At 39.5% G+C, this 121,896-nt stretch overlaps 1 long non-coding RNA gene across 2 annotated transcripts; it reads left to right on the forward strand.

Annotated features, from left to right (window-relative positions):
• Positions 1 to 61,277: 61,277 nt before the first annotated feature.
• Positions 61,278 to 121,618, forward strand: LOC127482887 (uncharacterized). 2 transcript variants are annotated; one of them, XR_011388082.1, is made up of 4 exons: positions 61,278 to 61,393; positions 98,508 to 99,711; positions 120,608 to 120,762; positions 121,385 to 121,618. It is a non-coding gene; the product is annotated as an uncharacterized lncRNA (long non-coding RNA). The 2 variants fall into 2 exon arrangements; XR_007908779.2 differs by lacking the exon at positions 61,278 to 61,393 and having other exon boundaries at positions 90,237 to 99,711.
• The last annotated feature ends 278 nt before the right edge of the window (positions 121,619 to 121,896 follow it).

The raw sequence follows: 121,896 nt of genomic DNA on the forward strand, positions 1-121,896 counted from the left end.
CCAGGACTAGAACCAGGAATTTTCTTTTAGCAGTTAATGGCTGCCTGAGGAAAAAATAAATGTGTTATGCCAAGCATTGGCCTTGGACTCAAGGAAACACATGTTCTCCCACTAACAGTGAGGACTGGCTAGGCTGCCTCATCTGTAGAACAAAAAGACACCAGACATAATGAAGACATGATGCTTTGCACTCTTTATAACCTTCTAATCATCACTGCCGTGCACCAAGTTCTTACCATGTGCTACATCCTTGACAGCTGTCACTTAAGTTACATTAGGAAGCCTCTATCATCTCAATAATTCAGTGAAATGGGAATTACCAGGGAGAAAACTAATACTCAAGAGCAGGTAAAACTTGATCAAGGTGATATTTTGGCTGGCTGGCAGGTCTGGGAGTCAAACCTGTGCTTGTTCCAATTTGCTGTCCTCCGGCTCCCTACATAGGATGCCTTTCCCAGAAAGAAGTCCACAATCCCACACTGCACAGGTCCCTGCCCTCCAGGAGACAACTCTCTTGGGGATGGAAATTTATCCACTCACCCATTCAGCTAATGTTTTTGCCTCCATTATTGGACACTACCTACTAATAACGTCCCTTTGATGAGTTTGATCCTGCAAGTGCCATGAGAGTCACTTTGACCACTGTCAGAGTCTAACATCATTACCCCTTGCATGGTGCTGAAGAGAGACAGTGGTTATTATAATTGAAATGGCTGTTGTTGGGCTAAGTAGGCAAGAGTCATGTCATAGGCCTGTCCCGCTTGACATAAGCCAAGCTCTGCAGATTTCTTTGCTTGTAGCTGTCCTAGAAAGTAAGAGGCAAATCGTGAACTGCACAGCGTTGTTTCAGGACCACAAGGGAAAGCAGCCAAGAGAACCATATGAGTAGGCTCAAACCCCTCACCTCTACCGAGCAAAGCATTCTCACATGTGCTACACAGTCCACGGATCTTCATGTCCTCATTCTGAGGCTACACTGCTCCAACCAGCACCCAGGTGTGGACCTTCAGAGAGGAACATTTCCCAGGGTTTTCGAGAAGTATCATTTCAGTGCATGTGGCTCCCATTTTACAGCCAGAATGGCCCAGCCAAGGGGAAAGACTGCATGATTTGAAACAAAGATACACAACTCTGACACTGCAACCAGGAGGCTTGCAAATCAGAGCGCAAGCGTGGAGAACGTGGGAGTGTGCCACAGGACCAGGGCTCCCAATGTATTTTCAGAACCACATTCTCATATATTCAGAAACATTAGGCTGACCAAAGTGAAATGGACTCATAGAAGAGTTTGGCAAAGTAGCAGGATATAAAATCAATGCACAAAAATCAACAGCCTTTGTATACACAGGCAATGCCACGGCTGAGAAAGAACTGCTAAGATCAATCCCATTCACAATAGCCACAAAAACAATCAAATACCTTGGAATAAACTTAACCAAGGACGTTAAAGATCTCTACAATGAGAATTACAAAATCTTAAAGAAAGAAATAGAAGAAGACACCAAAAAATGGAAAAATCTTCCATGCTCATGGATTGGAAGAATCAACATCATCAAAATGTCCATTCTCCCAAAAGTAATTTATAGATTCAATGCAATACCAATCAAGATACCAAAGACACCCTTCTCAGATCTAGAAAAAATGATGCTGAAATTCATATGGAGACACAGGAGACCTCGAATAGCTAAAGCAATTTTGTACAACAAAATATGATAACTATTAAGTACTTCTTTTTTAAGATGCATTTGAAAGGCAGAGTTACAGAGAGGCAGAGGCAGAGAGAGAGAGAGAGAGAGAGAGAGAGAGAGAGAGACAGAAGTCTTCCATCCACTGGTTTACTCCCCAAATGGCCACAATGACTGGAGCTGGGCCAATCTGAAGCCAGGAGCCAGAAGCCTTCTCCAGGTCTCCGATGCAGTTGCAGGGGCCCAAGGACTTGGGCCATCTTCCACGGTTTTCCCAGTCCACATTAGAGAGCTGGATCAGAAGTGGAGCAGCCTGGACTTGAACTGGCACCCATATGGGATGCCAGCAGGCAGCAGCTTTAGCTGCCACAATGCTGTCTCCCCTCCCCCATTTTTTGTCAATACAAGCCTACTAATGACAAGATTGAAAACCTTTGGGAGTAAAACATTTTGCTTACTTAGAATTCAAAGTAAGCCTTCTCTATTATTATAACAAAAAATGTAGCCAATGAGTGAATGATCTGTACAAAGCATCCTTAGGTTACAGAATAACAGACCTGGAGGGGACTTCATAGAGCAGCTTTGTCATCCCCTTTTTTACAGACCAAGAGAGTGACACCCGGACTCCATCTGAGTCTCCCGTGTAGATGGCAGGGACATGACCACTTAAGCATCACTATTCCCCAGGTGTGCACTGACAGGAAGTTCAAATCACAACCAGAGCAAGGACTCTAACCCCGTAATCTCCTATTTGGGCTGCAGGCATGGACCTCCCCAGAAGAGCCTTTTTTGAGAGACCATGTTCTGTTAATAAAACAGATGCAGTGGCTCCAAATGACTTTGCCCTCAGCAATGCCCATGGCATTGTTTCTCATTGTTGCTGTGGTGCTCTTGTTCATGCACAAAACTTCCACAATGCATGGTAAGCATCTTGATGAGAAAAGAAGTATTCATTTTCCTATCATCAGCATCTGGCACAGAAAAAAAGTTTAATAAATGTGTAATTTAGCGGTTGGTGTTGTAGTGCGGCGGGTTAAAGCACTGGCCTGAAGCACCAGCATCCCATATGGACGCTGGTTCTACTCCTGGCTGCTCCTCTTCCAATCCAGCTCTCTGATATGGCCTGGGAAAGCAGTAGAAGATGGCCCAAATGCTTGGGCCCCTGCACTGTGTGGGAGACCGGGAAGAAGCTCCTGGCTCCTGGCTTTGGATCAGCACAGCTCCGGCCGTTGCAGCCTTCTGGGGAGTGAACCAGCTGATGGAAGACCTTTCTCTGTCTCTACCTCTCTCTATAACTCTGTATTTCAAATAAATAAAATAAATCTTCAAAAATAACTAAATAAATGTGTAAGTTCAATAAATCAGAGAGTGGTTAATGATTCTTTCCTTGGAAAAATCTTTCCTACTTCTCTTTTTAAAAAAAAAAAAGATTTATTTTATTTTTTTAAAAAAGAGAGAGAGAGGTAGAGACAGAGAGAGAGGTCTTCCATTTCTTGGTTCACTCCCCAGATGGCTGCAAAGGCTGGAGCTGTGCTAACCCAAAGCCAGGAGCTTCTTCCAGGTCTCCCATGTGGATGCAGGGGCCCAAAGACTTGGGCCATCTTCTACTGCTATCCCAGGCCATAGCAGAGAGCTGGATCGGAAGAGGAGCAGCCAAGACTAGAAGCGGCACCCATATGGGATGCATGCACTTCAGGCCAGGGCTTTAACCTGCTGTGCCACAGTGCCGGCCCCCCTGCTTCTTCTTTTATTTATTTATTTATTTATTTATTTGGAGCACAAATGTAGAGTGCTTTGCTTGGATTTCTTTTTTAATTTTTTAAACTTTTATTTAGTAAATATAGATTTCCAAAGTACAGTTTATGGATTACAATGGCTCCCTCCCACCCATAACTTCCCTCCCACCCGCACCCCTCCCATCTCCCGCAGAGTGGACAGTGAGAGAGAGAGACAGAGAGAAAGGTCTTCCTTTACCGTTGGTTCACCTTCCAATGGCTGCCACGGCCGGCGCACCACGCTGATGCAAAGGCAGGAGCCAGGTGCTTATCCTGGTCTCCCATGGGGTGCAGGGCCCAAGCATTTGGACCATCCTCCACTGCACTCCCGGGCCACAGCAGAGGGCTGGCCTGGAAGAGGGGCAACCGGGACAGAATCCGGTGCCCCGACCTGGACTAGAACCCGGTGTGCCGGCGCCATAAGGTGGAGGATTAGCCTTGTGAGCCGCAGCGCCGGCAAGATTCATTTTCAATTATCTTTATATACAGAAGATCAATTCAGTATATATTAGGTAAAGATTTCATCAGTTTGCATCCACACAGAAACATAAAGTGTAAAATACTGTTTCAGTACTAGTTATAGCATTAATTCACATTGGACAACACATTAAGGACAGAGATCCTACACGAGGATCTCTGTTGTTGACTTAACAATTTGCCACTCTTGTTTATGGCGTCAGTAATCTCCCTAGGCTCTAGTCATGAGTTGCCAAGGCTATGGAGGCCTTTTGAGTTCACCGACTTTGATCTTATTTAAACAAGGTCATAGTCAAAGTGGAAGTTCTCTCCTTTCAGAGAAAGGTACCTCCTTCTTTGATGACCCCGTATTTTCCACTGGGATATCACTCGCAGAGATCTTTCATTTAGGATTTTGTTTTCCAGAGTGTCTTGTTTTCCATGCCTAAAATACTCTCATGGGCTTTTCAGCCGGATCCGCATGCCTTAAGGGCTGATTCTGAGGCCAGAGCGCTGTTTAGGACATCTGCATTTCTAGGAGTCTGCTGTGTGTCCTGCTTCCCATGTTGGATCACTCTCTCCCTTTTTTATCCTATCAGTTAGTATTAGCAGACACTAGTCTTGTTTGTGTGATCCCTTTGACTCTTAGACCTATCAGTATGATCAATTGTGAACTGAAACTGATCACTTTGACTAGTGAGATGGCATTGGTACATGCCACTTTGATGGGATTGTATTGGAATCCCCTGGCACATTTCAAATCCACCACTTGGGGCAAGTCCGATTGAGCATGTCCCAAATTGTGCATCTCCTCCCTCTCTTATTCCACTCTTATATTTAACAGGGATCACTTTTCAGTTAAATTTAAACACCTAAGAATAATTGTGTGTTAATTACAGAGTTCAACCAATAGTATTAACTAGAACAAAAAAAATACTAAAATGGATAAAGTATTAAATTGTACAACAGTCAGGACAAGGGCTGATCAAGTCACTGTTTCTCATAGTGTCCCTTTCACTTCAACAGGTTTCCTTTTCAGTGCTTGGTTAGTTGTCAGTGATCAGGGAGAACATATGATATTTGTCCCTTTGGGACTGGCTTAATTCACTCAGCATATTTTTTTAATTTTTATTAATATATAGAGAACAAGGTTCATGTGTTTCATATGTAGAATTCTAAGATAACCATACTTCCTTCCTTCTGCTTCCCCCTCGCTGAACCCGCTCCTTCCTTTTTAATTTTTTTAAAAATTTTTTTAAATTTTTTTTTAATTTTTTTAATTTTTGCAAAAACATAATTTCAATCCCCTCTGTAATCACAGGCTTAATGCACCTCTAACCATAATATTCAGCAGGTAAAAAGCAGAAAGACCTCAGTTCTACAGGAGTACAAACAAGGGCTAAAAACAATAATATAAGCACAGGATGTCTGTTTCATTCCCACACATCTTTTGTTTTACATTCAATTAGGAGTGAGTCAGACCATCACTCTCTTCTTAAAATGCACCAATGGCCCATGTTGTAATTGGAATAAAATCCACACTCATCCTGGCCCATAAGGTCCTCCTTGAAGCAACAGTGCCACTCTCTGTGATCTTGTCTGCTTCCACTCCTGTGCTAAGTTTACTCCTGTTCTAGGCTTACAATTTCATCTTCCTCTTCTTGTGACCATAACTACTTTTCCTGTCACTTCCTCAATCACTCTCATTTTTCTCTACCTGTATTTTCTCATTTATTTGTACATCTTCTCAGTTATACATAAGTGAGTTCCATAAGAGCAGAAACCTTTGGTATCTTGTTCACCCCCACCATTCCTAGTCCTTCGTCAATAACTGGTACATAGTAAGCACTCGATAAATGCTTGTTGAACAAATCAATGAATTCCTCCAGGTCTCTTCAGGCTTCTTTTGTCTATACGCATTGAATACAACAGATACTTGTTGGATAATCACCTTAAGACTGAATTCATCCTCCTTTTGACTTCAGGGTGGGATCTTGGCTTAGATGAATGTCATAACTAGTGTGAAACATGGGGGCAAAGACGTCATGATAAAATCAGAAAGAACTGAAGATAAAACTTACGGTGCATATTTAAAGTTGCCTAGCTCTCCAATTTGTTTTAATCTCAGTTTATGTTACTTTAAACCAGTATTCACCCAAATTACAGCCTCTGCCTGGCTGGCACATAAATTTCTGACTTTAAAACCACTTTATTTCAAACTTGATAAATAGCTTTTGTCACCAGGTAGAGTAATTAAGGGAGCAATGTTGGTCATCACCAGGCTAGGCTGACGTTACTTTCTTTTCAGTGTTTTGTTACTTGCCTGACAGATTTGGCAGAGCTCATAGAAAGGCTCAGGGCTGAGTTATGAACAGTCTCTCCTGGCAGGAGCTTTGTCAGGAAGAAATATCACATCCCTCGACCAAACAGCCTCTGTTTTCTAAGAGCCCCAAAAGCACGGTTGGCAGCAGCAACCTGGCCCATCTCTTTATCTATGGTGGCTGCTCTGTCCTGGTGGTTTGGCCACCAAGTGAAAGGATAGATATTCCCTATTTAAAACATTCATACTTTTTGACTCCCCCCATTTGATGTAGACTTATTCTCCACATATGGCATCTTATTAATAATTCAATTTAAATTTCAAAACAAATGCTTCAGAGCCCAGAACTGCCATCCTGTGGGAGCGGGAAAAGCAGCTCAGTGCACTTTGCAAAGCACAATCTCCACAGCACATCCCCAGAAACAGAGACCCACAGGCAATCGCAGGTTGGCTGCGCTAGACCTTAACCTAAACACTCAGCTGGAGTGTCACACATGTGGAGCTGAGTCACAGAGAGATGAAGGGATTTTTATGATCACACTCTTAACAAATGATCGTGTGACTACGTATGCACAGTCATATGCTGTTTAACATGGTGGTATGTTCTGAGAAATGGGTTGTTAGCCAACTCTTCATTGCATAAGCATCACGGAATGATGACAAACCTAGGTGATCTAGGTCAATCACTTGATGCAATCTGGAGATATGGTCAGCATGAGATGTATGAGGTGGCTGCAGGCATAGCATGGCACACTGCTTTAAGTGAACATTCTGTGTAAGTTAGAAGGAGTGTACTCCAAAATAATGATTAAAATTGTAGTATGGTAAATATAGAAGCCTGGGACACAGTTGTCCACTATAACAGTAAAGTATTATGTATGGAAGGTACATAACTGTACATGCTAGCATCACCACACTAGCATCACTACAAACATAACTAATGCATTGTGCTATGACATTATGTCAGCTACCATATCACTGAGGGTCGGGCATTGTTAAAGTCCAGTTATAATCTTATGGGATCACTGTTACACATGTGGTCCATCTTTTTCTGAAACACTGTTACACAGCACATGACCGTATTTCCTTGTTCATTTGAATGTGACGAAGATAAAGGTTTGGTAACTTACTTCCAGCCAAACAGAGGCAACTGACAGAGTTCCATCTATGATTGTTTATTTTTTAAAGATGTATTTATTTGAAAGGCAGTGTAAGAAAGGTGGAAGAAGGGGGAGGGAAGAAAAAGGAAGTGGGACAGAGAGCTCCTCCATTCACTGTTTTACTCCCCCAAATGTCTGCAACAGCTAGGCTGGGCCAGGCCAAAGCCAGGAGCCTGGAACTTCTTCTGGATTTCCCATATGGGAGGCATGAGCCCAAGTGCTTGAAACTTCACCTGCTGTCTCCCAGGCAGCACTAGCAGGAAGCATGGAGTCCCTGGGACTCAAACCTAGGCACTCCTGTATGGGACGTGGAAGTTCTGAGCAGCTGCTTAACCCACTCTCCCCAGTGCTCACCTCTAGGACAATTTCTACCACTCTGTTGAGTTCATAGATTCAAATTGCTTCTTAGGATTTACCAAATTACATCATTATTCAAGACAGGAAAGGCAGCTGTGGAATAAACTGCATCAACAATTATGTCCTGGATGGCAGATCTGTTTTTGCACAATTGAGCTATATGTCCAGCAGTTGTTTCAAGGACTTTTTGAAAGGATTCTGATCAAGGGGGATTTTGCCAGTCTGAGAGTTTTGCAGCAGAGAAGTTCTAGGAGAGAAATGCTGCCACCTGCATCAGGGTACTAAGCATCTCAGAGACTGCTGGCTGGGAGAAAGGATCACCAAAGAACCTGCTGAGATACAGATGAGCATTGGCCTCAGAAAGCCAATAGCCAGATTACAAGATCAACAGATGACAGACTCTCCCCTCTCCCATCCTTCACTGAACTCTGGGAATAGGGGAAGCAGAAGGAAGAGAAGACAGAGATGAAAAACAAACCCACCCCTTTCTATTGTGGGTCCTTGAGCTTGTGACCTTAGTAAGGGAGGGAAAAGAAAGCTGACCACTCATGAGACACTGAAGTTTGAGTTTCTGTTGGCCCGGATCTGTTCACACCTGAAAATGAAATTGTTCTAGTACTTAAAAGTGACTAGAAAGCAATGGGTGCTCCCTGAGATGTTACTGAGAAATGGGAAACAACAGGAATTCCTACTTCAGCTCGGGTGGAATCCAGTCACTGGGTGGATGGAGAAGCTATAAAGGTAGATGCTGGAAGGTGAAGGAGCTCATGAAGAATGGATTCCACTGGAGAAGAATTTGCAGCCTACCCTCCTGATAATTAAGAATCAAAACCACAATGAGGTTCCACCTCACCCCGGTTAGAATGGCTCACATTCAGAAATCTACCAACAACAGATGCTGGCGAGGATGTGGGGAAAAAGGGACACTAACCCACTGTTGGTGGGAATGCAAACTGGTCAAGCCACTATGGAAGTCAGTCTGGAGATTCCTCAGAAACCTGAAGATAACCCTACCGTTCGACCCAGCCATCCCACTCCTTGGAATTTACCCAAAGGAATTTAAATTGGCAAACAAAAAAGCGGTCTGCAGCCTAATGTTTATTGCAGCTCAATTCACAATAGCTAAGACCTGGAACCAACCTAAATGCCCATCAACGGTAGACTGGATAAAGAAATTATGGGATATGTACTCTTTAGAATACTATACCGCAGTAAGAAACAACGAAATCCAGCCATTTGCAACAAAATGGAGGAATCTGGAACACATCATGCTGAGTGAAATAAGCCAGTCCCAAAGGGACAAATACCATATGTTCTCCCTGATCGGTGACAACTGACTGAACACCAAAAAGGAAACCTGTTGAAGTGGAATGGACACTATGGGAAACGGTGACTTGATCAGCATAGCCCTGACTGTTAATGAACAACTTAATACATTATCCCTCTTAGTAGTTTTTTTGTCTGTTCTACTTAATATGACTGGTTTAATTCTGTAATTAATACACAGTTATTCTTAAGTGTTGAAATTTAACTGAAATGTGATCCCTGTTAAACATAAGAGTAGGAATAAGAGAGGGAAGAGATATATAATTTGGGACATGCTCAAGCTGACTTGCCCCAAATGGTAGAGTTAGAAACATACCAGGGGACTCCAATTTAATCCCATCAAGGTGGCATGTACCAATGCCATCTCACTAGTCCAAGTGATCAATTTCAGTTCGCAATTGATCATAATGAAAGGACTAAGAGTCAAAGGGAGCACATAAGCAAGTCTAGTACCTGCTAACACTAACCGATAGAATAAATAAAGGGGAGAGTGATCCAACATGGGAAGTGAGATACTCAGCAGACTCATAGAATGGCAGATGCCCTAAATAGCACTCTGGCCTCAGAATCAGCCCTAAAGGCATTCAGATCTGGCTGAAAAGCCCATGAGAGTATTTCAGGCATGGAAAGCCAAGACACTCTGGCAAAAGATCTCTGTGAGTGAGATCTCAGTGGAAAGAACAGGTCTTCAAAGAAGGAGGTACCTTTCTCTGAAGGGAGGAGAGAACCTCCACTTTGACTATGACCTTGTCTAAACAAGATAAGAGTCGGAGAACTCAAGGGGCTTCCATAGCCTTGGAAACTCATGACTGGAGCATAGGGAGATTACTGATGCCATAGACAGGAGTGTCAATTGGTAAAGTCAACAACAGGAGTCACTGTGCACTTACTCCTCATGTAGGATCTCTGTCCTTAATGTGCTGTGCATTGAGATTTAATGCTATAACGAGTACTCAAATAATATATTTCACTCTGTGTTTCTATGGGGGTGCAAACTGTTGAAATCTTTACTTAATGCATACTAAACTGATCCTCTGTAAAAAAAAAAAAAAAAAAAGAAAAGAAAAGAAAAGAAACTATCAACTCCCAACTTGACTCTCACTGGGATTAAACATGACAATAGGTCTGATCTGATTTCATCATCATTAAAAAAAATCATCTATTATTTTTCACTTTATGTTTCTGTGTGGGAGCAAACTGTTGAAATCCTTACTTAATGTATACTAAGCTGATCTTCTGTATATTAAGATAATCGAAAATGAATCTTGATGTGAATGGAAGGGGAGAGGGAGTGGGAAAGGGGAGGGTTGTGGGTGGGAGGGACGGTATGGGGGGGAAGCCATAGTAATCCATTATTCGTACTTTGGAAACGTATATTCATTAAATAAAAGTTAAAAAAAAAAAAAAAAAAAAAAGAAGCTCCAATGACCTTATTTAAAGGTATGGCACCCAATTTATACGCAGTATTTACTATGTGCCTAGTAGATTCCAAGTTCTTTTTTTTTAGTCTTCAAAGATGTATTAGTGGACAAAACAGACAGCAAGTCCTACCCTTGAGGAGCTTCCTTTTTAGTTGATGAGAGTGACAGAAAACTAACAATAAATTAGTGTTTAATATTTAGGATGTCAGAAGTTGATCAGTGATGTGGAAAACAGAGCACAGTAAGAGGTATTGGAAGTGCTGAATCACAGAAGATGATGGGATTATATTTCATCATTGAATTGAGGAGTCAGGGAGACAATATTGAGAAGGTGATAGTTCACCAATGACTTGAAGGAGGTAAGGAAATTAACTGTGAAGAAATCTAAAGGAAGAGTATTTAAGGTACAGAAAGAAATCATAGAGCATGACATGACGTGTAAATAATGGTGAAGCCTGTGCAACAATAGAATGAGAGAAGGCAAGTCGCAGGACCTAGGTCAAAAGGGGCCTTAGATGGGATCTCATGGGCCCTTGAGAGATCCTGACTTTTATTCTGAATGAGATGTGGAGATGCTGAAGTATTTACATGTGTTGGGAGATAGCTTGGTCTGAAACTATGTTATATAAGGATCACTTTGGTTGCCTGGTTGAGGATGGACTGTGACACTGGGAGAAGAGGACAAAGTAGAAGTAGAGAGAGAGAGGTGAGTTTATATCTTAAGATTCACTCTGGAGAGGAGAGAGACAGAGTGGGAGAGACTGAGGCTGATAAGATCGGGATTATTTAGGCGTCCACTGCAATAATTTACCTATGATATGATTTAGACCTTCAATAGTTCTGACTTGCATTTATGTCATTTATACTAAAATACAATCAATATTTGAGAAAGAATTAACAAATTGAGGTCTAAGAAGGAAACTAAAAGACAATCCATCGGAGGGTATGTCTCAAACTTTTCAACAATAATTATACATATATGTAATCCATGAATTTAACAGGCTCCTGTGTATAAAAATACCCAAAGTCTACTTTGGGTTCCAATGTCCTATAGTACCTTAGAGTAACTACAGTCTATGATAATTAATTATACATTTCAAAATAACTACAGAAGAGTTTGAAGGCTCTTAACATATAGAAATGATAACATATGAGGAGATAGAAATCATACTTACCATGATTTCATCAATACACATTGTATACATGTATCAAATTACAATACTGTATCCCATCCAAGTACTAACCAGGCCCGACCCTGCTTAGCTTCCAAGATCAGATGAAATCGGGCTTGTTCAGGGTGGTATGGCCATAGACATAATACTGTATCCTATAAGCAAATACAAATATTATATATCAATTAAAACATAATGTTAAGTCTACTTTTGGACTTGCACCTATGCATGAAGGATTAATTGCCATAAACATTGTCCTCACAAAAACAATTAGATCCTGGGAAATAGATATAAAATAATTTTTTATATTTTAGTCAACAGGCAACTCAGAAAAATAATCTATGAAAGGGAAATGATGAGATAAATTCTGTGATTTTCCAACCAAGATTACTGCCTGGAAACACTTTCTAGGCTACAACTCAGAAGATTGGAATTCAAACAACCCATCAGCCTCATTAAATTAAGAGGTAATGATCAGATTTTAAAACATCCAAGTGAATACAATTTGTAGGTCAGAATATTGTAGAGGAAGGAGCTAAGCAAAAAAGAGAGCTCTAGATATTTTTAAATATTTGCCACAAGTCTGAAGCTAAGTGGTAATTTGCATACACATGCCTGGAGTTGATTATTTTAAATGAAAACTGCATATAGATCAGCTACTTTTTATCATTCTAGACAATTACGACATCCTAAATCTGGACACTCCTAAATATTTGATTAAATGTAATTTTTTCTGGTAATTCTGTTGATTTGGGGTAAACCTAAAGCTAAAGGAAAGAGGCTAGGGAAAAACTACTAAAAAGCAATAGGCTGAAATTTCCCAGAAATCATGCAACAACTGGGATAATTTACATTTCTGTCACTCTGAGTGGAGAAACATTAAAATATACAAGACATTGAGTAGAATTTTTAAGAAAGTCATGCCTTACTACAGGGATAAATTAGCCCAAGAGTAAATGCTTATCTGGACCTACCACAAGAGAAGATCAAAGATTCATATACGTATGTATTTGACAATAATTATGCATATATGTAACCCATGAATACATAAACACAAGAACAAGGTCCAACACACTTTAAAGGAATACAACAGAACTCAGCACTAAGAAATGCAAAACCCAGTGCCCAACATTAATAAAAACAAATACCAGATATGCAGCAAAGAAGAAAAATATGATCCTGAAGTATCTATCTACCAACAACAAATGCTGGCAAGGATGTGGGGAAAAGGGACACTAACCCACTGCTAGTGGGAATGCAAACTGGTTAAGCCACTATGAAGTCAGTCTGGAAATTCCTCAGAAACCTGAATATAACACTACCATACAACCCAGCCATCCCATTCCTTGGAATTTACCCAAAGGAAATTAAACTGGCAAATCAAAGAGCTCTGCACCTCAATGTTTATTGCAACTCAATTCACAATAGCTAAGACCTGGAATCAATCTAAATGCCCATCAACAGAAGACTGGATAAACAGATTATGGGATATGTACTCTAAAATACTATACAGCAGTCAAAAACAATGAAATCCTGTCATTTACAACAAAATGGAGGAATCTGGAAAACATCATGCTGAGTGAAATAAGCCAGTCCCAAAAGGACAAATATCATATGTTCTCCCTGATCGGTGACAATGAACTGAGCACCTAAAAGGAAACCTGTTGAAGTGAAATGGACACTATGAGAAACGGTGACTTGATCGGCATAGCCCTGACTGTTCATTAACAACTTAGTACTTTATCCCTTTTAGTATTTTTTGTCCTACTTAATACTATTGGTTGAACTCTGTAATTAACACACAATTATTGCTAGGTGTTTAAATTTAACTGAAAAGTGATCCCTGTTAAATATAAGAGTGGGAATAAGAGAGGGAGGAGATGTACAATTTGGAACATGCTCAATTGGACTTCACCCATATGGTAGTTAGAAATGTGCCAGGGGATTCCAATACAATCCCATCAAAGTGGCATGTACCAATGCCATCTCACTAATCCAAGTGATCAATTTCAGTTCACAATTGATCACACTGATAGGTCTAAGACCTAAATTCTCCAATTAAAAGATAAAGATTGGCTGAATGGATTAAAAAAACAAAACCTTCGGGGCCATTGCTGTGGCAGTGGGTTAACGCCCTAGCCTGAAGCACTGGCATCCCATATGGGCGCAGGTTCAAGACTCTCTTCCGATCCAGCTCTCTGCTATGGCCTGGGAAAGCAGTGGAAGATGGCCTAAGTGCTTGGGCCCCTGCACCCATGTGGAGACCTGGAAGAAGCTCCTGGTTCCTGGCTTCGGACTGATGCAGTTCCTTCCGTTATGGTCACTAGGGAGTGAACCAGCGGATGGAAGACCTCTCTCTCTCTGCCTCTCCTCTCTCTGTGTAACAGTGACTTTCAAATAAATAAATAAATCTTTAAAAAAAAAATCTATTTGGTGCCTACAAAACACACACCTCATCAAAAAAGATACAGACTGAAAGAAGTGAAAAAATAGAAAAAGATTTCCATGCTATCTCCATATTATCTTTCATAATAGCTGTACTAGTTTACACTCCCACCAACAGTGGATTAGGGAAGCTTTTTCCCTATATCCTCATCAGCATTTGTTCGTTGATTTCTGTATCAGAACCATTATAACTGCGGTGAGGTGAAACATCATTGTGGTTTTGATTTGCATTTATCTGATGCAAGTGGACTTGAGCATTTTTTCCAAGTGTCTGTTGGCCATTTGAATTTCATCCTTGAAAAATGCCTGTTCAAGTCCCTTGCCCATTTTTTAACTTGCTAGTTTGTTTTGTTGTTGTTGAGTTTCTTGAGCTCTTAATAGAGCCTAGATATTAATCCTTGATCATTGCATAGTTTGAAAATATTTTCTCTCATTCTGTCAGCTGCCTCTTCACTTTGTTGAATGATTCCTTTGCAGTACAGAGCTTATTTTAATGCAATCCCATTTGTCTATTTTTGCTTTGATTGTTTGTGCTTCTGGAGTCTTTTCCAGAAGTTTTTGTCTATGCTCATGTCTTACAGTTTCTCCGATATTTTCCTCTAGTAATTTGATGGTATCAGGTTATAGATTTAGATCTTTCATCCATTTTGTGCTGATTTTTTTATAAGGTGTGAGGCAGGGGTCTTGCTTCATACTTCTGCACACATAGAACCAATTTTCCTAGCACCATTTGTTGAAGAGACTGCCCTTTTGAAAATGTAAATTATAACTACAATGAGACATTAATATAGCCAGATTAAAACAATACAATTATTGCATATTATTGTATAATTTTCTGGGCCACAAATTCAAGACATTCAAATAAGCAATTGTGCTCTATGCAAGATGACTAGATTTATGCAGTGGTATTTATCTGCCAAATGGGCTGTGGGCTGGTCTTGATGGGCCAAAATAATATTATGCACTACAAAGATTATTTCAGAGAACAGAGAGAGGATACAATTCAGCCTAATCTCTATATTAAAATATGACAAGAGGTGGACATTTGACTTACCAGTTAAGACCCTACTTGGAATTCTTGCATTCCATATCAAAGTACCCAGGTTTGAGTCCTAGTTCCACTCCCAATTTCCTGCTAATCCATGCTTTGGAAAACAGCAGGTTATGGTTAAGTGCTTACCATCTACGTTGGAGATCTGGATGGAGTTCTAGGCCTCTGGCTTTGGCCTGGCCCAGCCCCAACTGTCAGAATCATTTTGAGAGAGAACGAACAGATGGAAGGTCTCTATTTGTCTGTTTATGTCTCTCCCCCATTCTCTCTGCCTTTCAAACAAGTAAAAATAAATTAATTAAAAATTTTAAAAATAACACCCAAGGACATTTCAAAGAGTAGAAAACTATAGGTTAGTCTCTCTTGCGAAAATACACACAAGATAGCTATGATAGACAGATAGAGATATAGAGATACAAATAGAAATATTAAAGGAGAAATACAATTATCAAAGAGACTTCTAGAAATGCAAGGTTTAACCTATGAACATTATCATTTACTACAGTAACTAAAAGGGGAGAAAAATCTTATTCATGTTAGATGCAAAAAAAGCATTTGCTTGATTTAAATACAACTCTTAGCAAAACAGGGAAAAGATCAAAGAAACTTTTGTTTAATTTTGTAAAAGATCAAAAAATATACAAAAATCCTGTCTGATATAACATATTAAATGCTTTCTTGAGAGGACAAAGATGTTATAGTCATCATTTATATTCAACCCATACTAGAAGTTCTAGTTAGAACAGCAAGAGAATGAATCAATACTATACAATTTGGAAACCAAGGTAAAGGACTCTATAGTTATAACATGACATTACTTATATGTAAAAACCCAAAAAGGTACAGATAAACTAATACAATTAATAAAAAATAAGATCCCTGGACAGAAAGTAAACATGCAAAAATCAATTTTATGTCTATATACAAGCAAAAATTGAAAAATTAATTTTAAAATGCTACTCCACATAATAGTTTCAATCATCGAATATCTAACAGTAAATATAATGAAAGATCAAGACCTTACACAGAAAACCTAAAACACTGTTAAGACATACTAAAGAAAAACTAAATGAACACTTGTAGAGAATAGATTGGCATACTAAGCTTACAGACTGTTTTTGTACTGCCTATGAAGGGTTTTTACAGTCTTAAAGGGCAGTAAAACCAAAAAAGAAAATAGCAGTATATGATAAAGATTCTATCTGGTACTCAAATTCTGAAAATATTTACTTATAACTCTTTACAGAAAAAAAATTGACAATCTTGAAATAGAGGAATACATCATATTCAGATAAACTCATTGTTATAAAGATTATCTTCAAATTAATCTCCATGCTCAGTAACTCCAAATCAAATTCCTAATATATATTTTCTTTGGGAACTCACAAAATGATTCAAAAATTTTAACTAAAAATGTAAGAAGCCAACAATCACTAGATAATATTTTAAAAGGATTGCAAACTAAGAGCTCTGCACTACTAGATATCAAGACTAATTAGAAAGATTTAGTAATGAAAACAAAGTAGTGCTGATACAAATCAAACAAGCAGAACAAACTAAAAAAGTCAAAGAAGTGACCTACACATATACAATCATCTTACTTTCAATAAAAGTGGGAAAGCGTGATCTTTTCAATAAAGAGTCCTGGATCAATTAGACATGCATATGGAAAAAAACAACCTTGACTTCTATTTCACACAGGCAGACAAATCAATTCCAATATATTATAGGCCTAAATGTGAAAGGTAAAAATAAATCATGTGAAAGATAATGTATGGGACTATCTACATGACCTCAGAGAAAGAAAATATTCTTAAGCAAGATATAAAAAGATCTCACCATAAAGGTATATAAATTAATTTTATTAAAATTACAGACATATATACAAGGATACTTCTAAAAGTTCATGGAAGATGTGTATTACGAAAATACTGTACATGGATATCAAAGTATTTTTGCAACAAAAAAACATTACAAAAAATCAGCCAAACGAGAAGCTGGTTTTTTGAAAAAATAAACAAAATTGACACCCCATTGGCCCAACTAACTAAAAAAAGAAAAGACCCAAATCAATAAACTCAGAGATGAAAAAGGAAACGTAACAACAGACACCACAGAAATAAAAAGAATCATCAGAAATTACTACAAGGACTTGTATGCCAGCAAAGAGGGAAACCTATCAGAAATGGATAGATTCCTGGACACATGCAACCTACCTAAATTGAACCAGGAAGACATCGAAAACCTAAATAGACCCATAACTGAAACAGAAATTGAAACAGTAATAAAGGCCCTCCCAACAAAGAAATGCCCAGGACCAGATGGATTCACTGCTGAATTCTACCAGACATTTAAAGAAGAACTAATCCCATTTCTTCTCAAACTATTCAGAACAATCAAAGAAGAGGGAATCCTCCCAAATTCTTTCTATGAAGCCAGCATCACCTTAATTCCTAAGCCGGAAAAAGATGCAGCACTGAAAGAGAATTACAGACCAATATCCCTGATGAACATAGATGCAAAAATCCTCAATAAAATTCTCGCCAATAGAATGCAACAACACATCAGAAAGATGCACCCAGACCAAGTGGGATTTCTCCCTGGTATGCAGGGATGGTTTAATGTGCGCAAGACAAACAATGTGATACACCACATTAACAGACTGCAGAAGAAAAACCATATAATTATCTCAATAGATGCCGAGAAAGCATTTGATAAAATACAACACCCTTTCATGATGAAAACTCTAAGCAAATTGGGTATAGAAGGAACATTCCTCAATATAATCAAAGCAATCTATGAAAAACCCACAGCCAACATCCTATTGAATGGGGAAAAGTTGGAAGCATTTCCACTGAGATCTGGTACCAGACAGGGATGTCCACTCTCACCACTGCTATTCAATATAGTTCTGGAGGTTCTAGCCAGAGCTATTAGGCAAGAAAAAGAAATTAAAGGGATACAAATTGGGAAGGAAGAACTCAAACTATCCCTTTTTGCAGATGATATCATTCTTTATTTAGGGGACCCAAATAACTCTACTAAGAGACTATTGGAACTCATAGACGAGTTTGGCAAAGTAGCAGGATATAAAATCAATGCACAAAAATCAACAGCCTTTGTATACACAGACAATGCCATGGCTGAGGAAGAACTTCTAAGATCAATCCCATTCACAATAGCCACAAAAATAATCAAATACCTTGGAATAAACTTAACCAAGGACGTTAAAGATCTCTACGATGAAAATTACAAAACCTTAAAGAAAGAAATAGAAGAGGATACCAAGAAAGGGAAAAATCTTCCATGCTCATGGATTGGAAGAATCAATATCATCAAAATGTCCATTCTCCCAAAAGCAATTTATAGATTCAATGCAATACCAATCAAGATACCAAAGACCTTCTTCTCAGATCTGGAAAAAATGGTGCTGAAATTCATATGGAGGCACAGGAGACCTCGAATAGCTAAAGCAATCTTGTACAACAAAAACAAAGCTGGAGGCATCACAATACCAGATTTCAGGACATACTACAGGGCAGTTGTAATCAAAACAGCATGGTATTGGTACAGAAACAGATGGATAGACCAATGGAACAGAATTGAAACACCAGAAATCAACCCAAACATCTACAGCCAACTTATATTTGATCAAGGATCTAAAACCAATTCCTGGAGCAAGGACAGTCTATTCAATAAATGGTGCTGGGAAAACTGGATTTCCACGTGCAGAAGCATGAAGCAAGACCCCTACCTTACACCTTACACAAAAATCCACTCAACGTGGATTAAAGACCTAAATCTATGACCTGACACCATCAAGTTACTAGAGAACATTGGAGAAACCCTTCAAGATATTGGCACAGGCAAAGAATTTCTGGAAATGACCCGGGAGGCACAGGCAGTCAAAGCCAAAATCAACTATTGGGATTGTATCAAATTGAGAAGTTTCTGTACTGCAAAAGAAACAGTCAGGAGAGTGAAGAGACAACCAACAGAATGGGAAAAAATATTTGCAAACTATGCAACAGATAAAGGGTTAATAACCAGAATCTACAAAGACATCAAGAAATTCCACAAAAACAAAACCAACAACCCACTTAAGAGATGGGCCAAGGACCTCAATAGACATTTTTCAAAAGAGGAAATCCAAATGGCCAACAGGCACATGAAAAAATGTTCAAGGTCACTAGCAATCAGGGAAATGCAAATCAAAACCACAATGAGGTTTCACCTCACCCCGGTTAGAATGGTTCACATGCAGAAATCTACCAACAACAGATGCTGGCGAGGATGTGGGGAAAAAGGGACACTAACCCACTGTTGGTGGGAATGCAAACTGGTCAAGCCACTATGGAAGTCAGTCTGGAGATTCCTCAGAAACCTGAAGATAACCCTACCGTTCGACCCAGCCATCCCACTCCTTGGAATTTACCCAAAGGAATTTAAATTGGCAAACAAAAAAGCGGTCTGCACCCTAATGTTTATCGCAGCACAATTCACAATAGCCAAGACCTGGAACCAACCTAAATGCCCATCAATGGTAGACTGGATAAAGAAATTATGGGATATGTACTCTTTAGAATACTATACCGCAGTAAGAAAAAATGAAATCCAGCCATTTGCAACAAAATGGAGGAATCTGGAACACATCATGCTGAGTGAACTAAGCCAGTCCCAAAGGGACAAATACCATATGTTCGCCCTGATCGGTGACAACTGACTGAACACCCAAAAGGAAACCTGTTGAAGTGAAATGGACACTATGAGAAACGGTGACTTGATTAGCATAGCCCTGACTGTTAATGAACAACTTAATACATTATCCCTCTTAGTAGTTTTTTTGTCTGTTCTACTTAATATGACTGGTTTAATTCTGTAATTAATACACAGTTATTCTTAAGTGTTGAAATTTAACTGAAATGTGATCCCTGTTAAACATAAGAGTGGGAATAAGAGAGGGAAGAGATGTACAATTTGGGACATGCTCAAGTTAACTTGCCCCAAATGGTAGAGTTAGAAACATACCAGGGGACTCCAATTCAATCCCATCAAGGTGGCATGTACCAATGCCATCTCACTAGTCCAAGTGATCAATTTCAGTTCACAATTGATCATAATGAAAGGACTAAGAGTCAAAGGGAGCACATAAACAAGTCTAGTACCTGCTAATACTAACCGATGGAATAAATAAAGGGGAGAGTGATCCAACATGGGAAGCGAGATACTCAGCAGACTCATAGAATGGCGGATGTCCTAAACAGCACTCTGGCCTCAGAATCAGCCCTAAAGGCATTCCGATCTGGCTGAAAAGCCCATGAGACTATTTCAGGCATGGAAAGCCAAGACACTCTGGCAAAAAAAAAAAAAAAAAAAAAAAAAAAAAAAACCACCTAAATGAAAGATCTCTGTGAGTGAGATCCCAGTGGAAAGAACAGGTCTTCAAAGAAGGAGGTACCTTTCTCTAAAGGGAGGAGAGAACCTCCACTTTGACTATGACCTTGTCTAAACAAGATAAGTTGGAGAACTCAAGGGCTTCCATAGCCTTGGAAACTCATGACTGGATCATAGGGAGATTACTGATGCCATAAACAGGAGTGTCAATTTGTTAAGTCAACAACAGGAGTCACTGTGCACTTACTCCTCATGTAGGATCTCTGTCCTTAATGTGCTCTACATTGAGGCTTAATGCTATAACGAGTACTCAAACAGTATATTTCACTTTGTGTTTCTATGGGGGTGTAAACTGTTGAAATCTTTACTTAATGTATACTAAACTGATCTTCTGTTAAAAAAAAAGAAGAAGAAATTATCAATTCCCAACTTGACTCTCACTGGGATTAAACATGACAATAGGTCTGATCTGATTTCATCATCATTTAAAAAATCATCTATTAGTTTTCACTTTATGTTTCTGTGTGGGAGCAAACTGTTGAAATCTTTACTTAATGTATGCTAAACTGATTTTCTGTATATAAAGAGAATTGAAAATGAATCCTCATGTGAATGGAAGGGGAGAGGGAATGGGAAAGGGGAGGGTTGCGGGTGGGAGGGACGTTATGGGGGGGAAGGCATTGTAATCCATAAGCCGTACTTTGGAAATTTATATTCATTAAATAAAAGTTAAAAAAAATAATTTTTTCTTTTCCACTTTTCCACAAACTATTTGAATTCCCCTTATATATATAGCAAAAGACATCAATAAGAGAGAAAACACAAACCACAACCTGAGAAAAAGATTTCTGAACTATACATATCTGATAGGAATTCATATTCAGAATATGTAGAATACTGCTACGGTAATAAAATGATATATAAATCTTATAAAATTAAAGGTACAGCCTAAAAAGACATTATTCAAGAGATCATCTGAATGGCAAATTATCATAGTAAAAGGGATTCAATATCATTAGTCATGAGGTAAATGCAAATGAAAACTTCTATGTGATCTCATTACATATTCACCAAAAAGGCAAATTTTTTTTTTAAATTCCCAAGATTGGGAAAGATGTGGAACAATTGAAACCCATATACATGGCTGGTATGAGTATAAACTGGTATGACCACCTTGGAAGACAGAGTATCTGCCAGTACTAACTAAGCAGTCTCTTTGATGTAAAAATTCTATGCTTAAGCATGTCCCTAATATAAATATATATATATATATATATATATATATATATAGGTACATCCAAAGATATGTACAAAAATATTCACAAAATACTACTCACAACTGCAAAAAACTTGATTCAATTAAAATGTCCATCCACTAGTATATGGAAATATAGTTGCATCATATTCATAGGATGGAATACAAGGCAGCAAATCCAATCTATGTTGATAGAAATCAGTGTTGGAAATCCTAGGATAGAGATTACTAGGAAAATAATGGCAGGGAAGGTGGAGACTTCTGGGCTGCAGGTAATGTTCTATTTTTTTAAGACTTACTTATTTATTTGAAAGGCAGAGTGAAAGAGAGAGAGAGAGAGAGACAGCAATCTTCCAACCTCTGGTTCATTCCCTTGATGGCTGCAGCAGCCAGGGCTAGACCAGGAGTCCAGAGATTCTTCTAGGTCTCCCACGTGAGTGCAGGGGACCAAGCACTCGGGCCATCCTCTGTTGCTTTCCCAGGGTATTAGCAGAGAGCTGGATCAGAAGTGGAGCAGCTGAGACTCAAACTGCTGCCCATAGCGATTGCCAGCACCCCAGGCAGCAGCTTTACCTTCTATGCCACAATGCTGGCCTCACTGTTCTGTTTCTTGAGTAATGGCTACATAGCTATGCTCATTCTGTAAAACAAAAAAACTCACTTGTCATTTGTGGCCATATCTCTGTCTATGCTAAATTTCAATTAAAAGTTTTAAAGAAAGGAAAAATTATGCTATGTGTTTGAAACATTTCCCAAAACAAACATTTTAGAATAGATCCTGAGCCCATGTATAAGCTCTGGTAAGAATAGCTCTCGGCAGGTATACTGGGTTGAATAATGTTGCCAAAAAGGCATGTACACCTGGAACCTTAGAATCAGATGTTATTTAGAAAAGGGCCTTTGCAGATACAGTGAAACTAAGAAGAAATTGTGCTGGACTCAGGTGGGTCCTAATCCAATGCCATTGTCCTTATCAGGAGAGAGAAATTTGGACAGATACGAAGAAAAGAATCTACGTGAAAACTGAGACTTGGAGACAATGCCATGTGATGACAGAGGCAGACTAGAGTGAGGCATCATAAGCCAAGCAAGCCACGGATGGTTGCAGAATACTGGAAGCTAGAAAGACAGACTCTTCTGCAGAACTCGTCAAGAGAGAATGGCCCTTTACTTCTGATGTTTAGTCTCCAGAACTAATGAGATAACACATTTCAGCTGTTTTAAGCCACCCAGTTTGTGCTAAATTTTCACAGAAGCCCTAGGAACTAATACAGTAGATACAGAAGTCAGGAGAGCAAGAAGAAAATCCATTTTTTAAACAATCATTAAGAAGTTTAAAAAAAAAAAAAGAGGAAGGATGGATAGATGGCTGAAGACAGACAACAGGCAGAGAGTTTGTCTCAGACCAGTAGAAACTCTGACCTCTTGACTTCAACTCTTTGGGTTGTGTTTGGTGCTCTAAAGAGGACCCATTGATTTTATAAGTGTCAAGTTCAATTTCAAGACCCAGATACGAACTAATAGACTGTTTAAGGGACAACACATAGAGAAAATAGAAAACAGACTTCTTAGAAAAGAAAAAGAACCAAGTTTGGTCATTTTTAGGACAAAGTGCTCAGTAAGTATATCTGTAAATTACAGATGGAAGTGTTTTGCTTATAAAATATCATTCTGCCATAAAAGACAAATGTTCTTAGATATTAAAAGTAAAAGCTGTATTATTTAATTCACCCGAAAAAATATATGCAAAATCATCAATTCAGGTAACCCTAAAAAGATGGCTATAAACAGTGAGCAGGGGAAGGTAGATTATATAATAATTCAGGGTGGGGGAAGAAGGGAAGTGGCTCTGTCACACTAGCACTCACCCAGAAATGTGTACATCTGAAACTTGTCATAACACCAAAAAGATGGATCTGATTTGACCTCATCAGCGTCTGGCATTTACTATGCCTGCTGAAAGGGCCTGTGTGGAAGGGTACAGGGGGGTGAAAGAACGAGGAACCGAGGAACCATGTTTCTTCTGCTGATGGCTCACCTTTCACAGCAGTTAAGCTTTTCCACAAATCAGCAACAGCATGTTATTTTACAAGGCTGTAACATAACAATGGCAATCAAACATCATACTCCCTAAAGTTTAAACAGCAATCACCAGGTCATGCCATTCTTGTGGAGAAGTCAGACCTCCATGCATAAGGGCCATTTAAGACACGGGAATGACAAGTAGTGGTTGCTCACTGTTTTCTGTCAATGAGTTTTTTCCCAAAATAATTAGTGAATCTAGGAAGATGAACTTAAAGAACAGAACACAATTAAAGAAAAACAGAACACAAAATCTTGTAGATTTAAACATCCCTCACTTGGAAATTATGATAACCTGCCCACGACTTGAGTTATGTGTGCATTGGTTTTTGAAAAATGTGTGTTTCCAGCACATCCTCTGGGTAAATAAGAGTACAGGAGAATGCTAATCCAATGACAGGAGTCATTTTTAAGAGCTCTCTGACATTTTGAAAGCATTTATTTATGTGATTTGCATATGCTAACCATAAAGCATTCTGATGATTAATTCAAAGGGGTATTGTAAAGCCCACAAACTATTCAATATTGCTGATTTGACTATAATTATGCATAGTTTAAAGTAAAATTTAATAAAAAAATATCTAAGCGATATTAGGCTAAGGTAAATAGGCTTTTCACTAATTCAAAACTACATTTCTTGTTCATCATCTATCTATCAAACCTTACCCTAAACATGTCACGTGTTTAAAGTGAATTCAATATATGGAAATCTGTACTTTTTAGGCAGATTACTTTTAAGACATGACTGGTCATTTTACCAGTGAGCTCTTCATTTTGGAGCTAGATTTACTACCAAAAGTTTATAATAAACTTTCATGATATGACTAAAATAAAATTCAATTTACAAATAACTTGCCAAAACTTTATCCTAGTAAATTGTGACATAAATCCAACCCTGCCCCTCTCTTCCAGAAGATATTTACACCACCATCCACTCAATTCATTCAAGACTTTCAGATGCCCTCAATCAGTGAGAGGCACCCCAATCATCCTGGATAAAACAGTATCCCTACCCATAATGCCCCACCTCTCCTCCCTCTGCTTTGTCATTTTCAGGGTATTTGTCATCATCTGATTTATTACCCATTTTATGTTTTTGTTATTGGCAGTTATTTTCTGGCTTCCCTCATTAAAATGCAACTTCTTTAAAGACAATATTGGCTGAGTTCCAACACCAAGAATAGTCATTGGCAATCAATAAATATCTGTTAAATATATGAATAAATACCATGAAGTAATATGAGATAAAGTCTTACAAGCTTTAATGAAAAGAAGTTAAACATTTTCTTAGAGGTACTAAATTAGGAATAAATTATTCCATTTGAGGTATGAAAAACAGTAGCAATGTAGTCTCCAATAATCACTTTCCATTGAGTAAAAAGCTTCAGGGCAAATCTTTTATGAGATGGTCATCAACCTCCCTCATTTTTAGTCAATAGGGATAATTAACTTCATGCAGATTTTATAAAATAAAATTATTAAAGACTAAAGCTGCTAATGGTACTGAGTTAAGAATCCAAGAGTATGAAATAAATCTCTCCAAAGACAGAGCAGTTCTTTGACACAGGTGCAGCCATTCTAAGGATGTGATTTTGCAGTGTTTCCTTTTCTAAGAGTGCTGACCTCTAGCCGTCAAACAGGAGGTGATAAAGCGCTTGTCCTTATTATTATGCACTTTGTGTGGGTAATGGATGGCTTCTTTATTTTCCTGAAGGTAGTGCTTTGTTTATGAGTCACCTCTGAAATCTGTTTTCCTTCTTGGGTGGCCTTTCATTGTGCTCTATTGTGGTAACATCTATTCTTCATCCTTGTCATGCCTAGAGTAAGGGAGCATTTTAGAAATTGAATCTGTAGTGTACTTTGCACCACAAATGATATGAACCCTGTAATTCTTCAATTGTCTATACCCACTGTGTTCAGAGGTTTTAAGCTATGCTTCAAAGAGCTACTTCTGACCTCCGACACCTCCTCATATCAGTAATTCTTTCCTATACACACAGCTTCAGTGCTGAGGGAGGAAAGAGGTGTGGAGTAGCTTCCCTTTGCTGGAGAGCAATCTCAATCTGATGAAACAGGCTCTCTCTTAACAGGCAAATCCCACAGGACAAATCTCTTATTTCTGTCTCCATGGGAAACCCTGAAGGGCCACACAGAACCCACACAAAAAAAATGCATCATTTATAAATGGGCCAAACCACAGGAAGCTCATTACACTAGGATTCTCTGGTGGTGCCTTATTGGATTTGGGTTGTAATTCAGGCTGCTACCTATTGAATCAGTCAGGTCAAGCTGAGTTACACCGCCAGCAGCTAAAGAACCCCCAAATCTCAGCGACCTTACAATAATAAGTCTCACATGTCACTCATGTCACGTTCAAGGCAACTGGCATCTTCAATCCCAAGCACGACAGAAGGGGCAGCCACTGTACAAAATATGTCAAACTCATGTAAAAGAATAGCAGTAGAACCAGATATCAATTTTGAACCTTTTCTTCACAATGGATATGCAGCACTTCTACTCACATGTCATTGACCAAAGCAAGTCACGTGGTCCAGTCCAGAATCAGTGGGATGGGACTGTAGTCCTCCTGCAGGAAGGGGCCATTGGGGAGGCATGGTGAATAGTTTTGATCAATAATGCAATCTACCACCCCATGATCTAAAATTCTAAATGATTTAGGATGTGGTTGTTTGGAATGGGAGCATCACACACCCCTATGGGAACCTGATATAAATTACAGACCTTACCTGGGGAAAAGTGTACACATTTTGTACAAACCTATCCCCAGAAAACACACACATTCAAATATCTACAAAGGCTTGCATGTAATTTCATAAGGCAGATACCTCTGAGTGCTATACATGAACCCCAAACTCTTAACTCTTAATGTAAAGATGAAATTTTCCCATCTATCATCAAACTAACTGATGTTTGTCAACATGAGGCCAGTTCCCTCACTCTACCTGAAAATAGAGAGGAAAGACATTGTTCATGAAGATTTCTGAGTGTTCTGCATACTGTGGCCTACTCTAGCTCTGAAGGGCTTGGGCCCTTGGTCAGTCCTTCCACAAATGACAAAGTCCTTTGAAAGCGGACCATGTTGCCTTAAAGATGATTTTTTTTTCCTGTTTAAATCTTATGCTATCTTGTCATAGTACCTTTTGCTTTTTACAGCTTTATAAAATATATGCATTATTACATATCATATTATATATACATTAAATAAAATAATACTAAAACTCAGTAATATGGAATGTTCTTACTAAGTAATATTAAATATAGTTTAATCTAAGGCAACCAAACATTTGGGAGTTTAGCCACATAGAAATACCTGTGTATCTCCATGAGACTAAAAATCACACACTAATCATCTTTTTTTCCTAAACTCTAGCAGAGTTCTCAAGGGTGGCCAAGCAGATCAAATGAGAGCTCCATGAGATGGAGAAAGGCCATCCACCATCCTGTGTAGGAAGCATCTGTAGTAATACAGCCTGCCATAGATGCAACAACATTTTACCAAATGTCAGATGAAATGAAATGAGTTGTAGACACTGTAATAAAAACTTGTGGGACAGGTGTTCAGTGCAGCCATTAAGATACCACTTCAGACACCCACATCCATACTGGGTTTGAATCCCCACTCCTCTTCCATCTCCAGCTCCCTGCCAATGTGCACCTTGGGAGGCAGCAGGTGATGGTTCAAGTATTTGGGTCTCTATCATCCATATGGAAGATCTGATTAGTTCTGGCTCTTGGTTTTGTCCTGGGCCAGCCCTGGTTGTTGTGGACATTTAGGGAGTGAACCAGCAGATTGAAGATCTCACTCCGTTTCTGCCTTCCAAATAAACAAAAATAAGTAAATAATTTTTCTTAAAAGAATAGTAACAGAATTGTCAACTGGCTGTCTTTGAAAGTCATTTTTGGTCACATTGTGGTTTGAGATGTCTTACTTAATTTTTAAAGTAATTTGTTTAGTTTCAGTTGTAATGTGGAGCTGGAAAATCAAAGTCAAAGTACTTTAAGCAAGTGACACCGATGAAAGTGCTGGTCGGAAGTACCTGGCACCAGAGGTTTTGAGCAGAACTGGTTGTAATTTTTTACTTTTAAACTGGATGTCTCTCTGTGGAGACAGGTAAGACATGGGGCAAATGGCATTTTAATTTGGAAAAAAAAACACCCTGAACATTTTGTGACTTCAACTTTAACTTTAAATTTGAATAGCTAACATTTAGTTCTGCTTCTGGATAATAAAAGCAGCAGTCCAGTGAGTCAAACTAGGATCTCCACAAAGCATAGCACTGACAGCCTTAAGGGACCCACTGACCATGCCTGGAAGGCTACAGGAGGCAAAGTGTTCTCAGCAGGGAAATCTCCCATGTTTTCATCTCAATAGATTCTCCTTTTCTTTTTTTTTTTTTTTTTTTTTTTGACAGGCAGAGTGGACAGTGAGAGAGAGAGAGAGAGAGAGAAAGGTCTTCCTTTTGCCATTGGTTCACCCTCCAATGGCTGCCGCGGCCAGCGTGCTGCGACCAGCACACCACGCTGATCTGATGGTAGGAGCCAGGTGCTTCTCCTGGTCTCCCATGGGGTGCAGGGCCCAGGTACTTGGGCCATCCTCCACTGCACTCCCGGGCCACAGCAGAGAGCTGGCCTGGAAGAGGGGCAACCGGGACAGAATCCGGCACCCCGACCAGGACTAGAACCTGGTGTACCGGCGCCGCAAGGCGGAGGATTAGCCTAGTGAGCCGCGGCGCCGGCCAATAGATTCTCAAAAATTCACATTTATTTTCTCATTGTTTAAAAAAAACACTCTAAATGTGCTATAAAGTCTCACCGAGAATTAAAGCAAAATAATTTTTAAATGTATCCATGATCCGGAAATGCTTTCTTTTGGATTCCAAAACTCCATTTGAATTTTACAGGTAACTTCATGCATTGCTTTAAGCAAACCCAACACAGAAACATCCTGATTAGGGGGAAAGAATTTGATTTACAAAAACCCTCACCTAAGAATTCCTCTAAATAGCAACCTTCTCTGACAGTATTTTAAAAATAATTGTAAAATATAACTTATACACGGGGCCAGAGCCATGGCCTAGTAGGTTAATCTTCTGCCTGCAGTGCCGGGTCCCATATGGGTGCCAGTTCTAATCCCAGCCACTCCTCTTCCAATCCAGCTCTCTGCTGTGGCCTGGGAAAGCAGTAGAAGATGGCCCAAGTCCTCGGGCTCTTGCACCCACATGGGAGACCGGGGAGAAGCTCCTGGCTCCTGGCTTCGGATTGGCGCAGCTCTGGCCATTGTGGCCATCTGGGGGGTGAACCAGCGGAAGGAAGACCTTTCTCTCTCTCTTTCTCACTGTCTGTAGCTCTACCTCTCAAATAAATAAATAAAAATCTTTATAAAAAATATATAACTGATACACATTTGATACATAGCTATCATACTATCAAAGTTCACCATTTACCCATTTATTTAGTTACAATATTGGTCCTTTAGACTTTGCTAATAACAAACAAAACAAAACCTACAAATATAAAAAATAGTCATACTCTATTTTCTTTAAAGTGAATAGCTGCTTAAGATAATAAAGGATTAATACTCTAAGAACTATTCCAAACTGCAAATGTTATTATATTCTGTAATAATGATTAACTACTATTATTTCACTTTAATGGAATTAAGTATGAAGACCAAATAGCATATTTCAATTTTTATTTTTAATAACACTATTATCATGAAATAATTAACAGTGAAAAGATATGTGAACTTTTTCCCATGTGGTTGTACTCTAAATCCCATTTCAGCCAGTCTCTTTCCCTCATATTCTCAAAGCCATAGAAATACCCCTTACCTGTTATAAAGTCTGTCAGCCCCAAACACAGTTTCATACCAACTAGCTCTAACCCTGCTACTGTTTGGTGGGGTTCTGGGAGTGGATGGCTATATGGAGTAGGTATGTTAAGGCACCTTTCAAGCTTTTAGAGACCAGTGAGGAGATAGGATTGCAGTTAATAGACCATATTAACACTCTAATGTTTTGGATTCAGACTTTCCCTATTATAGAGATGTCATGATTATGATATCCAAAAAAAGAAAACTGTTTGACATGACCTATCACCATTTATTAATATTTTAAAATATCACATAACTTTCTATAATGTTTTACTGCTATGTAAAGGCCTGCTACATGCTGACATCAGATGAAAATTGAGGTAAAATGCTGGGAGTTGGAGGAGTTGGAAGACTTATCAAGGAAGGAATAGAGTTCAGAAATCTTGATTAGCAATCACTTCCATCTTATAGTGAGTTTCTGGACCAGCAGGAGTCAAATTGTATGCCAAAAATCACAACAAATTATTGTCCATCTGAACGTGGACTATCATCACCTTCTTCCAGGTTTAGAAGACTGAACTTATCAAACACATTTCTGAACAAAAGCTTGGCCTCATTCCCTAGTGCAGTAGACTGTACTTTGGTGATTGAGTGTGGGTGAAGGCTCGGCAGTGTGGAACAATGACCAAAACCCATATAGCAGCCACTGGGCATGTGGTGCTGTTATTGTGGTATCAATAAGTAAACACAGTCTTTTTAAGAAACTATACTGGTAACACACTAATTCAAGAGGTAGATTGGTCTGTAGCATAACTGCTCCATGGAGAAATTCATGGCAAGGTTCCACAATTACAAGGTCCTTTCTTTCCATTAACAATGTCTGATATATCTAGGCTTTCTGCATATTTTTTAAACTGGCTAAATTTGTTATCAAAATGGTTTAGAACAACCCAAAATGGTTTAGAACAACCTTGAAATCAGATTCTAAAGAAACCATTTCAATGTTCACACCTTTACTAGAATTAAAGTGCCAAGTTAAAAGTAGTTGAGAGCGGATGAAAACATGGACTAGGGAAGAGGAAAGAACAAACTAAAGACATGGAAGGTAAAATTGCAAGAAGCTAATGCTTCATGGGGTTTAAATTTATGGGAAGTAAACAAGGCAATAAGAGCCCCTGGTTTGGGGGTCTTTCTTCAGCAACTAAGTGAAGGGTGATTATCATTGAATCAGATGGAAAATGGAGCAGGTAGAAGAGGAGGTGAGGTGGAATACAGATGATGAGTTCAAGCATTATCTATGTTTGAGGCCCTTTGGAGTCACCAACAGTTGGCCAGAATTTTTAATCTTGGATTCATGGTAGAATTCTGATGGATGTAAAGACAGAGATTGTCTCAATTATACAACATTTAGTACAACCAAGAAAAACGTGCCTAATATCCACAAACAGTATATAAAAAGCACTATTGACAATTACTGAGGCCAGAAACTTGAGGGCTGCTTGATGTCTAAGAAACAGGAGGAGGAGATTCCAAGATGGTGGAATAGGGAATGACATACTGCACTTGGCCAGGGATAAATAGGCTAAAAAAAAGTGTAGGAAGTGCACTCTTAAGGGAGAATTAGAGAGAAAACCATAATAGAAATTCTACAGAAGGAAGAGGAATGCCATGGATGTGTATGGAAGGTGTGGACATGCAGCACAAATATGGACACAACACACTAAGCAGTTGAAAGTCAGAGTGGGCAGCAGGTGAGACCAAACTGCAGCAGCCCATGGTGACATAGCCTGAGGAGGAGCATGGCATAAGTCCAGCCTGGAGCCCCAGGGGATAGTGGATACCTGCAGACCAGTGGAAGTAAAAGGGGAATGTATCTCTCACCCCATTCTCCCCACATCACCTGGCACCTGGCTGGGGGCAGGTGCCATTTTGGGCTTGGGCAGCAGCTGTGGAAGCCCCTGTGTACACACACAGATACTGACTGAGGTAGGACACCATCTTTTCAGCAGTACCTGCAGGAGTGGTGGGGAGTGAGCAATATTCAGCCAGTAGCTCAGGTACTGTACTTTGTGATCCAGAGATTCTTGTGGATGGAAAAATCCATGGTCACCACTGACTTTGAGCCTGCCTGGGAGGATAGACAGGGGGCTTGTTACCCATGTATAAACATGAGGCACCCCCAGCTTCCCAACATACCACAGGCTTTGAAGCTTAAGCCACCTAGGTGGAGCACCTATAGACAGCTGGCATGGGGAACATCTGCCTCTCTGTGGACCAGACAGGCTGGCAGGGTAGAGTGGAACCTCTGCACACAGCCACTGTGGGAGCCTTGTATGCTGAAACTGTGGGGACTCGGGGACTGCATGGAGGGTGCAGGGTGTGGCGGGATCTCTGAGTAATCACCAGGGAGGTCATCACATCAGGATCTGTGCTTAGAGTGAGAACTGCACAGATCATTTGTGCAGTTCATAGTGTGGCACAAATGCGTGTTACACCACTGGGGGGCTAAAACCTGGACATTGATCATTTTGGAGAAGAGGAGGTGAGGGTGTTATCACACCCAAAGAGGTGACCATTTCCCCCCTTTTGTTAACAAGAGGAGATCTACCTCACCCAACTTGGGTGTTACCCTGGATACTTGCCCCCACCACCACCACCGAGCACAATCTTCTTGCTATTCACTGAAAGTGCAGATATTCCACTAAGCCATAGAGGCATAGCAAAGATAAAAGCCATCAGAGAAAAATCCAAGTGTCTCCACATACACCTAAAGATAAATGTAGATATTCAATAAACAAGAATAATGAAAACATCATAAACCCCACAAAGGAACACAACATTTCAATATTAGAATGTGATGATGAAGAGATTGAGGAAATGCCTGAAAAAGAAATCAAAACGTTAATCAGAGGATTACTCAAATGCAATCAGAAGCAAATCCACAAATTAAAGGAATCCATAAATGACACGAATGAAAATATTTCCCATGAAATTGAGATTCTGAAGATGAATCAAAATGAAATATTAGAAATGAATAATGCAATATGTCAAATAAAAAACACAGTGGAAAGGCTTAACAATAGACTTGGTGAGGCAGAGGAAAGAATATCCAAGATAGAAGACAAATTTCTGGGAATTTTTCAGTTAAACTCCCCCCCCCCAAAAAATAGAAAACTTAAAAACAGTGTTGGAGAATTATGGGATAATATTGAACGACCCAACATATGGGTCTTAGGAGTATCTGAAGGTGTAGAAATACAGAATAGACTAGAAGGTCTATTTAGTGAAATAATTTCAGAAAACTTTCCCGATTTGGAGAACAAAAGGGACATCCATGTACAGGAAGCACATAGAACTCCTAATAGACATGACAAGAAAAGATCTTCACCATGACACATTTTAGTCAAACTCTCTACAGAAAAACATAAAGAAAAGATGCTAAAATGTGCCTGACATAAACCCCAGATCACCTTCAGAGGATCTCAAAATAGACTCACAGCAAACTTCCCATCAGAAATTCTTGAGGCCAGGAAAGAATAGAGAGAACAGAGAGTTCAAGTCTTAAGGGAAAAAAAATTTCTGTCAATGCAGAATACTGTACCCTGCAAAGTCTCGTTTATGAATGAAGGGGAAATAAAGATCTTCCATCACAAACAGAAATTGAAAGAAATTGTCACCACTCATCCAGCCTTACAAAAGATGCCTAAGGATGTGCTATATACAGGAAAACAAAAACATGGTAATCATTATGAAAGACTGTGAAGGCAAAAAAAAAAAAATCCCAGTAAAATTACAAAGGAAATCCAAAGTAAACAAAAGGAATATTTTGGAAAAATGCCAGGGCAGGCCAAGTTGTTACTTCTAAAAGTAACCTTGAATGTAAATGGCCTCAACTCTCCACTTAAAAGATATGAACTGCCAGAATGGATTGAAAAACAAGATCCATCTATTTGCTGCCCATAAAAAATACATCTCACCAACAAAGATACACGCTGACTGAAACTGAATGATGGAAAAAGATATTCCACACTAATGGAAAATAAAAATGAGCTGGTGTAGACAACCCAAAATCAAACAAAATAGACTTTAACACTAAAATTGCTAAAGGAAACAAAGAAGAGCACTATAATGATTAAGGGATCAATTCAACAAGATGTGACTAAATAAATGTATATGCACCCAATTACAGGGCAACTGCTTATTTAAGAGAAATGTTAATGGATCTAATACAACAGTAACAGGGGACTTCAACACCCCACTTTAATCAATATATCGACTAGACAAAAAAATCAACAAAGAAACAAGATGGCTAATCTACACTATAGAACAAATGGACCTAACTGATATTTACAGAACTTTTCACCCCACAGCTGCAGAACACACATTCTTTTCACCAGTGCATGGAACTTTCTCTAGGATACACCATATGCTAGGCCAAAAGCAAGACTCAGCAAATTCAAAAAATTCAAAACCATACTATGCATTTTCTCTGACCACAATGGAATGAAGCTGGAAATAAACAACTCAAGAATCTCTATATCATATACAAACACATAGAGACTGACCAAAATTTTCATGAATGAAAAGTGGGTCACAGAAAAAGTCAGAAGAGAAATGAAATTTTTCTGTAAATAAATGAAGATGACAATACATCATATCAAAACTTACAGGATACAAAAAGCAGTGTTAAGAGGGAATTTAATAGCAATTGGTGCCTACATCAAGAAATTGGAAAAGTACCAAATAAATGAGGTATCAATGCATCTCAACAACCTAGAAAAACAACAAAGTACAAATTAGTAGGAGGAATAAATAATTAAAATCAGAGAAGAAATACATAAAATTGAAAACAAAAAAACATAATACAAAAGATCAATGGAATAAAGAACTGGTTTTTTGAAAAAATAAACAAAATTGATACACCATTGACCCAACTAGCCAAAAAAGAGAGGGCTAAGCTCCAAATCAGTAAAATCAGATTTGAAAAAGTGAATGTAACAGATATCACAGAAATAAAAAGAATCACCAGGAATTACTAAAAAGAGCTCTATGCCAACAAACTAGGAAACCTAGAAGAAATGGATACATTCCTAGACACATACAATCTACCAAAACTGAGTCATGAAGACATAGAAAACTTAAACCAACCAATAACCAAGATGGAGCCTGAATTAGTATAAAACCTCTCTCAACAGAAAAGCCCAGGTCTCAATGGCTTCACCAATGAATTCTACCAGACATTTAAAAGAACTAATTTTGATTCTTTTCAAGCTATTCAAAACAACTGAAAGGGAAGGAATCCTCCAAATACTCCCTCTATGAAGCCTGCACAACCTTAAGTCCTAAACCAGAAAAAGATGCAACAGAGAAAGAAAACAACAGACCAATATCCCTAATGAACACAGATGCAAAAATTCTCAATAAAATATCAGGTGATTAACCTATTGAGCCATGGCACAGGCCATAAGAGGAGTGACCGGGGCAGAACCCAGTGCCCTGACCGGGACTAGAACCCAGTGTGCTGGCACCGCAGGCTCTGCGAGTGAGATCCCAGTGGAAAGAACAGGTCATCAAAGAAGGAGGTACCTTTCTCTGAAGGGAGGAGACAACTTCCACTTTGACCACGACCTTGTCTAAATATGATCAGAATTGGTGAACTCAGGGGGCTTCCATAGCCTTGGGAACTCATGACAAGAGCCTAGGGTGATTACTGATGCCATAAACAAGAATATCAATTTGTTAAGTCAACACCAGGAGTCACTGTGCACTTACTCCTCATGTAGGATCTCTGTCCTTAATGTGCTATACATTGTGATTTAATGCTATAACTAGTACTCAAACAGTATTTTTCACTTTGTGTTTCTGTGTGGGTGCAAACTGTTGAAATCTTTACTTAATGTATGCTAAACTGATCTTCTGTATATAAAGAGAATTGAAAATTAATCTTGATGTGAATGGAAGGGGAGAGGGAGCAGGAAAGGGGAGGGTTGCAGGTGGGAGGGAAGTTATGGGGGGGGAGCCATTGTAATCCATAAACTGTACTTTGGAAATTTATATTCATTAAATAAAAGTTAAAAAAAATATTAGGTGATTGAATCCAACAACACAACAGAAATACCATTCACTTAGACCAAGTGGGATTTATCCCTGGTATGCAGGGATAGCTCAACATTTGCAAGTCAATAAGTGTAATATATCACATTAACAAACTGAAGAGCAAAAACCATATGATTATCTCAATAGATGCAGAGAAAGCATTTTGTAAAATGCAACATCCTTTCATGATGAAAACCTTAAGCAAAATGGGTATAGAAGGACACTCCTCAACACAATCAAGGCAATTTTGACAAATTCATGGCCACCATCTTATTGTATGGGGAAAAGCTAGAAGTATTCCCATTAAGATCCAAAACCAGACAAGGATGCCCACTCTCACTATTGCTATTCAATATTGTCCTGGAAGTTTTAGCCAGAGCCATTAGGTAAGAAAAAGAAATCAAAGGTATACAAATTGGAAAGGAGAAACTCAAACTATCTGCATTTGCATATGGCATGATTATATATAGGGGATCCAACAAACTCCACTTAGAGACTGTTGGTCAAGTGGCAGGATATAAGATAACACACAAAAATCAATAGTCTTTGAATACACAGACAATGCCATGGATGAGAAAGAACTTTGTTTTTTTTCTTTTTCTTTTTTTTTTCTTTTTTGGACAGGCAGAGCGGACAGTGAGAGAGACAGAGAGAAAGGTCTTCCTTTGCCGTTGGTTCACCCTCCAATGGCTGCCGCAGCTGGCACACCACGCTGATCTGAAGGCAGGAGCCAGGTGCTTCTCCTGGTCTCCCATGTGGGTGCAGGGCCCAAGCACTTGGGCCATCCTCCACTGCCTTCCCAGGCCACAGCAGAGAGCTGGACTGGAAGAGGAGCAACCAGGACAGAATCCGGCGCCCCGACAGGGACTAGAATCCCGGGGTGCCAGTGCCACAGACGGAAGATTAGCCTATTGAGCCATGGCGCCAGCTGAGAAAGAACTTTTAATATCAATCCCATTCATAATAGCTACAAAAATACCTTGGAATAAACTTAAGAATATCAAAGACCTCTATGTTGACAATTATAAATCATTAAAGAAAGAAACAGAAGATAACCTTAAAAATGGTGAAATTCTTCATGTTTATTTATTGGAAGAACATCATCAGAATGTCTAAAAAGTAATTAATTACAAAAGTAATTAACATTTGTCTCAGATATAGAAAAAAATCATGCTGAAATTCATATGAAAACACAGGAGACCCTGAATAGCTGAAGCAATCTTATACAACAAAAATAATGTCAGCTGCATCACAGTGCCAGATTTCAAGACATACTATAGGGCAGTTATAATCAAAACACCCTGGCACTGGCATAAAAATAGATGTGTAGACCAATGAAACAGGGTAGAAACTCCAGAAATCAATCCATGCATCTACAACCACCTTATTTTTGACAACAAAGCTAAAAATCAATCCCTGGAGCAAGAATAGTTTCTTCAACAAATGGTGCTGGGAAAACTGGATCTCCACATGAAGAAGCATGAAACCCTTACCCTACACAAAAATCCACTCAAAATGGATCAAAGACCTAAGTCTATGACCTGATACCACCAAATTACTAAAGAACATTAGGGAAACTCTGCAAGACATTGGCATCAGCAAAGACTTCTTGGAAAAGATCCCAGAAGTACAGGCAATCAAAGCCAAATTGACAAATGAGAATACATCAAGCGGAGAAGCTTCCACACTGAAAATAAACATTCAGCAAAGAGGCAACCCACAGAATGGGAGAAAACATTTCAAACTATGCTACTGATAAAGGGTTAATATGCAAAATCCATAAAGAGCTCAAGAAATTCAACAACAAAACAAAAAATCCAGTGAAGAAATGGGCAAAGTACTTGAACAAGCGTGTTTCAAAAGAAGAAATTCAAATGACCAACAGACACTTGAGAAAATGCTCAGGACCACTAACCATCAGGGAAATGCAAATCAAAACCACAATGAAGTTTCATTTCATACCAGTCAGAATGGCTCTCATACAGAAATCAACAAACAAAAAATTCTGTCGAGAATGTGGTGGGATGTTACCTTAATCCACTGTTGGTGGGAATGTAAACTGGTACGGCCACTGTTGAAGACTGTATGGAGATACCTCAGAAATCTGAATATAGACCTACCATATGATCCAGCCATCACACTCCTGGGAATTTACCCAAACCAAAAGAAATCAGCATATGAAAGAGTTATCTGTATCCCCATGTTCATTCCAGCTCAATTCACAATAGCTAAGATATGGAATAAAGCCAAATGTCCATCAGCTGAAGACTTGATAAAGAAATTACATTATACATATACCATGGAGCACTACTCAGATGTAAAAAATTAAAAATTAAATCCTGTCATTTGCAACAAAGTAGATGCAACTGGAAACCAATATACTTTGTGGAACAAGCCAGTCTAAAAAGATAAATATCATAGGTTTTCCTTGATCAAGAGTAACTAATAGAGTACCTAAAATGTAACATATTAGAGTGAAATGGACATTTTGAGATTGATGAATGCTTATGGCCCTGTTCTCTTCTGTTGAGGAACAGTGTTTTCTTTTTCTTCAGACTATTTGTTGAACTCTTTCATTTAGTGTAAAGTTAACCTTACGATCATTAAATAAACTGAAAAGAGACCTCTGTAACAATTAAGAGTGAGAATGGGAGAGGGAGGAGGAAGAAGGGTTGGAGTGTGGGTGGGAGGGAGGGTACGATGAGAAAAATCACCATGTTCCTAAAGTTGCATTTATGAAATACATGAAACTTGTATAGCATAAATAAATTTTTAAAAAAAAGAAGTGGAAAGAAAAAGGGGAGCCACTTTTAAGAGAAAAAGACTGGGAAGAGAAGAAGAGCCCAGCTCATCATGATCAGAAGGAGAAAGGTAATGAACAGTGCCCCACAGAGTTTCTGTTATACACATGGTCCTGGAAAATATCTACTCTCTCTGGCAGCTAGAAGATGTCATTGCTGACCCAAACAAGAGTAACCTTAATGCCACAATACAGATGAGCACAGACTATAGTAGGCCAAGGAATAAGCTAGTGAAAGTAGCAAGTATAGTCTATCCTTTTGAGGACCTAAATAAGAAGCAAGATAAGAGGCTAGGCACTAGTTCCTAGAGGAAATAGAAAAACTGGGAGGGATTGGTTTGTTTGTAAAGTTAGGGGCGTGAGGCTTGAATGTGTTTATAAACTGGGAGGAAGTTATGAAGTTGAAGAGGGTTGAATTCTCAGGTTCAGAGAGATGACACACTGAGCATGGGGATCATAAAGGAGGGAGGAGGAAGTATACTTAGAGGGAGATGGGGAGAGGCGGAGGGGAGGAAGAGGGAGAGGATGAGCAGCAGGGGGAGGGAAACTAAGCCTGGTGCCACGTTCACCTTTCTAAACATCAGACCTCCTGCTAAGCTTTCTTCCAAATAATAATAAAAGTAATCTGTGCCTTTCTAGAAAAGCAGCGACCACAGAAAAATGAAATCAGTCTTCAGAGTCTCTACTGAGTAAATACTTTGAAAAAAAAAAAAAACATGAAATCACAAAACACATTTGTATTGATATACAATATGTTTATACATAAGCATAATAACCATATGTTACACAGACTTCTAAATAATATCCTACAATAAATATCTGTTTAGGCCAACAGCTAAATGATTAGAAAAATACATGGAGTTTTCAGTCTCAGTGAGCATCCCTACAGCCTCCACAGGTCAGCCACAACTCAAAGGCCCAAAAAGCTTAAATGTCAAATAGCACACATATCCAGCGTCATGTGCACACCAGGTCTGGCCCAGGCTTGTCAAGGCCTCACCACAGGTATGGACAGCTTTGCATCTGCTCCTCTCTTTCTTCCAACAGGAAGTAGGGAGGTAATCCAATATTCTCTGAGGGTAGCAGACCCACATAGGCACATCCAGGAAGGAGATGAAGCAGCAAAAATCAACAGCAACCCAGATGGGAGCCAGATGAAAGCAAAACTGACGCAGGCCAAGCCAACTGTTGAATTCATCACTTGGACCCTCCAGAGTACCTTGAGGCCGGCTTTCACTGCTAAGAAAACTTCCCATACTACACTAAAGCCATTTTTGAAAGTACTGCCTGGTGAGACTACCAGCTAGCTATCCAGTAGGAAAAGACAAGAAGGAGGTCATCACCTCATATCTTCTAGTAAAATTAATTCTAAATGGATTAAAAATATAAATCTGCCATATAAAATTATAAAAGTCTAGGGAAAAAATTAGATCAACTTTTTAAAATCTGAGTTGGAATGGCCAAATTATGACACAAAAATTCAGAAGCAATAAAAAGACTGAAGAATCTGACCAATATTTGAAACTTCTGAGTAGTTAGTAAAAAAGTGGAAAATATTTACAACTCATACTACAAAGAATTGATTTCTTTAATAAATAAGAAGTTGCTATAAACAATAAGGAAACTACCAACAAAACTATAGGAATAGAAGCAAAGCAATGAACTTCTCACTAAAAAAGCAATATGAATTGCCCTAAACACAGGAAAGACATTCTATTTCATGTGTAATAAGAGAAGTGAAAAATTAAAACTGTAAGATGCTATTTAATGTACTGTATAGGAAATATTTATATACAAAGTATTAAATACTCTAGGAAAGGAAATTTCATACATTAACATTTGGGCTCAAATTGACAGAACATATAGGAAGGACAGCCACCAATATCTTCCCAGATTTGGAGTGTGCATATCTTCTGATTCTGTAGTTCCACTTCCAGGTATTTATATGTAAGACATTTGTACAGGAATCTTTACTGAAACAGTTTTTGTAGGAGCAAACGATACAAACATCTAAATGTCTGCAAATAGGTAACTTATAAACAATTTCTAGTTTATGCATAAAATGAAATTGTAAAAACTCATTTTTAAAAAAATGATATAGCATTAACTGACCAGAAAAGGAAATAGTCCCCAAGTTCTATCAAATAAACAAAGAGCAAGTTAAAAAATAATGTATATTATGCTGTCATATTTATGAAGATTAATAAACAAACCCTTATATTTGTAAATTATGCATACATTATCTTAAGAAGAATAAAAAAAGTGGTCGCTTTTGAACTAAACCACTGGGGAACTAGGAAGGTGGCAAACTCACTTTATTGTGCGCCATTTCATATATTTAATATTTATGACATGTGCTTACATTGCTTATTCAAAGCTAAATTTTAAAAATATATCTCACAATAGTGTAGACACTATATACAGTCACATAATATCATCTGTTACTGGGAGATAGATTGTCAAGATGCAGACCTTATTTTCTTCTGTGAATTTTAAAGATCCCGTGTCTATTTCCATTCTTCATCACTGCTAGATGACAGGCATATGTGCCTGGAAGTTTAGCAGGCAATCTGCCCTGCTTCTGATGAATGGTGCTGAAACAAGTCAAACACAGCCCCAATCTGAAGTTAATCAAAACAAGTTTGAGCCTCCTTAAATCACTTCTGGAACAGTGTAGGGTTTGAATGAATAAAGTAAATTCTTTATTAGCAAATTATAATTTTATAGCTGTCATATTCAAATCAAAAGACTGACAAAGACATAACTGTTGTATTCCTAGATTTACATATTGCCAGTTTGCACTGAATAAAAGCTTGAGTGAATGTTTAAGTGAAAAATGTAATTAGGTAAACTATAAAAATGTTATTTCAATTAGAACACTCAAGAAAAGAGCTTTGGAAGAGTCCTTCTGAATTTAATGAATTCTTTTTTTTCTTTTTTTGAGAAAGAGAAAAAGGGAGAGACAAAGAGAAAGACACAGAAAGAGATCCTACCCCTGGTTTGCTTCCCAAATGCCTGCAGCAGCCAGCCAGAGCCAAAGAACTCGATCCAGGTCCCAATCACTTGATTCATCACCTCTGTCTCCCAGGTCTGAATTAGCGGGAAGCTGGAGTCAGGAATGGAGCCAGGAATCCAACCTAGGTATTCCAACATGGCATCCCAACTGGCATCTTAACCACCTGGCCAAACACATGTCCATGTCTCTATTTTTTAAACAAAATTCTAAATATTAAATCTAACTCCACCCCACTTCCATGGCAAAGGTAGACTTACAATAAAAAAATGGAAACTGTTGTCTTTAATCTTCCCAGAGGTGTTGACAGAAGGACTGGTTTGCAGCATCTTTGATAAGTACTGCCTTAACCAAGGACTCAGGGTTTTGACTAACATAAACCCATACCAAACCGTCCTAAAGGGAAAGGGAGCAGGGCAGAGGGATTTCCTACAATATGGCATCCTTTGGAAGGATGAGGACAGAAACCACAAAGTAATCAAGAATCAAAGCAGCAGCCTCTATCCCTTCATTTCCACCTTGGCTTCCTGTGTAGCTGCTACCCACAGGGGCTCCACATCTTCCAGAATGCTGTCATTTGTCACTCCACCCAGCCAACCTCGGATTACAACTTCTGTCAGTGCTTGCTCCAAATTCCTATGAAAGGGAACTCATCTGACCTAGTTTTAGGTAAGGGAATCAACAAAGTATGAGGTCAAGATAGTACTATAAATCTGGTTGCTACATGCTCATACCTATAGGGATGGGGGGAGAATTACAAGGAGCAAGAAAGAAACTTAAATACACATCAATTGTCTTACAGAAGTGTTTTCACAGCACTTCCCAACACTAATAATAGGCCTGGATCTAAAAAGGGAAGTTAAGCTCTGCTTGTAACAACAGTCTCTAAATCACAAAAGTATTTCCCATTCGTGTCCAAGTCCACTGCAGATCAGCAGGAGGCTCTTCTCCATGCACCCTTGCTCTGGGAACCAGTCTGCCAGCCCCTCCAACACTGAAACATCTCTGATTAAATGGGACAACAACAAGAACTAGCAACAGCACACAGCTCTCACATGCTGTGCCCGGAAGCAAACTTGGCACTCCCGTTCAAATTTCATTGGCTAAGCTCTCTGCTATGGCCCGGGAGTGCAGTGGAAGATGGCTCAAGTGTTGGGGCCCTGCACCCCATGGGAGACCAGGATAAGCACCTGGCTCCTGCCATCGGATCATCGCGGTGCGCCGGCTGCGGCAGCCATTGGAGGGTGAACCAACGGCAAAAGGAAGACCTTTCTCTCTGTCTCTCTCTCTCACTGTCCACTCTGCCTGTAAAAAAAAAAAAAAAAAAAAAAAAATTTTCATTGGCTAAAACAAGTCACGTGGCAGCATCTACTTCATGAGTACAGGGAAGAATGATTCTGGATGTGGCCAGCAACAGGAAAACTGAACAGCCAGTGGGCAACAGTGATAATTACCACAAGGCCTCATGACAACGATGCCAGCGTGAGAAAACACCTTCTCCATGCAGAAACATCACTAGTGTCTTCCTGCAAGGAAGGCCTGGAGCATAGACACCCTTTTCAAGCACTTTCAGTCCTCTTTGTTTCTATATCACTTATTCCTGGTTTACTGGGCAATAAAATAAGTAACCAAAAAATTCTTTAATTATATTTTTGTTGGTACTGGTTATCTTCAAAATTAAAAAAAATAGAGAAAACAATAATTTTTTAAGTTACAGTTAAAAGATTCTTTATACTCCAATGCCTACTTAATGTCTAGAACTATTTCTTTATGGGTTAGTTCTGACCCAGTCATGTGGGTAGCATATAAATCCATGGGCCAGCAGTCCATTGAATCAATTACCACAGTGGTATAAATAAAACCTCAAATCAATTTACCTTCATAAATGAGAATATCAAGAATATGAGTTCTGCCATTTAGAAACCTTTATCAGTATATAAAACCTCATAACTTTTGGTTCTATTTATATCTAGAAAGATTGCCAATACTTCATTTATTTGAACCACTGTAAATATATACCATGAAATGGCATTAAATCAAAAGTAAATTGATTGTGTACAATACATCTGGTGAACTTGGATAGGCTAAATTGAAAAAATACATAAATAATAAATAACATTAAGTTTCTTCCGTAAGGTGTTTATGTGATAAATTTTGTGGTTTACAATTCATAAAGTCAACAAAAATTTATGATTAAAATACTATATGGGCTACTACCAGTAGTAAAATATATCTTTTCTGGAACAGCTATAATTCAGCATGTACAAGAATGAAAAGCAGTGAACAAGATTCGTTAATGAACAACATGCATTCTGTAAATTTTAAGGGCAATTAGCAAAAGGAGGTGGCAGGTCATAGTGGGAGGCTCTGTCCACATGCAGATATGTACACTGTTTAAAAAGCAGAGTTTGTTTACAATTAAATTGCATTAGTCATCTGAACTAATAAAATATATATTGCAAGGCTTGTGTTTCAATTGTCTCTTCCAGTATTTCATGAACATCTAAAGCAGAATAAAGATTGTATTTAAATTTACGTGGGCGCAAGTGTTTGGCCCAGCAGTTAAGCTATAGGTTGTAATTCCATTGTCCCACATCAGAGTGCCTGGGTTTGAGTCCCCAGTCCACTCAGGATTCCAGCTTCATGCGCAGGCACATCCTGGGAAGCAGTAGGTGATGGCTGAAGTACTTGGGTGCCTGGTAACCACACGGGAGACCTGGACTGATTTCTGACTCCATGTCTCAGTTTGGCTTGGCCCCAGCTGTTGCAGGTATTTGGGAAGCCAACCAGGAAACGGGAGCTCATGCACATGTTCACTCACACTAGTATTCCCTCCCGCTCTCCCTCTTTCTCAAAATAAATTTCTTCAACTAGAAAAAATTATTTTAATAAATTTACATGGGAAAAGTTGCTTGTTTATAAATGTTGTTCACATGATTGTTTATGCATCAGAAAGAATAAAAGAAGCCTCAACACAATGAAGGTAATATATGACAGACCCATAGCCAGCATCATATTGAATGGGGAAAAGCCAGAAGCATTTCCCCTAAGATGTGAAACCAAACAAGGATGCCCATTCTCACCAATTTTATTATTCAGATCTTAGGCAAGAAAAAGAAATCAAAGGCATACAAATTGAAAAGGAGGATGTCAAATTACCCTATTTGAAAATGACATGGGAACTGGCACTATGGCATAGCTGGTAAAGCCACTGCCTGCTGTGCCGGCATCCCATATGGGCACCAGTTCAAGTCCTGGCTGTTCCACTTCTGATCCAGCTCTCTGTTATGGCCTGGGAAAGCAGTGGAAGATGGCCCAAGTCCTTGGGCCCCACATAGGAGACACAGAGGAAGCTCCTGGCTCCTGGCTCTTGGCTTCAGATCAGCACAGCTCCAACCGCAGCGGCCAATTCGGGAGTGAGCCAGCGGATAGAAGACCTCTCTCTCTACCTTTTCTTCTCTATGTGTAACCCTGATTTTCAAATAAATAAATAAATCATAAAAAAGAAAACAACATGATCCTTCACGTAGTGGAAACAAGACTTAACTATGATACTTTTGGAACTCATACTAGAATTTGGAAAAGTTGCAGGATATAAAATCAACGCAAAAAATTCAATAGTATTAGTATACATTAACAATTCCATGCCTGAGAAAGAACTTGAAGATCAATATCATTCACAACAGCTACAAAAAATGTTAAAAACCTTGTGCTACATGGGTGCCAGAAGCCCAAATACTTGGACCATCTTCCTCTTCACAGGCACATTATCAGGGAGCTGTGTTGGAAGCAGAGGTGCCAGAAGTTGAACCTGCACTCCAATATGGGAAGTCAGTGTTGTAAATGACCTCTTAATTTGCTATACCACATTGTTGGTCTCTACTGACATGTTTTGAAAGTCATATTTCTTTCTCCTTTTTCAAATTTTCCATTTGTCTATTTTAAAGTCCTAAACTAAAGTTATCAGTGGGGTGGCCTTTCACAGAAGAGCCAGGTTTCTAACTTAGATTGGTCGGACATGTTTGTTTCACATAATCATACATGCTAATTAAATAAATTATTCCCTGCAGTAAACAGCATTTGATAATTTAAGTTTCTACCCTTTACTCTTAATGAAGAAGGTAACTGTCTTCCAATTGAGCCAGTTTCTGCAAAGTGAGCAGCTTCCCCCAATGGCAGGACTCTGCTTGATGTGTCCATTATGTCCAAAATACTCTATTATTGTTATAGTTTTTATTTTTTATTCTAAATAAGTAATGTCCAAAACTGGAAATTCAGAAAATAGAGGGTAAAAAGTCCATATAATCACTCCTAATGCCTATATCCTGATATAATTACTGCAGAGCTTCTGGTACATTGCTATCTGGTATGTATTCTAGGCATGCAATAAATAAAAACAGAAGTTTGAGAAGAAGAAAGTCACAATCTCAAATCACAGTGAAAACATGAAGGTATATTATAAAGTTCACGGGATATGGATTTAAAAGATTCAAATGCTCCAACACAACAAAAAGTTCATCCACCCTGATCAAGTGGGATTTTTTCCAGGGATATAGGGATAGTTCCACATATGCAAATCAATAAATGTCACAGCAACAAAATGAAGCATAAAATTCATATGATTATTAAAACAGATGGAGAGACAGCATTTGATAAAATACGTCATCTTTTCAAGAACCAGCACTGTAGCACAGCATATTAAGCCTCTGCCTATGATGCCAGCATGCCATATTAGAGCACTGGTTTGAGTCCCAGCTGCCCTGATTCCAATCCAGCTCCATGATAATGCACTTAGGAAGGCAGCATAAGATGGCACAGGTATGTGGACCCCTGCCACCCAATGGATCCCAGCTTCTGGCTTTGGTCTGGCACAGCCCCAACCATCACGGCCACTTAGGAAGTGAACCAGTAGATGGGAAGATCTCCCTGTATCTCCCTCTGCGTTTCAAATAAATAAATTTTTAAAAATTAAAACATCCTTTCATGATTAAAAAAAAACTGTAAAAAATTAGGTATACAAAGAATATACCTCAACACAGTTAAGAAAATACATGACAAGCCCACAGCCAGCATCATACTGAATAGGAAAAAACTGGAAGCATTTCTACTGACATTTGGAACCAGATAAGGATGTACACTTTCATCACAATTTATTCAATATAGTTATGGAAGTTTTAGCCAGAGCTATTAGGCAAGAAAAATAAATCAAAGCAATACAAATTGCAAAGGAGAAAGTCAAATTATCCCTGCTTGCAGATGACATGATTGTAAGAGAATTCAGCAAAGTTGCAGGATATAAAATCAACGCACAAAAATCAATAGCACCCCTCTATACCAACAATGCTCTGGCTGAAAAAGAACTTATAAGATCAGTCCCATTCACAATAGCTACAAAAAATTAAATATCTTTGGATAAATTTAACCAAGGATATGAAAGATCTCTACAATGAAAATTATAAAACATTAATGAAAGAAATAGAAGACACCAAAAAATGGGACAACCTTACACACAGAAAAATGGAACAACCTTCCATGTTCATAGAAAGGAAGAATTAATATCATCAAAATGTCCATAGTGCCCAACATGGACAATGCAACTGAATGGGAAACCCAAAAGAAGCTTCTGGCCTCAGATAGCCCAGCTCCAACCATTGAGGCCATTTAGGGAGTGAACCAGTAGGTAGACGACCTTTTTCTCTGTCTCTCCCTGTCTGTCTATAGCTCTACCTCTCAAGTATATAAATAAAAATCTTTTTAAAAATGCATATGGAAACATAAAAGACCCAAGTAGCCAATGCAACATTAAACAAATAAAAGAAAAAAAACTGGAGGCATCACAATACCGGATTTTAAGACATATTACAGGGTTGTTATAATAAAAAAAAAAAAAAGCCTGATTCTTGCATAAAAATAGACATACAGACCAATGGAACAGAAGAGAAATCTGACATTAACCCATGCATCTACAAACAGCCAATCTTTTTCTAACAAGCTAAAATCATTCTCTGGAGAAAGGACTATCTCTTCAAGGAAAGGTGTAAGGAAAACTAGATTTTCTTTCACAGAAGTTTGAAACAAGATCCTTGCCTTACACCCTGTACAAAAAAATCAACTCAAAATGGATCAAGGATCATAATGTTAATATCTGAAATCATCAAACTACTAAAAGAAAACATAGGGAAAATGCTGTAAGACTTTGGTCTAGGCAAATACTTCTTGGGTAAGACTCCAGAAGCATAGGCAATGCAACCAAAAATAGACAAATGGAATTTCATCAAGCTAAGAAGCTTCTGTACAACAAAGGAAGTAATAAACAAAGTTAAGAAACAACCAACAGAATGGGAAAAAATATTTGCAAACTATGCATCTGATAAAGAAGTAATATCTAGAATACATAAAAAAAAAGAAGCTCAACAACAACAAAATAAACAATCCAGTTAAGAAATTGGCAAAGGATATGAACATTTTTCAAAGAAGAAAATACAAATGGCCAATAGACACATGAAAAAATATTCGAATCACTAGCCATCTGGGAAATGCAAATTAAAAAATTCACAACGAGGCATCAACTCATCTGAGGTAGAATGGCTATTACCCAAAATCAAAAAATAATAAATGCTGGTGAGGATGTAAAGAAAAAGGTAACCTAATACAGTATTGGTGGGAATACAAATTGATACAACCATTATGGAAAACAGAATGGCAATTTCCCTGAAAATAAATCTACCATATGAACTTGCTATCCAACTCATTGGAATATACCCAAAGAAAATAAAAGCAACACATAAAGGACTTACCTTCATTACCATGTTTATGGCAGCTCAGTTCACAACAGCTAAGATATGGAACCAACCTGTCCATCAACTTATGACTAGATAAAGAAAATATAACATATATTCATTATGGAATATTACTTGGTCATGAAAAAGAATTAAATTCTGACATTTGCAACAAAATATATGCAACTAGAGATCATTAATGAAAGTGAAATAAGCCAGTATTAGGAAGAAAAACATCACATGTTTTTCCTTATTTGTGGAAGCTAGCATAGAGTATAAAAATTATTTGGATGCCATAAATTTGGTATACAGCTTCATTCAATCATATCATGTAAAATACAATACACTGTTCTTTCCACATATTGTGATCATTGTCATGAAACCTTGCTTTGTGATATCAGTATGTTATTTTTCAAGAAGCTAAAATTTTAAAAATATAACATTAAAGACATTGTAGAGCACAACATTTTTTGAAATCCATGCATTTTTTCATAATATGTATTTTCTATAAAATTTTGGAAGATCTCTCACAGAAGCAGATGAAAGAATGCATGCATTTATTTAATAACAGAATTTTTTATATTTGCAATTCTATAGTTACTGTTATACATCTTTGTAATGTCATTTTATTTCATAACCAATCTCCTTATTTCAAGTGAAACTTGTACATAATTGGTTTATTGATGGACAAATTCCCCTCCTGCCTTTATAAAAGATACAGCAAGACAGTCCAGCACTAAGTAAGGCTCTGTCTCTACTCATTGGCCTCCACGCATCACCATCCTTGAGAACTCTGCCTTATCCCCAAACTTTCTCTGTAATCCACTGTGTTTATTTCTCCTCCATCCACCAAAGGCCAGCAACCCAGTAACAGGGATAATAGTGTCAGCATCCTTCAATGCCTCAAACCTCAATTCACAGGCATCCCAATCAAGACACTAATTAATGGGATTTTCATCAACTGTTTTCTATCAGAAGACTTATTTGATATCATAAAGTGACTTAGTTACCATGTAGCTCCAAGGCATAGAAATCTTCTAAAATGTACATTCAGTTATTTCATAAATGTTAAATGTTACTTTCTGACTAAAATATACTGTTTACTATTATTTCTAGCACTCTCAACCCAAAGTCCAGTTGATCTATCACAGATGATTAAGAAGTTGCTTTATTTGAAAAAAAAAATTGAGATCTATTTTAATGTCTGGTATTGTAAACCTGTGCAATTCTTTTTGCATGTGTATGCAAAACCGAGAACATTCTGATTTTTTTCCTGTTTTGTAAGCTACCACATTGGTTAGCTAGAAATATAAGTAAATAGAAAGATAAATAAGAGTCAGTGTTTCTGAAAAAAATTTTTTTCACTCACTAAGACTAACCATCAGCAAAAAATTTCAAAAAACTTGAATTTACCTTCAGCAAAACTCATTCTGTATATATATATTTTTTCATTTATGGCTATCTTTCTACTATGAATACAGGCATTTCCATTGTACAGAATAAATATGATTAGAAGAAACTACTACATACTCAGGTTTATAGTTTAAAAAATGTTAACCAAAGAAGATGATGTTTAACGACAAGAAGTAAACATCGTAAGAGAAAATCAGGCACCCATGAAATGGGAGAGATTCTAAGCACAGCTTTCCAAATGCCCCTGTATATGAAAATATGTCAGAGTCCATGGTCCATGGAAAATAAAAGTTTATTTCAATGAAAAAAGCTGAAATATCTGTAAGAGATATTTCAATATCTGTAAGAGACTATCTATGATGTCTGAATATAAATCAGATTTTGTCTATCAGTATCCTAACTAACCTAAGTGAAATTCTAAATGTGCATTGGCATCCCATTGCCCATAATATAGTGATAATCAATATTAGTACATCCTAGACTGCAAGGCTTCCTTCTAAAAGATTCAGAAGCACCCAAATTATTGCAAGATCTATCAGGCTGACATCACAAAGCCACAAATGAGTACAAGTTACTTAGTAAGAGGAACACTAAAGAATATTGACTCAATTTTGCATTGTTTAGTAAAATTTAATAGGAGATCACTTAAGCTTCAAATGGTAATGCATTGGTTATGGCTTGTATGAGAAAGTTAGGTATCTGAATGACTCCAAAATTAAACTGTGTTTCAAAAGAGCATTGTGTGTTTACTAAAAATCTCCATGATGCATCTAATATTCAGAATTACAATAAAAACTCTTAGAAAAAGCCCAGTTTAGAAAAAAATGTTCCATTTGCCCTTTTTTTACCTATTGCATTTATAGCTTAAATTCCAAGTTAGAGAAAGTATTTGAATACCCAAGTGGATTTTTTAGAGATACGGAATGTACCAAAGCTACGATTTTCTCAAGTGCAAAGTCTTACTTGACAGCACTTAGAAAATGCTACAAGCAGCAAAGTGCAAGATTTGAACAAACCTCTCAGCACATCTCCTGGCCTCTCTCTCCTCCTTAAGGTAAGACTGTTTGTCAAACGATTAGGATGTCACTATCATGCCTTCAAATCTGCTCATTTCATTTGGTAATAGTGGTTTGGATATTCTTTATATAATTAGACTCACTGAATAGAAAATTATAAGATGTCTAGATCTGTTAAATAGATTTTTTTCATGTATCTGGAAAATATAGTATCTGCAAGTCATTAATTACGTACATTATTCCCTACCACAAATGTCATCTACCATAATAGGTAAGAATAATGGTAACACTTGTGACCATTGTATAAATGCAGAATACAAATGAAATACCTCTCACAAAACTCTCCCAACAGGTTCTGGTTACATTATTATCATTTCCATTCCCTCCAACAGATATCTGATCTCAATTCTGAGAAACTGTCAAAGAAAGACAAGATTTAACAAAAGATAAATATATATATACAAGTTAAATGATATTGAATGTCTTATTCATTCTGAATGCTGGAATTATGTTTATTAATGTAGACTCTATTGAATCTCAGACATTTTAATATCAGTTCTGCCTATAAAATAATGACAGGCTTGTTCTCATTTGAGGTGTCAGGCTCTTGGGTGTTTTAATCATTATATGTCTTACAGTATCACTCAGTAGATAATCCTATAATAATGATGTGGAAAGAACATGGTGGGGGAACAAACTAGTGATCAAATAGGATAAATACACTGATAATACATTTAAGTTTATATCAATCATGGGTATGTTTCGATTTGTTAAATTAAACTTGCAAAGAAAAGAGGATCCACATAGTCTGAGGCTCTGTCATACAACTACAAGGCTATTTTGGATATAAAATGGAAGGACTCTGTAAGGGGGAAGAATCATTTCTCTTTGCTGTTAGAACATCGGCCTGTGCACTCATATCAGGATATTGCCCATCATATCCTTGCCAGCCCCCAAATCACTGACACATTCCAACACTTGAGAAATGTCAAATCCCCATGGACTGAAACAGAAGAGCCCACTTGGAGAGCTCCCTTTGCTTGCCTGAAGACATTTGCAGTCCCTCTCTCCAGCACCCAGACAACACAGCTCTACTGCTGATGAAGAGGGCAGTGCCACCTTCAGAGTCAGATTCTGAGTATTAAGGTCAGAATTGGGTGACAGGACATTTAAAAGTTAATCATCCCTTCATTCTGCTCCAGGAATAGAAGTTAAATGTTTTTTCCCACTACAACTACCACAATGGAAAGATAAGCTTTTTTTGGGAATATTATTTGTTGAAGGAAACAGTAATTCAATTTTACTTTTTAAATTTCATTTAAAAAGTTGAAAGGCTAACTCTCTATGGTGACTAGGATAAATTCAGAATTCTTATTTACCAATTGCATTTATACATATGAAGTTATTTAAAGGACATATATCAAGTTCCAAATTTATTCAAACTTTTTGTTCCCCAATTTTCAAAGGAAATGCAACAATTCAATTATTTTAGCACCTTTGTTTATCAAAAGCTATTCTGGTTAGAAGAAAAGGACAATTGATTGCTGACTAAAAATCATGCACTTAGTACCATACCAGCCTCTATGAGGGATACAAAAGACAGGCATGAGCAGATTCACTAAAGGAACTTTTGGAAAGGATATACAGCGAAAATTGAATAAGGCGTTGCTGATTCCCAAGCCCTGCCAATCCATCAATCAATATGTTTCATCCTCCCTATCCCCAGTGATTGGTTTAAATTTGAAGGAGGTGGATCCAAGAATTTGAGGGAGGTGGATCCAAGATGGCGGAATAGGGAGGGAGCTCACTGATAGTCCAGGAAAAGATAGCTTAATAAAAGTGGAGATAGAGAAGTCTCAGGGAAGAGTTAGGGGAAAAAACTGCAGAGGAAACTCTTCTGGAATTAGAGGGACATGGTGGGCCTACGTGGAGGACACGGGTGCCCACGGCTCAGGAGCCCAGCTGCTGAGAATCTTCTCTGCCTCACCAGTGCTGGAAAGAGAGGTGAGGTGAAATCACAGTATCCTGAGACAGTAGCAGAAAAGCGGCAGGAAGAGCCAAGAGGGAACGAGGCTTGAAGCCCCGTGGAAGAAAGTACACCAGCCTAACTGGAGGAGAGAAAAAAACAAAAGAGACAGTACAGACATGATTACCTCTCTCCACACACCTTACAAAGGGGTGCAAGACAATAGAGCAGGCACCATTTTTTACATACATAACAGCTTTGTCACCTTGGGGCTACACCCGCCCTCAACAAAACAAAAACTTAACTCTGGTTGGGAGTAATAACAGGAGACTAAGACCTAGTGAATGTGTGGAGCCTCTGAACCGGGACTATGAAAAAAAAATTGAGGGTGTGTGTGGGAGAACTCACAATATGACTGAGATGTGAGTAGTCTAATGTAAGAACCACAACTTGGTAACCTTGGGCCAGGTGAGAGACATTGCAGGGGAATCTGAGCTTACACTCAGGACTGCACAGATCTTTTGTGTGGTCCTTGGGACAGAGCAGATGAATATTATACCCAGTGGGGCTAGTGCTCAGGAACTGATTGCCATCCAGGAGAAGAGCTCAGCTGAACGGAATTACTTCCCTTCTGAATAAAAAAAAGGGGGGGCGGGGGGAGAGATCACATTTGGAATACCCTTAAACCTGAAGAACTGAATAGAGCCCTCTGTCCACGCCCACCACAAGACTCTAGAGATTCACCAAAAGCAGACAGTCTGCTTAATCTAGAGTCATAGTATAACCAGAAAAGACACCACAAAGAGAAAGAAAAAAAAAAAAAAAGAAACCAAAGAATATCTCCACAATGCCAAACAACAAATGCAAAAACCAAGGAAACAAGAACAAGGAAGACATCATGATGCTCCCAAATGAACATGACACTCCAATGCAAGATTATGAAGATGATGAGATAAAAGAAATGCAAGAAATGGAATTCAAAAAATTTATGATAACATTTAGAAATTATCAAAAATAAATGCATGAACTACAGACATCCATGCAGGACAGGACAGAAAATCTCTCTTGTGAAAATGAAATCTTAAGTAGGAATCAAAATGAAATGAGGAATTTAGTAGAACATGAAATTGAGATATTGAAGAGAAATCAAAATGAAATGAAGGATTCAGTAAGACATGAAAAACACATTTGAGAGCCTTAAAAACAGAATCAGTGAGGCAGAAGAGAGAACATCAGACTTAGAAGACAGAGCACAGGGAAGTATAAAGTCAAACCAAAGACAAGAAGGGGAAACTAGAAATTGAAAAAAATATTGTTAGGAATCTACAGGATACTATTAAAAAAACCAACATTCAGGTCTAGGAGTTTCTGAAGGCTTGGAGAGAGAGAAAGGATTAGAAGGCCTTTTTATTGAGATACTAGCAGAAAACTTCCCAGGTTTGGAGAAGGAAAGAGACATCCAAGTACAGGAAGCACATAGAACCCCCAATAAACATGACCAAAAGAGATCCTCACCATGACACATTGTAATCAAACTCACCACAGGGAAACATAAAGATTCTAAATTGTGCAAGAGAGAAGTGTCAGATTACCCTCAGAGGATCTCCAACTAGACTCACAGCTGACTTCTCATTAGAAACCCTACAAGCTAGGAGGGAATGGCGAGATATAGCCCAGGTACTAAGAGAGAAAAACTGCCAGCCCAGAATATTATATCCTGCAAAGCTCTCATTTATGAATGAAGCTGAAATAAAGACCTTTCATAGCAAACAGAAATTGAAAGAATTTGTCACCATTCTTCAAGCCCTGCAAAAGATGCTTAAAGATGTGTTACACACAGAAACACAGAAACATGGCCATTAATATGAAAGAAGGTAGAGGAAGAAAACCTCTCAGTAAAAGATCACAGGAAGTTCAAAGCATATATTAGAAATATCTTTGGGAAAATGGCAGGGCAAAGTCACTACTTATCAATAGTCACATTGAATATGAATGGCCTCAACTCTCCAATTAAAAGACACAGACTGGCTGAATGGATTAAAAGGCAAAGCCCGGCTGGCGCCGCGGCTCACTAGGCTAATCCTCCGCCTTGTGGCGCTGGCACACTGGGTTCTAGTCCCAGTCAGGGCGCTGGATTGTTTCCCGGTTGCCCCTCTTCCATGCCAGCTCTCTGCTATGGCCTGGTAGTGCAGTGGAGGATGGCCCGAGTGCTTGGGCCCTGCACCCCATGGGAGACCAGGATAAGTACCTGGCTCCTGCCATCGGATCAGCTCGGTGCGCCGGGCACAGCGCGCCAGCCGTGGTGGCCATTGGAGGGTGAACCAACAGCAAAAAGGAAGACCTTTCTCTCTGTCTCTCTCTCTCTCACTGTCCACTCTGCCTGTCAAAAAAAAAAAAAAGCAAAGCCCATCTATTTTCTGCTTGCAAGAAACACATCTTTCTAACAAAGATGTATGCAGACTGAAAGTGAAAGGTTGGAAAAAGATATTCCATGCCAACAGAAACCAATAAAGAGCTGGCGTAGCCATCTTAATATCAGACAAAATAAACTTGCACACAAAAATTGTTAAGAGACACAGAGTGGCAGTATATAATGATTAAGGGATCAATTCAACAGGAAGATGTAACTATTATAAACATATTTGCACCTAATTACAAGGGCACCAGGTTACTTAAAAGATCTGTTAAGGGACTTAAAGGGAGACTTAGACTCCAATACAATAACTATAGCATTGGGGGACTTCAATACTCCACTTTCAGCAATAGACGGATCAACCAGATAGAAGATCAACAAGGAAACAGCAGATTTAATTGACACTATTGCCCAAATGGATCTAACAGATATCTACAGAACTTTTTATGCTACACTTAAAAAATGCACATTCTTCTCAGCAGTACATGGAACCTACCCTAGGATTGACCACATAAAAGCCATGAAGCAAGTCTCAGCAAATTCAAAAGAATCAAAATCATACCATGCATCTTCTCAGACCACCAGGGAATGAAGCTGGAAATTAGCAACTCAGGAATCCCAAGAGCATATGCAAATACATGGAGACTGAACAACATGCTCCTGAATGAACAGTGGGTCTTAGAAGAAATCAAAAGAGAAATCAAAAACTTTCTGGAAGTAAATGAGGATAACAACACAACATATCGAAACTTATGGGACACATCAAAAGCAGTGTTAAGAGGAAAGTTTATAGCAATAAGTTCCTACATCAAGACTTTGGAAAGGCAACAAATGAGCTATCAATGCATCTAGAAACATTGCAGCAAACCAGACCCAAAACTAGTAGGAGAAGAGAAATGATTATAATTAGAGAAGAAATCAACAGGATTGAATCCAAAAAAAATTACAAATGATCAGCCAAACCAAGAGCTGGTTTTTTGAAAAATAAACAAAATTGACACACCATTGGCCCAACTAACTAAAAAAAAGAAAAGACCCAAATCAATAAAATCAGAGATTAAAATGGAATGTCACAACAGATAACACAGAAATAAAAAGAGTTAACAGAAATTACTACAGAGTTGTATGCCAGCAAACAGGGAATCTATCAGAAATGGATAGATTCCTGGACACATACAACCTACCTAAATTGAACCATGAAGACAAAGAAAACCTAAACAGGCAAATAACTGAGACATAAATTGAATCAGTAATAAAGGCCCTCCCAACAAAGAAGAGCCCAGGTCCGAATAGATTCACTGCTTCTACCACACATTTAAAGAACAATTCTTCTCAATCTATTCAGAACAATCAAAAAAGAGGGAATCCTCCCAAATTCTTTCTTTTTTTTTTGAACTTTTATTTAATTAATATAAATTTTCAAAGTACAGCTTTTGGATTACAGTGGCTTTCCCCCCTCCCCATTAACTTCAATCCCACCCGCAACCATACCCAGCTCCTGCTCCCTCTCCCATTCCATTCACATCAAGATTCATTTCCACTTATCTTTATATACAGAAGATCAACTTGGTATATATTAAGTAATGATTTCAACAGTTTGCACCCACATAGAAACACAAAGTGAAAAATACTGTTTGAGTACTAGTTATAGCTTAATTCACATTGAATAACACATTAAGCACAGAGATCCTACATGAGGAGTAAGTGCACAGTGACTCCTGGTGTTGACTTAACAATTTGACACTCTTGTTTGTGGCATCAGTAATTACCCTAGGCTCTTGTCATGAGTTGCCAAGGCTATGGAAGCCTTTTGAGTTCACTGACTCTGGTCATATTTAGACAAGGTCGTAGTCAAAGTGGAAGTTGTCTCCTCCCTTCAGAGAAAGGTACCTCCTTATTTGATGGCACATTCTTTCCACTGGGATTTCACTCGCAGAGATCTTTCATTTAGGTGGGTTTTTTTTCCCCCAGAGTGTCTTGGCTTTCCATGCCTAAAATACTCTCATGGTATGAATGACTTAAGGGCTGATACTGAGGCCAGAGTGCTGTTTAGGACATCTGCTATTCTATGAGTCTACTGTTTATCCCACTTACCATGTTGGATTGTTCTCTCCCTTTTTTATTCTATCATTTAGTATTAGCAGACACTAGTCTTGTTTATGTGATCCCCTTGACTCTTAGACCTATCATCTCTGTTAAATATAAGAGTGGGAATAAGAGAGGGAGTAGATGTACAATTTGGGACATACCCAAGCTGACTTTCCCCAAATGGTAGAGTTAAAAATGTGCCAGGGTATTCCAATTCAATTCCATCAAGGTGGCATGTACCAATGCCATCTCACTAGTCAAAGTGATCAATTTCAATTCACAATTGATCATTCTGATAGGTTAAAGAGCCAAATTCTTTCTATGAAGCCAACATCCCCTTAACTCTTAAACCTGAAAAAGATGCATCATTGAAAGAATTACAGACAAATTTACCTGATAAACACAGACACAAAGATCCTCAATAAAATTCTGGCCAATATAATGCAACAACACATCAGAAAGATCATCCACCCAGACCAAGTGCAATTTATCCCTGGAATGCAGGGATGATTCAATATTTTCAAATCAATCAACGAGATACATCACATTAACGAACTGCAGAAGAAAATCTTACCATTATCTCAATAGATGCACAGAACACATTTGATAAAATACAACACCCTTTCATGATGAAAACTCTAAGCAAACTGGATATAGAGGGAACATTTCTCAATACAATCAAAGCAATTTATCAAAAACCCACAGCCAGCTTCCTATTGAACGGGGAAAAGTTGGAAGGATTTCCCATGAGATCTGGTACCAGACAGGGATGCCCACTCTCACCACTGCTATTCAATATAGTACTGGAAGTTTTAGCCAGAGACATTAGGCAAGAAAAAGAAATTAAAGGGATACAAATTGGGAAGCAAGAAGTCAAACTATCCCTCTTTGCAGATGATATGATTCTTTATTTAGGGGATCCAAAGAACTCTACTAAGAGACTATTGGAACTCATAGAAGAGTTTGTCAAAGTAGCAGGATATAAAATCAATGCACAAAAATCAACAGACATTGTATACACAGGCAATGCCACAGCTGAGAAAGAACTGCTAAGATCAATCCCATTCACAATAGCTACAAAAACAATCAAATACCTTGGAATAAACTGAACCAAGGAATTCAAAGATCTCTACAATGAGAATTATAAAATCTTACAAAATAAATAGAAGAGTATACCAAAAACTGGAAAAATCTTCCATACTCATGGATTGGAAGAATCAATATCATCAAAATGTCCATTCTCCCAAAAGCAATTTATACATTCAATGTGATACCAATCAAAATACCCAAGACATTCTTCTCAGATCTGGAAAAATGATGCTGAAATTCATATGGAGGCACAGGAGACCTCGAATAGCTAAAGCAATCTTGTACAACAAAAACAAAGCCGGAGGCATCACAATACCAGACTTCAGGACATACTACAGGGCAGTTGTAATCAAAACAGCATGGTACTGGTACAGAAACAGATGGATAGACCAATGGAACAGAAGAGAAACACCAGAAATCAATCCAAACATCTATAGCCAACTTATATTTGAGCGAGGATCTAAAAACATTTCCTGGAGCATGGACAGTCTATTCAACAAATGGTGCTGGGCAAATTTGATTTCCATGAGCAGAAGCATGAAGCAAGACCCATACCTTACACCTTACACAAAAAACCACTCAATATGAATTAAAGATCTAAATCTATGACCCGACATCATCCAATTATTAGAAAACATCAGAGAAACCCTGCAAGATATAGACACAGGCAAAGACTTCTGGGAAAAGACCACAGAGGCACAGGCAGTCAAAGCCAAAATTCACAATTGGCATTACATCAAATTGAGAAGTTTCTGTACTGCAAAAGAAACAGTCAGGAAAGTGAAGAGGCAACCAACAGAATGGGAAAAAATATTTGCAAACTATGCAACTGATAAAGGGTTAATAACCAGAATCTACAAAGAAATCAAGAAGCTCCACAACAACAAAGCAAACAACCCACTTAAGAGATGGGCCAAGGACCTCAATAGACATTTTTCAAAAGAGGAAATCTAAATGGCCAACAGGCACGTGAAAAAATGTTCAGGATCACTAGCAATCAGGGAAATGGAAATCAAAACCACAATGAGCTTTCACCTCAACCCAATTAGAATGGATTACGTACAGAAATCGACCAACAATAGATGCTGGCAATGATGTGGGGAAAAGGGATACTAACCCATTTTTGGTGGGAATGCAAATTAGTAAAGCCACTATGGAAGTCAGCTTGGATATTGCTCAGAAGCATGAATATAACCCTACTATACAACCCAGCCATCCCACTCCTTGGAATTTACCCAAAGGAAATTAAATTGGCAAATCAAAGAGTTGTCTGCACCTTAATGTTTATTGCACCTCAATTCACAATAGCTAAGATATGGAATCAATCTAAGTGCCCATCAACTGGAGGCTGGATAAAGAAATTATAGGATATGTACTCTATAGAATACTATACAGCAGTAAAAAAAATGAAATCAGGTCATTTGCAACAAAATGAAGGAATCTGGAAAACATCATGCTGAGTGAAATAAGGCAATCCCAAAGGGACAAACATCATATGTTTACTCTGATCGCTGACATCTAACTGAGCACCTAAAAGGAAACCAGTTGAAGTGAAATGGACACTAAGAGAAACAATGTCCTGATCAGCCCTTGTCCGGACTGTTCAGAAACAACTTAATACTTTATCGCTTTTAGTATTTTTTTTTGTTCTACTTAATACCATTGGTTGAACTCTTTAATTAACACACAATTATTCTTAGGTGTTTAAATTTAACTGAAAAGTGATCCCCATTAAATATGAGAGTGGGAATAAAAGAGGGAGGTGATGTACAGTTCTGCACATGCTCACTCGGACTTACCTCTAAAGGTAGAGTTAGAAATGTGCCAGGTGATTCCAATTCAATCCCATCAAGGTGGCATGTACCAATGCCATCTCACTAGTCAAAGTGATCAGTTTCAGTTCATGATTGATCATAATGATAGGATTTAGAGTCAAGGGGATCACATAAACAAGACAAGTGTCTGCTAATACTAACTGATAGAATTAAAAAGGAGAGAATGATCCAACATGGAAGTGGGATACACAGCAGACTCATAGAATGGTAGATGTCCTAAACAGCACTCTGGCCTCTGAATCGGCCTTTAAGGCGTTAGGATCTGGCTGAAGAGCCCATGAGAGTATTTCAGGCATGGAAAGCCAAGACGCTGTGGCAAGAAAAGAGACCTAAATGAAAAATCTCTGTGAGTGAGTTTCCAGTGGAAAAAAACGGACCATCAAAGAAGGAGATACCTTTCTCTGAATGGAGGAGTGAACTTCTACTTTGACTATGGCCTTGTCTAAATAAGATCGGAGCTGGTGAACTCAAGAGGCTTCCATAGCCTTGGCAGCTCATAACAAGAGCCTCAAGTGATTTCTGATGTCATAAATAAGATCAGCGCGGTGCACCAGCCACAGCATGCCGGCCGCGGCAGCCATTGGAGGGTGAACCAATAGCAAAGGAAGACCTTTCTCTCTGTCTCTCTCACTGTCCACTCTGCCTGTCAAAAAAAAAAAAGAGTCAATTGTTAAATCAACAACAGGAGTCACTCTTCACTTACTCCCCATGTAGGATCTCTGTCTTTAATGTGCTGTACAATGTGAAGTAAAGGTGTAACTAGTACTCAAAAAGTACTTTATACTTTGTGTTTCTTTGTGGGTACAAACTGTTTAAATATTTACTTAGTATATACTAAGTTGATTTTCTGTATATAAAGATAATTGAAAATGAATCTTGAAAATCAGGCTTTGAAGGAACCATCTTCTGACCTGAGCCCTGGTGTCTCACTTTTCCAACCTGGCATAACTCCTAGTGACTGCCCCCCACCTTGCTATGGTGGTTGCTGATTGGTTACAGCATTTGTTACATCATAGATGGCCATTGGATTTTCAAACTGTCCAATCAGGTGCACTAGGGGTGAGGGGAACAACAAGTAGCCATGTGAGATCTTCATGTAACAGTCATATCCAGGCTCTAGTCCCCTGTTCTGTGAAGAGGAATCTATGAAATGGTGAGTATGTGGGAATGGGTTCCAGAGATGGGGTTTGTGGAGCTAGTGGAACCTGTCAAGTTCCTTCTGTAGCTATTTTTTAAAAGTTCATATGAGAAAAATGAAAATGTATTTTGTGCATTTACTGAGATTAATCGTGTTTTGTTGTTTATTATTGTTATATTTATATTAATTGATTTACATATGTGTTATCCTTGCACTTCCGGAAATTTGGCTTGAAGATCTTGTTGAATGTACTGTTGAAGTTAGTTTATTTAGACTTTGTCAAAAACGTTCCATCTGTGTCTGTCAGGGATGCTGTCCTGTAGCTTTCTTCTGTTATGAATTCCAGCACAGCAAGTGGGGGCTTAACTTGCTACGCAAGAACATCATCACTGTTGCTTGGTTTTTGAATCAGAAGAGCTGGTCATATAAAATGAACTTGGAATTATGTGTTCCTCTTCATCTTTCAGAAGAATTATAGAATTGCTGCAATTTCTTATTTATGTATTTTATAGAATCCAGTAGATAAGTGTATATGTTCTAAATTTAATTGGATGCATTTTATTATTTGTGTAATCTCTTTGCTGGTTAGTGTCCTGTCCATATTTTCTATTTGTTCCCAACTCAATTTTACTAGGTTGCATACTCCTAAGGAATCCTCCATTTCCTCTGTGTATTCATAGTATTCTCATGATCTTTTGTATTCCTGTGGCATAAGTTATATTGTCTCCTTTCTCACTTATTTTTTTTCAGTCTTTACACTTTTTCCCTTTGGTATTCTGAATTAGGGATCATTAACTATCATTTTGAAAGAAAAACTTCAGGGCAGGTATTTTGTTTAGCAATTAAGATGCCATTTAAGATGTCTTCATCCCATGTTGGAGTGTTTGGATTTGAGTCCTGTCTATATTCCTGATTCCAGCTTCTGGCTAATTTCACAGTGGGGAACAGCAGGTGATGGATCAATTACTTGGGTCCCTACTACCCATGTGGAAGGCCTAGATGAGTTCCTCACTCTGGTTTTGACCTGGATCAGCCCTGGTTTTTTATGGACATTTAAGTAATAAATCACAATTGGATGATATCTCTATATCACTCTCTGAGAGAGAGATGTATGTGTATCATATATGAATACATATATATGTGTACATATATATGCCTTTTAAATAAATATTTTTAAAACAAAAAAAGAAAAGAAAATGAATCTTGGTGAAGAATGGGATGGGAGAGGGAGTGGGAGATGGAATTGTTGTGGGTGGTTATAAGGGGAAAAAGCTGCTATAATCCAAAAGTTGTACTTTGGAAATTTATATTTATTAAATGAAAGTTAAATAATAATAATAAATTTGAGCACATTACCAAGTTGGGCCAAATTGGGGTCCATATAAGACTTTGGATACAGGAACCTTGGCTGGGGTTGCCAAGCTGAAAGAATTTGCATTTTCAACAAATTGTTCTTGCATAGCTACCCTTAGACACGCCTCTGGACAACAGACATAAGCCACACATAGGAAAACAAATGAGAAGGAGGGAAAGGAACAGGTTGTTGGAGCATCTGGATTCAACCATAACTACAGTTAGATCAACATCTAGACTTTGTAGTTACATCTTCTTTTGGTTTAAGACAGTGTGAGTTCAGATTTCTACCACTTGCAGCCGAGAGTCTGAACTAATGCCCACCCACACCTCCTTGTCCTGGCTGCCTGACTCCCAGCCATGGTCAGAACTCAAAGTCAGCTCCAGCTGTCTTTAGGCCCATCCAAATCCCTTCCTACCCTTTCTACTCAATCTGGTGTGACTTTCCAACTTAGACTGATCCCAACGTTTTGGAGTAAGCTACCTTTCAACTATAACTTAGACTGATCTTTTTTTCCTTTGAGAAGAAAAGGAAACCTAGTCAATACTAATTTCCTCAAATAAACACCTGCTAAACACATCACTAGAATCACAGGCATGGAGTTGGAGAAATATGGCCAGCACACCTATTCTTACTTCATTTCCATGGTAGGAATGCTGTCCTGATGAAGAATCAATTAGCATCTTATTAAATATTTCCGGAGACAGCAAGCTTACTACCTCAAACATCATTCCATTGATAGATAGCTCTACATATGAGGTGTGCCATTATTATACCCAATAAATATTTCTCACTCTGAACTTTTCATTATTCTATGTTATCTCTGATAAACAGAGTAACAAGAGAAAGAGTACTTCCTTACCTATTTGTCAAACTTCAAATGTTTGGAAACAATTTTTTTTAATGTTGACTTTTAGTGTATCATTTTCTACAGCTATTGGGATATTTCTTAAAATATACAACTTCCAGATTCTTTAACATCTGACTCTTCTTATTTAGGTGTACTCTGCTTTGTCAATATTTTAAAATACGTTACCCCTCCCATTCACCCACACCTAAACTCATCTTTGCAGTGGTCTGAAAAGCTCAGAAAACTTTGGGAAAGTTGCTTCCACAGGGCTGTACATTGTATTTAATATGAAAAATCCTATAATTTCATTGGAACTTTTTCTTTTCACAAATACATGAAAAAATAATGAATAAGGTAGCTTCAAAGATGGCAGAGGAGGGAGGGAGCTTACTGCTCTAGTCTAGGAGAAGATAGTTTTTAAAAAGTGGAGAGTGCAGCTTAGGGAAGAGTTAGGGAGAAAATAGTAGAGGAAATTCTATGCAAATTAGAAGGATTCAGTGGACCTACATGGAGGGCGTGGACACCCAGAATTCAGGACCCCAGCAGCTGAGAGCATCTGCAACAGCGTTGGAAAGTGAGGTGAGACCAGACTGCAGCAGCCCAAGCCACTGCTGATAAAGCTGCAGGAAGAGCCTAGAGGAAACCCAGCTTGGAGCCCTGTCAGGGATAGTATATCTGCCAAACTAGAGGAGAAAAAAAAAGTAGGGGTATGTTTCTCCCAGATCACCCCACAATGGCATTCTATAGCAAGCCAATAGAGCAGGCACCATTTTGGAAATACGTTACAGCTGCGCCACTGGTGTGTGCACCCAGCAACCAGCTGAGTAGAGGCTCCTGACTCTGGTGGGGAGAACTAACAGGGGACTGGGAGCTTGTTACTGTGGGAGGGCTCATGGTGTGGTTGGGGCTTTGGGCAGTCACTGTGGGAGATTCACCAAGCTCAGGGCTCCGTGGGTACCTGGTGAGGGACATTTCTGGGGAATCTGAGCCTACACTGAGGACTGAACAGATCCTTTGTGTGGTCCTTGTGGCAGAGCAGATGAATATTACACCCACTGGGGCTAGTGCTCAGGCACTGGTCTCCTTTGAAGAGAGGAGCTCAACAGAATAGAATAAACCTCACATCTGATTTTTAAAAAAATAAGCGGATTTACCAAGCCAAAACTGGGTGTGTCACCTTAGGCACACACTTCACCCTGGAGAACTACACAGAGCTCCCTGGCCACATCCACCAAATGCATCTAGTTGTTCACTGAAAGCAAACACTCCACTAACCTACAGCGGCATAGTACAAAGATAAAAGCCACTACAGTGAAAAAGAAGAAGAAGAAGAAACCAACAAGTATCTCCACAAATAAGAAAAAAAATGCACCAATTCAAGAAACAAAAATAAAGACAGGGGCCAGTGCTGTGGTGTAGTAGGTTAATCCTCTGCATTAAATGCTGGCATCCCAAATGGGTACCAGTTCTAGGCCCAGCTTCTCCTCTTCTGATCCAGCTCTCTGCTATGGCCTGGGAAAACAGTAGAAGATGACCCAGGCACTTGGGCACCTGCACACATGTGGGATACCTGGAATAAGCTCCTGGGCTCCTGGTTTTAGAACAGCCCGGCACCAGCCATTGCAGCCATTTGAGGAGTGAACCAGTAGATGGAAGATCTTTCCCTCTGTCTCTCCCCCGTCACTGTCTGTAACTATACCTCTCAAATAAATAAAATCTTTTAAAAAATAATAAGGAAGACAACATGATGCTCTCAAAAGAACACAACACTTCAATACTAGATTGTGAAGATGAGATTGAGGAAGTGCCAGAAGTAGAATTCAAAAAATTGATCATATGATTACATAGAAGTAATCAGAACCAAATGCACAAAACACTGAAATGCATACAGGACATGAAAGAAAATTTCTACCACAAAATTGAGATCTTAAAGAGAAATCAAAATGAAATGAAGAATCAATGCAACAAATTAAAAATTCAGTAGAAAGCCTTAAAAACAGAATCAGTTAAGCAGAAGAAAGAAAACCCAATTAGAAGACAAAGCACAGGAAATTATACAGTCAGAGCAAAAATAAGAAGAAGAAATTAGGAAAAAAAAACACTGCTGATAATCTACAGGATACTATTAAACCACCCACCACAGGGATTCTAGGAGTTCCTGGAGGCATGGAAAGAGAAGGATTAGAAAGCCTTTTTAGTGAAATAAATTCCCCTAATTTGGAGAAAGAAAAGGATATCCAAGTACAGGAAGCACATAGAACTCTTAATAGACATGACCAGAAAAGATCTTCACCAGGACACATTGTAATCAAACTCACTATAGTAAAACATGAAGAAAAGATTCTAAAATGCGCATGAAAGAAATGCCAGATTACTTTCAGAGGACATCCAATTAGACTCACAGTGGACTTCTCATCAGGAACCCTAGGCTAGTGGACAATGGTGAGATACATTCCAAGCCTTAGGAAAATAACTGTCAACCCAGAATACTATTCCCTGCAAAAACTCTCATTAATGAATTAAGGTGAACTAAAGACTTTCCATAACAAACAGAAATTGAAATAATTTATCACCTCCCATCTAGCCCTGAAAAACATGCTTAAGGATGTGTGTACAGAGACACAGAAACATGGTCATCACTACAAAAGAAACTAAAGGAAGAAAATCTCCCAGTAAAAGTACAAAGGAAATCCAAAGTAAACAATAGGAATATTTTTGGAAAAATTGCAGGGAAAAGTCATTGCATATCAATAGTCACCTTAATGTAAATGGTCTGATATCTTCAGTTAAAAGACAAACTGGCTGAATGCATTAAGAAACAAAAATCATTTATTTGCTGCCTACAAGAAACACATGACACCAACAAAGATGCATGCAGATTCAAAGTAAGTGAAAGGATAGAAAAAGATATTCCATGCTAACAGAAGCCAGAAAATAGCTGGTGTATCCATCCTAATATCAGACAAATAGACTTTAACACAAAAATTGTTAAGAGACAAAGAAGGGCACTAAGTAGTGATTAAGTGATCAGTACAACAGGGAAATGTCACTATTATAAAAGGGTATGTGCATCTAATTACAGGGTATTCGGCTATTGAAAAGAAATGCTAAGGGATCTAAAAGGACATATAGACTCAAAGAAAATAATAATGGGGAACTTCAATACCCTACTTTCAGCAATGGACAGATCAACCAGGAGGAAATCAGCAAGGAAACAATGGATTTAATCAACACTATAGACCAAATAGATCTAACAGATATCTACAGAACTTTTCATCCTACAGATGTAGAATATACATTCTTCTCTCCAGTGCATAGACCTTTCTCTAGGATTAACCACATGCCAGGCCATAAAGCAAGTATCAGCAAATTCCTAAAAATTAAAATCATACCATGCATCTTTTTAGACCACAATGGAATGAAGCTAGAAAGAAGCAATTCAGGAATCTCTAGAACATATTCAAACACATGGAGACTGAACAACATGCTCCTGAATGAACAGTGGGTCTTAGAAGAAATCAAAAGAGAAATCAAAAACTTTCTGGAAGTAAATGAGAATACAACATATCAAAACTTATGGGATACAGCAAAAGCAGTGTTAAGAGGAAGGTTTATAGCAATTGGTGCCTACATCAAGAAATTGGAAAGGCACCAAATAAATGAGCTATCAATGCATATCAAGGATCTAAAAAAACTACAGCAAAAAAAAAACCCAAAACTAGTAAAAGAAAAGAAATTTTAAAATTAGAGAAGAAATCAACAGAATTGAATCCAAAAAAAAATTACAAAAGATCAGCAAAACAAAGAGCTGGTTTTTGAAAAAATAAATAAATAAAATTGACACACTGTTGGCCCAACTAACCAAAAAAAGGAGAGAGAAGACCCGAATCAATAAAATTAGACATGAAAAAGGAAGTGTAACAACAGATACCACAGAAATAAAAAGAATCATCAGAAATTACTACAAAGAGATGCATGCAAACAAACTGGGAAACCTAGAAGAAATGGATAGATCCTGAACACATACAACCTACCTAATTGAGCCATGAAGACATAGAAAACCTAAAAAGACTGGTGACCAACATGGAAATTGAACCAGTAGTAAAGACCCTCCCAACAAAGAAAAGCCCAGGACCAGATGGATTTACTGCTGAATTCTACCACACATTTAAGGAACTAACTGTAATTCTTCTCAAGCTATTCAAAACAATTGAGAGGGAGGGAATCTTCCCAAATTCTTTTATGAAGCCAGCATCACCTTAATTCCTAAACCTGAAAAAGATACAACAGGGAAAGAGAACTACAGACCAATTTTCCTGAAGAATGCAGATGCAAAAATCCTCAATAAAATTCTAGCCAATTGAATCCAACAACGTATCAGAAAGATCATTCACCTGGACCAAGTGGGATTTATCCTTGGTATGCAAGGATGGTTCAACATTTGCCATTCAATCATTGTGATACATCACATTAACAGACTGAAGAACAAAAATGATATGATTATCTCAATAGATGCAGAGAAAGCGTTTGATAAAATACAACACGCTTTCATGATCAAAATTCTAAGAAAATTGGGTATAGAAGGAACATTCCTCAACACAATCAAGACAATTTATGACAAACCATAGTCAGCGTCCTATTGAATGAGAAAACGTTGGAATCATTCCCACTGAGATCTGGAACCAGAAAAGGGTGCTCACCCTCACCACTGCTATTCAATATAGTACTGGAATTTTTAGCCAGAGCCATTAGGCAAGAAAAAGAAATTAAAGGAATAGAAATTGGGAAGGAGGAAGTCAAATTAACCCTCTTTGCAAATGACATGATTCGATATATAGGGGATCCAAAAGACTCCATCTAGACACTATTGGAACTCATAGAAGAGTTTGGTAAAGTTGCAGATTAAAAGTCAATACACAAAAATCAACAGCCTATGTATATACAGACAATGTCACAGCTGATAAAGAACTTCTAAGATCAATCTCATTCACAATATCTACAAAAAAATCAAATACCTTGTAATAAATTTAACCAAGGATGTCAAAGATCACTATGATGAAATTTACAAAACATTAAAGAAAGAAATAGAAGAAGATAGAAAAAATGGAAAAACCTTCCATGTTCATGGATTGGAAGGATCAATAACATTAAAATATCCATTCTTCCAATATCAATTTAGAAATTCAATGCAATACCAATCAAAATACCAAGGACATTCTTCTCAAATCTGGAAAAATTGATGCTGAAATTCATATGGAAATACAGGAGACCCTAAATAGCCAAAGCAATCTTATACAATAAAAACATAGCCAGAGGCATCAGAATACCAGTTCCAAGACATACTACAACAATGTTATCATCAAAACAGCCTGGTTCTGGTACAGAAAAGGCTGAACAGATCAAGGAACAGAATAGAAGCACCAGAGGTCAATCCAGGGTGGGAGGGAGGTTATGGGGGGGAAGCTGCTGTAATCCAAAAGTTGTACTTTGGAAATTTATATTTATTAAATAAAAGTTAAAAAAAATTAAAAAGGCAAACATGCCTTCCTCTAGTTAAAAAAAAATTGGTGCTGAAAAAACTGGATTTCCACACACATAAGTATGAAGCAGGATCCCTACACCTTACACAAAAATCCATTCAAAATGGATTAAAGACCTAAATATATGACCTGATGCCATCAAATTATTAGAGAACATGTGGGAAACCGTGTAAGATAAAGGCACAGGCAAAGAGTTCTTGGAAAAAAACCTAGAGGCACAGGCAGTCAAAGCCAAAATAACAAGTGGGATTACATCAAATTGAGAAGCTTCTGTACCGCAAAAGAAACACTCAGAAAAGGGAAGAAGCAATCAACAGAATGGGAGAAATTATTTGCAAACTATGCAACTGATAAAGGATTATGACCAGAAACTACAAAGAGATGAAGAAACTCCACAACAACAAAACAAACAACCCAGTTAAGAAATGGGAAAAGGACTTAAACAGATGTTTTTCAAAAGGGGAAATCCAAATGGCCAACAGACACATGAAAAAATGTTCAGGATAACTAGCTGTCGGGGAAATGCAAATCAAAACCACAATGAGATTTCACCTCACCCCTGTTAGAATGACTTTCATGCAGAAATAAACAAGCAACAAATTCTGGCAAGGATGTGGGGGGAAAGGGACACTAACCCACTGTTGGTTGGAAGGTAAACTGGTAAAACCACTATGGAAGAGAGTATAGAGATTCCTCAGGACTCTCAATATAGACCTACCATATGACCCAGTCATCCCACTCCTGGTAATTTACACAAGGAAAATGAAATCAGTAAACAAAAGAGTTATCTGCACCTCTATATTTATTGCAGCTCAATTCACAATAGCTAAGACATGGAATCCACTGAAATGTCAGTCAACTGAAGACTGGATAAAGAAATAATGGGATATGTGCACTATGGAATACTATGCAGTGAAGAAAAAAAGAAATCCAACCATTTGCAATAGAATGGATGGATCTGGAAAACATCATACTTAGTGAAATAAGCCAGTCCCAAAGAAACAAAAACCATATGTTCTCCCTGATCTGTGATAACTAATAGAGCACCTAAAAGGAAATCTATAGAAGTAAAACTGACACTTTGAGAAGGGATGACTTGAGTAGCCCTCGTCTTGACTGTCGGGGAACTTTTTTCCTTCATAATATTTGTTGAACTCTTTACTTAACATAGAGTTAATCATATGTATATAAATTCAATTGAAAATAGATCTTAGTTTAAAAAATAAGAGTGGGAATAAGAGCTGGAGGAGGAAGTTTGTAACTGTGAAGCTGTATAGTTCTGCATGCATTCCTACAGGCTTACTTCTAAGGGTAAAAAAAAAACTTCCCATGGGGCCCCAAATCCCATTAAACTGGGTTGTAAAAACGTGCTCTTAAGTGTTAAAGTGACCATATTAAGTGTTAAAATGAACATTTAGATAGGATTACGTGTTAAAGGAATCATATAAATAAGATCAAATATCTGGTAATAACAATAGATAAAATTATAAAGGAGAAAATGTTTCAACATGGAAAGAGTCCACATAGCAGACTCATAGAATGACAATCGCTTTAAATAGCACTCTGAATTCAGAATGCCCTCAAGGCATTATGGTCTGGCTGAAAAGCCCATGAGAACATTTCAGGTACAGAAAGCTGAGACACTGTGGCAAAAAAAAAAAAAATTCAACATGAAAGATCTCTGTGAGACACCAGCAGAAAGAAGTGGCATACAGGGGATTCCAATTCAATCCCATCAAGGTGTCATGTATCAATGCCGTCCCACCAGTCCAAGTGATCAATTTCTGTTCACAATTGATCATAATGATAGAACTAAGAGTCAAAGAGATCACATAAACAAGACTAGTGTCTGCAAATACTAGCTGATAGAATAAAAAAGGGAGAGAATGATCCAACATGGGAAGCGAGATACACAGCAGACCCATAGAATGGCAGATGTCCTAAACAGCACTCTGGCCTCAGAATCAGCTCTTAAGGCAATCAGATCCACTGAAAAGCCCATAAGAGTATTTCAGGCATGGAAAGCCAAGACACTCTGGGGGAAAAAAAACAACCAAACAAACAACTAAATGAAAGATCTTTGCAAGTGAGATCCCAGTGGAAAGAACAGGTCATCAAAGAAGGAGGTACCTTTCTCTGAAGGGAGGAGAGAACTTCCACTTTGACTATGACCTTGTCTAAATATGATCAGAGTCAGTGAACTCAAAAGGCCTCCATAGCCTTGGCAACTCATGACAAGAGCCTAAGGTGATTACTGACACCATAAACAAGAGTGTCAATTTGTTAAGTCAACAACAGGAGTCACTGTGCACTTACTCCTCATGTAGGATCTCTGTCCTTAATGTGCTGTACATCGTGATTTAATGCTATAACTAGTACTCAAACAGTATTTTTCACTTTGTGTTTCAGTGTGGATGCAAACTGTTGAAATCTTTACTTAATGTATGCTAAATTGATCTTCTGTATATAAAGATAATTGAAAATGAATCTTGATGTGAATGGAAGGGGAGAGGGAATAGGAGGGGGAGGGTTGCGGGTGGGAGGGAAGCTATTGGGGGGGAAGCCATTGTAATCCATATTCTGTACTTTGGAAATTTATATTCATTAAATAAAAGTTAAAAAAATGAAATCATAAAAAAGTGGCCGTAAAAGAGCATGTACTTTTCTCTGAATAGAGAAGAGAACTTCCACTTTGCTTATGTCCTTGTCTAAATACTGATGGAGTTTGTGGATTCAAAAGGCTTCCACTTCCTAGCAGCTCATGTCAAGAGCCTTGGTTGGTCACTGGCATCATACATAAGAGTGTTAATTGTTAAATTAACAACAAGAGTCACTGTGAACTAACTTCCCATGCAAGACTTCTGTCCTTAATGAGTTGTATTATGAGAGTTAACTGTAAAACTTGTTCTCAGGTCTCTGTGTGTGAGCACGTGCAAACTGTTGAAATCTTTACTTAGTATAGAGTTGTTATTCTGTGTACAGTTAATTGAAAATGAAACTTAATGGAGAATAGGACTGGGAAGGAGAGGGAGGAGGAGGAGGGGTAGGAGTCTGGGGGGGAAGGCAGCTATTGTGAGAAGAATAATTATATTCCTAAAGTCATACTTATAAAATTTTATTCATCAAATAAAAAGTTTATTTGGGAAAATAAATAAATAAAACATTAAGTTGAAAAAACATGAAATGCTTTGATGGACAATTTTAGTACTATTCTTGACACATGAGAAACTTCCAGAATGATTGTGACATTCAACATCTTCATGATCAGAAACCTTCAGAATTATTTTTTAAGAACAATTGATGACCTTGCTTTAACATTCCTATCTTGGTTAATGGGTACCTTGCGTCTCTTTTTTAACCCCAGTGCCAACGTAAGACCCTAGCTGATTGTTCATCATCAGTACCCAAAACAGTCTCCTGCACATGCTAGGGACTCAATTAGGGATGATGAACTAAATGAATATAAATGCAGGAACATCCACCCATTATTTTTACTTAATTTTTGAATTCTAGCCTTGAGATTTAGTTAGTTGAGGTCATTTGCAGTCTGAACTCAGTATTATACTTCTTAATTCATGTTCCCTCTAAATTTAATAAGTCTGCTTTTTTCAGCTTCACCTAAGACACTGATGAAAACACTAGACAGGCTGGAGCCAAAGTTAGAGCCCTTCAGTTTAATATTGAGCGAGAGACACCCAATCAAGAAGGCACCAAGTCATTCTCCAACCTCTGGGGCTGACGTGGAAAGCCCACTTGGATTTCATCATCACACTCTTGGGAGGCTTTTAAATTGCTGTGTTGAATTCAGAACAGTACTTAGTGGCTCAAGCCTTAAGAAATTGACTAGTTCTAAGTGAAAAATGGTTCATTATCAGCAATTTCATGTGACCCAACCTAATTAAAAACACTCCCTAAGAGCCAGCCAAACTTTTGTTAATTCACTGGGACTATCTTTAGAGATCTACACTAGTTCTCTTCTGCCATGTACAGGACGTATGATCTCCCCACCTCTGAAAATCAAGGTATGCCCATGTTGTCTCCAACTAATAGAACTTGCCTATGCAGATTCCTTCTTCACATAAGTCGCAATTTTCTTAAACCTAAAGACCAAGACTCCTTCCATTTAACCTGAGACGTAGTCTGCTAGCAGTGCTTATGTGTGTCTTGTCCTACACTAAACTGTGTCTTATCATTCATAGCCTGAAGACTAGTTTCCTCACAGAGTATTTTTTAATTTATAAATTGATTTATCTTATTTATACCAAATAAGGGGGAGAGGATGGAAGGAGGTGGAGAGGTAAAGAGAGGAAGAGAGAGGGAGAGGAAGGGAGAGAGGGGGAGAAGGATAGGGGGAAAGGGAGAAAGGGAGAGAAGGAGAGAAGGAGAGAGGGAGAGAGGGAGAGAGGAGAGAGAGAATCTCCCATTCACTGGTTCACTCCTCAAATGCCTGCAGCAGCTGGGGCTAAGCCAGGCCAAAACCAGAAATTCAGTATGATTCCACTACATGGGTAGCAGGGACCCATGAGTCATCATCTGCTGCCTCTGAGAACGTACATTAGCAGGAATCTGGAATCAGGAGCAGAATTACAACTTAAATCCAGACCCTGATATGGGATGGGGACATCAAAACTGGCAGCTTAACAGCTGCACCAGACACCCTCCCCCATTCCAAAGACTCATCCACACATGAGTTCTCAAGATAAAGCCCTATTCCTCCTGAAGCTTGGTAAATGCCATGCAGAGTGTCTCCTTATATGTGAACAGTAAGGCATGTCTAAAAGTAAATAGCAAGGTGATAATTCACACTAATATGCAATACCTTCCTTTATCACAACAGAGTCAAGTGACCACACAAATAATAATATGAATAAACCAAAAAAGATGAGATTGTATAAGGCAGGTTGATATGTGACTTTTTTTTTTTTTGACAGGCAGAGTGGACAGTGAGAGAGAGACAGAGAGAAAGGTCTTCCTTTGCCGTTGGTTCACCCACCAATGGCCGCCGCGGCCAGTGCGCTGCGGCTGGCACACCGCGCTGATCCAAAGGCAGGAGCCAGGTGCTTCTCCTGGTCTCCCATGGGGTGCAGGGCCCAAGCACTTGGGCCATCCTCCACTGCACTCCCTGGCCACAGCAGAGAGCTGGCCTGGAAGAGGGGCAACCGGGACAGAATTCGGCGTCCCGACCGGGACTAGAACCCGGTGTGCCGGCGCTGCAAGGCGGAGGATTAGCCTAGTGAGCCGCGGCGCCAGCCACGATATGTGACTTTCAATTAACCTTAAAGGGCCAGTGGAAAATATTACTGAAGTAAGTTAAAAACTGTGAATATGTGAATTTGAAATAAATGCACTAAAAAGGAATATTTTAGAAGTTATACTATGTATTATAGGAAAGATTCATAGAGACATTTACCTGGAGAATATTAGGAGAAAAATACAGTGTAGAAGATTATCTCTGGATGGTCTTTCTTTAAAGATTTATTTATTTATTTGAAAGTTACACAGAGAGAGGAGAGGCTGGGGGAGGTGGTGTCTTCCATCCACTGGTTCACTCCCCAACTGGCCGCAATGGCTGGAGCTGCACCAATCTGAAGCCAGGAGCCAGGAGCTTCTACTGAGTCTCCCACATGGGTGCAGGGGCCCAAGGACTTGGGCCATCTTCTACTGCTTTCCCAGGCCATAGCAGAGAGCTGGATAGGAAGTGGAGCAGCCAGGTCTCAAACCAGCGCCCATATGGGATGCCAGCACTTCAGGCTGGGGCGTTAACCTGCTGCACCACAGTGCCAGCCCCTGAATGGTTATCATTTTTAAAAACTATGTTATCTCAAAGAAGCTGGAATTTCCACCTGACTGCCCAATGTTTCACTGATGACTATGACTCTCTGCGGGAGTAGGGGAGGAAAAGGAAGCAAAGCGGCTGCCCTGTTCCAAGCCTGGCAGTGGCATACAGCCCAGTCAGCTCCAAAGGCTGAAGTAAAAGTCAGTAGGTGAGTTGTGGAAGTCCCTCTTGTCTAAAACTCTAAGTGGTGGGGTGCGAAGCAATTTCTTACTACCCTGATGTGGTAGGATGGCTGTTCACAGCCTGGCAGCTGGTTGTTCCACTCAGCTAGCTGCAGCACTGTCTCTGTCTTCTCTCCTCTTATCCTATGGGGTCCTTGCTGTATTTTCACTTCTTCACCAAAATTTCCCTCAGTCAGGCCCATATAAACATGGTCCTTCCTTTGTTATTTTCATATCCCAGAGCAGCTGAAGTTCATGTAGCTATGCTGTATGGACAGATATCCATGATGAACATAGATGCAAAAATCCTCAACAAAATACTAGCTAATTGAATCCAACAATACATTAGAAAGACCATTCACCCAGACCAAGTGGAATTTATCCCTAGTAGCCGGGGATGGTTCAACATACACAAATCAATGTAATACATCACATCAAAAAATTAAGGAATAAAACCCATCTGATTATCTCAATACATGCAGAGGAGCACTGGTAAAATACAACAGCTTATCATGATAAAAGCCTTAAGCAAATTGGGTATAGAAGCAACATTCTTAGCACAATCAAGGCAATATATGACAAGCAGCTACCATCATATTGAATGTCAAAAATTGAGAGCATTTCCACTAAGATACAGAATCAAACAAGGTTGTCCACTCTCACCATTGCTATTCAATAAACTTCTAGAAGTTTTAGCCATGGCCTTTAGGTAAGAAAAAGAAATCAAAGGGATACAAATTGAAGAAGAGGAAGTCAAATTATCCCTGTTTGCAGATGCATATAGGGAAACCAAAAGACTCCATTAAGAAACTACTGGAACTAATAAGAGAATGAGAATGGCAAAGTTGCAGAATATAAAATTAACAATTAAAAATCAGTAGGCTTTGTATACACAGACAGTGCTAAGGCTGAGAAAGGACTTGTAAGATCAGTACCATTCACAATAGCTACAAAAATTTTAAATGACTTGGAATAAATTTAACCAATGGGGTAAAAAAATCTCTACAATGAACATAGCAAAACAAAACAAGAGAAAAAGAAGAAGATACAAAAACATGGAAGAATCTTCCATAATTGTGTATTGGAAGAATTAATATCATCAAAATGTTCATACTACCCAAAGCAATTTCAGATTCAATGTGATCTGAATCAAATTACCAATGACATTCTTCTCAGATCTGAAAAAAAAAAATGATGCTAAAATTCTGGAACATGAGAGACCCAGAATAGCTAAAAATAGATCTTAAGCAACAAAAACAAAACAAGAGACATTACAACACCACATTTTAAGACATATTACAGGGAAAAAAGCAGCACTTGAAAAGTCATTATGGCCGGCGCCATGGCTCAATAGGCTAATCCTCCACCTGTGGCACCAGCACACCGGGTTCTAGTCCCAGTGGGGGCGCTGGATTCTGTCCCGGTTGCCCCTCTTCCAGTCCAGCTCTCTACTATGGCACGGGAGTGCAGTGGAGGATGGCCCAAGTCCTTGGGCCCTGCACCCGCATGATCTGAAGCCAGGAGAAGCACCTGGCTCCTGGCTTCAGATCAGCGCGATACACCAGCTGCAGCACACTGGCTGAGGCAGCCATTGGAGGGTGAACCAACGGCAAAGGAAGACCTTTCTCTCTGTCTCTCTCTCTCACTGTCCACTCTGCCTGTCAAAAAAAAAAGTCATTGTACAAGAAGAAATCAGTACTCGCTAATTAGTTCCTTTAAATACGCAACCAAACCATAGGGTTATTTTCTAGATTTGTTTTTTTGTTTTCAATGGCTTTGAACAAATTCACAGCAAACTCAACCTCCACTGACCTCAGATAATTCAACAAGTTTCTGAGTTCTTTTTTTTATTTTTTTATTTTTAACTTTTATTTAATGAATATAAATTTCCAAAGTACAGCTTATGGATTACAATGGCTTCCCACCCCCATAACATCCCTCCCACCTGCAACCCTCCCCTTTCCCACTCCTTCTCCCCTTCCATTCACATCAAGATTCATTTTCAATTATCTTTATATACAGAAGATCAGTTTAGCATACATTAAGTAAAACTTTCAACAGTTTGCTCCCACACAGAAACATAAAGTGAAAAATACTGTTTGAGTACTAGTTATAGCATTAAATCTCAATGTACAGCACACTAAGGACAGAGATCCTACATGAGGAGTAAGTGCACAGTGACTCCTGTTGTTGACTTAACAAATTGACACTCTTGTTTATGGCATCAGTAATCACCCTAGGCTCTTGTCATGAGCTGCCAAGACTATGGAAGCCTTTTGAGTTCACTGACTCTGATCATATTTAGACAAGGTCATAGTCAAAGTGGAAGTTCTCTCCTCCCTTCAGAGAAAGGTACCTCCTTCTTTGATGACCTGTTCTTTCCACTGGGATCTCACTTGCAAAGATCTTTCATTTAGTGTTTTTTTTTTTCCCCCAGAGTGTCTTGGCTTTCCATGCCTGAAATACTCTCATGGGCTTTTAAACCGGATCTGCATGCTGTAAGGGCTGATTCTGATGCCAGAGTGCTGTTTAGGACATCTGCCATTCTATGGGTCTGCTGTGTATCTCACTTCCCATGTTGGATCATTCTCTCCCTTTTTTATTCTATCAGCTAGTATTTGCAGACACTAGTCTTGTTTATGTGATCCCTTTGGTTCTTAGTCCTATCATTATGATCAGTTGTGAACAGAAATTGATCATCGGGACTAGTGAGATGGCATTGGTACATGCCACCTTGATGGGATTGAATTGGAAATCCCCTGATATGTTTCTAACTCTACCGTTTGAGGTAAGTCAGCTTGAACATGTCCCGAATTGCACATCTCTTCCCTCTCTTATTCCCACTCTTATATTTAACAGCGATCACTTTTCAGTTAAGTTTCAGCACTTAAGAATAATTGTGTATCGATTACAGTATTCAACCAAAAGTAATAAGTAGAACAAACAAACAAAAAATACTAAGAGGGATAACGTATTTGTCGTTCCCCCTCTTCGTGGAGGAACAACACTAAACCCTGCCTAGGCTTCATATCCGAGTCACGGCACCATTATGTCACTCCCCCTCTTCATGGAGGAACGACACTAAACCCTGCCTAGGCTTCATATCCGAGTCACGGCACCATTATGTCACTCCCCGTCTTCGTGGAGGAACGACACAGGACCCTGCGCTGTTCTTTTGTCTGCTCGGCCCTCCCCGGGTTTGCTGCTGGTTCTTCCTGGGTTGGCTACCGTCCCTCCACCTCCGTGGAGGGGCGGGCCCCCAGCCACTTTCCCCACTTCCGCGGGGGAGCGGCACACCGCCGGCCAGCTCTCTCGGGGGCTGCACAGGTGTTCCTTCAGATAGATATTCCCCTTAGATGTTCCTGGTGCATGTTGTCTCTCTCCTCCTTTATAGTCCTCTTCCACCAATCCCAACTCGGCTGCCCACACGCCGAGTACGCTGCTCTCCTCCAATCAGGAGCAGGATCAGCTCCTGGAGGTCATCACTCAAGTTGGCAAGAGGCAGCTGCGTAGAAGCTGTTTCCTCCTCTCCCAGCGCCATATTGTGGGAGAGCAGATGCATAGAATAAGTCTTAATTCCAGTAACTTAGTCTAGTCTGAGTTGCTCCCCACAGATCCCCCTTTCTTTTTATTTTTGGCGTTGATACGCGCCTGTCTTCGGTGCCCCGCGGCACACACTCTGCTCTGCTTGCTAGAGTTGCCCACAGGTGCTTACAAGACCTACCAATCAGGCAAACCGAATCCGGGTCCTCTCTTCGCCATGTTGTGAGGAGGTTTTTAGGCGCTGATGCATGCCTGAGTTCGGTGCCCTGCAGCGCATGCTCTGCTCTGCTAGAACTGCCTGCAGGTGCTTACAAGTCCTATCAATCAGGCAAACCGAATCCAAGCCCTCTCATTGCCTTCTTGTGGGGAGACTTATTGGTGTTGATAACGTGCCTGTCTTCGGTGACCTGCAGCCGCCCACAGGTGCTTATTGTCTTACTAATCAGGCAGACCGAATCCAAGCTCTCTCATTGCTGTGGTGTGGGGAGGCCTTATTTTTCTCTATTTCTCTATCTCCGGGCATTCCTATTTCTCCTATTTCTTCTTTCTGCCAGCATTCCTATTTCTCTCATTTTACTTCTAAACTTGTTTCTCTTATCTTCGCGGCTTCCCGGCGCCCGCCCTGAGGCTGCTTCTCGGCACCTCACCGCCCCGCGGCGGCTTCCCTGCTTTGCTCCGCTTCAGCCCGCGCTCTCATCTGCACGGCTTCCCGGCGCCCGCCCTGCGGCGGGCTCCCGGCTCTGCGCGGCTCGGCTTCGCGCACACTCCGTGGTCTCCACCACTTCACGCCCGCACCACGGCCTTGCGCCAGCCCCGCGTTCCCTATCTATTCACGCCCCGTGCTCTCTCTGCACGCAGCGGCTTCCGCAAATCACACAGCGTAGCTTACGTTTCCGCCACTGGTATTCAATCCAAGTTCCCCGGACTAACCTGGCGAATTCCAACCTGGCGGCCCACGTCTCTGCCTCTGGTTCCAGATCTTCGCCTCTTGCTCCCCGGGCTGACTTGAAGAATTCCAAGCTGGCTTACGTCTCCGCCTCGGCCTGCACTCGCAGCTTCATCCTCCCTAACATTTTTCTCTGCCCGGTATGTTTCCCTAAGTTTTCTTCCAACAATATTCCTCTCTCATTTCTCCTGGCCTCTCCCCATAGTCCGCATCTGAGTCCAAGCCTCCTCCAGGTTTCACTTTCGCTTTCAATCTCCTAGCTTCACCGCCATAGTCCGCATCCGAGTCTATGAAAGCTTTCACTTTCGCTTTCAATCCTAACTTCTTTCCCACAGTCCATATCCGAGTCTATGCCTAGGCTTTCAATAGCTTCTTCCGGCACCTTTTCCGTCCAGCTTTCCCCTAGGCTCTTTGCTAGTCTCTCTCTCCGGTATTTTCCACTTCTTCCCTCCTAGGTTTCCTATCCGAGTCACGGCACCATTATGTCGCTCCCCCTCTTCACGGAGGAACGACACAGGCCCCTGCGCTGTTCTTTTGTCTGCTCGGCCCTCCCCGGGTTTGCTGCTGGTTCTTCCCGGGTTGGCTACCGTCCCTTCCACCTCCGTGGAAGGGTGGTTCCCCCTGCCACCTTCCCCACTTCCGCGGGGGAGCGGCACACCGCCGGCCGGCTCTCTCGGGGGCTGCACAGGTGTTCCTTCAGATAGATGTTCCCCTTAGATGTTCCTGGTGCATGTTGTCTCTCTCCTCCTTTATAGTCCTCTTCCACCAATCCCAACTCGGCTGCCCACACGCCGAGTACGCTGCTCTCCTCCAATCAGGAGTGGCTCTTGCAGCTTATCAAGTTGGTAAGAGGCAGCTGGGTAGAAGCTGTACACTCCTCTCCCAGCGCCACATTGTGGGAGAGCAGATGCATAGAATAAGTCTTAATTCCAGTAACAGTATAGTCCGAGTTGCTCCCCACAGTATTAAGTTGTTCATCAACAGTCAGGGCAAGGGCTGATCAAGTCACCGTTTCTCATAGTGTTCATTTCACTTTAACAGGTTTCCTTTTTGGTGCTCAGTTAGTTGTCACACGACCTGACACCATCAAATTATTAGAGAGCATTGGAAAAGCCCTGCAAGATGTAGGTACTGGCAATGACTTCTTGGAAAACACCCCAGAAGCACAGGCAGTCAAAGCCAAAATTAAGATTTGGGATTGCATCAAATTGAGAAGTTTCTGTACTTCAAAAGAAACAGTCAGGAAAGTGAAGAGGCAACCGACAGAATGGGAAAATATATTTGCAACCTATGCAACAGATAAAGGGTTGATAACCAGAATCTACAAAGAAATCAAGAAATTCTACAACATCAAAACAAACAACCCACTTAAGAGATGGGCCACGGACCTCAATAGACATTTTTCAAAAGAGGAAATCCAAATGGCCAACACACACATGAAAAAATGTTCAAGATCACTAGCAATCAGGGAAATACAAATCAAAACCACAATGAGGTTTCACATCACCCCGGTGAGAATGGCTCACATTCAGAAATCTACCAACAATAGATGCTGGCGAGGATGTGGGGAAAAAGGGACACTAACCCACTGTTGGTGGGAATGCAAATTGGTTAAGCCACTATGGAAGTCAGTCTGGAGATTCCTCAGAAACCTGAATATAAGCCTACCATTCAACCCAGCCATCCCACTCCTTGGAATTTACCCAAAGGAGTTTAAATTGACAAACAAAAAAGCTGTTTGCACATTAATGTTTATTGCAGCTCAATTCACAATAACTAAGACCTGGAACCAACCCAAATGGCCATCAACAGTAGACTAGATAAAGAAATTATGGGACATGTACTCTATAGAATACTATACAGCAGTCAAAAACAATGAAACCCGGTCATTTGCAACAAGATGGAGGAATTTGGAAAACATCATGATGAGTGAATTAAGCCAGTCCCAAAGGGACAAATATCATATGTTCTCCCTGATCAGCGACAACTAACTGAGTACCAAAGGGGAAACTTGTTGCAGTGAAATGGACACTATGAGAAACAGTGACTTGATCAGCTCTTGTCCTGATGGTTGATGTACAATGTAATACTTTATCCGTTTTAGTATTTTTTGTTCTAGTACCATTGGTTGAACTCTGTAATTAACACACAATTATTCTTAGGTGTTTAAATTTTAACTGAAAAGTGATCTCTGTTAGGAATTTGGAAAACATTATGTTGAGTGAAATAAGCCAATCCCAAAGGGACAAATACCACTTGTTCTCCCTGATAGGTGACAACTAACTGAGCACCAAAAAGTTTCTGAGTTCTAATAGGACTTTCTCAGGGGTTCCAAGATGGTGGAATAGTGACAGGGCAGTCTGCTCTAAGCTAGGCGAATATAGTGGAGGAAAAAGTGAAGAAAGTACATTCTCAAGGGAAAGTTGCAGGAAAACTGCAGTGGAGGTTCTGTAGAAACAGTAGACATGCCGTGGATCTGTGTAGAACGTGCAGATGTGCAGCAATGATCGTGGACATAACAAATAACCCCAGAAGCCCTGATCCAGAGAACATACCCGCTCAGCTGAGCAAGATGAGGTCAGACTACACAGGCCCATGCCACTGTTGATACAGCTGGAGGGAGAGCCTAGCGGACTACACCATCTTTGAGTCCAGCCCCAAACCCTGGGGGAACAGGACAAATGCTCACCTAGAGGGGCAAAAAGCAATACATCTCTCTCTGCCCCAATTTTCCCCCTCCCCCAACAACAGCACCTGAAACCAGCTGTTAGAGGGCTGGTACCATTTTGGACATAAGCAGGTAGCAGCTGCTGCAGCTCTTGCATGCACACCCAACAACCAGCAGTAACAGTCTTCATCCTGTAGACAGGGGCAACCTCAGCAGTTTGGATGCAATTGGTCGGGATGGTCTCCACCTTGTCAGCGGTGCAACAACAGCAGATTTGCTGTACTCACCTGGCAGTGGGCCAGGAGGGGGCTCCATTCTGACAGAAGTACCACCTGCAGAGACTCTTGTATGTGCCCAGCATTATTGTGAAATGAGCAGGGCTGCAACCAGTGCGCATTGACAATACATGTAATCCAGGAGTATTTGCCAGAAGGAAAATTCCACGTTCCCACTGACTTTGAGTCAACTGGGAGGATTAACAGGGGGCTGGGTACCCACATATGACTGTGAGGTGCCCCCAAACTCTCAACAGATCATAGGCTCCAATGGTCAATTAGACTAGCCAGAACACACACAGGCAGCAGGTCTGTGAACCCCTCAGCCTCTCTGTAGAGGCACAAGCTAGCAGGGGAGAGTGGATCATCTTGTACTCCTTGACCATGGGAGATATGAGTGCTGAGACTCTGAAAACATTGTGACTGCTTGAGACAGCACAAGTATAGCTAGGTCTCTGGGAAAACGACAACATGATTATCTTAACAGATGCAGAGAAAACATTTGATAAAATACAACAACCTTCATGATGAAAACCTTAAGCGAATTGGGTATAGAAGGAACATTCTTCAACACATTCAAGATAATCTATGACAAACCCACAGCCAGCATGTTATTGAATGGGGGAAAATTGGAGGCATTCCCACTAAGATCAGGAACTAGACAAGGATGCCCACTCTTGCCACTGCTATTCAATCCAGTCCTAGAAGTTTTAGCAAGAGCAATAAGGCAAGAAAAATAAATCAAAAGAATACAAATTGGGAAGGAGGAAGTCAAAATTATCCCTATTTACAGATGACATGATCATATATAGAGGAAAATCAAAAAACTCCACTAAGAGACTATTGGAACTCATGAAAGAGTTTGGTAAAGTAGCAGGATATAAAGTCAACACAAAATGATCAGTAGCATTTGTATATACAGATAACGTCATGGCTGAGAAAGAACTTCTAAGACTAATTCTAGGCACAATAGATAAAAAAAATTAAATATTTTAGAATAAATTTAACCAAGCATGTGAAAGAAATGTAAATTTCTTAGAAAATGATGAAAATTACAAAATATTTGAAGGAAACATTAAATAAACATTATACATTATACAAATATTATAAAAAGAAATAGAAGAAGAAATTAAAAAGTGGAAAAATCTTTGACGTTCATGGATTGCAGGAATCAATATCATCAAAATGTCCATACTATATGGCCGGTGCCACAGCTCAATAGGCTAATCCTCTGCTTGTGGTGCCGGTACCCCAGGTTCTAGTCCCAGTCAGGGTGCTGGATTCTGTCCCAGTTGCTCCTCTTCCAGTCCAGCTCTCTGCTATGGCCCGGGAATGCTGTGGAGGATGGCCCAAGTGCTTGGGCCCTGCACCCGCGGGGAAGACCAGGAGAAACACCTGGCTCCTGGCTCCTGGCTCCTGGCTCCTGGCTCCTGGCTCCAAGCTTTGCATCGGCATGGTGCACCAGCCACAGCAGACATTGGGGGCTGAACCAACGGAAAAAGGAAGACCTTTCTCTCTGTCTCTCTCTCTCTCTCACTGTCCACTCTGCCTGTAAAAAAAAAAATGTCCATACTATCAAAAGTAAATTATAGGGCAGTTCCAAGATGGTGGAATAGGGAGGGAGCTCACTGATAGTCCAGGAAAAGATTGTTTCATAAAAGTGGAGACAGTGAAGTCTCAGGGAAGAGTTAGGGGGGAAAACTGCAGAGGAAACTCTTCCAGAATTAGAGGGACACGGTGGATCTGCATGGAGCACATGGGCATCCACAACTCAGGAGCCCAGCTGCAGAGAGCCTTCACACCAGCACTGGAAAAAGAGGTGAGGCAAAAACACAGTAGCCTGAGACACTGGCAGAAAAGTGGCAGGAAGAGCCTAGAGGGAAAGAGGCTTGAAGCCCCGTGGAAGAAAGTACACCAGCCTAACTAGAGGAGAGAAAAAAATAAAAGAGACAGTACAGACATGATTCTCTCTCTCCACTCATCTTACAAAGGCATGCAAGACAATAGAGCAGGCACCATTTTGTTTGTTTTGACAGGCAGACATACATAACAGCTGCGCCAGCTCAGAGTTGCACCTGCCCTCAACCAAACAGAAAAAACCTGACTCTGGTGGGGAGTAATAACAGAAGACTAAGACCTAGTGAGTTTGTGGAGCTTATGAACAGGGACTTTGAAAAAAAAACTGAGGGTGTGTAGGAGAACTCACGGTGTGGCTGAGATATAAATAATCTTGGTGGGAGACACCACAAACTCAGGCACCCTTGGCTACCTGGTGAGACACTGCAGGGGAATCTGAGCTTACACTGAGGACTACTCAAATTCTTTGTGTGGTCCTTGGGACACAGAAGACAAATATTATACCCACTAGGGCTAGTGCTCAAGCAGAGATTGCCATGGAGGAGAAGAGATCAGCTCTGTGGAATTATTTCCCTTCTGAATAAAAAAAGAGAGAGAGAAGACTTACCATGCGAAACCTGTGTGTCTCCTTTGATAGACCCTTAAACCTGAACAACTGAACAGAGCTCTCTGGCCTCACCCACCACAAGACTCTAGAGATTCACCAAAGGCAGACAGTCTGCTTAATCTAGAGTCATAGAATAATGAGACACCACAGCGAGAAAGAAAAAAAGAAGAAGAAACGAAAGAATATCTCCACAATGCCAAACAACAAATGCAAAAACTGAGGAAATAAGAACAAGGAAGACTTGTGATGCTCCCAAATGAACATGACACTCCAATACAAGATTATGAAGAAGATGAGATAGAAGAAATGCAAGATATGGAATTCAAAAAATTTATGATAACATTTAGAAGTTATCAAAAATAAATGCATGAACTACAGACATCCATGCAGGACAGGACAGAAAATCTCTCTCGTAAAAATGAAATCTTAAGTAGGAATCAAAATGAAATGAGGAATTTAGTAGAACATGAAATTGAGATATTGAAGAGAAATCAAAATGAAATGAAGGATTCAGTAGACATGAAAAACACATTTGAGAGCCTTAAAAACAGAATCAGTGAGGCAGAAGAGAGAACATCAGACTTAGAAGACAGAGCACAGGGAAGTATATAGTCAAACCAAAGACAAGAAGGGGAAACTAGAAATTGAAAAAATATTGTTGGGATTCTACAGGATACTATTTAAAAAACCAACATTCGGGTTCTAGGAGTTCCTGAAGGCTTGGAGAGAGAGAAAGGATTAGAAGGCCTTTTTAGTGAGATACTAGCAGAAAACTTCCCAGGTTTGGAGAAGGAGAGACAACCGAGTACAGGAAGCACATAGAACCCCTAATAAACATGACCAAAATAGATCCTCACCATGACACATTGTAATCAAACTCACCACAGTGAAACATAAAGAAAAGATTCTAAAATGTGCAAGAGCGAAAGGTCAGATTACTCTCAGAGGATCTCCAATTAGACTCACAGCTGACTTCTCATCAGAAACCCTGCAGGCTAGGAGGGAATGGCGAGATATAGCCCAGGTACTAAGAGAGAAAAACTGCCAGCCCAGAATATTATATCCTGCAAAGATCTCATTATGAATGAAGCTGAAATAAAGACCTTTCATAGCAAACAGAAATTGAAAGAATTTGTCACCATTCATCAAGCCCTGCAAAAGATGCTTAAAGATGTGTTACACACAGAAACACAGAAACATGGCCATCAATATGAAAGAAGGTAGAGGAAGAAAACCTCTCAGTAAAAGATCACAGGAAGTTCAAAGCATATATTAGAAATATCTTTGGGAAAATGGCAGGGCAAAGTCACTACTTATCAATAGTCACACTGAATATAAATGGCCTCAACTCTTTTTGTTAAAAGACACAGACTGGCTGAATGGATTAAAAAGCAAAACCCATCTATTTGCTGCTTGCAAGAAACACATCTTTCCAACAACGATGTATGCAGACTGTAAGTGAAAAGGTAGAAAAAGATATTCCATGCCAACAGAAACCAATAAAGAGCTGGCATAGCCATCTTAATATCAGACAAAATAACTTTAACACAAAACTGTTAAGAGAGAGACAAAGAGTGGCACTATATAATGATTAAGGGATCAATTCAACAGGAAGATGTAACTATTATAAATGTATATGCACCTAATTACAGGGCACTGGGATATTTAAAAGATCTGTTAAGGAACTTAAAGGGAGACTTAGACTCCAATACAATAGTGTTGGGGGACTTCAATACACCACTTTCAGCAATAGGACAGATCAACCAGATAGAAGATCAACAAGGAAACAGCAGATTTAATCAACACTATAGACCAACTGGATCTAACAGATATCTACAGAACTTTCAATCCTATATTTAAAGACATTACATTCTTCTCAGCAGTGCATGGATACTACTCTGGATTTACCACATACTAGGCCATAAAGCAAGTCTCAGAAAATTCAAAAGAATTAGAATCATACCATGCAGCTTCTCAGACCACAGCGGAATGAACCTGGAAATTAGCAACTCAGGAAACCCCAAAAAGTATGCAAACACATGGAGACTGAACAACATGCTCCTGAATGAACACTGGGTCATTCAAGAAATCAAAAGAGAAATCAAAAACTTTCTGGAAGTAAATGAGGATAACAACACAACATATCAAAACATAGGATACAGCAAAAGCAGTGTTAAGAGGAAAGTTTATAGCAAAAGGTGCCTACATGAAGACATTGGAAAGGCACCAAACAAATGAACTATCAATGCATCTCAAGGATCTAGAAAAAATGCAGCAAACCACACCCAAATCTAGTAGGAGAAGAGAAATAATTATAATTAGAGAAGAAATCAACAGAATTGAATAAAAAACATACAAACGATCAGCCAACAGAGAGCTGGTTACTTGAAAAATAAACAAAATTGACACATCTTTGGCCCAACTAACTAAAAAAAGAAAAGACCCAAATCAATAAAATCAGAGATTAAAAATGGAATGTAACAACAGACACAACAGAAATAAAAAGAGACATCGAAATTACTAAAGAGTGTTGTATGCAAGCAAACAGGGAAATCTATCAGAAATGGACAGATTCCTGGACACATACAACCTACCTAAATTGAACCATGAAGACATAGAAAACCTAAACAGACCATAACCAAGTCAGAAATTGAATCAGTAATAAAGGAACACCCAACAAAGAAAAACCCAGAACCAGATGGATTCACTGCTGAATTCTACCAAACATTTAAAGAAGAACAAACTTCTATTCTTCTCAATCTATTCAGAACAATCGAAAAAGAGGGAATCCTCCCAAATTCTTTCTATGAAGCCAGCATGACCTTAATTCCTGAACTTGAAAGCGATGTGATGGAGAAAGAGAAAAACAAACCAATTTCCTTGATGAACATAGATGCAAAAATCCTCAATAAAATTCGGGTCAATAGAATGCAACAACACATCAGAAAGATCATCCACCCAGACCAAGTGGGATTTATTCCTGGTTTGCAGGAATGGCTCAACATTTGCAAATCAATCAATGTGATACACCACATTAACAAACTGCAGAATAAAAACCTTACCATTATCTCAATAGATGCACAGAATGCATTTGATAAAATACAACACACTTTCATGATGAAAACTCTAAGCAAACTGGGTATAGAAGGAACATTTCTCAATACAATCAAAGCAATTTATGAGAAACCCACAGCCAACATCCTATTGAATGGGGAAAAGTTGGAAGCATTTCCTATGAGATCTAGTACCAGACAGGGATGCCCACTCTCACCACTGCTATTTTATATAGTACTGGAAGTTTTAGCCAGAGACATTAGGCAAGAAAAAGAAATTAAAGGGATACAAATTGGGAAGCAAAAAGTCAAACTATCCCTTTTTGCAGATTATATGATTCTTTTTTTTTTTTTTTTTTTTTTTTTGACAGGCAGAGTGGACAGTGAGAGAGAGAGAGACAGAGAGAAAGGTCTTCCTTTGCCGTTGGTTCACCCTCCAATGGCCGCCGCGGCCGGCGCGCTGCGGCCGGCGCACCGCGCTGATCCGATGGCAGGAGCCAGGAGCCAGGTGCTTTTCCTGGTCTCCCATGGGGTGCAGGGCCCAAGCACCTGGGCCATCCTCCACTGCACTCCCTGGCCACAGCAGAGGGCTGGCCTGGAAGAGGGGCAACCGGGACAGAATCCGGCGCCCCGACCGGGACTAGAACCCGGTGTGCCGGCGCCGCTAGGCGGAGGATTAGCCTAGTGAGCCGCGGCGCCGGCCAGATTATATGATTCTTTATTTAGGGGATCCAAAGAACTCTACTAAGAGACTATTGGAACTTATAGAAGAGTTTGGCAAAGTAGCAGGATATAAAATCAATGCACAAAAATCAACAGACATTGTATACACAGGCAGTGCCATGGCTGAGAAAGAACTTCTAAGATCAATCCCATTCACAATAGCTACAAAAATAATCAAATACCTTGGCATACTTAACTAAGGACATCAAAGACCTCTACAATGAGAATTACAAAACCTTAAAGAAAGAAATAGAAGAGGATACCAAAAACTGGAAAAATCTTCCATACTCATGGATTGGAAGAATCAATATCATCAAAATGTCCATTCTCCAAGAGATGTATAATTTGGGACATGCCCAGGCTGACTTGCCCCAAGTGGTGGAGTTGGAAGCATACCAGGGGATTCCAATTCAATCCCATTGAGGTGGCATGTACCAATGCCATCTCACTGTTCCAGGTGATCAATTTCAGTTCACAGTTGGTCATGGTGGAGAGACTGGGAGTCAAAGGGAGCACATAGACAAGTCTAGTACCTGCTAACGCTAACCGATGGAGTAAATAAAGGGGAGAGTGATCCAACATGGGAAGTGAGATACTCAGCAGACTCATAGAATGGCAGATGTCCTAAATAGCACTCTGGCCTCAGAATCAGCCCTAAAGGCATTCAGATCTGGCTGAAAAGCCCATGAGAGTATTTCAGGCATGGAAAGCCAAGGCACTCTGGCAAAAGATCTCTGTGAGTGAGATCCCAGTGGAAAGAACAGGTCCTCAAAGAAGGAGGTACCTTTCTCTGAAGGGAGGAGAGAACCTCCACTTTGACTATGACCTTGTCTAAACAAGATAAGAGTCGGAGAACTCAGAGGGCTTCCATAGCCTTGGAAACTCATGACTGGAGCATAGGGAGATTACTGATGCCATAGACAGGAGTGTCAATTGGTAAAGTCAACAACAGGAGTCACTGTGCACTTACTCCTCATGTAGGATCTCTATCCTTAATGTGCTGTACATTGAGATTTAATGCTATAACAAGTACTCAAACAATATATTTCACTTTGTGTTTCTATGGGGGTGCAAACTGTTGAAATCCTTACTTAATGCATATTAAACTGATCCTCTGTAAAAAAAAAAAAAAGAAAGAAATTATCAATTCCCAACTTGACTCTCACTGGGATTAAACATGACAATAGGTCTGATCTGATTTCATCATCATTTAAAAAAATCATCTATTATTTTTCACTTTATGTTTCTGTGTGGGAGCAAACTGTTGAAATCCATACTTAATGTATACTAAACTGATCTTCTGTATATTAAGATAATCGAAAATGAATCTTGATGTGAATGGAAGGGGAGAGGGAGTGGGAAAGGGGAGGGTTGTGGGTGGGAAGGACGGTATGTGGGGGAAGCCATTGTAATCCATAAGTCGTACTTTGGAAATTTATATTCATTAAATAAAAGTTAAAAAAAAAAGTAGAAATGCAACCAAAAAAAAAAAATGTCCATTCTCCCAATAGCAATTTATACATTCAATGTGATACCAATTGAAATACCAAAGACATTCTTCTCAGATCTGGAAAACATGATGCTGAAATTCATATGGAGACACAGGAGACCTCAAAAGATAAAGCAATCTTGTACAACAAAAACAAAGCCGGAGACATCACAATACCAGATTTCAGGACATACTACAGGGCAGTTATAATCAAAACAGCATGGTACTGGTACAGAAACAGATGGATAGACCAATGGAACAGAATAGAAACACCAGAAATCAATCCAAACATCTATAGCCAACTTATATTTGATCCAGGATCTAAAACCAATTCCTGGAGCAAGGACAGTCTATTCAACAAATGGTGCTGGGAAAACTGGATTTCCATTAGCAGAAGCATGAAGCAAGACCCATACCTTACACCTTACAAAAAAAGCCACTTAACATGGATTAAAAATCTAAATCTACAACATGACACCATCTAATCATTATGGAACACTGGAGAAACCCTGCAAGATATTGACACCAGCAAAGTCTTCTCGGGAAAGAACCCAGAAGCACAGGCAGTCAAAGCCAAAATTAACAATTGGCATTAAATCAAATTGAGAAGTTTCTGTACTGCAAAAGAAATAGTCAGTAAAGTGAAGAAGCAGCCAACAGAAAGAGAAAAATTATTTGCAAATTAGGTAACCAATAAAGGATTAATAACCAGAATCTACAAAGTGATCAAGAAACTCCACAACAACAAAACAAACAACCCACTTAAGAGATGGGCCAAGGACCTCAATAGATATTTTTCAAAAGAGAAAATCTAAATGGCCAACAGACACATGAAAAAATGTTCAGGATCACTAGCAATCAGGGAAATGCAAATCAAAATACAATGAGGTTTCACCACATCCCGGTTAGAATGGCTTACATACAGAAATCTACCAACAACAGATGCTGGTGAGGATGTGGGGGAAAGGGACACTAACCCACTGTTTGTGGGAATGCAAACTGGTAACGCCACTATGGAAGTAGTTTGGATATTCCTCAGAAACCTGAATATAGCCCTACCATACAACCTAGCCTTCCCACTCCTTGGAATTTACCCAAAGGAAGTTAAATTGGCAAATCAAAGATTTGTGTGCACCTCAATGTTTATTGCACCTCAATTCACAATAGCTAAGACATGGAATCAACCTAAATGCCCATCAATAGAAGACTGGATAAAGAAATTATGGGATATGTACTCTATAGAATACTATACAGCAGTAAAAAATGAAATCGGGTCATTAGCCAGAAAATGGAGGAATCTGGAAAACATGATGTCCTGATCAGCCCTTGTCCTGACTGTCAAGGAATAACTTACTACATTATTTCTTTTAGTATTTTTGTTCTACTTAATACCATTGGTTTTACTCTTTAATTAACACACAATTATTCTTAGGTGTTTAAATTTAACTGAAAAGTGATCCCTGTTAAATATAAGAGTGGAAATAAAAGATGGGGGAGATGTACAGTTCTGCACATGCTCACTCAGACTTACCCCTAATGGTAGAGCTAGAAATGTGCCAGGTGATTCCAATTCAATCCCATCAAATTGGCATGTTACAATGCCATCTTACTTGTTAAAGTGATCAGTTTAAGTTCATAATTGTTCAAAAAGATAGGATTGAGTATCAAAGGGATTACATAAATAAGACCAAATAATAATTTATAGAATTAAAAAGTAGAGAATGATCCTGCATGGGAAGAAGGAAACATAGCAGAATCATAGAATGTCAAATGCCCTAAACAGCACTCCAGCCTCAGAATCAGCCCTTAAAGCATTTGGATCTCGCTAAAAAGCCCATGAGAGTTTCACAGGCATGGAAAACCAAGATACTGTGGAAAAAAAATGACCTAAATGAAAGATCTCTGTGAGTGAGATCCCAGAGGAAATAATGGGCCATCAAAGAAGGATGTACCTTTCTCTGAAGGGAGGAGAGATCTTGCACTTTGAATATGGCCGTGTTTAAATAAGACCAGAGTTGGTGAACTCAAGAGGCTTCCATAGCCTTGGCATCTCATGGCAAGAGCTTCGGGTGATTACTGATGTCATAAATAAGAGTGTCAATTATTAAATCAACAATGAGAGTCACTGTTCACCTGCTCCCCGTGTAGGACCTCTTTCCTTAATGTGTTATACTATGCAAATTAACAGTAAAACTAGTACTCAAACTCTATACTTTGTTTGTCTTTGTGGTGTAGCCTGTTGAAATCTTTTTAGTCTATACTAAGTTGATCTTCTGTATATAAAGATAATTGAAAATGAATCTTAATGAAGAATGGGATGGGAGAGGAAGTCAGAGATAGGATGGTTGCAGGTGGGAGGGAGTTTATGGGGAGAAAAGCCACTATAATTCAAAAGTTGTACTTTGGAAATTTATGTTTATTAAATCAAAGTTTAAAAAACTGAAAAAAGCAAATTATAGATTCAATGAAAACTCAATCAAAATATCAACAACATTCTTCTCAGATCTAGAAAAAAATATGCTAAAATTAAAATGGTAACACAAGAGAACCCAGATAATGCAATCTTAAACAACAAACACGAAGCGAGAGGCATCACAATACCTGATCTCAAGACATACTACAGGCATCTATAATCCAAACAGCCTGGTACTGGCACAAAAACAAATGTGTAGACCAATGGAACAGAATAGATATTCCAAAAATCAATCATGCACCCTCATGAGAGAACCAGAAGCAGCTCTGGGCTCCCAGCCTCGGATGGTCTCAGTTCTGATCATTGCTATCCTTTGGGGAGTGAACGGGAGAACAGACGACACTTTCCTCTGCCTTTCCCCTTTTCTCTCTGTGGAATTCGACCTCTCAAATAAATAAAATTTTTAAAAAGAAATGGGCAAAGGACCTGAACAGGCATTTAGGCTTTTTTCAAAATAGGAAATTCAATTGGACAACAGACACTTTATAAAATGCTCAGGATCACTAACCATTAGGGAAATGAAATAAAAACCCACAATGAGGCTTCACCTCTCCCCGATTAGAATGGCTCTCATACAGAAATCAATAAACAACAAATTCTGGTAAAGATGTAGGGAAAAGGGAATATTGTTGATGGGAATATAAACTGATGCAGCCACTGTGGAAGATAGAATGGAAAAATCCAAAAATATACCTACTATATTACACAGCCATCCAGTCCTGGGAATTTACTCAAAGGAAATGAAATCAGCATATAAAGAGTGATCTGTACCCCCATGTTTTTTGCAACACAATTCACAATAGCTAAGATATGGAATCAACCCAAATGTCTGTCAACTGAATACTGGATAAAGAAATTATGGTGAGGCCAGCACCGTGGCTCACTTGGTTAATCCTCCTCCACCTGCAGCACCGGCATCACATACGGGCGCCAGGTTCTATTCCTGGTTGCTCCTCATCCAGTCCAGCTCTGCTGTGGCCCGGGAAGGCAGTGGAGGATGGCTCAGGTGCTTGGGCTCCTGCACCTGCATGGGAGACCAGGAGGAAGCACCTGGATCCTGACTTTGGATTCGTGTAGCTCCAGCCATGGCAGTCATTTGGGGGGTGAACCAACGGAAGGAAGACATTTCTCTGTCTCTCTCACTGTCTAACTCTATCTGTCAAATAAAAAAAGGAATTATGGTATATATACACTATTGAATAGTACACAACAGTAAAAAAATATCCTGTCATTTGCAACAAACTGTCCCAAAAAAAGACAAATAATATGTTCTCTCTGGTCTGTGGTAACTAATATTGCACCTAAAAGGTCATCTATGGGAGTTAAATGGATACTTTGTGATGCAAAGAGCCCTTGTCTCTTCTGTTGAGGAACATTCTTTTTTGTTTGGTTGGGTTTTTTTTTTCTTCATACTATTTTTTGAACTATTTACTTAATGCATGGTTAATCTTATGAGTATAAAGTTAATTGAAAATAGATCTTTGTGAAAAAAGAAAAAATGGGAATAGGAGAGGGAGGTGGCCAAAGGATGGGAGTGTGGCTCAAAAGGAGGGAAAGTTGGGAAGAATTACAATATTCCTAAAATTGCATATATGAATGCATGAAGTTTGTATTCCATAAATAAAATTTTTAAAAAAAGACATGCTGAGCCAGCGCCGCGGCTCACTAGGCTAATCCTCCGCCTAGCGGCGCCGGCACACCGGGTTCTAGTCCCGGTTGGGGCGCCGGATTCTGTCCCGGTTGCCCCTCTTCCAGGCCAGCCCTCTGCTGTGGCCCGGGAGTGCAGTGGAGGATGGCCCAGGTGCTTGGGCCCTGCACCCCATGGGAGACCAGGAAAAGCACCTGGCTCCTGGCTCCTGCCATCGGATCAGCGCGGTGCGCCGGCCGCAGCGCGCCGGCCGCAGCGGCCATTGGAGGGTGAACCAACGGCAAAGGAAGACCTTTCTCTCTGTCTCTCTCTCTCACTGTCCACTCTGCCTGTCAAAAAAAAAAAAAAAAAGACATGCTACAGGCTTTTGTGACCATTTGGAGTGTGCACCAGCAGAAGTAAGATGTCTACGTTTTTTTAAAAAGACATACTATAGGCATATATAATCAAACAGCTTAGTACTAGCACAAAAATAGACATTTAGACCAGTTAAACAAAACAGAAGCCTCAGAAATTAATCCATGCATCCAAAACCAATTAATCTTTGAAAAATGAGCAAAAAATCAATCTCTATAGAAAGGATAGCATCTTCAATAAATAGTGCTGGGGAAAATTGGATATTCATGTGCAGAAGTATGAAACAAGACCTTTACGTTAAACCTTATACAAAAATCAATTTAGGGGTCAGTGTTATTGCATAGCAGGTAAAAGCCACCGTTTGAGCACCAGCATTTCATATTTGTGCCAGTTTGGTCCCAGCTGCTCGAATACAAATCCAGCTCCCTGCTCATTTGCCTGGAAAAGTAGTGGAAGATGGTTAAAGTAGTGGAAGATGGTTGAAGTCCTTGGGCCCCTGTACCCACATGGTAGACTCAGAAGCTCTTGGCTTTGATCTGGCCTTGCCCTGGCTGTAGCAGAGCTATTTGGATAGTGAACAAGTGAGGGCACAATCTCTCCCTCTGTCTCTCCATCTTTCTCTGTGTAATTCTGCCTTTCAAATAAATAAAATAAATCTTTAAGAAAAACTCAGCCCTAAGTGAATTGATCTAAATCTATGACATGATATGATCAAATTACTAGAGGAAAACATTGGTGAAATTTTGTAAGACATTGGAATAGGTAAATACTTCTTGGAAAAGACCCTAGAAGCATGAAGCACAGGCAATTAAAGCAAAAATGTACAAAAGTGATTACATCAAGCTAAGAAGCTTCTGCATTGCAAGAAAACACTTAACAAATTGAAGAGGCAACCAACAGAATGCAACAAAATATTTCTGAAATCTATAAAGAGCTCAAACTCAGTAACAACAAAACAAATATCTAGTTAAGAAATGGGCAGAGGTCATGAACAGGCATTTTTCATAGGATACAATTCAAATTGCCAACAGACACATGAAAAAATGCTCAGCCATAAAGGAAATGAAAATGAAAACCTCAATGAGCTTTCATCTCACCCCAGTTAGAATGGCTATCATCCAAAAATCAAAAAACAATAAACGTTGGCGAGGATGTTAGGGAAAAGTTACCCTACAACACTACTGGCAGAAATGAAAGGTAGAACAGCCATCGTGGAAGACAGTATGGAGATTTCTCAGAAAACTAAAAATAGATCTATGATATGACCAGTCATCCCACTCCTGGGAATTTACCCAAGAAAACAAAATCAACATAAGAAGGAGTTGTCTGTACCCCCACGTTTATTGGAGAGCAATTAACAATAGCAAAGATGTGGAATCAACCCAGATGTCCATCAATCAATGACTGGATAAAGAAATTGTGTTATATATACTTTACAGAATAGTACTCAGCTGTAAACAAGAATGAAATCTTGTTTTTTGAAACAAAAAGCATGCTATTGGAAATCATTACGCTTAGCGAAATTAGCCAGTACCAAAAAGACAAATATCATGTTTTCTCTAGTTTGTAGTAATTAATATAAAGAACACAAAAATGTAATGTATACAAATGAAATTGACATTTTGAGATTTGATTATTGTTTACAGCCCTTGTTTTCTACTTACTCCTTGTTAAATTTTTTATTTGGTGGAGGGTTAATCTTGTAATTATAAAATAAACTATGTCTCTGTAAAAATTAAGAGAAAAAATAAGGAAGGGAGGAGGAGGGAGTGTAGGAGCATGACCAGGAGGAAGGATGAGTGGGAAATATTATGCTCTTAAGTCTGTTACATGAAATACATGAAATTTGTTCACCTTATGTAAATTTAATTAATTTTTTAAAAATTTTATCCCAAACACTAAACAAAAGAAAATTAGGAGGGTGAAAGGAAAAGAGGGAGGGGAAGGAAGAAGGAAAAAAATATCACTATGTTCTTAAAACTGTACCTACAAATCACACTGAATTTGTTAAAAACCAGTTACAAAGTAAAAGAAAAACATTTAATAATAAAGCTGTAAGAAAAGCTATAGTATACATAATATTATAATCCTTATTCATAAAAATATAAATGGGCTTCAAAAGTGTACCATCATGTGCATGACAGCTAACAGGTTGCATTTTCCTAGTTTTGTTTTTTTGATTTTATTATTTTGTAATTAGTGACAGTGTTCAGAGGTGGAGAGAGAAAAAAGCAAAATTCCAGGGGCCAGCACTGTGGCATAGTAGGTAAAGCTGCCACCTATGATACCGGCATCCCAGTGTCCCAGTTGCTCCACTTCTGATCCAGCTCCCTGCTAATGACCTGTGAAAAAGTAGTGTCAGGTGGCCCAAGTGTTTAGGTCCCTATCACTCACATGGGAGACTCAGATTAAACCCCTGGATTCTGGCTTTAGCCTAGCCCAGCCCAGGCAATTGCAATCCTTTGGGAAGCAAACAAGCATATGAAAAATCTCTTTAACTCTGCATTTAACTCTGCCTTTCAAAATAAATAAATAAATCTCTAAAAAAATTCAGCACTGTAACATCACTGATGTGTTTACTATTTTTAAATTACATGCAAGAAATCTTAAAAAGCAAACCAGATGTAAACTCTAATTGGGTAAATATCTAATAATGATTAATATCTATTATTAAATTGCAGGAGGAGATAAACTTATGGTTTTAAAATTAAAAATGAGAATATTCCTCAAAGTAGCCTTAAGCAAAGGAACCACTGCAACAGGATTTCAAATAAGCTGTCTTAAGTTATTTTCTCTAATGGGCAGCTCATTTGAACTGTGAAAGCTGCTACTACTTAATCCACAGGTCACTTTTCCTCTCAGGAAGTGGCACTTTGCTGTTTGAATCTGCTCCACTAGGCTTCTACATTGTGTTTGGGTGAATTGTATTTTTCATTAGATTTTCCACTTCGTGGTTTCTGCAAAACACTTTGCTTCTCGTCCACTTTGTATCTTGCCTGTGCTCATTAGCACGAACAGCTGTGCATTCAGAAAGGCAAGGTTGACCCTCAAGCCAAGCTATCCATTTGTTAATTGTAGGACCAGTAAAACATACAAAGGGATAAACAATTGAACCTACAGTTCTTCACTGCGCTTGAGGATCATGGATGCATTTGAATTGTTTCTTAACCTGCCAACATTTTGGAACATCTTGCTCACTTTATGTTGGTTAACTTTTGTGTTTAAAATTTCTAAGCTCACCATCACTTTATATTTTCAGAGTGTCAGGAAGCACATGCTTGGTCTATTGCCCTAAGTCACTGCTCAAAGGCAACTGGTTGAAAAGAATTTGCAGCTAGAGCAAAGGTGACAAGTTGACCTTTCCTGACTGCAGAGACCTTTGTCATAATAATCAGCTGCCTTCTGGCCTGCAAGAGAATGATTCTCTCTGCTTTCATTTATTGTTTCTAATATCAGCTCTGGGTCATTATAAATACTATTCCACAAGTCTGCAGAGAGCAAAACTTTGAGTGATGATGTCCTTGAAATGCCCCAGACCTTAATTTCAGCTGGAAAATCAGGCAACAAGATGTTTTCTTATCTTTTGAAGGAAATACTTACCATGCTATTTTATGTTAGCCAATAAAGTGTATTTTCAGATAAAGATTCATTAATCCTTGTATATTTCCCAGCTATTTACATTTGTGATGGAATTTGCCTCAAAAGAGACAAAAGTTCACATTGTAAATATTCCTCCAACTCTTCCCCAGAGGACCTGCAGCCATTTACTAGAGTGTCTACACAATGGAGAAAAGAATTATCAAAACGTTTGAGAGATTACTAAACACTGGTTCTAAACTGACTAATTTCTAGAAACTGAATGTGCCACTGCAAGGTATGCGGGAAAAAACGTTGTGATGCATTCACTTGATCCATGGGATATTTTATAATTAAAATTAATCATGGTTGGGGGAAGGTATGCAGGGCTCACAGTTGTCAGGTCCTAGATGAAGCCTTACATAATTCCAAATTATAGTGGCACAGCTGGCCCATGGACACAACTGGCAGTTATTCACCAGGTTCTCAGTGTCTAACAGATATAAACACACTGGGCAAATGGAAGAATCCCTGTGGGATTCGGGTCACTGAAACTTCCATTCCCTACCAAGATAGTAAACATGGGAATTTCAGAGATCACTGCCACCATAAGTCTTAAAGGGGGGTTGACATTGTAGCATAGCAGATTACGTCACTGCCTCCAATGCCAGCATCCCACATGGGCACCAGTTCGTAACCTGCTGCTCTGCTTCCAATCCAACTCCCTGCTCATGTACCTGGGAAATCAGCAAAAGATAGTCTAAGTGCTTGAGCCCCTGCCTCCCACATGAGAGACCTGGGTAAATACATTCCTGGCTTCTGGATTCAGCCCGGCCCAACCCTGGCCATTGTGACCACTTGGAGAATGAAATAGTAGATTAAGTATTCTTTTCCCCACCCTCCTTGTAACTCTGCTTTTCAAATAATAAATGTTTCTTTAAAAAAAAAAAACATAAAGAAGGACTATTTAATCCACCATTTAATTATCAATCGGACCATTTAAATCACCAATTGGCCCGTGCAGAGAGCAGGTGTATTTTAGAGAATGACTATGGATTATATAGTCTTAATCAAATGATGACCACAATAGCAGCTGATGACTCCAGTATACTATGATTGCTAGAGTAAATAAACATGGTATGTAAGTAATGCAAATTACTTAATGTTAATTTGCAATGACCACCAGAAGAAATGTGCTTTCACTTTGCAGGGAAAACAGTACACCCCCCACAGCAGCAGAGTTCCACCTCTCTCTGCTATTAAAAAAAAAAAAAAAAAAAAAAAAAAAAAACACGGAGATGTTAATACTCCACTATGTTCACCCGGATCCACAACACCGACAACATTATGCTTATGAGCTCTAAGGAGCAGGAAGGGGTAAGTATTTAATGTCTTGGTGGGATAGATAGAAAACAATGCAAATTTCAAACCCATCAACAATAACCACCTTGGTGATGTTTATAGGCGTTTAAAGGCCTGGAGTGAGTCAAGATATTCCCTCCATGGTTAAAGAGAAATTGCTTCATTTTCTGCCATTTACCACCAATTAACAGTCACAAAGATCGGAAAGCCTTTTTGAATTTGGAGGCAACAAATACCACATTTTAGTATGCTACTCCAACATCTCTAAAGAGTCACTCCTAAATCTATCAGTTTTCAGTGGGGACTAGAGGAAGAGAACGGTTTTCAGATTCAGGCTGAGGATTCCAAGATGGCAGAATAGGGAAAAGAAGTGCTGATTCTGACTAGGGGAAGGTAGCAGGAAAAAAGTGGAGGAAGCGTATTCCCAGGGGAAAGTTGGAGAGAAGTTTGCAGTGGAAATTCTAAAGAGGAGGAAAGCTGTGAAGCAGTGCAGAAAGTGCAGACACACAGCAGTGAGTGGGGACACCATTCATGACTATCACAGCAGGAGACTGGAGGAGACGCCAGGTTCTGAGGGCAAGGTCAGGGCAGACTGGGGCAGGTGACACCATTGGTGATACTGCCTGAGGGAGAACCTTGCAGATTGCACTGTCTTTGAGTCCAGACTAGCACACCAGCAGAGGGCAGGATACCCCCCAAATCCAGTAAAGAAAAGCATGTTTCTTTCCCCTCATTCCCCTATAAGAGCACTCAGTAACCAGCAGAGAGAAGGCACTATCTTGACAGAAGTAGAGGCAGCATCTTCTCTGCCCAACCAAGGGATTTTAGCAGAAGGAAAAATCCACATTTTCCACTGCCTTGGAGTCTGGATGGGAGAGTTGACAGGGGGCAGTCAACTTAGTATTTTGAATTGCCCCCATCCTGTCAAACTATGGCAGGCTCCAGGGCTCAAACAGCCGAGGCAGAGCAACCACTGGCAGTTGGCTCTGGGAACTACTCTGCTCTCTCCATGTGCAGGGCAGGTCATGAAGCAGAGAGGGGATCCTCTGCCCCTCGTTACTGTGGAAGTCTGTGCACTGTAACTGTGGCAACTCTGTGACTGCACAATAGGGCATGGGGTGTGGCTGGATCTCTGCACAATCACTGTGTCTGGCATCAGAGGCTCAGAGTTCACTGACCATCTAGGGTGGGTCACTGCAGAGAGTGAGGACTGCACAGATCCTTTGTGTGGTTCATGTGGCAGCATGCATGAAGGTTGGACCCACTGTGGCTAACCCCAGATATTGATCACCTTGGAAGAGAGGAAATGAGGTTGTGATTACATCAACAGGTATGATCGTATCCTCCCCCTGCTGTCAATAGAGAAGATCTACCATGACCAAATTGAGTGTTGCCCTGGATTCTTGCCCCAAACTTGAGCACCAACCACAGCTCCCTGGCCACACCCACCATATGCCTCTGGGTACTCACTGAAGAAGCAGACATTCCACTAAGCCACAGAGGCATAGTTCAAAATAAAACACGACAGTGGAGAAAACCAACAAGTGTTTCCACAAACACCTGAAAATAAATGCAGCTATACAAGAACAAGAAAGATGCCATGACTCCCCCAAAGGAACACAACAATCCAATTCATGTTAGAATGTGAAGATTAAGAGACTGATGAAATGCCTGAAAAAGGAATTCAAAAGTGATCACAGGATTACTCAGAAGCAACTTCATGACTTAAAGAAATCCATAATTCATACATTCATACAAGTATGAAATCCATACATGAAGAAAAATTTTCCCATGAGATAAAGATATTGAAGAGAAATTGAACTGAAATATTAGAAGTGAACAATTCAATATGTCAAACCAAAAATACAGAGTAAAACCTTAACAACAGACTTGGAGAGGCAGAAGAAAGAATATCTGAGCTAGAAGACAAATCTTTGGAAATATTTTAGTCAGACCAAAAAAAATTCAAAATAGTATTGGGGATTTAGGGGATATTACCAAATGACCCAACATACAGGTCTTAGGAGTTCCTGAAGGTGGGGAAATACAGAATGAACTAGAAGGGCTATTTAGTGAAATAATTACAGAAAACTTGCCCAATTTGGAGAAAGAAAGAGATGTCCAAGTACAGACAGCATATAGAACTCCTAATAGACATGACCAAAAAAATATCTTCACCATAACACATTATAGTCAAAGTTTCAACAGAAAAACATAAAGATTCTACAATGTGCATGAGAGGAAAAGCCAAATTACTTTCAGAGAATCTTCAATCAGACTCACAGCTGACTTGTCATCAGGAACCCTATGGACTAGGAGACAATGGCGAGACACAGTCCAAAACATAAGAGAAAAAAAAAACTGGCAACTCAGAATATCGTACCCTGCAAAGTTCTCATTTATGAATGAAGGTAAAATAAAGACCTTGCAACAAACATAAATTGAAAGAATCTGTCACCACATGCCCAGTCTTATAGATGATACTTAAGGATATGTCACAGAAACACAGAAAGCTAGTCATCATTATGAAAGAATGTGAAAGCAGAAAATCTCCTAGTAAAATTATATAGGAAATCCAAAGCAATCAACAAGAATATTTACAGAAAAAATGGCAGGGGCAAGTTGTTACTTACCAATAGGTATCTTGAATGTGAATGGCCAAAACTCTCCAATTAAAAGATACAGACTGACTAAATGAATTAAAAAGCAAGATCCTTCCATCTGCTGCCTACAAAAACACACCTAACCGTCAAAGATACAACACAAGCTGAAAGTGAAAGGAAGGAAAGATATTCCATGCTAACAGAAAGCAAAAAGAAGCAGATGTAGCCAATCTAATATCAGAAAAAATAGACTTTAACACAAAAACTATTAAAGAGACAACAAAGGGAATTATGTAATACATAAAGGATTGATTCAACAGAAAGGTGTGACTATAATACATACATATGCACTCAATGTCAGAGCACCTGGATATTTAAAGCAAATATTAATGGATCTAAAGGGATACATATTTTTTTTCATGTGCCTGTTGGCCATTTGGATTTCCTCTTTTGAAAAATGTCTATTGAAGTCCTTGGCCCATCTCTTAAGTGGGTTGTTGGTTTTGTTTTTGTGGAGTTTCTTGATCTCTTTGTAGATTCTGGTTATTAACCCTTTATCTGTTGCATAGTTTGCAAATATTTTTTCCCATTCTGTCGGTTGTCTCTTCACTCTCCTGACTGTTTCTTTTGCAGTACAGAAACTTCTCAATTTGATGCAATCCCAATAGTTGATTTTGGCTTTGACTGTCTGTGCCTCCCGGGTCTTTTCCAGAAATTCTTTGCCTGTGCCAATATCTTGAAGGGTTTCTCCAATGTTCTCTAATAACTTCATGGTGTCAGGACGTAGATTTAGGTCTTTAATCCACGTTGAGTGGATTTTTGTGTAAGGTGTAAGGTAGGGGTCTTGCTTCATGCTTCTGCACGTGGAAATCCAGTTTTCCCAGCACCATTTATTGAATAGACTGTCCTTGCTCCAGGAATTAGTTTTAGATCCTTGATCAAATATAAGTTGGCTGTAGATGTTTGGGTTGATTTCTGGTGTTTCAATTCTGTTCCATTGGTCTATCCATCTGTTTCTGTACCAGTACCATGCTGTTTTGATTACAACTGCCCTGTAGTATGTCCTGAAATCTGGTATTGTGATGCCTCCGGCTTCCAAATGGCCAACAGGCACATGAAAAAATGTTCAAGGTCACTAGCAATCAGGGAAATGCAAATCAAAACCACAATGAGGTTTCACCTCACCCCGGTTAGAATGGCTCACATACAGAAATCTACCAACAACAGATGCTGGCGAGGATGTGGGGAAAAAGGGACACTAACCCACTGTTGGTGGGAATGCAAACTGGTCAAGCCACTATGGAAATCAGTCTGGAGATTCCTCAGAAACCTGAATATAACCCTACCCTTCGACCCAGCCATCCCACTCCTTGGAATTTACCCAAAGGAGTTTAAATTGACAAACAAAAAAGCGGTCTGCACCCTAATGTTTATTGCAGCACAATTCACAATAGCCAAGACCTGGAACCAACCTAAATGCCCATCAACGGTAGACTGGATAAAGAAATTATGGGATATGTATTCTTTAGAGTACTATACCGCAGTAAGAAACAACGAAATCCAGTCATTTGCAACAAAATGGAGGAATCTGGAACACATCATGCTGAGTGAAGTAAGCCAGTCCCAAAGGGACAAATACCATATGTTCTCCCTGATCGGTGACAACTGACTGAACACCAAAAAGGAAACCTCCTGAAGTGAAATGGACACTATGAGAAATGGTGACTTGATCAGCATAGCCCTGACTGCTAATGGACAACTTAATACATTATCCCTCATAGTATTTTTTTTTTGTCTGTTCTACTTAATATGACTGGTTTAATTCTGTAATTATCACACAGTTATTCTTAAGTGTTGAAAATTAACTGAAATGTGATCCCTGTTAAACATAAGAGTGGGAATAAGAGAGGGAAGAGATGTATAATTTGGGGCATGCTCGGGCTGACTTGCCCCAATTGGTAGAGTTGGAAACATACCAGGGGATTCCAATTCAATCCCATCAAGGTGGCATGTGCCAATGCCATCTCACTACTGCAAGTGATCAATTTCAGTTCACAATTGATCATAATGAAAGGACTAAGAGTCAAAGGGAGCACATAAACAAGTCTAGTATCTGCTAACACCAACCGATAGAATAAATAAAGGGGAGAGTGATCCAACATGGGAAGTGAGATACTCAGCAGACTCATAGAATGGCGGATGTCCTAAATAGCACTCTGGCCTCAGAATCAGCCCTAAAGGCACTCGGATCTGGCTGAAAAGCCCATGAGAGTATTTCAGGCATGGAAAGCCAAGACACTCTGGCAAAAAGATCTCTGTGAGTGAGATCCCAGTGGAAAGAACAGGTCTTCAAAGAGGGAGGTGCCTTTCTCTGAAGGGAGGAGAGAACCTCCACTTTGACTATGACCGTGTCTAAACAAGATAAGAGTCGGAGAACTCAAGGGGCTTCCATAGCCTTGGAAACTCATAACTGGTGCATAGGGAGATTACTGATGCCATAAACAGGAGTGTCAATTGGTAAAGTCAACAACAGGAGTCACTGTGCACTTACTCCTCATGTAGGATCTCTGTCCTTAACGTGCTGTACACTGAGGCTTAATGCTATAACGAGTACTCAAACAGTATATTTCACTTTGTGTTTCTATGGGGGTGCAAACGATTGAAATCTTTACTTAATGTACACTAAACTGATCTTCTGTAAAAAAAAAAAAAAAAAAAAAAAAAAAAAAGAAAGAAATTATCAATTCCCAACTTGACTCTCACTGGGATTAAACATGACAATAGGTCTGATCTGATTTCATCATCATTTAAAAAAAATCATCTATTATTTTTCACTTTATGTTTCTGTGTGGGAGCAAACTGTTGAAATCCTTACTTAAGGTATACTAAGCTGATCTTCTGTATATTAAGATAATCGAAAATGAATCTTGATGTGAATGGAAGGGGAGAGGGAGTGGGAATGGGGAGGGTTGTGGGTGGGAGGGACGGTATGGGGGGGGGAAGCCATTGTAACACATGAGTCGTACTTTGGAAATTTATATTCATTAAATAAAAGATTAAAAAAAAAAAAAGAATGATTACTTAAATCCAAAAAAAAAAATAAAGGGATACATAGACTCCAAAACAATTGTAATGGGACACTTCAACAACCCACTTTTATCAATGACAGATCAACTAGACATAAAATCAACAAACAACAGAGCTAGTCTACCCTATGGATCAAATGGACCTAACTGATAACTACAAAATATTTCATCCCACAGTTGAAGAATATACATTTTTCATCAGTACAAGGAATTTCCTCTAGTATATAACATATGCTAGGCCATAAAGCAAGTCAACAAATTCAAAAAATTCTAAATCACACCATGTATCTTTTCTGATCACAACTGAATGAAGCTGGAAATTAACAACCTAATAATCTCTAGAAAATATGCAAAACACATGAAGATTGAACAAAATGTTCCTAAATGAACAATGAGTCATAGAATAAATCAAAGGTAAATCAAAAAATTCCTGGAAATGAATAAAGATGACAGTTCAACAAATCAAAACTTATGACACAGCAAAAACACAGAGAAAATTTTAGAGCAATTAGTGCCTACTTCATGAAATTGAAAAGAGATCAAATAAATGAGTTAACAGTGCATATCAAGGACCTAAGAAAAAACAACCAAACCCACAATTAATAAGAGGAAAGAAAGAATTACAGAATAAACAAAATTGAACAAAAAAAAACACAAAAATCAGTGAAATGAAGACATGTTTTTTGAAAAAAAATGAATGAAATTAATACACCATTGGCTAAACTGAAAAAAGAGGGCAAAAATCCAAATCAATAAAATCAGAGATGAAAATGGAGATTTAATCGCAGATACCACAGAAATAAAAAAGAATCACCAGGAATAACCACAAACAGTATATGCCAACAAACTGGAAAATCTAGAAAAAATTAATAGATTCCCAGACACATACCATCTACCAAAATTGAGGCATGAAGACACTGAAAACCTAAACAGAACAATAACCAAGGAGGAGACTGAATCAGTAATAGAGACCCTACAAACAAAGAAAATCCCAAGACCAGATGCCTTCACTGCTGAATTCTACCAGACATTTAAAGAAGAACTAATTCCAATAAACAACTGAAATGGAAGAAATCTTCCCAAACTCCTTCTATTAGGTCAGCATCATCTCAATTCCAAAATCAGAAAAAGAACAAAAAAGAAAACCATAGGCCAAAATCCTCAACAAAATACTGTTTAATCAAATGCAACAATGCATAAGAAAGACCATTCATTAGGACCAAGTGGGATTTATCCCAGATATGCATGGATGGTTCAATATACACAAATCAATCAATGTGATACATCACATTAACAAACTGAAGAAAAAACTATGATTATATCAACAGATGTAGAGACAGTATTTGATATAATAAAATATCCTTTTATGATTAAAACCTTGCTGGGATTAGAAGGAACATGCCTCAACACAAGCAAGGCAATATATAACAAACCCACACCCAGCATCTTACAGAATGGGACAAAGTTAGAAGCATGTCCACTAAGATCAGGAACCAGACAAGGATGCCCACTTTCATCACTGCTATTCAATATGGTCCCGGAAGTTTTAGCCAGAGCCATTAGGCAAGAAAAAGAAAACAAAGAGACTCAAATTGGAGAGGAGGAAGGTCGTAGTCAAAGTGGAAGTTGTCTCCTCCCTTCAGAGAAAGGTACCTATTCTTTGACGACCTGTTCTTTCCACTGGGATCTCACTCGCGGAGATCTTTCATTTAGGTTTTTTTTTTCCCAGAGTTTCTTGGCTTTCCATGCCCGAAATACTCTCATGGGCTTTTCAGCCGGATCTGCATGCCTTAAGGGCTGATTCTGAGGCCAGAGTGCTGTTTAGGACATCTGCCATTCTATGAGTCTGCTGTGTATCCCGCTTCCCATGTTGGATCATTCTCTCCCTTTTTTTTATTCTATCGGTTAGTATTAGCAGACACTAGTCTTGTTTATGTGCTCCCTTTGGCTCTTAGTCCTATCATTGTGATCAATTGTGAACAGAAATTGATCACTGGGACTAGTGAGATGGCATTGGTACATGCCACCTTGATGGGATTGAATTGGAATCCCCTGGTATGTTTCTACCTCTACCATTTGAGGCAAGTCCAACTGAGCATGTCCCAAATTGTACATCTCTTCCCTCTCTTATTACCACTCTTATATTAAATTTAAAAATTTTAAAAAGAAGTTCAGGTGGCAGTACAAGCCTGTCTACCACTTGATCCTTATTATCCTGCAGATCAATGAGATATGAAGCCTCCATGGCAAACAGGAATGGTGTCTGGAACCTCAGGCAAGAATCAAATAGACTCACAAGGCAGACCTCTGAAACTGCTAAGATAACATATACTCTCTCCTGCAGATAACTGTTTTGCTTTTGATAAACCTCTCTGGTTTGCCTTTGGGACTTGAAAGAGTCTGAATGCCTATGAGATACCAGGTGACTAGGCCTGAGTGTCCCATCATAAAATGGGTGTTATCTAAACACAGGCTAGGTATGTGCAGAGGCAGCCTGTCAGAAAGTGGAGGTGAAAGGCTATGATCAAAAAGTCTGGAAGGTCTGAGAAACTTACATGAGCAGGTCACTCCAATTTCCTTAATGGAACTCCTGTTGCATCTCCTCCTCTCTCCCGGTCCATGCCCATGGCTTCCTTATAACCCTCATGAACTCCCATAATTTTCCACTGCACAGAAGCCTGTTGATAACCAGATGGTCAAAAAATGCACTCTATAAGTGTCATTATCTTTCCCAGTCACCCCAATGCTTCCTTAATGGGCCATGAACAAAGTGGCCACAGAGCAGAAGTGGAGGCTACACATGGGCTTAACAACACATACTTCAAGAAGTAGTTTAACAGTGATTAACAATTAATCACAGTTAATACCAATGCTGATCCCCAGATATGGCACTATTTCCTGGGAGCACATACCATCACCTGGTAATGCATTCATTACATTTGTTAAATAAATTTGATAAGAGGCCATTGACTTAGACTAGGCTCCTACATTGAGCTTATTAAACCAAAGCAATATAGCTTAATCACAGTAGCTGAGCTTTAGTTAATTGCCAGAGGCTCTGTAGCCAATTAAACTGTACCTAATTAAGTTGTCTGTATTCTCACTTCTGTTTTCTGTAAATCCTTTCTGATCCTGTTGTTGATGGGAGTTCTCAGAAACTTCTCTGGTTCTGCAAACCATCTAATTTGCCAATCATGTTTGCTCTATTTAGTTTTGCTTTTCTTTGCACAAATAACCTATACCAAATTCAATTGGTCTAGGGGATTTTTCCTTTTAATACATTATACTCTTTCCAACATGAATAAGTTTTCTTCACCGCAACTGGCACATTTTCTAGATACTGATTTGCCTTTGCTGCTAAAAGAGAAGGTGACAGCCAAGCAGTACCATCGATAGACACATAGAATGCTTTATTATTATGGTATTCTTGATAGTATTGCTTCTGATCAGTGAACTCATTTCACAGAGAATGAAATGCAGCAATGGCCTCATACCCTTGAAATAAACTGGTTAATTGAAAGGTAGAATGGCTTATTGAAGTCTCCATTATGATTATCAGTTGGGACCTTGCATCCCAAAATGGGATTCTGTCTTACACGATGCAGTATATGCTGTGTACCACAAGCTGTGATACACTGCTGTCTCTCCCATAGCCAGAAAACACAGTTTTAGGAAACACAAACTGGAAATGAGAGTGGCTGCTCTCATTATGATACCTAATAACTCACCCTCAGAATTTATGCTTCCTGTCCCAGCAAGTACTTAAGAGCTCAGCCAGTTGAGGGATCTTGGTTCCCAAGGAGGGAATAAATCACAGGGCACAGCAATAGTTCCGCTGAACTGCAAGAAAAGACTGTAAGTTGGCCTTTTGGGGCCCATGCCACTGAACCAACAGACAAGGGGGAAAGGTTATGGTTTGGGCTAGAAAAATTGATGCCATTGCCAATGGGAAACTAGATTGCAAAAATGAGGACAAGGAGAACCACTTATGAGACACAGGGGATTCTTCAGGGCGCCTCTTGGTCCTCCAAATAATAATATAACAAAGGCTAATGGAAAACCACAGCAACCAAAAAAAGGGGGCAGGGCGGGGCAACTGAGGACTCAGATCCTGCAGGAAGGCTTGGGTTACTCCAGCAGGTAAAGAATGCCAACCATACGCGGGTCTGGCTGGAAGGCAGAGGAAATACGTTAAGGGCAGTGAAAGAAGGAAGCCATGGACATCAGTTAAACGTCAACTGTAACAATTAGAGAATGTCATAAGCAGCTTTGCATATTTTCTCCTTGCTTGTTTTATGTGAGGGAGCTTGAGGAAGCTTGTGCAAGTATGTGTTAACTTTTTAAAAACACTCTATTTGAGAATCAGAGAAAGAGGCAGTTAGACAACAAAAGAGCACCCGCCTACTGGTCCACAACCTAAGTGTCTACAGCAACTGGGAGTGGCAGAAACCCATTTAACTGAGCCATCAACACTGCCTCCCAGCATCTGCTTCAGCAAGACACTGGAATCAGAAGCTGGAGTTGGGAATTGAACCCAGGTATTCCAATGTGGGACACAGGCATCTTAACCATGATGCTAAATGCCTATGCCTGCATTATCTTTTAATTCTAATTTTCCATGAACTTCTAAAAACTCTCTTGGGTGTGTTTCTCTTAATGTACCAGCAATTTTCTTCTTGTATGTCCTTCAGATTTGTATTTTATATTCAAGTTGTTGGAGGTTAACTTCACAATTTATCTTGGAGCTAAAAAAAATATCTTGTAGGTCTTTGACAGAATTTGTTGAGAAAGGAGTATAGCCAGTGATGGATACAATGACTCTTGGGACTGACTGTGTTTCTCTTTATTTAGGGAAGAAGCTGAACACTCCTTCACTTGTATGGACAGTTGCATATTGTTAGAGAGAAATATAAGGTTGTTTCATCCAAACATGTGAAGACTGTGTGAATATACCTTTTAACCCTATTGCCCACAAACCTTTTGAAGTTCTTGCTAACCAGCTCCTCATTACCTCAACCTTCTGTTATAAACAGTAATTCTTTACATTCAGCCTGCCCTGTGAAATCACTGTGTGGCTGGTTTCTGTCTCCTGCTCAAATTCTGACTGGTCTGGCCAGGGAAAAAATACATGCCATATTTCTGAATGGAGTGTTCATCACACGTAAGTATACTAAAAAATAAGGTCTATTTTCAAATTAAAAAATACTAAATTTCTGTAGACAGTTTCTGTATCTACAGAGTATCATAGGTTGAAGCTCTGTCCACAAGCTGACAGTTTGTAGAGATGGGGCCTTTGGAAGGTAATTAGATGAGGTCATGAGCATGGAGCCCCGTGAGAAGACTCATGCATTTTAATTAGATGAAGGGAGCAGGGCTCCTCTTTCCCCGCCATGCGAGAATACTTCCAATAAGTTGTCCCCCCTCAGGGACGACTCTCAATAAGGAGACCCTCCTCAGGAACTGGGTTGGCCAGCGCTCTGATTTTGGACTTCCCAGGCTCCAGAACAGTAAGAAATAGACTTCTGTTCTTCAAGTTTCCCAGGCTATGGGACTTGGGTTATAATAATCCAGAGTGACTGAGACATGATTCTAAGTCATTTCATTCTGCACTTAGAAACTCAGTATTTATAGCATTTGATTTCAAGTATTGTTTGAAGAACAAGCTACTGTCAAGTGATTGGGAAATCTATAGACTGAGAACTAAAGGTCCATTTTTAGTATTTCTTTTCTCATGCCGTCATTCCTCTTTCCTAAGGGTAAAAATACCACTTTTTAACCTCTATATACTGACATCTCTTTTTCTTTAAATGGCTTTGCTCCTGGCCCATAAAATGAGTTTATTACAGGAATTACCTAAAAAGAATATTTGTAATACTGTGCATTTTACTTCATTTTACTTATTCTTTATGCATTTAAGTAGATTTGGAAAAGTTTACCAGTTAATCTTCAAGTTAGTTAAGAAGCATGCCACTTGTAACTTCAAAACAAAGTGTCTATTATGAAAATATGACATCAATCAGAAATCAGTTACTTTTTTTGCTATACTACCATTTTTTATATAACAGTTCACTAAAGTAAGCCATGCCCTAACAATACATATAGGTTGAATGTCATGGCCCAGAACAAAATCAAATATTATTCAATCATTAAAAACAAACATTATTGGAAATTCCAATGAAATAGAAAATGAGAAAAATCATGATACAAAATACTGAAGACTAAAATTAATTATGTGGACACAGAGACACAAATATATGCTTCTTTAAAAAAAGGCTTTACAAAGATTAACTCAGACTAGTGGGAATGAAAAGTTTTCTCACTTCTTTAAAGTTTTATCTGTTCTTGGGGCCAGCACTGTGGTCCAGAGGGTTAAAGCCCTGGCCTGAAGCACCAGCATCCCATATGGGCGCTGGCGCTGGTTCTGGTCACGGCTGCTCCTCTTCTGATCTGGCTCTCTGCTATGGCCCGGGATAGCAGTGGAAGAGGGCCCAAGTCCTTGGACTCCTGCACCCATGTGGGAGACCTGGAGGAGGCTTTGGCTTCAGATGGGCACAGCTCCGGCCATTGCAGCCATCTGGGGAGTAAACCAGCGGATGAAGGACCCCTCTCTGATCTCTACCTCTCTCTGTAACTCTGTCTTTCAAATAAATACATCTTTAAAAAAAAACCTTTATCTGTTCTTTGTGATAAATGTGATGAACAGTACTAAATTTATAACAAATATCTTATTTATTATGAATTATTTTTAAGACCTTCATAATGGGCAAACAATTTGGCTTCCCAAATATTTCATCTGTGGAAAATTATTTCAGAGGTGTATAGTTATAAGACCAACTATGTGAGACTCCATGGAGCAATGAGGAGAGAGGACAACACACAGATGCCGGCTGTGCACATCAATGACTCCTGCATACTCATGGTCAGCATCTAGCTGGGCAGTGCCATCTTCCCAGGAAAAGTGAGGAGGCTGCCACAGCCTACACCACTGGTGGCTCTGACTAAGGGAAAACTCCATGGTCCTCACCGGCATTGTGTCTGGTCTGGGGAACTGGCAGGGGCTGAGCAACTACTATATTCTGTGAAGGGAGACCACATTGCTTCTCTCTCCAACCTGACTTGGGGAATGGTAGGCATCTTGTACCAGGGACAGGGCAGTTCACAGGGAAGGGATGGGACGCCCTGTACCCTGTGACTGTGAGGGTTCTGGGCACAGGCTACAGAGCTAGGAGGGACATAGGTTGTGGGTGATTTCCTGTGTACCATGCAGTCAGATGGCAGAAACTCAGGGTTCCTGGCATGCTGAGGACAGATCTTGCAAAGGCCTCAGGGAACACCACAAACTGGGTCAGTGTTCTGTATGCTGCCAGTGCCTGGGTGCATGCAGTGTATGGGCGCCATGAGCTCACCCTAGGCCATGAATCAGCACACCAGTTCACCTCAGCACAGACAAGGGCTGAGACAGAATACACTAGCTAGCTCCACATCAACCCCTCTACTGACTGTAGCCAGGGGTTCTCCACCATGTCCAACTTGGGTGTCATTCTGAACTTTTAACCCCTCCCCACCCCCAACAAATGGTGGCCCATCTAGCACACACTCCTGGAATGTCAGCGCAAGTTTTAGGTACTCCTCCAACTCAGAAACAAGAATAAAGCCTTAAATCAGGGGGAGAAAACAAAAACATCCTCCAGAGGAGATATCAAGTGATCCCCCAGAGGCGTAAAAACCAACATAGAAGCACAAGAAGCATGAACAAGGAAGGCTATATGACTCCCAAAAGGAACACAACAATGCATTAATAATGGACTGTGAAGTAGGGGAGATTGGCAAAACGCCTGAAAAAGAATTCAACAGAATGACTGTAAGGTTGCTCAAGAACACAGAGAAACAGCTACATGAAATAAGAAAATCTGTATATGATATGAATGACAAATTCTGCAGAGCTAAATAAAGTTGAAGAAAAATCAGCTAGAAATATTAGAAATGAAGTATTCAATAAGTCAAACTAAAAATACAGTGTAAAGCCTTAACAATAGACGTGGCAAAGCAGAAGAAAGAATATCTGCTTCTATAATCTAGAAGACAGGTTCTTTTTTGAAGTTTCTTAGGCAAAAAAAAAAAAAAAAAAAAAAAAAAAAAAAAAAAACCAAGAACAAAAAGACCAAAAACAATGTTAAGGGTTTATGGGATTTATGGGATACCATCAAATGAACAAATATATGTGTTTGGAGAGTTCCTGAAGGAATAAAAAAAAAAAGATGGCTTAGAAAACGTATCCAGTGAAATAATACCAGAAAATTTCCCCAAATTTAGAGAAAGTTATGGATATCCAAAACAGAAAGCATATAGATGCCCAAATAGGCATTATCAGAAAGATCCTCACCATGAAAAATTATATTCAAGCTTTCAAAAATAAAACATAAAGGGAATATACTAAAAATGTGGGAGAGAAATGCCAGACCACCTTTAAAGAATCTCCATTGGATTAACAGATTTCTCCATAGAAGCCCTACAGGCTTGGACAGAATGGAGGGATATAGTCCAAGTCCTGAATGGAAAAGCCACCAACTTACAATACTTTAACCATTGAAGTTCTCATTTATAGACAAAGATGAAATAAAGACCTCTAAAGACAAGCAAAAATTGGAAAAATTGTCACTGCCTGGCCAGTGTTACAAACAATATTTAAGAATGTGCTATACATAGAAACAGAGAAAGATAGTCTGCATTATGAAAGAATGTGAAGGCAACACACCTCCTAGTAGCAGAACAAAGGAGATCAAACATAAACAATAGGAATATCCATGGGAAAGTGGCAGAACCAAGTCATTACTAATGAATAATAACTTTGAATGTAAGTACACTAAATTCTCCAATTAAAAGATATTGACTGGTTGAGTGGATAAAGAAATAAGACCCATCTATTTGCTGCCTTCAAGAAATGCACTTCACCAATAAGCATACACACAAACTGAAAGTGAAATGATATAAAAAGATATTCCATGCAAATGAAAATCAGAAACAAGCAGGAGTAGCAATATTCACATCCGACAAAATAGACTTTATGACAAAAACTGTTAAAAGAGACAAAGGGCCAGTGCTGTGGCTCACTTGGTTAATCCTCCATCTGCAGCGCTGGCATCCCATATGGGCGCCGGATTCTGTCCCAGTTGCTCCTCTTCCAGTCCAGCTCTCTGCTGTGGCCCAGGAAGGCAGTGGAGGATGGCCCAAGTGCTTGAGTCCTGCACCCACATGGGATACCAGGAGGAGGCACCTGGCTCCTGGCTTCGGATTGGCGCAGTGTCAGCCGTAGTGGCCATTTGGGGGGGTGAACCAATGGAAGGAAGACCTTTCTCTCTGTCTCTCTCTTACTGTCTAACTCTACCTGTCAAATGAATTTTTAAAAAAATCAAATAGACCCTTTCTGATCAGTTTATATACATACATATATATGTGTATATATGCACACATATATATACAAGTGCCCTAAAAATCTGATCAAACCAGTGACATAGAATCTTTAAGTTCTAAAAATGAACTGCCAACTTAAGCCTTGAGCATCTCTTTCTTCGGTCCATTTCCCCAAGTTAAGTTTTTTATATAGAAGACATGCCAAGAAACCACTTGTCCTCCATGCCTTAATGAAGCCCTTCTCTGGGTTCTTTCTGATAATGGCATTCAGACTAGGGCAATAGATTACAATAATTGAAACCACACACTTATTTTAATTACTTTCCACATTTTCCATTTGCCAACTTGTCAAAACGATACATGAATCACAGTGAACAATTACTGCATTGGAACAAACCAGGTGCAAAGCTAAGTGAAAGCCTAGTTCAGTTTGTTGGTCAGGCCAGAACTGTCACGATCCTGATAGTGAATTCCATTAAGACCAAAGCCTCAAAATTACATTGACTTATTCTAATGCAGAGAGGGTCTACTGCTCTGACCACCAAGATCTTCCTCTCACTGTCACCAGGTTCAGGAGGAATAAAACTGCTTAATATCAGCCTGGTTGCCTCACCCTCACATGCACCTAACATCCATTGCACAAAACCAGAACTTGTCAATGCTGAGCAAATTCACCTGCATGGTATTCTCACCTAGTTAGGGGTAAAAGCTCTTCTCAGCAGCTTGTAGTCTTACTTGTTCTCAACCACAAAAAGATAAATGTACTTAAATTTAAATGCAATGTCCTATTGACAAGATCTAAGAAAAGAATGGCTTTGTTACTCATACTCATCCAATTTCTATCTTCCTAGAATCACAGGACCATTTTTGGTGGCTTTATCTTGCTTGATTCAAGAAAATGAGGAACATTATTTTTATTTTGTTAATATTTTGGTTCTAAATAAGACCTAGACGTCTGTAAACAAGCCCAAAGTGGCATTTGAAGGGCAACAAAACTCTCACCATTGACACCTTCTTTTATATTCCTTCCAAATTCCAGAAAATCACCCCATTGTTTATTGCTTTGCACTCAGTCCTCAAGGGCTCCTGATACAAGACAAGAGTGTAATCTGGGAAAATAACATCTTGAGGTGAAACCTCTTTTATAGTTTGGTTCTTACAACCTTTTAAATTCCACTGGACATGTTTTGGAAATATACATGCTGGTTAAGGGTGGATTTGTTACCAGCCCCTGTAATAGAGATGTGGCCCCTATAATAGAAAGTTGTTTGTGCTCTCAACCATGCTCACAGGTTTGAGCCTCAGTGAAGTTGTTAATGAATGCACTGAAAATTGTACTCAAATTATCTGCAAACTTCCAGCAGTACCAGGAAATACAGAGAGGAGGAGAAATCCTCTTTTGTCTGAGAAAAAAAAAAAAAAACAGATTAGAAAATTCTCCCACTAATTGGGATATATGGTAACTAGGAAAGAGAGACCAGGGAGCCAGCACTGCTGTGTTACCTTTCCATTTGGCTTCAGTAAGAAACAGAAAGAAAACCATAAAGAGAATTAAATTAGAATTATGAAAGAATGGCTTCAGCTCAGGATATACTCAAACAGTTATGGTGGCTGGCATTGTGGCACAGCAGGTTAAGCTGCTACCTATTATAACACGGGCATCACATATGAGTGCTGCTTCCAGTTCCAGCTGCTCCACTTCTGATCCGGCTCCCTGATAATGCGCTTAGGAAAGCAGTGGAATATGGCCCAAATCCTTGGGCCCTATGTTCACATGGGAGACACAAATGGAGATCCAGGCTTCTTGCTTCATGGTCCAGCCATGCCCATGCCCACTGCAGCAATTGCGAAAGTGAATCAGCAGATGGAAGCTATCTCTCCCTCTCTAACTCTGCCTTTCAAAAAAAAATCTTTAAAAATGAAAATAAAAACAGTTAATGAAATGATTCACTAAGTTGAAGCAGTCAAAAGTGCTGCAATATGAAATTTCAAGAACTTTTGGAACCATGCTTATCTAAAATTCATGGCCAAGGGGCTGGCATTTGGTGCAGTGGTTAAGACATCACTAGGGACACCTGCATCCCAAATTTAAGTGCCTGGGTTTGAGTCTCTGTGGAACACTTGATTCCAGCTTCCTGCTAAAGTGCACCTGGGAAGCAGCAGGTGATGACTCAAATAGTTGGGTCCCTGCACCCAGATGGGAGACCCAGATTGAGTTCTTAGCTCCTGGCTTCAGCCTGGCCCAGCCCTGATTATTGTAGGCATTTGAGGAGTGAACCAGTGGATGGAAGATCTCTGTATGTCTCTCCCTCTCAAGTAAATAAATGACTTAAAATAAATAAAAATATGGCCAAGAAGCATATCCAAATCTACACCAAAGGGCCAGTGTGTGGTGCAGTGTGTTAAGCAGCCACCTGCAAAGACAGCATCCCATGTAAGTACTCGGTCAAGTCCCAACTACTCCACTTCCAATCCAGCTGCCAACTGATGCACCTAGGAAGGAAGTGGAAGATGGTCCAGGTGCTTGATCCCCTGCTACCCACATGGGACATCTGGATGAAATTCTGGGCTCCTGGTTTTGGTCTGGCCAAGCCCTGGCTGTTGTAGCCATTTGGGGAATGAACCAACAGATGAAAGACCTCTCTCTCCCTCTCTCTAACTCTGCCTTTCAAATACATAAAACTTTTTTTAAACAATCTACATCAAGAGTGGATTGGAGAAGTAGCTATAAGAAGGTTAGGATTTTCAAAACCAGAGTTCTACTAAACAAAGATTGATAATCATGAATCAAAAGTGAAGAAATTAGGCCTCTGTGTTTAGAGCCTTTGAGCCTTGTGCTACTTGTGCCATGTTGTCATTTCTGCTGCTTATTAATAGGATCAAATCACAGAAGGGTTGACAAGCCCTTGAACGCCCCCTCTCCACCTCCCGTCCTTAGCTGGTCCAGCACCATCACCTGGACTGTTGAGCTCAAACTCGGACCTTCCTGAGGCTGTTCATTCAATCTCTAGATCTATTATCAGGAAATTCCGTCCCCTCCCCAACATTAATTGGTACAAATTTTTCTGCAGCATATATAAACCCAAAACCAATTCCATGAGACAACTATTTGAAAACATCTGCCCACGTGTTCCCTGAGCCTCCTGTTCTCTGGTCTAAACAAAGTTCATTCCATCACTTCACATCAGAAATGGCTCTCATTCTTCCATTCTCTTGTTTATCCCTTTCCTATCTTGCTTGTTGTTAGTGTTGGGCTGAGGTCTCCCTGGTTTCCTACCTCTTGTGAGAAGAGACATGCTACATTCTATAACCTTAATGCAACACCATCACATACCTCACGACTTTTAGGTCATTATTATTCTAGACACCACTCTTCTCTGGATACCTGCATACTAAAATGAAAAATCGCTGACCACTCACTTCTTGCCTTGACACTTTGTAGATTGATCCTTTTTCTGACATATATATATATATATATATATATATATGACAGCATGCAGAGTCAAGTCTTTATGAAATACTTAAAAAGCAATTTTAACAAAGTAAAAGAAAAAAAACCAAGAATGATGTTGGTGGTTAGAGGAAGTGAGGGAGAAAGTTATGCCCTGCCTCTTCTGGAAATTTGCATCACATTATCAATGTCCAACTTGAGTATTCCAACTTTAAGCATTCCTAAATGTATCCCCGTCATCAAAATTGATTTCTCCTTTAAGTTTCTACAGCATTTTGAGTGTTATTGCTAGTATCAACTTTTGCTTTATATTGGGAGTGGGCAAACTCTCCAGAAAGGGCCAGGTATTAAATATTTTAAGCTTCACAGACTATGAACTGTAGTCTCCCCCTTATCTAAAGTTTCATTTTCCAGAGTTTTGGTTACTCATGGTTAACTCTGATCCAAAAATATTAAATGGAAAACTCCACACACAATTCAGAAGTTTCAAGTTGCATGCCATTCTGACTAGTATAAATCTCATTCTGCTCCACCTGAAATGTGAAATCATCTCTTTGTTTAGTGTATCCATGCTGTATATGCCGCCTGCTCTCTAGTCCCCTGTTTCATCTCCGTCACCAAATCAGTTATTACAGGACTGCAGTGTTCATAGTCAAGTAACTCTTACTTTGCCTACTAATAGCCCCAAAATGCGAGAGTGGTGATGCTGTCAATTCAGCTAAAGAAAAGCCATAAAGTGCTTCCTTTCAGTGAAAAGGTGAAAGTTCTTTCTCTGCTGAGCCTTCAGGTGGCCATAATCCTAACCACAATCAAGAATCACCATGTCAGTGTGGACATTTAACATCAGGGTTGGGCCGGTGCTATGACATAGCAAGTAAAGCCGCTATGTCACAGGAAGAAGGAGGAGGAGGAGAAAGGAGGAGGAGGAAGGAGGAGGAGGAAGGAGGAGGAGGAAGGAGGAGGAGGAAGGAGGAGGAGGAAGGAGAGGGAGGAAGGAGGAGGAGGAGCAGCTGGGACTTTAACAGGTGCTCATTTGGAATACCAGCTTTGCAGGCTATGGCTTAACCTGCTGTACCACAGTGCTGGTCACCCTCCGCCTTGCGGCGCCAGCACACCGGGTTCCAGTCCCGGTCAGGGCGCCGGATTCTGTCCTGGTTGTCCCTCTTCCAGGCCAGCTCTCTGCTGTGGCCAGGGAGTGCAGTGGAGGATGGCCCAAGTGCTTGGGCCCTGCACCCCATGGGAGACCAGGGTAAGTACCTGGCTCCTGCCATCGGATCAGCGCAGTGCGCCGGCTGCAGCATGCTGGCTGCGGCGGCCATTGGAGGGTGAACCAACGGCAAAGGAAGACCTTTCTCTCTGTCTCTCTCTGTCACTGTCCACTCTGCCTGTCAAAAAATAAAAAAATAAAATAAAAATAAATAAATAAATAAACAAAAATAAATAAATAAATAAAAATCATGGTTAAAATACCTGTTGGGACAACCACATCCCACATTGGAGTATGCAGGTTTGAGTCCTGATTCAACTCCGGATTCCAGCTTTCTAATGCACTCCTTGGGAAGCAGCAAGTGATAGCTCATGAAGTTGGGTTCCTGTCAGCCACATGGGAGACCCAGGTTCAGCTCCTGGCTTCAGCCTGGTCTAGGCCTGGCTATTACAGCCACTTGGGGAATAAACAAGAGTATGGGAGCTCTCTCTCCACCCCACCAAATAAGCAATTTTTAAATAAATAACCACATGTTGAAGTCAGACTGGATTAAATAATAGTTTTAAACAATTTAGTTTTGTATACCAATATAGTCAAAACAATGCTCCACGTACCTAAGCCATGTGCTCTTCAAAGGGTGTTATTTGTTCTCATAGAAAATCACCAAGAATGGGTGAGTATATTTCAGAAAATAATTTGATGCACAAATTTCCCAGCCAAATCTGTCAAGTTCTACCTGCTATGTTGCTACTCTCCCATTAATAGGAAATCACCAAACACCATGCCTTTTCTCTTCATCCCAAGCAGATGGCAGATGATTAACAGATGCTTGAGGTCTGTACTTGTGGGCATCTGCTCTTCTGGATACCACCCAGCCCCTTCTGTGGGTGACTAGAACAACCATCAGGGGTCTTTAGGAGTGGCATGAAGTTCCCTGCCTTATCTTTCTCCTCTGCTTTCCATACTTAATTTAGCTGCTTAGCTTAACTACTTGCTAGCATTGCTCACTAGACTCCTTCAGTTTGTCCTCAAGTATGTACATCAATGTAGAGAGTGTCCTCAATACTAGATTTCATTCTAGGCAAAAATACAAATACTCCATTTGACCTCCCAAACCCATGTTCTTCTCAATGGAGTCTGATTTCTTTTCTAGGTTTTCATCCCTTCCAAGATCCCCATGGATAATGGTAGAAATCTCTCATCACCTGCACTGTCCCTGACTAGTTCTAAGAACTGCTACCCAGTTTTATCACACATCCCACGAGGCTTCCTTCTCTTTCTGACCTCAATAATTCTCCCCTACCACAGGTAAGTTTCTATCCTTGCTCCAAGTCATCTATCCAAACCTCAGTTTTACTGCTGCTCTACCTAACCATTTGGGCCTAGGCAGACCCCCAGTGGGGCAATCTCTCCCCAGCAAGATGACAGTCTGGTTTACCTCCTGCTATTTCCAAGCTCTCATAACTCAAGCTCCCATTCTCCGGATCTCCACTTTCAGCAGCTACTCATCCTCTTTCAATGGGATACTTTGCTTCTGATTCAGGCCTCAACTGAAATCCCTTTGAGATCTATGCAGAAATGTCTCAGCGCCCTGTCTCCATCATTCCATCACCTGTCTCAGCCCCAAAAAGAAAATCAATAAGAGAAATATTTCACAAATGTGCAGTACATATTATCACCTAACAAACATGTACATGATGCATTTAAATCATATTTATATAACATATTGCTTGTCAATTTCACTTCATTAGAATACAAATTTCATAAAACCACAGATTTCTGTTTTATTCACTATTTTATTCACTATTCCCTATTTAAACTCTCAAGTGTTATGAAGAGCACCAAGGGGCCAGCATTGCGGCATAGTCTGTGATGCAAACATCCCATATGGGTGCTTGTCCAACTTCTATCTATTCCATTTCCAATCCAGTTTCCTGCTAATGTTCCTGGAAAAGCAGCAGAAGATGCTCAAGTTTCTGGACTGCCGCCATCCACGTGGAAGAACTGGAAGAAGTTCCTGGCTCCCAGCTTCAGCCTGGCCCAGCCCCAGACATCACAGCCATTTGGGGAGTGAACCAACAGATAGAAGATATTCTTTATCTTCCTTTTTCTAACTCTCCCTTTTAAATAAAATAAATAAATCTTAACAGTGCTTACCACATAGTAGGTGCTCAATAAACACTTGATGAATAAATGAATGTTCATAGTCCCAATCCTGTTTGTGGGTTCACAAATTCTGAATTTACACAGTATGGTCTTTTATTTCAGGGAAGAGAAGGCACCACTAGCTTGGTTATCAAAGGGGCATTTTTGGGGATCCTATCCAGGGGTTGGCAAAATTCCCAAAGGCAGGAGAAACAGGCTTAGAAAACAACTATTACTCAGATGGCCAGGAAATGGGAGTGGTAAAAACAATTTGATAAGGCTGGAAATGAGGAACGC

Source organism: Oryctolagus cuniculus, chromosome 4, assembly GCF_964237555.1.
Source record: "Oryctolagus cuniculus chromosome 4, mOryCun1.1, whole genome shotgun sequence".
Taxonomy (NCBI): Eukaryota; Metazoa; Chordata; class Mammalia; order Lagomorpha; family Leporidae; genus Oryctolagus; species Oryctolagus cuniculus.